The sequence below is a fragment of the Plecotus auritus genome (genome assembly GCF_963455305.1).
Source record: "Plecotus auritus genome assembly, chromosome: 5".
Lineage (NCBI taxonomy): Eukaryota > Metazoa > Chordata > Mammalia > Chiroptera > Vespertilionidae > Plecotus > Plecotus auritus.
Genome location: NC_137776.1, coordinates 150,882,596 through 151,004,491, shown reverse-complemented (window position 1 = coordinate 151,004,491; position 121,896 = coordinate 150,882,596). Strand labels below are relative to the sequence as shown.

Sequence of the window (121,896 nt, the reverse complement as noted above, 5' to 3'; positions counted from 1 at the left end):
TTATATTGCACTAATGGTGAAATTCATTTCATTGTATTAGCTGTCCACTTGTATAGAACTATATCCACTTAGCGATTAGATTGCTAACACCGGGGCTTCTCATAATGGACCAGTTAAATTTACAGATGGAGATTACCTGTGGTATTTACAACTTAACAGGTGCTTGAGAGTGTTGACTGTGTTTATTGTATTGTTCAAGAAGAAAAAGTTCCTCAGATGTTTAGCACTTAGCTCTATGTTTAGGAACACTAGTCTGAAGAAATGTGTCAGTGAAATCCTCTACTTTATTTTATTATATTTTTAAAAATCAAAGTAATGAGCAATAAAAAGAATCCAGAATGAGGTAAAATGAAAACACAGTCATAACTAAAAGAAATGATAATAAAGAAAGTCTAAAAAGTGGAGGGAACATATAATGTGAACAAAGTGAAAATAACCCAAATGCATTTTCTCAGGCTGTAGGAATCACGGAAAGGAACATATGCTACAGAAGTCGTATGACAGAGTGAAGGTCTCTTGTAAATGGAAAGACAAGATTTATTTTTATTTTTTTGTTAATCCTTACCCAAGCTATATTTTTCATTGATTTTTAGAGAAAGTGGAAGGGAGGGGGAGAGACAGAGAAATCTAGATACGAGAGAGACATCAATTGGTTGCCTCCTGCACAGGCCCCACTGGGAAGCCGGGCTCAAACCTGCAACTGAGGCACATGCCCTTGACCAGGCTCTAACCCACCGCCCTTCAGTCTGTGGGCCAGCAAAACTGGCTAGGGCAGTGGTTGGCAAACTCATTAGTCAACGGAGCCAAATATCAACAGTACAACGATTGAAATTTCTTTTGAGAGCCAAATTTTTTAAACTTAAACTATATAGGTAGGTACATTGTTATTAACTTAATTAGGGTACTCCTAAGCTGGCCTTTGCTAAAAACTCAAGGGGCCAAAGAGCCGCATGTGGCTCGCGAGCCGCAGTTTACCGACCACAGGGCTAGGGCAAGAAGAACAAGACTTTTAAAAAGAATCAAAATGAAGTAATTTTAAAGACCTTGTACCTATAAAACAGTCAGTATAAAGAAACAATAGCCTTGTTGAAATAAGTGTTTAAGATCAAAGGAGAACATACATTCAGATATTTCATTTCCATAGATTTTTTTATTTTTAAAGAAAAGCTACCCCAGTCTGGTAAACATTGCTGCCTACCAAGGATTTAGGTCATTAATAATTTTCACTCAGGTTAAGGAGACAAGGAGTGAGAAGAATTATTAGGATGTGGGAATCTGGAAGAGCTGTATGATTTCTATTGTGTAGTAACTAGTTGGACTTCAATGTTGGACAGACATGGGTTAAGGAGAGCCAGTAAAATCAGAGAATGGGGTCTTCTGGTCAATCTCACACCTTGGTTTGTAAGAAAACATGTATATACAGACGTTGACCAATTTTCCAGAATTAGAGGAGAATAAAATGCACATAACATTAATCATCTGGAACCCTAACCCTACCTTCCTTTTCCCTTTCTGTCCAGTTAGTTCGCTTCCCATGGTCATGCCAGCAACCTGTCTGTGGGGGAGCTAAGTTCTTGGTTTTACCCCAGCAAGAATTTACGTCGAAGGGCCTGGCAACGCTCCTGTCGCACCCCCAGTTCCAGCTGGGTCCCCAATTCCAAGAGCCCCAAATCGATGCTCTTGCCAGATCCCCACAAGGAAAGCACCGGCCAGGCTCCTGGAGGCGCGGGAACCAGAGCCGGGCGCTCCTCCTCTCTGGCTGGGCGGAGCCGGTCCCGCAAGGAAAGTGGCAGGTGCCTATGCGCCTGGACCTCAGTCTCTGGCGGACTCTCCCGCGGGGTGCGGGCAGCGAGGAGCGCACTCGCCCGGCTCCTGGGCCGGCGGGGGGCCAACGGGGATCCGTGCGCTGGACCTGAGACGGTGTGGGAGTGCGCCGCTCCTGACCCGCCTAGGAGCCTCGCGCCGCCCGGACATTCCGCAGGTGGCAGAACCAGCCGGGCGAGCCCAGCTCAGCACGACTCCCGCCGGCAGCGGCTGGCCCCGGACTTCCCGCTTTCCCTGCAATCAGGGCGCGCAGACGCCCGTGGCGTCCCGAAGCTCCCTAGGCCACCCCGTGGGGCGGGATGGAGGCAGAAGGGGACCCGGAGGAGCTGGCTCGGCTGCGCTCCGTCTTCGCCGCCTGCGACGCGAACCGCTCGGGGCGCCTGGAGCGCGAGGAGTTCAGTGCGCTGTGCGCGGAGCTGCGCGTGCGGCCGGCGGAAGCCGAGGCCGTGTTCCAGCGGCTGGACTCGGACCACGACGGCGCCATCACATTCCAGGAGTTCGCGCGCGGCTTCCGCGGGGCCCGCCGCGGGGGCCGGCGCCGGGGCTGTGAGCTGCGGGCGGGGCCCGCTCTGTCCGAGTCCCACGCTGGGTCCGACTCCGGCGACAGTGAGGAGGACGAGGACGACGAGGACAGGGCAGCGGAGGTGCTGGCGGCCCCACGGGCCTCGGCTGGCCCTGGCCCCGCCTGGCGGGACTTCCAGGCGCGACTCGGGGAGGAGGCCAAGTTCATCCCCAGGTGAGTGTCTGGATTGGAAGGCGGGAGGTACAAATGGTGCTTACTGTGCAGGCTCACTGAACCCTCTCTTCTTTGTGCGTTGCTTTTCTCCATTCACTAATTTTTCCAAGACCGCGATCCCCTCAGAGTTAAGAAAAGGGAATGCATTCAGAATAAGGCTGTGGAGGAGAAAGTTTCACATGCCCACTTCTGGGCCCTGCAAAAGGTGCTTTGTGAGTTACAGAGGCCATGGTGAACTCCTGTGCCCAGAGATTCTTCCAGGACATGGGCTAGGAGCGCAGGCTCCTCAGTGCCACCTGGTTATGTCACCTACTGGAGGACTTCCGGGAGCTGGAGCAGCGGGCCCTTGGCCAATTTGGTCTTCGCTGTAGCAGTTTTTGCATGTCTTGTTTTCCTACTACTAAATAGAAAAAGAGACCTAATCGGGCATTTATATTGCTGGACACATATAGGTATTTTATAGAGTTCATCTGTTTTAAGTTTCAGAATAACATTGGGGAGGGGGTAGACTTTCTTTTTTCCCACGGATGAAGAAACTTAGACCCATAAATGTATGCCTATAAAATGTCAAGGGACTTGCACAGTTAATAAAAGAGCAGGGATTTGATCCCAGATGTTGTGAATTGAAAAACTTTCTTTATATACAACAGAATAAAATGATAAGATTATACAATAAATTCTCTACTCCTATGAATGACTGACTCCAACAGAAATAACATAATATAAAGTTACTAACTTAATTCTTAGCAGGAAAGGGGATGCCTGCTGGTTCAGGGCAGGGAGGGAACGCTGCAAGTGCTTTTTGGTTTGGGATTCATTTGCTCTGTCTCTGCCTGGTGTCACCGTGTGTCTCTGGCAGCTGCTATCACTTCTTCCACAGGCACTACAAACATGTGAATGTTGTAACTTGGTTGTTTGCTTTCTGCTTAGATTTCAGTTGAAATTTTATGGAGCTGTGGCTGTCATTATTAAGAAGACCTGAAATACCTCATTTTGGTTGGCGGTTCACATATCTGAGACATAAGACTTAGAAAAGGGAAGTTCCCTGGGAGACAGGCAGCAGTGGCATGGCTCACCTAGTCACAGATTAGACTTGCGGGCCAAGGAGTCCTCACTTCCGCCTCCTCCCAAATTCTCTCTGCAGTTTGGAAAATATAGGGAACACTGGATGGAGAGTGACTCACTGCAGTATAAGAGGGATTGTGTGGAGAAAGAGGGTGTGATACTCATCTTTTCTAGTAATTACAAATGAATTAAAATGCAGTGTCTCCACCAGGGATATAGAAAATTTAGATATTGCTATAAACTCTACCCTTTGAATCATCTTTCATTTTGTCAGTTGGTTTGGGGCCAGAAAATTAAAATGGTAACAATTTTAGGAATAAGGAAGAGTGAGTTCACATCATATTATTTTTATGTATATATATACATGCACTTTTCACAGTTGTCAGGTCTCAGCAGCAGTTGTTTGACACTTAACCCTTAAGTAATTAAAACGAGCTTCCTAGGATCAGTGTACAAACCAGAGCTTATTATTATTGATGATACTATTATTATGATATGTTTCAAACTCTTCAAAGGTTATTAAATTTAATGGCCACCAGTGTCACCTGGTAGACTCGTGTGTCCTAAGCCCCACCCTCTTCTATGGGAGATAAACAAGTACAATATTTACCTTCCTGTACTTGTTTAAGTGGAAAAGAACTGAACAGAGCTGCTTCATCTGATTGTTACCATGGCAGCCATAACTGTTTTGGTAAATTGGATTACTTCTAGTCCACTTCCTCATACAGCTGTTCTCCTTCCCTTCCTCTCATCCAAATTTGATAAAAATCTTTTGTTACTGATAATGCCATTGCCATTATTTCAGCCAAATAAATTCTGCAAACATTACTGAGTGTCTGTTTTGGGATAGATACTATCTTAGATCCTGTCCTAGGTCCCTGCAGACAAAGAGAAGGACACGATGTAGTGCATACCCTCAAGAAGTTCATAGTGTCGGTGAAACATTTTTCAAAAAATTTCTCAAAGATCATTTAAAGGCAAGACAGTTATTTGCTGGAAACTTCATATATTGTAGACATAGCTTGTCAGACTTCTGCAAGCAGGAGCTTTCTTTGAAGTCTTGAGTTGTTCTCTTTTTAAAAAAAGTATGTATTTGGTCATTTTACTCCATAATGTAGTGGAGCTGCTTTTAATATAAAACATTATGTTTTCTTCCAAGGGCAAATTGTCTTTCTGGAAGGGCATGCTAGTTCATCTGGGGGCTTTGTTTCCCTTCTGGCACTCTCATCTTCCCCCCTGGTACGCTGTTCCATGCCTGTGGGGGTGGTAGAGGAGATATTCATATACAGTTTTAGGAGAACAAATACCAGATATAAGAATGGTTGGGTAGGCCAGTGTGATTCAGTGGTTGAGCATCAACCTATGAACCAGGAGGTCACGGTTCGATTCCTGGTCAGGGCACATGCCGGGGTTTTGTGTTTGATCCCCAGTGGGGGGTATGCAGGAGGCAGCCAATCAATGATTCTCTTTCATCTTTGATGTTTCTGTCTCTCCCTCTCTCTTCCAATCTGAAATCAATAAAAATATGTTAAAAATAAAAAGCATGTTTGGTTTTTGTAGAGGCAAAACATGGCAATGATTTCCATTTCAAAGTTTATTCAAGCTCTTAGATCAAAATATTAAGTAAATTTGGGTTAAACTCTCCAGTCATCAGTTACTGTGATATTAGAGAGAAAATAATACTGCATTGTGAAAGGATGAAAATGGTCTCTGGGATGTGTCAACACATTCTTAAGTTCTTTTCCTCTTAGAAAACTGAGGTCTCCTTCCCTTAAAGGGTCGGGGAGGGAGGTTTCCAAGCATTCACATGGCCTGGGCATGTATACATGGTGGACGGGGTCAGGACGGATCGTTACCACTTCATAGTAAGCTGGAACTAGGTCAGCCAGCAGATGAAACCAGAATGGGCAAGGTGATGTGGTTATATAAGAGAATTCTGGAAAGAAGATTGTTCCAGCTCAAGAGAAGCCCTCAAAATGGGCAGAGAACTTCTGGGGAGAGACAAAGAGCAGACTTGTACTAACAGCCTAGCTGATCTTTGGTGCCAGGGCCATTATCTTGGTGAAAGGGAGATTTGTACCTAGTAGGTACTCAATAAATGGACTCACTTAATATTTGCTGGATGAATTGAATAAGACTGTGTCTTCAGTTCCTTGGTTCATATACTGAGGAAGCAGTTAGTTCATTCTGGATGCCTTTTTTTTTTCAGTTCTTGATTTTTATCAAGTTCTCAGTGAGAGCTGGTTGTGGGGTTCAGAGATGGGCATGGAGAGAAGGAAGTTGTTTGTGTATGTGTGTGTTCATTGAGCATTTGACCTGGGGCAGAGGGATGGCAGAAGTCATCTCTCCTCTGATCAGAGCTGAAGCTTTCAGAGTTTTCTCATTTCCATTTGAAGCAATTTTGAGTGTTATTTGTGAATTGATTCAGTTTGATAACTTAGCTTAGAACCCCACATTCTCAGAGCAGAACCATGAGGGTCTAGCTGGCACCGGGACCACCATACTTTTATGAACGGGCACAGGTTCTGCCACAATAGCCAGATCAGGGATAGACCTGGGGCTAGTGCCTGGAATGTAACAGGAGGTAGTTATGATTGGTGACTTGCCAGACAGGGCTAGGGTGGGATTTGGTCAGGCACCAGAATTGGTTCTGTGTAGTCAGATGGTCCCTTCTGGTTCTGACATTTGAATTTCATCTCAAGCTAATACTTTCTTTTTGGCTTCCTAGCCCCAGATATGTATTCTGGCCTCCCCAATCTTAGAGAACTGGCCAGCTTTTCTCTCAGGTTTTGGTGAGAGTTTATTTATTCTGCCCTGATGGGTGGGCAAAAAGAAAATGGCTTAAAATGGGATGTCATTGGAAGACTACTCTCCAAGAACCTCAGACTCTTCTTTAGCTTGTCTTTTAACCTGCAGTGTTGATTTACTACTCATCCAAATCACTGTTCAAATTCAGGGTCCTACTGCTCCTGTCACTTTGAGTTTGTGACAATCTTGACCTCTTTCTTGATTTCTTTGTGGCTGCATTGTCTTGTTTCATTTGTGAAATGGAAGTAGCTACCACATGTTAATATGCCTTGAACGGAGGTGTGGAAGCTGACAGCTGAACCTTTAGATGATGGAAGAGGTCAGAATGATTCAAATGTCTGTTGTTTCTTTTCCTCCTAAGATGGTATATACAATATACATTCTTGCTTTATGTATATCTTGCTAGGGCTTAGGGAGCTCTTGACTGCGGTATGTAGTTGGAAGGAAGAAGTGGGAAATGATTATCGTGGGTATTCAGGCTGTTTCTGCCTGACATATTAGTTTTATGTCAGGTTGTAAAATGCAAAGTGAACACTAATTCTCAGAGAGAAGCTGTAATGGTGGAATGAATGTATGACACATATGGTTTCCTTGGAATTATTCCCTCCCCCACAAAAAAACACCACACAACCAATTTCATTGCTTCAATTTGTAAATATTTGGTGTCTTCCAAGTTATAATTATGAATTTTAATCCTTGAGGCCTTAGCCTATGCATCTTATAAAAACAAGATATACAGCCCAGAGTTGTGTGGTTCAGTAGGCTGATTGTAGTTCCATGCACCGAAAGGTCACCAGTTCGATTCCTGGTCAGGGCACATACCCAGGTTTTGGGTTTGATCCCTGGTCAGGATGTGTGTATGAGGCAACTGATCGATGTTCTCTCACATTCATGTTTCTCTCACTTTCTCTCTCCCTTCCTCTCTCTCTAAAATCAATTTAAAAAACATTAAAAAAACACACACCAAGATACACAGATGCAGTCACTCTAACTTGTTTAATTCTTTCTCTGGTTCACTCAGTATTGATGTGCCTGCCAGTGTTTTAGGAACTAGTGAGACTTTGTAGACCTGACCCTCACCTTCAAGGAGCTTATTGTCTCACCTTCTTAATTATCTAGAAGTTTTTGATACCTGAAGGACCTGGGATGCAGTATGGTAAATGGAAAAACACTTCCTGGCACATACCCCGGACTATGGACATTTCATGTCAAGGGTGTTTCTCAAATCAGGGCTATAAATAAACCCTATGGGGTCTTTACATGTATGCTTGGGAGTCTTAGAAGACTAAACATTTCAGTTTTCATTTAATGAAAGATAAAACAATTAATTTGAGCCCATTTGGAGTTGCCTGGGTGACTCATCCATTACAGATTTGGCTATACAAGTTCACAACCTGCCTTGTGATTAAGATTGTACAGCATCCCACAGCACTACAGTCATTGCTGTGGGTGGAAGAGGAAGGCAGAGCAGTGAGCTTACTGTATGAATGATGTGTTCATGTGAAAAGGAGTGATTGAGAACACAGCGTTGGGTCATCTGTAATCTCAATAGAAAGTGATGAGAGAATGGGTTTGTTCATGTAACTGTGCTCAAAAGAGCCACACACCAGCTCCTGGTACCATATGGACATTGGCTATGGTGATTTAGTTTCCGTTCAAGAGCCCTCCCGCCCCACCGCCCCGTCAGATTAGGTGAATGTTGCTGAGTCTGATTTCAATGATTTAGTAAATGTGTATTGGTCTTATAAATTTTTGGAGCTGTAAGTATAAGGAGCTTATATCTGGTTCATATTTGCTCATAGTTAGGTAATACAATAGAAACAATATTTATGTCAACTCTGGAATCCATAGGAAGTGTCTTCTTTACTAAGGTCTGCATATTTGTCAAGTGTGAGAAATACTCTTCTAAAAGGCCTTGAAATCCTCAAGAACAACATAGGATTGAGAATATCTGTTTCTCTATTTTTCATTGCAAATCTATATTGTCTTTCATTTAAATTGAGGACATAATGCTGTGGAGAAAAATTCATCTTAAATTGTTCTCAGTCTTATCATTTTTCCACAGAAGAAACTCTTTTCTTGCCTTTTTCCTCTATCCCTCCCTCGCTTACAATTTTTTTCTTTTTTTGTATCCACATGTGCCCAGGATTGCACTGGGCATTGGCTTTCAGATAGTATCCTGCCAAAAATCAAAGTTTCTTGGCCAGTTTCTCTCTATCCAGAGGTGATAGCATCAGTGAGGGTACAGAGTGGAAGAATCATGAGGGGGATGGTCTGGATTCAGCTCTCACCAGTGGTTGGAAATCAAGCAGACCAATTAAATTCAGGGAGTTTCCTCCTGTCTTCAGTAGAGAAGTTATCTCCAGTCATCTACTGTGGGGGTGTCACAGTACCAGCAAGAGAGACTCTAGGCCCCTGTCAGATGATCTCTGGGTTCCCTTCTCTTACCTGTGGGTGACTGATGTTATGGATGGGCTCACTCTCAGTGGCCTCAGGGGCCAGGTGGGTGACATTGATTCAGTAGACTGGAGTGGAGTCTGGACCAGGAGGAGGCTCTGCTTCTTCTGGACAGTTGCTGCCATGCTGGATGTAGGCCCCGTGTTGCCAGTGATGCCAACTTATAAAGATGGTGAAAAATGCAGATGTTAAGTGGAAATTTCCAATTTTGCATACTCTATGAAGGTCAAAACATGGAGATGAAAACAATACTGTGTCCAGTTTGCAGTCTCTGTTTCCTACCTGTGAATGGCAAATTCACGTGTCAGGTGTGATCTTGCTGTGAAGATCTCTGCTGATGCTAGGGTGTGGTTCCATGACGTTCTAATTCAGAGCTTTCACTGTGCTCCTTCTTCCCCTTTCAAGTCGGAGGAATAGTATTTTGACCCAAAGATAGTCTGTTTTTATTCTCTCTCTTGGACAAGAATAATTGGCTTTACTCAAACTCTACTGTGTTAAGCGTTAGTTATCTCGTATACAAGATGCCTTCACAGCAACCTCCAGACATTCATGACCAAATGTTTGAGTACTGTACCCTAGCCAAGTTGACAAGTAAAATTAACCATCCCAGTCACGAAGAACTTTTTCAGAGTCTCAGTTTTTGAGATTTCCTATGTTAGGGGAATCAGCTTTGAAAAGATCAGAGAGCATTTTTTAATGCCTTCAGCTTATAAAATATGTACCAGAAAACTTTCAAATATTTATTTGAATCTGGAAAAAAATCCCTGAACATATGTTATATTCCTCCTGCACCCCTTCCAAATGCCTCAACACTTCAAAACAACATACTAAATTTCTAGGGCAACTTGAGAGTTATTAACATTTTTCTATCTGCCAAGAAAAGCTTTGCCCTACATGTGTTTATGGCTCTGAGATGCTCCCTGGGAGAAGAGGGCTTATTATTCACACTTGTCTCTACCCTTCCATTCTCACCCTTCAGTCTCATTCTTCATCTAAATATCTGTAACTCCAAACTGAGCGTGTCTGATGAGACAGCTTGGATTTAAGCAGCCTTAGCCGTCTGGCAAGCCAACGCAACCTTTACATGGCTGCACTTTCCCAGGCACACTAAGTGCTTGCTTGCTCACTTCCCTTTTTTCCTTTCCTTCTTTCTCCCTTCTTCCCTCTCATACATATAAGAAGTAGGCACCAAGCCAACAGTGGCTATGGGTTTATGCTGAAATGAACCCTTGGGAGTCTGGCAAGATAAGGACTTACAGCTCCTTCTTAGGCTCCCAGTGGTCATTGAAGTTATTTTTTAATGTTCATTTTTTTTTTAGTTAGGGAAAAGCTACAAAAACTATACATGAAGGTAAACAGATACTACTGCTTTGTGTTCCTTTTCTTGTCCATTCATGTGAATTTTTGTAATAACTTCATTATAGCTTCTTCTTTAGTACTTGGATTTAAAGCGACTGATCAACATATATTTCCATTTTGTTTAGTAGCTTTCATGCCAGTTGTACTGCCCAGAGGGGATGTTATCATGCAGATGAGAGAGGAGGGCAGCTTCTACCACAGGGAGCCAGGGAAGAGTAAAGGTTTGGGGTGGAAACATAAACTGAGATAAATTTAAATACACAGGCCACTTATCTGATGAATGAGTGCTTTGAGATGATGACTCAATTGAGAGAAGACTGGGTTTTTCTTTTCTTGGGTCTCCTGCAGGGCTGGGGTCAGATTCCTTCAGGAGATGTGTTTGCAAATCTAAGGCTTATTTGCTCTTTTAGTGGGCTGGGGCTCTGGGAGCTCAAAGAGGGTTAGTTTTCAGGACAACTGATCCTTGTATAATGTGAAAAAGTCAGATTTTAATAGGATTTTTAGCTACTTTCTTTTTTTAATAACATTCCAGAAAATCACCTTTCAGTTCTTCAGAAAATCAAATGAAAAAATAATTAAATTCCTGCAGGTTGCGGGGAAAGCAATGAAGTGGACAGGTGATGAGCAGCGGAGTGTATCTGGGGAAGCGTCTGCCTTGTGGAAAATATGCCCTGGGCATGAGTCTCTCAAAGGGTCTTCACTGTTGAAATGTGGAATTTAAGATGTCAGGGACATTTTATTTTAAACAGGATATGTGTTCAAGAAATTTATAAGAAAATCTCTTAAACTAATTTTGCTTTAGTTTGATATTTTTGGCCCATCTTTTTGCACAAAAGAGAGATGCTGGAAAGCATTATTGATTTATCTTTATGTCTGATGGTTAGGTAGCAAGGTAGGTAGATAAAAATCAATGATTCTTAAAATTAAAAGTAGACTTTAAAAATTCTTTCTAGGACAGGTCTTTTGTTCAGTAACTAAACAAACACTAATATGTACCCAAACAGTTTTAATTTAAGATAGTTCAAAGATGTTGTCATTGAAAAGAAATTGTCATTTCATTGCACAATCTTTCAGAGCAACTCTAGTAACCTTTGAAAGAGGCTTTTAGGAAGGCCAGGGAAAGTTGTGTATAATCTCTAACAAAGATTCTTGCCAGTATCATCTGTACTCTGGCATAAGGTTGATATTTAACTGTTGAAAAAAATGAGACTATAGCTTCAGCACCAAACAGTTATCCTTCCATATTAACAATAATTTAGTTAAATAGTCATTCAATAATTAGTAGTGAGTGTTTAACATATATTAAATACGAATTTAAGAAATACACTTGCTGCTAAGCGAACAAGAACACACTTATATCCCTGATAAACTAACTTCAGCAGATCAAATGTGCTCTTTACTGGTAGTCATGATTCTATAGTATATTCAGAAAACATCCTCTGTACAAAGTGCTGAGGAGCACATTGAGAGCAAATTCTGAGATAAGCTTAGAGCAAGTTCGATTAATGGAGGATATTCTCAATTCCTTTTTTTTTTGTATTGACATGTGTAAATATTGACATACCTAAATGTGTCAGCTCATGATTGTCACAAATTCTCTGTTTTTGTCTCCCTTTAAAGTACTTTCTTTGAAGGTTTTTTAACTTTTATGATAAGACTTGGCAAATACATTGTCTTCATTTATGACTCTTTTAAATGTTCTCCTATATTTAGATGGTACAAATTATAGGCCTTTTCAATTTTATCCTATTCTGGTACAGAATATAAGTTTAATCAAGTAAAAATAGGAGGTCCATCAAAAGATTTTCCCCATAAAGTACGATGTTCCAAATCATAATTACAGAATTTTGGAGTAAATTTGTACAACATTTGAGCTCTCATCATTTAATCTGTTTAGTGTGCCTGCCTTCCTGGTATCAGGCTTAGTTTTAAATTGATTCCATACTGTTAACAGCTTCAAAGGCAGAAGGAAGGTAGTTTTTCTAGCTCCCATGGTGATTAATTTCATTAAAGTTTTCTAATAGATTTTAAACCAAATGTAATGAAAATATATAGGATTACTGTGCAAAAAGCGTAGAAGGATTAGCTAAGTAGTTCTTCAAATGTTCAAAATTTCAAAAACTGGAATGATGGTAGATTGTAAAGAGAGAAAATAACCACTATAAACACCAATAAAAATGTTTAGATACTGTAACTATGTGTATAAATATATTTGAAATTTTGAGAGTTACAGCTTCTATTTCAATTTATAGAATATTAGATCCTATTTGGATGCAATTTTATGCACTACCACCAATTTTAGGTGCATTTGTACTTGACAAATTTCTAAATTTAGTAAAAATTTTTATTCCAAAATGATTCACTGGTATTTTTGCTGAATTTACAATAGCATCTATAATAATAAAAGTGTAATATGCTAATAAGGTTGGATGTATTACCATCAACACAATGAACTTCCAAAGGCTTCATTTTGATTCCATGCAATGGATGGAGGGAAAAAATCAAACTTATTGGAATTAAATGCAACTGATATTTTATGGAAGCATCTGATCAGGCTGATAATAAAACTAGTCTCATTTACCTATGTGAGTTCTTTTTCTGATAATGGAGACAACATAAGAGCCATCACCTCACTATTTGCATTTGTATAAGAAAAATTGGAATAAAAATGCACAGTCAATTTAGAGAGACAGTCACTTGACCTAAGGGGAGAGTCATGCTTTGCAGGCCTTGTAAAAATGAAACTTCTGGAGCTGCATGAGTGAAACTGCAGGCTCTTAACATCGCTTTCTTTTATTTTTTAATTTCTTTATTGATTAAGGTATTACATATGTGTCCTTATCCCCCATTACCCCTTTTCATCCCCCCCAATCATACCCTCACCGGCCCTGTTGTCTGTGTCCATTGGTTAGGCTTATATGCATGCATACAAGTCCTTTGGTTGATCTCTCCCCCTTACCCTCACCCTCCCCTACCTTCTCTCTGAGGTTTGACGGTCACTGATGAACAAAAACAGATCCAGAGACAGAGAAACATCTATCAGACCGTCAAACCTCAATATCGCTTTCTTCTTCAGGAGATTTATGCCTTCTGGTTTTCACGGGGTTAGTGATATCACTCTAGTCCACTATGGTAAACGATAAATGTTGGCAAACATTTTTTTTTAATAAGCTTATTTTTTTTTAGAATGTTTTTAGAGTTACAGAAAAATTGTGAAGATAATGCAGATAGTGCCGTATAATTACGCACTCTCCCCCATTATTAACATCTTGCATTGGTGTAGTATGTTTGTTACAATTAATGAGCTGATACTGACACATTACCCTTAACTAAAGTCCATACTTTATTCAGATTTCCTCAGTTTTCCCCTTATGTCCTATTTTATTTTTAAATTTACATTTTATTTTTTATTGAATTTATTGGGGGTGACATTGGTTAATGAAATTATTTAGGTCTCAGATATTCTACAATACATCATCTGTATATTGCAGTGGTCAGCAAACTGCAGCTCGCGAGCTGCGGTTTGCTGCTCTCTTGACTAATGAGTTTGCCGACCACTGACCTAGACTCTCGATTCCAATAATTACAGGCTGTTGTTGTTCCTCGTGATTAAGTCCCTATATTGTATTGTGTGTTTACCACCCCAAGTCCAGCCTCCTTCCATCACCATTTATTCCCCTTTACCCTCTTCTACCCTCCTTTCCCTCTGGTAATCACCATACTTTGGTCTGTGTATATGAGCTTTTTGTGTTTTTGTTTCCTGCTTAATCCTTAATTTCTTTCCTTTTTTGTTTTTTGTTCTAGCATCCCATCCAGGACCCCACATTACATTTAGTTGTCATGTTTCCTTAGGTTCTCCTTGGCTGTGATAGTTAAACATTTCAAGCGTGTCACGCATTGATCACCATCCTTCTTGAGCAAAGGAAATTTGGTACCTAACATTTTATTAAGCATGCACCTTTGATTTTTGAGGTCTAAAAGGGTTTATTTTATTACAAAATGTAAAAGCACTACCATCCAATAAAATAACGAGTTATATACTTTATTTTTTTATGAGATATATACTTTAAACTGTACTAAAAATGGTTAAATCACAGTAGAAGAGCACTCCAGTTTCTCTCTGTTGCTCTGTGGCAGGATTGCACGTCTTTTTTCCGTACCTATTTCATGTACATTGTGCCTAGAATTTCCCAATTTCCCATTGATTGGGCCACGCAGCTGCCTAGCAGCATTGCAAATCTTGCAGGTAGCTGCACTGCTGGCTCTCCAGCCTCCGGTCTTTCTCCACCACTATCTGAGACCCAAAGGAGTTACCCATCTCCTGCTTCTCTCCTCCCAGCTTAACTTGTTTTATCAATGACTATTCTGTTTCCCGCTCCTGAAAGGCAAGGCTTAGTTACCTTGTGCCTGGAAAGGGTCAGGAAAGGGGAGATGGGTTTATCACTGATTGTCTTCCAATTCAGGTGCACATTAGTGAGAAGTCTTTTCACTGCACGTGTTTTACACCCTACCAGGTGAAAGCCGGCGATAAAAAGTGCAGACCCACCAGCTTGCCCTGGTTTATTTTAATGTGACTCTTAATACCTTTAAAGCAGCATTAGTACACAGTTGTAAGTTACTGTTAATGTCACTTTTTGATTAAAACAGAAAATTCTGGATGAACGTTAAAGCAGACAGGATACAGGACATTAAGCATAAGTTGTGATTGCTCCCAGCAAACCTGAGAAGGTGACATGACAGATATCTAAAAGGAAATTTTGCATAGAAACCGATACGGCACTCTAGATTTTCCTCCCCAAGCCTTATCTTTCTTGCCAAAATAGAAAGACATTTCAGTGAAAAAACAACTGTAATACACCTTCTCGCACTAACCTTACTAGATTATGCCTGCATTGAGCTTGACTCAAAGTAAGTTGATAGAAATGCTGGGGGAGTGAGTGTACATGATAAGGTAAGTACTTTTAAGTAGAGAGATGCATATTCTCACATGTACATGTACACATGTATAGCACTGATAATGTGATATCCATACATGAAAAACTTGATATGGACCTAGGGACAGGACATGAGTGAGGCCTGTTTCCAGGATATAGAATGGTTAGGTCTGCATTACCTCACCCCCATTCCTATGCTCAGGGTCTGTGTCAATAGTCAGGGATCACAGTAAGGCCCATTTGGCCCTCTGCCTGTTTGTATAAATATAGTCTTATTGATGCACAGCCAAGCTCATTCATTTATGTGTCATGGATGGCTGTTTTCATGCTGCAATGGCAAAGCTGAGTAGTTGCAACAGATAGTATTACTGTTTTCTATCTGGTGCTTTACAGAAGAGATTCACTGACCCTTAGACTTTAACCTTGCAGAATGACCTCAGGCACGAACCAGTTCTCATTTTTCAGGTTCCCCATGCACTGGCCCACATCACACATGAGACAACATGTCTGTCCATGGGCTTCCACACCACATCACACCACTGACTTCCTTCTAGATTTTTCCCAAGACACAGCACAGAACCTGACAGGAGAGAACCATCTGCTTTTCTCTAACACATTTGGGTAATAATGGGTGATGTTTATCGATTACCCTTACAGTTCCTTGTACGGTTGTATGTACTTCAACATTCAAAATCCTTACAACATTGTGTGGCAGATCCCATTACTACACTCACATGGTGACTGAGGAAACTGAAGCCCAGGAGGTTAAGGGTTTTCTCTGGGTCACAGAGCCAGGATGTGGTGGGGAAGCACTTGAACTTAGCCAAGCGGTTACACTTACCCTGTGTACTTGTCATTCATGACTTACGAAGCCCTCAGCTGTTTTGAGTGCACCTTCCCTCAACCCTCAGCACAATGCCCCTTGCTGTTTCTGTCTTCCCCCCCTCCACTGGCAAACTCCCAGAAAGTGCCTAAATGTCAGTGATCTTAAATAGAAAGCATTTTTCTATTTGAAATCCATCTAGGCTTTGAATAAATCTAGGTAACATATCTATGTTCCAGGGAGTTTTCATTGCAAAGCTCTTTGGGGAATATTCCTCAAGCAAGTACTTAGTAAAATATTTTTCAGGGTGATGTGGATCTGGAAGGAGTTTCACCTGCAGGAGATGTCTCTGGGCAGAGGGCTCTGGGTGAGGCGCTGATGCCTGAATACCTGGACTTGATCAGCCTTTGATGGAGCAGCAGCAAAACTAGATGGGAAAAGCCCGGGTCACTGGGCTGGCTTGTCTTTCCCAGTCTGCAGGATGGTGGGACCAAGTTCAAAAACCATTGTGTGTTTTCTGTAGAAGGGAGAGCCAATACCTATTCTGTAACTGAATTAAGAGCTGGACCTATTGTGAGAACACAAACTAGACTCGTTTCCAGTGATATGCAGCCGGCTCCAGGTGGTTAGTGGGTACAAGCCCATCCTGTCTGGAGCGAAGGACTTGAATTTCAGAAAGGGAACTGATGTCACCCTTGTCTAGCAGTACATATAGTTAGATTCAGCTGTTGTCTGTACTATCAGATTTTAATTGTCTGCAATTTTATACATCCTATATAATAAAACCCTAATATGCAAATTGTCCCCTCTACTGGGAGTTCGACTGGGAGTTCAACCGCTCGCTATGATGTGCGCTGACCATCAGGGGTGTGGCGCAGCGCTGGCAGCGGGTGGCAGTGAAGGCACTGCTGGCCCTGATGGGCCCTGATGAGAGTGGGACTGCAGCAGGATGGTGGAGCAGGTGAGTGAGCGGTGCCAGGCCAAGGCAAGTGCGAGCAGGGGCCTGATCGCCCCGCCAATCGCTCCGCAGATGGCAACCAGTGCTGAGGGGCCAGGCCCCAATCGATTGCACCATAAATGAGATGATGGAGCAGGTGAGGGGGCAACGCCAGGTCAAGGCAGGGGGCCAGGAGGGGCTGCGGAGCTGTGAGGCTGGGAGTGTGAGCTGGGTGGGGCCCGATCCCCACAGGCCACCCTGAGGGACCCCACCCGTGCAGGAATTCATGCACTGGGCCTCTAGTTCTGTAATAAAGGAAAGTAGAAGCTAGTGAAAACTCCTAAAGTCCCACATTTCTGGATTAAATGACAGTGAAGTTAGATTTACCTTTGTCTGAAATTTTTCCCCCAAAATCCTTTGCTTAAATCTTTGCTACAGCCAACATTTTGTGAAGATGGAAATAGTTATGATGCCCACTTGATCACGGCATCTTTCTTTAAACCTTCTGGTGGCTTTCTGCCCTCTCAAAATAAGCGCCCCTCCTGTGTCCCTACTGTGCAGTCCTCTGGCTCCTGCTGACTTCTCCTCCCATATCCACACCTGCTGCTTCTTCCCTATGCTGAGCGGTCCAGCCTCACCAGCTTCTTCCAGTTACAGGAATTGCTGGCTCCTTCCCTGCCCCCACACCCTTCAGCCTATGGTTATTGGTGCCTGTGACAGGCTGCTTCCTCTTCCCCCCTGCGTTCTGCCCAGCTGACATCTACTCATCCATGTTCACCTGCCCTATGCTGTCAGAGCATCTTGCACATCATCTTAGGAGGGAAGGAACTAAGCCAGTTTCTTAGCATTGAGTATCCAGGATCTAACATGGTGCCCTCGGATGGCATGGATGTTTAATTTCAATTTTCTTGTGGCAGCCTCTAGTGTAGATGATGCAGGCTTTGGCACGTAACACTGTTAGCTTTCATTCACAGAAAACTGTTTTGGGCTTTAGAGCTATATAACTTACAGTTTGAATAAATAACTAGCCCCCTATCTTAATGCTTAAAGCAGCAAGACTTTGCATCTAAGGGCAATTTTCCTAGCACCATTACTGGGTCGTTGTGCTCCTTAGCATGGAGTGCTGCTGTCTGCACTTGACTACTTCCCAGACATGTCCTGACATTCTAAGTACCAGCATCACTACAGGACGAATACATGAACATACACTTACACACACATGCATACATACACATATGTATGATTTTTCTAAGTAAAATGTTAATCTTATGTGTGACTTTTAAAATGTTTACACAGTGTAGTGTAAATGTACCTGTTTTTCTTATAAGTTCATGTGATATCCCTTTCAGCTTCAATAGTACTATTTGCAATTTAAAATGCTTATTTCCCAGGGATGATTTAAAAATTTTAAGTTGTGAATTTTTCATCAGTAATTAGCCTTTACTACAGTCTTTCTCACAAATCATATTGTAGTTTACCAAGAAAGAAGATGAATAGGCTCAGATTTTAAACATCTAAAATGGGTTGGTAATTCAGGGTGCATTTTCCTCTGAATGCCTTTCATTTGATCCCTTTTCATTAGACATAAACTAGATTATTTTTAGCGTTAGTGTCTCTCTCTGCACAGAAGTAGAGACTGCTTTTTTAGTCTTGGCTGACTAACACATATGACTTGAACCTTGATCTTGACCTGGTATTTGCCAAGTACACCTGTGAACAGGTCTACTTGGTATTTGTGAATCCAGTGCAATTGCTTTAGACGAGGCCCTGAAATGAAATTAAAAGTGCTTTGAGTCTTGTCACTGGTGGGCACCCTTCTCAGAACTCACGTGTGCCACGCGGTACAGGCCCTGCAGAAAGCAGGCTCTGTTTGCTGCATTGTACAGTCTCTGCTTGTTTAACCTGTGACGTCAGGAGCTGGACCCGGGGAGGCCTGGACTATACTCTCAGGAGTGGAACAAAAGATTGTCTTGGCACCAAGTAATGGCACCACGGCTGTTGAGCTGAAGAATCTGCAAGTGTTTAGTGGCTTGTACAGCATTTAAATCTTACATTGAGGGGCCAGGTATTATCTTTTGCTCTGAATAAGTATTTTTATTTGTTTTTGTTTTGTTTCCCGCCCCCCCCAATCAGGTGTGAAAATCACCAAGTGCCTTATGTTGCAATCTGTTGGCATAATCCAGATGGTTCTCTCCTTTCACAGATGCAGAAATGAAAGCACACAGGCAGATGAGGGGTGGGGGTTGTGCCTCATTGTTTGCAATAGTGCTTTTCCCAAATAGCTTTAGGTAAGACAAGTTTTGTAAGATTACCTCATTTTAATCTTAGTTGTGCCTTTATTTTTTCTAAAGGAGTCCATTTGCAATGTGGACAGAGTTTGTAGTAATTATACATATCCTCCTCCAAAATAATTAAAAAAGATCTTGGTACAACAAATTTTCTTAAATGGAGCCACTCACTTGGGACCCCTGAAACCAGTTCAGCCTGAAGAGCTAGTTCCTCCCTGGAGAGCCAGACTCTGGAGCCCATGGACTGAGTTGGAATTCCTGGCTCTGCTACTTAATGATACTTACCTCACTCTGCCTCAGTTTCCTCCATGGTAAATAGGAAACTAGTGACAATTTCTTCATAGGGTTGTCATGAGGATTAAGTAAATAGTACATGAAAAAGCTGAAATCACTGCCAGGAATGCATGTCAGGTGCTAAATGAATGTCTGAGTCAGTATATGAAAGCTTCAGAATGGTCTTTTGTTCCCTTGAAAGAGAGTGGGTGGTGGTAGGAAAGACTTACCCTGGTCAGAGGAATTTTATGACTTAGTTCATATGAAACTATCAAGGAAGTAACCTAATCTGGAAGAGCATGGTAAACACACACACACACACACACACACACACACACACACACACACACATTAGGAAACTGTAGTGCCAACTTTCTAAGTTCAAGGTGACCATAACAGAACTTTCAAGTCTTAGTGGCTTTATAAAGTACAGGCTTATGTTTTGCTTATGTGTCAGGCGGACTGGAGTGGTCAGGTAGTTCCCCTCAGTGTGGGGATTCAGGGATCCAAGCACATGCCATCCCTTGGCTTTGCTGTATTGGAATCCTTCACTTCAGCTGTGAGGATGATGGAGAGAGAAAGAGGGAGGCAGAGAAGGAGAGGGGAGAGAGGGAGAGAGAGAAGGAAAAGGGGGGGAGAGGGGGAGAGGGAGGGTGGGACAGAGGGGAGACAGTAGAGAGGGAGAGAGAGAGATAGAGGGAGAGAGAGAGAGAGAGAGAGAGAGAGAGAGAGAGAGAGAGAGAGGATGTGAATGAATGAATAAGATTGAATCTGAGCCAAGGATCTTACAAAGGATTGTAAGGGCCAAGCAAGGAAGTGGCAACACACCATTTCTCTTTCTTTTCCATTGGCCAGAACTAGTCACATGGCTCCAATTTACCTGGGGGGGGTTCTGGGAAGTCAATTCTCCCCATGTGCCCTGTAATAAGAAGCAGGAAAGAGGAGTATCCAGGTCATTTCTGGCACAGCTGTTAACCGTATGACACATTTTATACTAGTGGCAGGTATTTTCTATTATTAATCTATTTGTACACTTCACTGTAAACTATTTCTGAAATTCTGTATAATGCCAGGAGCCAGGTAGGACCCAAGGGCATTTGCAATCATTAAGTTTCTTTCTTATTTTAGAAATTTGCAGGAAGTCAGGAAATCTCCTGAGACATCTACTTCTGAACATTTTATTGCTGGGAAGTTGGCCAGTAAACAAGGACTTTCAGTGAAGTTCCTGACAGGCAGGTTTCTGGTAATGAGTAAGTTTTTGTGCTTTGTTTCCTGCTGGTGGTCAGTAAATGACAAAAAGTAAAGAAGTTAATGATCCTGTTGAGATTGAGATTACAAGGGACAATCTAAGAGTAGAAATTTTTAAGAAACTGCTCTTTAATAAATATGGCTCATTATTGCAACTAGTATTTGTACTCGGCTGTGCTGAAAGGGATGATGGCAGCTTTCTGTGTCTTATATCGTCAAATAAAGAGACTTGCTCCTGCAGGTTTATTAGTAATATTTCACTTAAGCAGTTATTTTGAATCATAACTGGCCTCTTCACAGATGGAACAGTTTATTTATGTGCAAACCTGGGAGAGTTGATAGCTATAGGGACACACATTGCGCCCCCATAGCATTAGAACAGACTGCCTTCAACATGCTTAACTAAGCTTCCGGGTAATATATACATCATGTTTTGTAATGTTTCATAGTTCTGTGAATTGATTTCCAATCCCATTTCTTCTACCAGGGTTCAGATGTTTAACACAATTGAGAAGCAAAATAATGTAAAGGTTGATAATGTGGTGTCTCCAGCATCAGACTGAGTTTAGATCCCAATTCTGTCACCCAGTCACTACGTGACCTTGGGCACTTTCATTGTCTGTTATGGTTGTCTAGGTGTTTCTGGTAACAAATAGCAGACTGGATGGCTTAAACCACAAGCATTCATTTTCTCACAATTGAAGTCTGAGATCAAGGTGTTGGGTGGGGTTGTTTCTTCTGAGGCCTCTCTCCTTGGCTTGTAGATAGCTGTCATCCTGTGTCTTCATGTGGTCTTTCCTCTGTGCTTGTCTGTGTCCAAATTACCACCTCTTATAGGACACTGGTCATATTGAATTAGGGACCTTCCTAATGACCTCTCCAAACACAGTCACATTCTGAAGCACTGGTGTTGGGACGTCAACATAGAAATCTGGGGAGATACATTTCAGCCCATAATAGGCACTTACTTAGTTCTGTCCAATCTGCAAAATGGGTTTATAAAAGTACTTTTTAGCACTGTTGTGAGTGTTCAACGATATGATACATGCCAATTGCTTAGAGTGATAGATGGCATATAGTGAGCACTCACTAAATAGAAGTATTTTTATTATAATCATAAATCTTATTATATGCACCTGTGTCATCTTTCCCAATTGGGAGATGGTTGTATGCCCAGCCTTTTAGTTATTGAGGCCTGGGATTAGTGTAGTCTTTCTTGTGCCCCCACAGCATTGGAACAAGCTGCCTTCAACAGAGCAACCAGGCAGAAGCCCAGATATTGTGATCAAGTGGACTGGTATGGATATTGTGCTAAGGGTTTCTGAGTGGTCTTCTTTGGTGTTAGGCACCAGAGATGGCTGTGAAGTGCTCTCAGATGCCCTAATTCCTGTAATGGCCAGACCTAGATAAGCTCCTGGGGAAGAATAATCTGTCTGTGTATGACAAGGGCAAGAGGCAGAGGACTTTTCACATTGTCAGGGGAGTAACTATAAAATTAGAGCGGTAGATTGCTGAATGAGAGAATTATCCAAGTACTGGAGATGATTTTTTTTTTAAAAAAATATATTTTATTGATTTTTTACAGAGAGGAAGGGAGAGGATAGAGAGTTGGAAACATCGATGAGAGAGAAACATCCATCAGCTGCCTCCTGCACACCCCCCAGTGGGAATGTGCCTGCAACCAAGGTACATGCCCTTGACCAGAATCGAACCTGGGATCCCCCAGTCCGAAGGCCGACGCTCTATCCACTGAGCCAAACCAGTCAGGGCTGGAGATGATTTTTAAAGAATGCAGTGTGTGAATGAGGTTAGCATGCCTGTGATTGTACCTGTCCCACACAGGTCTAGACTGATGAGAATAGTTAGAATTCTATAATGTTGATATTATGGTAAGTTATCATCTCGGGCCCAAATAAGTGCCTGCTATCTAAGTTCATGACTGTTTTTTTTTCAAATGACATAAATGTTCCTTCTTTTAAAAAAAGTGCTGCTACTATCTCAACATAGTCACAGCTCGTGTTACCCATTAGCAAGCATGGTTCTCCACCAGGGTCAGAGAAGGAAGGTCCCATGGGCTCTGATGGAGTCTGCTGTCCCAGAGGGACAACATGCCGTCAGTCCAGAGAACCTTTGGATATGCTGGGGAGTCTCAGCTGCAGTGATGGCAGTTCAGTGCTTCAGGCACTTCATGCATGGTCCAAACTGGATCCACTTAGCTCATCAGCTCCTAGACTTGACTCAAGGGCACGCTAGCCAGCTGCCCTGCCTTAACAATTTCTCTTTTGAAATGACTGAGAAATATTTGTCTTTTAATAAGTTATTAAGCAATGAGTAGGATGATTGTCACTTCTAAAACCATATATATATATATGTGTGTGTGTGTGTGTGAATTTATATGAAGTAATTTTTAACTGACCATACAATAATAGGTATATGTACTCTTATGATCATAAAAGCTGAAATACATCCTTACTAGGGACTGGTGGAACATGGAATTAAGTAATTGTTTTAGTGTTACCTAACTTTTTCTCTATAAACATATTTACCTTTCTATTAAAGAAAAACCAGCATTGACTGAAAAAAAATTCTTCCCTATCAATGCCTTTATATGCATTTCCACTACTCCACAGTTCTCCACCTTCTAATACTAAATCATCACATTGTACGTCTTAAAAATCACATTGTGCAACCTAACTGTATAATTTTTATGTGTTAGTCATACCTCAGAAAAGCTGGAAAAACTATAAGGTTGCTGTTCCATTGTAAAAAAAAACTGGGGAGAATAATTAACAATGTCTCTGACTATGCCCCTCCCTACGAGGTCATTCTGTTATCGCTGCCTTTTTCTTCCTTGCTTCTTTACTTATGTGTCTCTCTTGTAAAAATGTTCTGAAAATTTGCCTTTTTATTTTTCACCTGGTTTAATGTCACTCTTTTTTTGAAGGAAAGAGCAAGTTAGTACCTTGTATCAAAACATCAACCTTGTGGAGCCGAGACTGATTCAGCCGTATGAACACGTTATCAAGAACTTCATCCGTGAGATCAAACTTCAAAGCACAGAAATGGAAAGCCTGGCCATCGCGGTGAAGAGGTATTGAAGTCCTTCCTTCCTAAGTGGCACATGTGGTCCTGGAACTGGCTCCCTGACCCAGGGGCCACGTGGACTGAACTGCATTGTCACACTGGGGCAGGGGAGGACTTCCTGATCCTCAGGAATCTGGGGCCTTCTGAACTGAGCAGCTTGAGAGAAGCTGAGTCAAGCAGTACCGCCTAGAGTCAGCAATCCGTCAGCAGGTCACTGTGATCCTGTCATTTAAACTCTTCAGGGTCATGATTCCATACAGAACACTTCAGAGAGATGTGTTATCTTCCGTCCTGCCACTTGGAACGTAGGGGAAACTTTCATCTGGAGAGGCGAGCAGGGCTTTGTTTGAAGCCTGGCCCTGTCACTGGCTGGTGTGTGCCTGGACAGTTTCCTTACTCTTCCTGAATCTTAGCTTCTGCATTTGCAAAATGAGGCTGTAAATATTCCCCTCCTCAGGGGGTGGAGACTTAATGGATGCTATCATGGGGGATGCCCCTCGCACTGGGCCTGTGCAGGGTGGATGCTCAGCGATGCTGCTTTCCCCTGTCTGGCCTCCCTCACCCAGCCCCAACCAAAAGGCTGAGCGCAGCTAAGCCCTTAGTCCTGCAGCCGGTTTGTGGAAGGCATAGCTGCTTACACAGGATATCTTACTGCTTTTAGCAGCAGCCCAGTGCGAAGCAGCATTCTACGTGTTGCAATCCAAACATCGGCCTCTCTGCCTTCTGGAAGGGCCACACTGCTTTGGCAAATGTTGGGAAAGAGGGCATTTCGTTTGTCACTACTCCTTGTTCACCCCACAAAGGCTTCTCGCTGCAATGCGTTCCTCCAGCAGCTCTGAGCTGCCCACCTCCGTCTCTGCCCGGAACTTGGGATCAGCCCCTTGGATAGGATGCCCCACCTCCACGGGGCAGGCCAGGGCTGCTCCTCTGTCTCTGCTCTTCCCTTCAACATGATGATCGAACTATCCACTTGACCCTTTGAAGTAACCAGAGTGAATGAAAATGTAGAAGAGAACATGTTTTAGAATACAGATGTTAAGTAGGATTATTTTCAGAGTCATGCAGGAGTTGAACTGTTCTCAGGGGGTTGCTCATGAACACGATCACTTCCTGGCTCCGATCATCTCCCTCGGGTCTGCTGGGGCCTTGCAGTAGATGCTCTCAGAACTCTAGATTCTCTGGAGCATGTGGAGTGTTGGTCAGAGCCCCAGGTTGGCCTCCTTTGAGAGGTGACTAGCAGACACACATAGTGAGTTTTCAGAGCATCCAGTGAGTGCCTGTTAAAATAGACAGACTCTCATGTATACACACAGGTACACATATACAGACCCACAGAAAGATATGCGGGACACACACACACCACACCACACACACACACACACACACACACACACACACACGTGTGCGTGCGCTCAAGCACACATGGCCCCTAAGGCAGTACCAGGTAAACACATTAGGGAAAGAAGGAATGGCATTCTTCTATGTTCTCATTACCAGCGCTGCTCTCAGCCGTGGAGTATGTCACATTATGCTGCGCTGTGTTGTTGCTTCTTTCCTTCCCCATCCTGTGCTCTCTGGGTGAGATCCAAAGTCAGGCTCTGCCCTGAGCTCTGGGCCTCCTAAAGGCCCCTCTCTTAGCTGTTAAGACGCCTCACTGATGCATTTATATGACCACCATGGACATTTTCTTACAGTCCTCGCTAAGGTCCCTTCATCCTCACCTCTATTTTTTAATTGGGGCAGAGTCTTGGTCTGTATTTACACCTGAAGGATGGGTACCCAATATTCTGGTAGGGGCCCTGGACTGGGGTAAAGTAGACATTCCCAATACCCTAGACATTTCATTAGGAATTGCTGAGGCAAACACTGTCATTATAGCCTGAACAATCAAAAAACTGTAAAAGTTGCTCAGAAGTGAGAAAAGCAGCAGGAACACATTCAGAAGCAGCCCAGATACCCAGATGTTTGGGACGGGGTGTCTAGAAGGAATGGTTGGAAAAACCTGTCCTAACAAAGGGAGAAATGGATATGTGGCATTGCTCTTTACAGTTTCAGGGTTCATCGAAAAACAAGCAAACCCCAACACCCACATTGCTATGGAGAAATATAATTCCTAGGCTTCAAATAGCAGGTATTTATAAACAAACTAGAACTAACTGGCTTTCCGTACCAGGTTAACATAACCTTGGGCAAGCTGTAAGGTGAGGAGGGAGTAAACAGGAGCAGGGAGCAGTAGTAAATCATTCAGGATTTTACCTTGGGGTCCTCCCCCCACTCTTCAATGCTTGCTTGGAACTTTAGGTAGAAATTAAACTGATGCACCAACAAATTGCATCACAAGGAATTAAGAGCAGGTGAGATGGTGTAGCAGAAGCCAGCAAACTTGAGGATGGGAGATCTACTCAGGCCCTGTTCCCTACTGTTTATTAACTGCATGTCACTGGTCCAAGTGAACCAACTCTAAATCTCCTGGTGGCTGCTTTCATGTCACTTATAATCTAGTTCAGTAGGCGTATATATGAGTGTGAAATGTAGATACTTGGACATGTAGCTGAGAGAGAATAAAAAAATAATTGTGTTAGGGCTTACTTAGAAGCTTCAACCATTGTACAGTGGCAGATGTCTCCATACTGGGCAACTGCTATGTAAAACTTTCCTGAAAATCTTCTCAACAGACTTCTCCCATTTCTTACTTTTTTGGCAAATCAGTATGTTCTGCCTCCATAAAATATGATTAATTGATTACATTAATAAAAGAAATTTTTTAACGGGTAACTGTATCTACATTTATAACTTTAAGGAATTGATTAGTAACAAGTGCTGAGCTCCTTCCTTCTCCCCCCTTCCAACTAACATATAACAGTGTGTGTTTCATATAATGAAATTTCAAACCATCTCTTTGCCCTGGAGCGCTTTTTTTTTTTTTTTCGGTCTAGGGTTCTAGCTCATCAGGACAGCAAGAAGGATTTTCAGAATTTATTGACAGCTTCCCAGTTGTTTAGTATCTTTATCAGTTCTTTGCCACAATTTAGTTGAGTGCCATTTTATCTAACCTATTCCGTTTATTTAATATCTAGTTTTAATGTCCTCTTACATTCAAATGGTCACCTTGCTAACCTCATTTTATTATGTGGAAGGCACAGCAATTATTATTTTGAATGTTGTGTTTCTCCTCGTTTATAAAATAAAAGTCTTGGGATAGATTAGGGGAAGTTTCCCCTTACAAGTTTAAGAGGAGAATGAAAAGGTGTGCATCATCCCTTGACTTTCAGAGCCCAGGACAAGGCAGCCATGCAGCTGAGTGAGTTGGAGGAGGAAATGGATCAGAGGATTCAGGCTGCAGAACACAAGACTCGGAAAGACGTGAGTGTGTGGGGTTCATTCACTCAGTGAGTCCTTAGGGACAGGGCACCGGGCCACCTCTGGGTGTAGCATGTAGAGGAATCGAACTGCAACCTTTCAGTACATGGACTGATGCTCTAACCACTCAGGGACACCAGCCAGGGCTAGGCACATTTCTTTCAGTAGCTAGTGTTAGGTTTTATTTTTTTTGGAAAACATGTCATCTTTTTCCTATTCATTTGAGCTGTTAACTCTCAGAGGCAGCAAATAGAGTGAAAGGGTCCTGAGAGTTGGTGTTTATAGACCTTAGTATGCTTTCTGGCTCTGTCCTGTGTAGGCTATAGATGGTGCTGGGCAAATAGCCTGACCTGAGCCTTTGTTGTCCCAATTCTGGAAATGGCCATGTATCTACAGTCATGTGGTTACTTCCCCCCTCCCTGTGTAGGAGACTTAGGATCATTTTTAGTTTGACAAAAGATATTTATCGCCTGTGATTTTGAAGAGCCTATTTAAATCAACGTAACTTTTTTTTTTTTTTTCCTTTTAGGAAAAACGCAAAGCCGAGGAAGCCCTCAGTGACCTCAGGCGTCAGTATGAAACAGAAGTAGGGGATCTACAGGTGACAATAAAGAAACTGAAAAAGGTAGGTATGTGGAAGCAAGACTTTTAGGAATAGCTCCAAGATATCAGTGTGTCTGAGTTATAAGTGACTAAAAACATTTAGAATCACTTTGAAGCAGCAGGTGGAATCAGATCTCAGAATCAAATTGGACTCTGTGGCAAGACTCTTATGTTTCCAAAGGCATCCTTGTCTTGCATAGATCTATGTGTGAGCACATTAAAGGCTGTAAAGAACTGTAGAGAAGTTTACACAGTTGTTATAATCGCTGTTACCTATGCCATTGATGCTGAGAAACTCATTTTGCCAGCTCAGTTTTTCTTCTCTGAAGTTGGCGTGCATTTTAAAGTCAAGGGCTCATCTCACAGTCAGCTGTGTGCAGTCATGACATAGTCACACAGGGGTGGGCAAACTTTTTGATTCGAGGGCCACAATGGGTTCTTAAACTGGACCGGAGGGCCAGAACAAAAGCATGGATGGAGTGTTTGTGTGAACTAATATAAATTCAAAGTAAAGGAGCGGAGGGGAGAGCAAGAGAACCGGATAGAACAGCCGGATCCGGCCCGTGGGCCATAGTTTGACCAAGGCTGACATAGTGTGTGAAACCTTCAGCTGAAAGATGACAAAAGCCCAGTGTCAGAGTACTTAGACTTAACTTAATGGCATAAGGCATTCATTTTGATTAGTGCATAAATATTCAATTAATGGACACCCACAAATCCTCATGTTTCCCATGGGTGTAAGCTATTTGTAGGGAATCATTTTTGTTGCCCATGTTATAGATGCTCTTGAGCTACTTTAATCTGGAAACAACTAATGAATCAACCAGCAAGCAGAGCTCATGGACGTACTGATATCATTTTTAGTGTGAACATGTCTCTACTTTCACATCATAGTAAATTTTACTGATTTCAATCATTTGATAAGAATTTCCTGAAATCACTGTGAAGAAAACATAGTTGAAAACAACACTCACTTTGTTCTTAAAAATCTTAGACTCTAGCAGGACAGGTACAACACTTACAAATAATTATAATGCAGGATAGAAAGTGTTAAATGCAGATAAAGTTATAGGTGAATATAGAGGTCCAGACACATGCAATGTAACTGAAAAAGCAAGGATTGGGTTGTTTAAGAGTTGAATGGTTTCCAGGAAGGGTTTTCTAATTGTTTCAAATAAAATTCATTAAACAATAAAACTCTTTTCTCAAATGTTTAAATTATTTAAATTCTTATGGAAAATTGACTTCTAGAATTCCTATTTCTATATGCAGGAATATTCCCAAAGTTAACTGAATCAATTCAGAGTAAGTCTGTAAACGTACAACCTTTATTTGCTCTTTCAGCTAGAAGAACAATCAAAACATGTAAGTCAAAAAGAAGATGTGGCTGCATTAAAAAGACAAATTTATGATTTATCAATGGTAAGAATCACCTTTTCACTTACAGAAATACATTTCCTGTTAGACTACTGTTCCCTAAACATAATCATGCTAGTATTTCAGTGTTCCAGGAATAGAAGCTTAAAGAGAAAGTAATACCACAGTTAGAAAAAGTCTTTTGAATAACTTCAACCAAATATATTATTTATGCAGGCATTTCCTCAGTGATACCCCACCTGTTGTGAATATATATATATATATATATATATATATATATATATATATATATATTCCAAGCAATAATGGCATGCCTTAAACTTTCAATTGTAACACTGCATTCTTACAGCATCAACTCTGGTCTGTATCCAGGCTTCCTCTTTCTGTCCCTTTTCCATATTCTACTGACCATATCTTTTTTCGTTCTGTTGCCAATAGTGATAACATTTACATCTGTTTTTATTATCATTAATATGTTTTCTTTATTTCATTTTTAGGTTAACTCTAAAAGTTGAAAGCCAGTAATGATCATTTCTTTTATTCTCACTGCAGAGCCAAGAAATGCGATGGCATGAGCTGAAATTGCATTCCTTTCTCTCTAGCCATTAGCCCTGTGCCACTCAAAAGAGAAGGCTCCCAACCTCATGGTCAAATGAAGGTCCCTAATGTACGACCAGTTCCATGTTTTGCCACATCTTCATTGGCTTTGCATTTGGATCATGAATTTCTTAGAAAGTTGCTTGTTTTTCTTGGATATTCTGGTTGAGTTTTTGGTTTCTTTAATAACATCCTATTTCTTCTTCCCAATGCATAGAATTTGTTTTTGCTCCTTAAAAGTATTAATTTTGGAGTCCATGAAATTTCAGTTCTTATTGGACTGATTGTGTTTTAAACCTGCTACCCACATGTCATCTTGGAATTTCTGATCACTTTAGGGCATAGGATTTCTGTGCAGCTAGGTAATTAGGTCTGTTTACCTCAAGGCCTCTGCCCTGAAATGGGTCTTCCTAGGAGCTCTGTGTGGGAAGCTGGCTGTGAGACTGAGGGACCCTGATTACCAGAATAAGTGGGCATGGATATTCAGAGAGATGCTTTAGCTTTCCTTATAGAAGTTATACAGTTTTTTGTTTTGTTTTGTTTTATAAAAAGACAAGCCCTGTCTTGTTGCCTCTGGAATTAACTCTGGCTCTATTCTGTTCTTTCCTAAGGTAAGAGCAGGCCTGGGCTTGAGGGGCAGGGTGACTTAAGATAAACATTTAATCCCTGTTTTCATCTCCTCTCTCACTCCCTGGGCTTCTGCCTGGCCAATGGCCTCTTCTTTGTTCTATTGAAGAACCTTCCACACCTCCTTTCCCCCTACTTTCTCTCTTCCTTCCATTGCACATTTCTGTCCAGTTTCTATCTTTCAGAAATATTTAAGTCACGTGAGTGCAGATGGGCCTCTTTTCCACTCTTTTAACTTTTATTGGTTTATTTTCTTTGGTATTTCATGTCAATGAGTTCTCAAAAGGGAAGGAAGATAAATTCATATACTCAATTCACCATCTTGAGCTGGTTGCGTTCTCAAAAGGGAAGGAAGACAAATTCATATACTCAATTCACCATCTTGAGCTGGTAGCCTCCATTAAATTTTTTTTTAATTCTTAGATAAATTTTTAAAGTTTAAAAAATTATTTTTAAAAAACCTTAGGAAATTTTAATTCCTTTAGGATTTCCAAAAATTCCAAAAGAATATTTTAGAACTTTATAACCACATTCATTTATTTTTTAAGTGCAAAAGTTAAACATGTTAGGTGATAGGATTTATTGTAAAAAGAAGCCAGTCTACATGGTAATAGGTATATTAATTTCACAGGATTTTTATTAGTAGTTTCATAGCTGTTATTAGTAAGACAGATGTTTAAACGTTTGTTCTCAGTTAATTTGCCAATTGCTGGGGTGTTTCTCAGCATCCAGAAGGGTTCCACAATCTGTAGAAGGGCTGCAAGTAAATTAATAAAGAGACTAGACATGAAATATAAATTTGGAAGGCATTTTGGGGAGCCAGAGAAGACCTAGCTTCAGTAACCAAGTTCTTTGATCTCTGGACCCCTAGCTTTTTATTAACACAAGTTTCCCTAAAGCAAAGCAGATATATATATCAAAGGTAAGGTTTGGTATACAGTAGGCATTGTCAGGTTGGGGGAACTGCCTTCGGCTGTCCCAGTAGCAGGCAATAATATGTGCAGATTTTCAGGTTTGGGGAAATGCTTTTGGCTATTCCAGCAGCAGGTAATATGATTCATCCCTGCTGAATATAGAAGCCCATCAACCTTTTGAGGACTTCTTGCATTTATGACCTGCTGGAATTAGCTTCCAGCAGCTAATAACATGTCGAAGTACATAATGACAAACTCTTGAGTGTTGGAGTTTGGCACCAAATGTCATGTATTAAAAAACACATATACACAACTTTGAGTATTTAGATTTTTGACACTTTAATACTTTATCATAATTTCAAGTTTCATTGAATTGATAACAAGTTCTTTGACTACCAAGATTCGAAGACTTGTGGGTGGGTGAGAGTGGTGTGTGGGAAAGTTACACTACGCGTTATTTCATTTCTCCCAGGTGGAAGAAACTGAGTCTAATGATCTGCAATGTTCCTTTTCTCTAGGAAAATCAGAAAGTTAAGAAAGATCTGTTGGAAGCACAGACAAACATAGCCTTTCTTCAGAGTGAATTAGATGCTTTGAAAAGTGATTATGCTGATCAGAGTCTGAATTCTGAAAGGTATGAATCTTCACATTTGATTTTTTTTAGTTTGAGTGGAATGTTTATTTAGGTAACCATCCATGGGCATAAAGCTTAGTTATGTAATAATAAAGGCTTATTTATTAACCTTACTGATATATTCTTTGCTTTCTAAAGATTTTACTATCAGTATCAGCTTTTGTAGTGATTTTTAATTTTTTATACAAACAGATTAATTAGTATAAATGTTGACTGGGTAGGACAGTGCAGGCTTAATAAATGATTGAATTAACTGGGAGCAGAAGAATGTACCTAATGTGTCAAGAGTTAGTGTTAATAAGGGCTTTGAAAGTGGGAATATTGGCCCTTCAATATAAGAAAAGTAGACATATTAGACAAGTAATTTTATTTTGCTGTGCTTTAGTTTTGCAGTATGGTATATAGTAACACACACAGAGGCGTGTATTTATATGTGTGTGTATATATATATATATATATATATATATATAGAGAGAGAGAGAGAGAGAGAGAGAAATAAAGTTGCATATATGTACAAATATAAAGTACATATATATGCATACACACATTTGAATATAAATGCATCTATATACATATTTGCATATATGTACAAATATAAAGTACATATATATGCATACACACATTTGAATATAAATGCATCTATATACATATATGCATATGAAATGTAAAAGTTGTGGTCTCTGCTCTTTGAGACCTAGAAATTTAGTTGAGGGAGGTAAAAAACGAAGAGACATTTGAGGTGACCTTGGGAGGGGGAATAGATTTGTGTTGGTAAAGGGGAGCAGAGGCAACATCAGCAAGTAACCCAGGTGCCTAGTATTTTACTAGTACTATCTAGTACTTAGTACTAACACACTCAGTCCACATAATATCCCACGAGACAGGGACTTTCCTTATCCCCATTTCACAGATGGGAAGAGAAAGTTAAGAGATGTTCTAGGTGAGGCAGTACCCAACACAGGGTCAAGAATATAAGGTCAGATAAGCCTGGTTTGGGGAAAGTGGTTATACCACTGGGCAGGAAAAAGACATTTGAAATGAAAGGTAAAATTTTTAAAAAATTAAAATGTTTAAAACCTTGTTTAAAACTAAAATGTAAGGGCCCAGATTTCCTGGTGAACAAACTTAAATTTCTATAGACAATTAGAAAAATTTTAGTCTTATTAAGAGAGCGAATGGTCAGGTATTTGATACCTTGAGAGCTTTGGAAACTAGTGAGGGGGTTTGTCTGCTTAGAAATGGGGCTGAGATGGAATACGGGCTGGCTGTGAATGGCTGGTGTTCAGAGTGGACTTCTTGAGGATGAGGCTAGGGCTTCATAATAGAGCAACAGAGGAATCAGTGTGTGAGAGTTTGTAGTGAATGGAGGAAGCCTGGTCCTGTGGATTCCCTGTGATTCAGGAAGAGGAGAGGAGGGAGAGCAGGAGTAGGGTCAGGGAAGGGAGAGAAGCAATCACAAGAAAGAAGAAAATAGCTTCGGTTGGGATTGTATAAGGCTTGGAATGAGCAGAAAATGCTTAGAACTGACAATGAACTGAGGAAAGGGGACTTAGCAGAAGGTCAGTGGTTCATTCCCAGTGAGGACAGAGTCAGGTTAGTGGGGGTAGGGAGGAAGGGCTGGTGGGTGCAGAGTGCGCGATAAGGTGGAACAGCACCTTGCACAAGGAAGCTGAGGGTGTGGTGTGTGTGGAGTCCTAAGAGGAGAGGAGGCTACTAACAGCTCAGAGGAACCAAGTGGGAGCACAGATGAGATAGAAACCGTGGTCAAGGACACATGTCTTTGCAAAGGTGAGAAAGAGTTTGAAAGGGCAGGTTTGGGTAAGGCAGGACTGATCACCTAATTCTCATTCAAACATAAAATATAATTTTACAGGGATCTGGAAATAATCCGAGAGTACACAGAAGATCGAAACAGTCTTGAGAGGCAAATTGAAATACTCCAGTAAGTTCTCATATAAAATGCTCATTGAATTTACATTTTACTTATTTTTTGTTAATAGCACATGTGCCACATGTAACACAGGTGCTGTATTCTAAGGGCTGGGTTCTCATGCCCAGTCGTGCATCTTCTAGCTGTGCTGCATTTAGCACAACCTCTTAGCTGTCTGACGTTTCTAATCCTAAATAATCTAATAAAATCCAGGCACTAGAGTATAATTCTCTATGTCCTTGCAAGTCAGGTGGTGTGTCCGGCGTGTCTGTATTGCACCTCTGCAAGAATAATGGCCCAGACCTTAGCGGCTTTCTCTGCAGCTCACCTGAGAGGTGGTCAGCCATCTCATGGTAGTGCATGTCACAGCAGCAGGCATACACGATCCTTCTTTCACAATTTATAGTGCCTGTTTATAACGGGGTATATTTTTCCTAGGTTTAAAAAAACACTATTGGAAATACTATACCTGCTCTGTTAACTTCACAACTGAGTTGCAGTAATTCCAGCGTCTGAGGCCCTTCCCCACAAAACCTCCCCCTCTCACTCCCTGTCTCTGTTTTCTACCCATGCAGTCTTTTCTGTTGGGTTCACTTACCCCCAATGAAGTAAGATCAGCTTTGACAAATTCTTCTCACCATCTTTGAATGGTTTTCAAGTCTCACCTGTGGCAATTACAGAGTTGATATACTACCATAGTCCTATTCATTCATTCATTCATTCAGCATATTTTCACTCACCACCTTTTATGGGTCAGGTGCCAGGGACTGGGAATAGAGTGGCAAGTAGGAGGAAAAATGAATCTCTATCCTAATGGGGCTAGTCTAGGGAAGAAGACAGAAACTGATCAATAATAATAGAAATATGAAATGCTGAATGAGAGAGGCAGGACAAAGGAAAGGAATGTGTATACTGTAGAGGACTTTGGCCTAATCAGGAAGGCCCAGGAAGTGTTCCCAACAGAAGCATCCATTGAGCTGAGGTCTGAAGGATGAATAAGCCTTCAGTTGGGAAAGATTAGCCACTCTCCAAGACAGAGGTTCTGGATTATCCTCATTTCATAGAAGAGGTTGCTGAGGCTCCGGCAGGTTAAATAACTCCCGTCAGTCATGTGAAAAGGACCCACCTGAGTTGGGATTTGAAACCAGAGTCAATGTTGGAGCCTTTAACAGGTACACGGCAGTGCCCAGTGGTACAGCATCAGGCCAGGAGTGGGATGCATGAGTAACCAGGAAAAAGTGTATCATCACACACCACGTCCATAGCCGGGCTGTGCGCAGGGGGATGGAGGGTGGCTCCTGTTGTCAGCCGGGGCCAGGCATTTAGTGAGCAGAGACCTGCATGAAATCTGTTCAAACAGCAGAGCTCCCCGAGGGAAGAGCAGTTCCACAGAACAGTGAATACCTTCCTAACATCCCTTAAGATCTTTAAAGAGAGGTGATGCGTGCATTAAGTTGTACTGCTAGTAATGAATTGTGATCTCAGTTTGTGAGGTGTGAAAGGGAAGAGGTAGGAAGTTACAAGAGATGGTAATTCCACCTTCTGAACATCACAGCCTGGAAAATAAGTGGTGACATTTCCCCCTACTGATACTTTCCACGTTGATTTCTGTTTTATTTACTTACTCTGCAGAACAGCTAACCGGAAGCTGCACGACAGCAACGACAGCCTAAGGAGTGCCCTCGAAAACACTTACAGCAAGTTCAACAGGTCCTTGGTATGCAGCACAATTTTCTGACGCATAGTGCTCTGTCTCGTGGTAGACTATTTCGATGGAAATCTTGTATTTTATTCGGGGAGAACTTACAGTCATGAGAAACTATTCCATATAATAAAAGGGGGCATTTTCCCAAATTAAAAAATTGTGCTACTGCTCTGAGGAAACAAATGCATAGACATTAACCAACTCTCGTTAGGTAGCCTAGGAAACCAGAGAAAGATGTGCAGGTGTGACCTGGGCCCTGGTAGGTTCATCGTGTGGCAGGTAGTTAAGATGTGCACAGGTAGCAGTAGCATAAGAGATAGTGGGCAGCCCATGGAGGTACAAATGAAACTTTGCCCAGGTGAGGGGAGCGAGAGGGGGCTTCTGGCTGAGGAGTGTGTTTACACACACTGAGTATTCGTTACGGTAGTGAGGTCATCAGATGGAGGCCTTGGATTTTAAACCCTCCTGCAGAAATAAGCTTTAGGAATTTGGAATTTTGAGGACCTTCCCCAGACTCTGTGTGTGAGAAAGCCTCTTCTCCCTCTTTTGGGGGTCAGCTTCAAGTTTGGGGTCCTATGGGCGTAGCTTGGGGTATGGAAGGGTCACTCTCTAAACCAGATTATGGTTCGAGAAGAAACAAATCAAAAGAAGTTGGAATTGCACGGTTCTGGCATATTTAGGGCACTGTGAGCCCCTTTATGGCTTACGTGGTAGGGATTAGACCCAATGAGGACAAAATACCATATGCAGTTGTTGCATTCCGCCCCCATCCTCCCCCCCCACCCCACACACACACACTTGATTTCGGTGCTCACGTTTGCTCATGTAGGACACCAAACTTTTAATTGCATTGGAAGTTAACTAGTGTGCTACAGGTTAAAAACCATATATATAAATAAAATGCTTACACTGAGTAACGAAACAATAATTATGCATTTCAGCGCGTAAATAATACATCACCAGGAAATACAAGTTCTAGGAGCAGTCCGAAATTTAATGGTCATTCTCCTCAACCTCCGGGCTATGACAGGTATATTATTTTCATTTTGTTTGAATTCTGGATCAAAGTTGAAAGAGTAAATTTCCTTAGAGGTAAATTAAAATAATATAATATATTTTGGGCACTAATTTGTATTTCTACTCTTACTTTAAATTTTGGAACATGAAATATGGAAAGATTAAAATAAAAATGTTGAAGATAGGGCAAAGTGATTTCCTTAAGATGTCATGACTTGGTTTTATATAAGCTCACCTCGACCTCATTCCTAATTGTGTCTTGTTTCTTAGAAGTGGACTTGGTAAAGGGAGTTTCAGGGAAACCAGTTGAACTCTGGTATATGTTGTGGTATGTGATGTTGAGATTCTTGGTAAATGTTTAATAGCTCAGCATAATATTATGTAAGCTGTATTCAAGGAAAAGGACACTTTCAAAACAAAAGCAATATGGCTAGTAAGTGTTTACAAGCTGTGTATTAAAGGAGTCACAGAGGCTACCAGAAGTGAAAATTTAGCTCTATTTTTTAAAAATTTATCTTTATTTTTGAGAGTATTACAGATGTTCCCTCTTTCCCCTATTGATCCCTTCCAACCCGCCCCCGCCCCCCGGCCCGTGCTTTCACCACACTATTGTCTGTCCATGGATTATACATATATGCATTTAAGTTCTTTGGTTAATCTCTTTCTGCCCTCCCCATCTCCCACCTTCCCACTGAGATTTGTCAGTCTGTTCCATGCTTCCATGTCTCTGGATCTATTTTATATGTCAGTTTATTTAATTCACTAGATTCCATATATGGGTGAGATCATATGATACTTGTCTTGCTCTGACTGGCTTCTTTCACTTAGCATAGTACTCTCCAGGTACCTATATGCTCTCTCAAAAGGTAAGAGATCCTTCTTTCTTTATAGCTGCATAGTATTCCACTGTGTACATGTACCACATCCTTTTTATCTACTGATGGGCACTTGGGCTGTTTCCAGATCTTAGCTGTTATAAATAGTGCTGCTATGAACATAGGGGTGCATATATTCTTTCTGATTGTCGTTTCAGGATTCTTAGGATATATTCCTAGAAGTGGGATCACTGGGTCAGATGGCATAAACATATTTGCCAATGATGCATCTGATAAGGGGTTACTTTCCAAAATATATAAAGCTCATACAGCTTAACAAAAGGAAGGCAAAATCCAATTAAAAAATTGGCAAAGGACCTAAATAGATACTTCTCCGAAGAGGACATACAGATGGCCAAGAGGCATATGAAAAATGCTCAAAGTCTCTAATCATCAGAGAGATAAAATTAAAACAACAATGAGGTGTCACCTCAGGATGGCTACCATAAAAAAAAAAAAAAATCAACAAATGACAAGTGTTGGTGAGGATGTCGAGAAAAGGGAACCGAAGTATCCTGCTGGTGGGATTGCAGACTAGAGCAGCCGCTGTGGAAAACAACATGGAGTTTACTCAAAAAATTAAAAATGAAACTGGCATTAGCTCTGTTTTTAATTAAATAAAGTGAAATATTGGCCCTACTGTAACTTTAGATCTAGCACTAAAAACAGAAAGATAATATGTGTGTACGCACACATGAACACATACATCCATCCAGCATTGTTACTTAAGTGGTTACTTTTGGAGTATGTCAGGGTTTGAAAGTAGAAGTGAATGGGCAAACTACAGGTTTCCATCTCTCCATCTCTGATGCAGCTTTCTGATTCATGCTCATTCCCTTTTCACCTGGGGACCTTTAGTCTAAAGAATAATGTACTTAATATGCTGGTGATAGCAAAATGGGCCAGTCCCCTTTCAGGAAGGTCAGTGGTCACTTTTAAGAAAATTCTATCCATGTATCAGATGTTTTGTCCACTGATTTGTGAAATAAAAATTGTAATGGTTTGTTGATTTATAGGCAGCTGACTGCTCTGTTATTGGGAAATAGAGATTACTTTTAAGAATGTGTCGGTGTGATGCCATTTTTCTGGCCTGTTTTAAGCACATAGGGGAAAAGATACATAACTGAAAATTATTCCAGAAATTCCATCATAATTTATTTTTGAAGACAGTAAATACCATGAATAAAGCTCATAAATACTGGACTCAGAGCCCATGGACAATAGCTTCTGAGGGACAAGTCGTCACACCCCAGCGGCTCAGAGTGACAGGACCCTGTCACCTGTGTGTTCACCACCTTGAACTAGAGGGATGCCATTGTCCCACTGATGTTCCTTTTTGAGCAGTCACTAGTTTGATAGAAGAAGTTAGTATTTTCTTTCCTTTTTGATGCTAGTATAAAAAGTTAAAAGCATATTATAAATTTAATTTTATTACTTTTGTGGCCTTATTGAATTTTAACTTGTATATTTGTTTTAGCTTTGTGTTTTTCTAAGAATTCTAATGACAATATGACTTATTTTAGATTTTTACATATTTAATTGTAATGAAAATATTATGTGGGGGGGAGGTAAGAATAGTTTACTTTTAAAATAGTATGTATATAAGTTGAGTTTGAAAAAGTCTGATCTGTACCTATATTTTTAATTTAAAGTTTAGACATTCATGGAGATGATGTCTCAATTCAGGATTTTACTTCTCCTTTATTCCTTATCAAAGATACAAGTAGGTTAAAAAGATAAAGTTCTGACCAATAATGACATGGAGCTGAATTAGGTTGTGCTATATTATAATGAGAATGGTTTTCTTAAGTTCCTTACAGATTAACCTAAAATCAGTTTCAGAAGGAGAGTATCATAAATGATGAAATAGTAAAAGAATGTATACACACCTAGCTAGCTAGGTAGATTGAGATTTGGTATGAAATTCCTGTTCCAGGAAAAATACCTCATAAGTGAGCAACATATTCAGATAAAGCATATTGGTTAAATCATCATTTTAGTTCATGTTAAACATTTGCTAAAGGCACCAAAATATTTTGATTTCTCATATTTAAATAGCTTATACTTCTATTAAGACCACCCTGTCTTTTCTGAGCATATCTATCTCTTGTTATTTCTCATATCTGGAGACCCATGTACTCCGCCCATTCCCCCTTTCTGATGAAATCATGCGTGCCAAGTAGCTAGGATTGTGTCCGATGTGTAGCAGGGACTAAAGAAATTGTAGCCATTGTTTTTATTTTAATATAAAACTAGATTGTTAAGAAAATAAATAGAAAAGCAGATGTTTGAGTTTCATGAAAGCAAAGATCCACAGAAGTCAGAAGTTCTAGCCTTTCTGCATGAAACCTCTCCTGTAGGGTTTTTTCCAGACTGTGTGTTGACACTTCACAGCAGAAAACTCATCTCACCTGCCAAACTGTTCCAGGACTACATATTTCTAATTGTCATTTTTCACCATCTTAGAAATATGACTCCCAGTTGGCCCTTATTTTGTCTTGGGAAACCTGAGGGAATGTGTTCTTCATGTGTCAGCCCTTCGCTTATTTGAAGAGTGAAACCATTAAGATTGAAGCTGAGTGCACTGAACCATTTCTCATATTGGAGGGTTTTGAGTCTCACGTCATCACTGATGCCTCCCTGCCCCCCTCCCCAGGTTGTCAGCATCCCTTTTAAGTAGAGATGTTATTCAGAAATTGATGCATTGTTCAGAAAGTGGTCTGACCACACGAGAGGGAAAAGGTTCACGTGTTCTACATTTATTTTTCTTAATGCAACTTCAGATTGCATTTAGATTCTGGGAACCTTTTTTTATCAGGAAATACTAGTAAAGGTGATTAGAAAAATACTTTCATTATTAAATGCTTGAGTGTCTTTATTTTAATTGACTGTTGCATGGAATGAACCGATATGGTTTTGAACATTTTATTTCCCCTGATGCTTAATCAGGGAATACACTGTGATTCTTGGCAAACATGCGAGTGTCAGTCTTGAGTCCACTCTTGCCCTTGTGATCTCGAGCATTGAAGCCCTCAGGTGCCAGTCTTCTCCTCTACCCCAGGTGCTCCCGCTCTTCCTACGTGGATGAGGACTGTGACTCGCTGGCCCTCTGTGATCCTATGCAGAGGGTGAATTGTGAAGTTGACAGCCTGCCCGAGAGCTGCTTTGACAGTGGCCTGTCCACCCTGAGAGATTCCAATGAGTACGACTCGGAGGTGGAATACAAACACCAGAGAGCATTTCCGAGGTCGCATGGCATGCGGGAGAGCTCTGCGGGCGATGCTTCAGACACAGACGTAAGCCCCGGGAATCACTGCTCTCCTAGGCTCATCCTCCATAGAGATCTGGCACCCTGTTTGACTTTGATCTGTCATAGGAATCCATTTTAAAGGTTATAACTATGAAACATAGGTAGAATGGTTTTTTTTTCTCCAATAATTTAAGGAGAAATCCTCATCGATTGACTTGTGGGGCCACTCTATGCCATAGCAGCATGGACTATACATTCAGCTGTATCTTTTTCTTCTCTTGAGCCTATGATGTATATATGTAATGAGAGGCTTTAACAGCTAACTTTTTTAAAAACAGGTTCCTGATATAAGGGATGAAGAGACGTATGGTTCAGATGGTGTGGCTTCAGTATTAGACTGGAAGCCCCCTGTTAGTGAAGGCAGCGTTGCTAGTTATCCAAGAAAGCCCATCTTGGCACTTTCACCCCAGGTAGGTGGTTCCTGAACACAAATAATTTTCTGGGCCTTGTAACTTGTTAGGAAGGAACTGGCACTCCCTTTGTCACCCACTGTGTCTTTTCCCCCTAGACAGACATGGCGGATGATAACAGGTCTTCCAGCTCACAGAAGGCTTACAAGATTGTGCTCGCTGGGGATGCCGCAGTGGGGAAGTCTAGTTTCCTCATGAGACTTTGCAAGAATGAATTTCGAGGAAATACAAGTGCCACACTGGGTATGGTTCCTTTTTCAGATTTTAATGGGGAAATTACTTTTTTAGCTTGGTTTTAATTTCGTTAGGGGTTATATGCACAGATACATAGATACAGGTCAATCTCTCTCCTCATACATGTAGATAGACATGTGTGTGTCCTTGTCTATAGAATGGTCCTCTCCCAGGGGTGGGCAAACTTTTTGACTCGAGGGCCACAATGGGTTCTTAAACTGGACCAGAGGGCCGGAACAAAAGCATGGATGGAGTGTTTGTGTGAACTAATATAAATTCAAAGTAAAGGAGCAGAGGGGAGAGCAAGAGAACCGATAGAACAGCCGGATCTGGCCCGCGGGCCGTAGTTTGCCCAAGGCTGGTCCTCTCCTGTTTTGGTAAAGGCCGAACTTTAGGAAAGGGAGACTGACAAAGGACAGAGGTATCTACTTAGCCAGTTGATGACAGGTTAGAGCAGGGGTCCTCAAACTTTTTAAACAGGGGGCCAGTTCACTGTCCCTCAGACCGTTGGAGGGCCAGACTATAGTTTAAAAAAAAAACAAAACTATGAACAAATTCCTATGCGCACTGCGGGCCTGGGACTAGTCGGCTGCTAAGCAGGACAGGCAGCGGCACCTGGCGGTCCGGATAAATGTCCTCGGTGGGCCTCATGTGGCCCGCGGGCTGTAGTTTGAGGATGCCTGGGTTAGAGCTTAGAGCCTGAGAGGACAGGTTCATTTATTCAGCAAACATTTCCTGAGTCCTGCTGTGAGCCAATTGCTGTCACAAGTGCTAAGGAGTTGACTACATCCCAGCCTGGAAGGAGTTAACATCCCAACGGAGGGAAATGGATGAAAAACAAATAAAATAAAATAAAAAAGAGGTTTAGGGAGAGGTGCACTTTTATGCAGGGTGGCCAGGGAAAGCTTTTCTGATAAGATGTTGTTTGATATTGGTAAAGGGACATTATTGATGGCTAGTTTGTCACTATAGTCAAAATCATCGAAGTTTGCTACCTCCCTCCTTTATAATGGGATGTATTACCTCTCAGAACAAGGCAGAAATTATGTCCTAATTTCCCAAATTTGCATAATAATTAGTAGAAGAAGTTGAAGATACGCAAATTATCATTTATTTTTCTTGTTTATCTAAAATGTTCTTATTTTGATAACCAGAAATGTTAGAAAAGATTGGTTACTCTCTTCACAATGGGCATCTTTGTAAAACCACTCAAAATAACAAAGCCAAAAGTTCACTTCAATTTGATTCATAAAAAGACTCCAGTATGTGGTTCAGTTGCTATATATGTATATATGGCATATATACATAATCATATACACATATACACATACACATACACATACACATTTTTATGTACATGCGCACACAGATATAACAGTTCCCTAGTTACATGACAAATAGAACATAGATTTTTCCCTTTGTCCATAGACTAAATTCTTCCCCAAGTCAGTCAGCCTGCAGATGGTGCATCCCGTGCAGTTGTGGGGTCACATGCTGACTGATAATTAGCATGTGAAGTCACTTTCCATGAAGGCCATGCTCATTTCTCTCTATATTGCTGGGCTCTTTGCTTTATTGGCTCCTGTCTCATCTAAAGAGAACTTGAAAGTAAAAACCAGTGGAATGATTTACATCCTGTTCTCCATGTTCTCTTCTGTTCCTTTGCAGGAGTTGACTTTCAGATGAAGACCCTCATTGTGGATGGAGAGCGCACAGTTCTGCAGCTCTGGGACACAGCCGGTCAGGAGAGGCAAGTGTTTTCTGGAGAGCTTGGGCCCTGCTTAGGCTTACACAGACAAGTTTCGCAGCCCACTCGGTGTTTTCTATGCTTATCATTATCCTATCTAATAAAAGAGTGATATGCAAATTGACCATCACTCCAACACACAAGATGGCCACCCCCATGTGGTCAAAGATGGCTGCCCCCATGTGAACACAAGATGGCTGCCACAAGATGGCCTGCAGGAGAGGGCAGTTGTGGGCGATCAGGCCAGCAGGGGCGGACAGTTAGGGGTGACCGGGCTGGCAGAGGAGGGCAGTTGGGAGGGACCAGGCCTGCAAGGGAGGACAGTTGGGGGGGACAAGGTTGGCAGAGGAGGGCAGTTGGGGAAGACCAGGCTGGCAGGGGAGGGTACTTGGAGGGGACCAGGCCAGCAGAGTAGGGCAGTTGGGGGGGACCAGGCCTTCAGGGGAGGGCAGTTGTAGGCAATCAGGCCCACAGGGGAGGGCAGTTAGGGTGTAGGGGTGACTGGGTCAGCAGAGGAGGGCAGTTGGGGGAACCAGGCCTGCAGGGGAGGACAGTTGGGGAAGGACCCAGGCCTGCAGGGGAGGGCAGTTGGAGGCACCAAGCCTTCAGGGGAGGGCAGTTGTAGGGGACCAGGCTTCAGGGGAGGACAGTTGGGGGGGAACCAGGCCTGCAGGAGAGGGCAGTTGGGGGGAACCAGGCCTGCAGGGGAGGACAGTTGGGGAAGGACCCAGGCCTGCAGGGGAGGGCAGTTGGAGGCACCAAGCCTTCAGGGGAGGGCAGTTGTAGGGGACCAGGCTTCAGGGGAGGACAGTTGGGGGGGAACCAGGCCTGCAGGGGAGGGTAGTTGGGGGGACCAGGCCTGCAGGGGAGGGAGGGCAGTTGGGGGTGACCGGGCCTGCAGGGGAGGGCAGTTGGAGGCAACCAGGCTGGCAGAGGAGGGCAGTTAGGGGTGACCAGGCCGGAAGGGGAGGGCAGTTAGGGGCAATCTGGCCAGTAGGGGAGCAGATAGGCATTGATCAGGTTGGCAGGGGAGTGGTTAGGGGGTTATCAGGCTGGCAGGCAGAAGCAGTTAGGGGCAATCAGGCAGGCAGGCAGGCAAGCAGGTAGGTGAGTGGTTGGGAGCCAACAGCCCTGGATTGTGAGAGGGATGTCCGACAGGGTCCCAGATTGGAGAGGACGCAGGCTGGGCTGAGGGACACCCTCCCCCCCCACCCCCCAGTGCACAAATTTCATGCACCGAGCCTCTAGTGTAATTATAATATACCATATAGTTAGATGGTACATTAGAATTTCAAGAATACTCACTTTCTTACCTCTTTCACTCATCTATCAGCTATGTGAGAAAAAGGATCTTAAGCTTCCATGAAGTTTGTGTTCAGTTGGGAAAAGAGAGGGCCCTTTCCTAACAAGAGAATTTAGTGAGACGACACCTCTGAATGCCATGACAGTGTGAGGAGCTGCTCTGTGGGGCACAATAGAAGACAGCTTCCCTTGGTTTAAGGGCAGAGGCACAAACTAAATAGCAGACTCACACCTTTTGATGGTACCTTATCTTGCATTTATTGCCCTTGACCAGAAGGATTTCCTGTAGGTTTTAGTATTGTCTAACTCTTTGGGAGCAGAATCTATCCAGTTGTTCAACAAGTAAGAATGGGGTGCCTACCTACCTCTTCACCAGGCACCATTTAGGCTGCTAAGATTCATCAGTGAATCTTCGCAATAGGACACAAATACCTGCCCACATGGGTAGCTCCTGTTCTGCAGCAGACTGAGCATTCCAACATTTAAAAAATACTTGTGGCTGACATGGCCCTAACTAAGACAATCCTATCTAATAAAGAGGGAATATGCTAATTGACCATCACTCCGTCACAAAGATGGCTGCACCCACAGCTGAGGCCAAGTTCCCTTAAGGAGCCTTAAGGAGCAATCAGCAGGGACCTGAGGCTACGCCCTCCTCTGCCCCCGTGGGGCTTAACAGGGGACCTCAGGCCATGCCCCCTGCCCTGGCATCAGGCTGGGGGCCCTCAGGCCGCGCCTCCTGTCTTGGCACCAGGCCAGGGGAACTCAGGACTTGCCCCCTGCTCTGCCGCCACGCTGGGGGACCTCAGGCCTGGACCCCTGCCCAGTGCCAGGCCAGGAGACCTGAGGCCACTCCCCCCGCCCAGCAGGGCTTGACAGGGGACCTCAAGGTGCACCCCCAGTGCTGGGTTGGGGGAACTCAGGCCACGCCCCTGCCCAGCAGAGCTTGACGGGGGACCTGAGGCTGTACCCCTCTGCCAGTGGGGCTTCATGGGGGACCTAAGGCTGCACCCCCATCCCAGTGCCGGGCCAGGGGACCTGAGGCTGCACCCCCCCACCTGGCGGGGCTTGATGGGGGACCTCAGGCCATGGTCCCCACCCAGCGGGGGCTTGACAGGGGATCTCAGGCTGTGTCCCCCACCTGGCAGGGCTTGATGGGGAACCTCAAGGCACGCCCCCCGCCCCATCTGGGGGACTTCAGGCCATGCCCCCTGTCCTGGCGCCAGGTCTGGGGAACTGAGGCTACACCCCCTGCCCAGCAGGGCTTGACAAGGGTGGGACTGGCCGGGTCTGGATCTAGCCCAATTGGGGAGGGGGGCACCCAGTTTTGGGTCTCATGCAATTTTGAGGTGCATGTGGGTGGGCAGGGAATTGACTCTGGGTCCTGCTTTTAATGTGCACGAATTTTGTGTACCGGGCCACTAGTATAAAATAATGCACTTGGTTTAGAGAAAGATATGTAGGTTGCAGTATGCTCTTCCCCTAGTGAGTCCCTCACCTCCATTTATGTAATGTGCCTGGTGCATGGTGGCATCTACATTGTTCTTCCACTCTCCCCATGCCTGGAAGACCATTTTCTTTAATGTGCATCTCCTTCCACCCTTCTCTGTGTCCCACTCGTGGGTTTTGGTAGGTTTTAGCTGAGGCTGGAACTTTCAGAAATTACAGTGTCATCCTTGTCCTGGTTATGTTTTGGGGTTTGTAGACATTCTTGGGGTTGTTTGGTGGAGCAAATGATTGGCTTTTTAAAGTCAGTAGCCCAGATTCTCGTCCTGTTACCTGTCACTGGGTCAGTCTGGGCCTCGGAGATGACTTTCGCAGTGATATATTGCCCTCAAATTTTTTCACTTGGGACTTATTTGAGAAGATGAGAAAAAGGTGAGTGAGCACAGAAGCGACGAAGAATGGAGCAGCAGCAAACAGACTGATTAGATCTGTGCCATAAGTGCTTCTCTCTTATCCAGATTCAGAAGTATTGCCAAGTCCTACTTCAGAAGAGCAGATGGAGTCTTGCTGTTGTATGATGTCACGTGTGAGAAAAGCTTTCTTAACGTACGAGAATGGGTGGATATGATTGAGGTAAGAAATCAAAACAGAGAGACAGAAAATTGCATGGGGGAGCTATAGGCCATGCTGGAAAATGCTGGTTCTCTTCCTCGTTGAAGGGAATGTGACGAGAACCCATTGATCCAAGCTGTGACAGATAAGGGGATGTTGGAGGCAGAGTTCCCAGGGGCACTCGGCAGGATTCTCTCTCTCTCTCTCTCTCTCTCTCTCTCTCTCTCTCTCTCTCAGTCGCTGGGCAAGTTCCTGCAAGGCCAAGGGACACAATTAAAGGAGCTTCTGGGAATAAAACTTCTGGGTTTCCTTACAGATAAAATCAGAAGCAAATGGAAATGCAGGTCACCTGAGAAGCAGCAGCTCTTATAAACGAAGCTGCTGGGGCTGGGTGTGTAGCATGGTTGGATGTGTACAGAGCTGGGTGTGTAGCATGGTTGGGTGTGATCAGGGTCTGGGTGTGTAGCATGGTTGGATGAGTACAGGGGCTTCCATGTGCACTAGATACACAGGTGAGACAGCACCTGGTATGAGCAGGTGTGAGGCCCTCATTCTATCGCAACTGTGTTTTCTCCCTTACTCTGGTAGTGATTTGGGTCTTTACACATCCTAAGGTACCATTGAAAAACCAGTTGGTATTTTTAACATGTGTGGTACTATTTGTGCTTTCTTTTGAACTGAGAAGCTTTCATTTCCTTCGGTTTCATGGTAAATAATTTTTAGAAGTGGGAAATTATTTGACCATAGTTAAAGTGCTGACAACAGTTATTTATCAATGTAAAACAATAGTTTAATCTATGGTTCAGCATTCTTACTTGAGAAAAAATACCTGAAACTAATGGCTAATAAAATTTTTCAAGTAGGTCTATTATCTATAATTTTTAATAGGCATTAAGTGCAGGGGTAGCTAAACACAGAACTTATTCCTGTCTGATCTCCAGTTTGTTTCTGAATTCTTCATTTGGGCCTATTTCATACCCTGTACAAAAAAAAGTGATATGAGAAGTGATATTGTAATTGGCAGTAAAACTTAGTAATAAATAAATGTGCATATTGTCCTACTGAAATATCATGACTTAAAATTTTAAATACAGTGAAATGTGTAGGCATTTATATAACATTTTTATTTCATAAAAATTTTCTATGTTATATTCATCTCAGTAACATATCTGAGAAAGGAAGAAACATAGTATTATTTGAGGCATAGGAAGTATATGACACTGGCTGGTAGTTATATAGAGGGTAGGGTTGGAATGGGGGCTAGAATGGGACCTTCTGATTCAATATGGTTGCTCCCTTGATAAAGCATCAGAGTGAGAAGAAGCTTTTGAAGTCCAGAAAGGAATCTGAAGTGTAGTCAGCTCATGAAGGAGAGGCATCTACTCAAGTGGACCTCCCTGGGACAGAGCAGTGAGCCCAAAGAATAATGGAAAATCCCAACTAACTCATACACATGGCTAGTTAAAATTACAGCAAAACTTGTTGAAATTGTTGGAACTTGTTTTCATTTTAAATCTTTGGATTATGCTCAAGAAAAGGAAGTATAAAAGGCAGGGCCAGCCACGGCCCTGAAGGAGCCTTTAGTGACCAGCTGTAGTGTGTGCCAGGAGCCCTCTGCCCTATTTTGCTGAGCAACCCACACAGCGTAAGTGACCTTTTCAGCTGCTGGTAGCCCCTTTCACAGGGTCCAAAGAGTAAGAAAACTGTAACTGTAATAATTCAAGATGAATTATTGAATTTGTTATAGAGAAAAAATTGGAGTGCACTTGGCATTTAACTTTCATCTTAGAAAAATAATGGACGCGATGAACCTTAGCCATGGATCACCCTTTCCAATTTGAGGAAATTCTACAGGGACAATTTATATGGCCACTGTATAAATAACTAATTGTGTGATTGCCAGGATAGAGCAGAGGACTGAGAGGAAGTAGAATGTCAGTGGTGAGTAGACCCTCTGAATTAATAATTAATACACTTTAATTGAAAAGCACCAGGTTACAAACTATTATCATAAAATCATGGGTAATATAAAATTATGCCCATTTTACTTATCTGTCATGAATAATTTATTGATTGAATGTTTGGCGAAAAGTTGAATGGAGACATTTGAGACATGAGATTTCATCCTGACTTTCACACATTCAAAAATATTTTGGGGGTACCTCCTCTGTTGGGATATATCTGTTAATAAAGAACCCTATCCTTATGAAGCTTGTACTTCAGGAAGAGAGACATAACAAGAAACAAACATAAATGAATAAAATAAGAATGATGGAACGTGATAAATGTTATAATAAAAAAGATGACAGGCTGAAGGGCCTCCTGGTGAGGTAGCAGGATGTAGTTTTCATTAGTGTGGCCCTGGCCTCCCGAGAAGGTGTTATTTGAATCAAGACTTGAAGGAGATACAGTATTTACCTGTGTGATTTGGGAAAGTCATTTAGATGCTGGATTCTTAGCTTACTTAAGAGAATATTTGCTTAATAGCTTCCAAATGACATCCCTTAGATCCCTAGAAGAGTGTCAAATAACACAGTTAATTAACACACTAGTGGATGGGTGGGGTAGGTTTGGAGAGGGCCTTTGACTCCCTCCCTCCTCTGCCCTTACCACACCCAGGTGGTGCCTTCAGTTAGAGGCAAGGACTGTGAAGAGAAGGGAAGTCAAAGATATCTTCATTATGTTTAAGGCTTATTTCTTGATCCTGTGTCGGGTACCAAATGGAATGAGCATCTGAGTGTCCTTAGGCACTGCAAAGAGTAATGTCTTACTTAGCCAGGGCTGCCGCTTCTCCTGTTTAGGACCCAGAAACCCATTTTTTTTCTGTGTGACGCAGATTATATTCTCTTATTCTCATTATAGGCTAATGAGATGGGATGTGCCTTTAATTAACCTCTTCATTGTACACACAGGGATATTGAGGCAAAAACATGAAAAGACTGGCCTGATTTCACACAGCCAGTGAGGTGCCAGGAGGTGGGAGGCGTGGGGTCTCAAACTCAGCTCTGCCTCTCGCATCTTCCCTTTCATCCCAGCTCCATGAGAATGTGGGGCAGTGTGACAGTGGCATGGGCTGTTTTGGAAGCAGTATCCTGAGAAGCTGTTGCTTTGAATAGACTGACTCCTCATAGGAAAAATGTTGACTTCTAGGACCTTCTTACTTTGCTATTTTTGCAAACCAGATAGCAGCGAGTGCGGAACTTTCAAACTCCATTTTGGTCCCATAATAGCTGAGGGATTTACATATGTGTTTTGTATCTGGGATAATGAAGTGGACTTGTAATCACTGTTGTGCAGAGTGGAAGTTGTAGAAAATGATGAGGTCATGCTTCTTGAGTTTGTATTGGTTTGTGTAGCAGGAAGGGGGATACAGTCAATTTACTTAGACGCTGGCCCAGGCCCTTACAAGTTCCTATTTAAAACCTTTGAATGTCAGTGTCCTCACCTGGCAATGGGAAAGTGTTTAGCTCTTTTTAGAGATATGGGGGTTTAAAGATAATATCAATACATCATGTGGCACACAGGGGCTTTTGGACACGACCGCTGCTGTCGTCATTGTCCGCACTTGTCCAGTGTTTGACGTGTGCACATTTTTTTCCTTTTCTTTGTGGTAGGATGCAGCCGATGAGAGTATTCCTATCATGTTGGTGGGAAACAAGGCTGATCTTCGTGAGTCCGCTGCTGCAGAGGGAGAGAAGTGCGTACCAGCATACTTTGGAGAAAAGCTGGCCATGGTAAGAGTGAGAGCGGGTCCAGGTTGGGAAGGGTTTTTTGCTTTTGTCCACCTTTGCTTAAGAGGTTCTTTGATGAGCCTGCACCCTGTTTGATGGGGCTCCTGTCCTTATACAGGAAGAAATCTCAATGTCCCCCCGCATTATGAATTTACATAATTGCACCAAAGATTAAATCCCTCATAGATGTAAATTGATCATAGATGTAAATCGAAATGGGATTTCCTCCCATTGCCTATCATTGATAAAGCAGAGCCAGAATTACCACGTCTTCCTCCTCACTCTCACCCAGTTCTTGGAATCCTTCTGTAGTCCTTGTCTCCAGCTAAAGGAAAAAGAACGGGTGTCCTATTTTGAAAAGATGGGCTTGGTTCTAGAGGGTTACTATGCCAAGGGGAAGAAGATGTTGCAATGTGTCATCCATCTGGTGGGAAGAGAATAGGAAGACTTTTGTGTTGTGTGTGTTTTTTCCCCTGTAAGATTTGTGTTTAGTTGGAATAGTGTAGAATTATTTTTGGTTTTACATTTGTGTAGAGCAGTGGTCGGCAAACTGCGGCTCACGAGCCACATGTGGCTCACGAGCTGCGGTTTGCTGCTCTGTTGACTAATGAGTTTGCCGACCACTGGTGTAGAGGATGGAGCTTACTCCTGTCCAAATGACTATTGTGGGCAGTGTTTACCATCCTATTGTTATCACTGTGTCAGAATACCCCTTATGACCTGTCCTACCCTACAAGGAATCAGATGCTCCTTGATCAGATGTGAAGTTCACAACCATAGCAGTCTCATGTGACACTGCTGTCATCATTGTCTGTCATCAGCACCATGGAAGACTTCTTGGTAGCAAATCCATGTGCACTTTACAAAGAAGTTTGAATTTCACTATTCTGCATTGGGAGATCATGCTTGTTTTAAATTTTGGAACTGTGAACCAAATATGATAAACATCAAAACTAAGCAATGAATGCAGAAGAGATTCATTCAACACATTTAATTGTCTCCACCATGTGGCAAGCACTTTATTGTGTGCTGAGTAAAGAACAGAGAACAAAAAAGACGGTCCTTGTCCTCCTGTAGTTTATTGTCTGGAGGAGACAGATATTAGACACATATAATCCCATATCAGACTCTAGAGATCTCATATGCCACAGTAGAGACCACATCATTTCTGTGTTATTCCTGCCCCATGCTTTCTCAGTTTCCAAGGTTTGCTTACTCATGATCTCGTCTCGTATAACCTCCTGTTTCCTCAAAGGCATTCTCTACCTCACCCCATAGCATCATGACTATAGAACCCAGCAGCAGCACTACCCATTTCTACTAGGAATCCATTCATTTTGTGATTTAAAAAAAAATTTAAATTTTTTCTTTTTTCTTTATTGATTAAGGTATTACATATGTGTCCTTATCCCCCCCTCCCCCCCCCCCACAACCCCACCACTCCTGCCCTCACCCCCCTGGTGTCTGTGTCTATTGGTTAGGCTTATATGCATGCATACAAGTCCTTTGGTTGATCTCGTCCCCTTAACCCCCACCCTCCCCTGCCTTCCCTCTGAGGTTTGATGGTCTGATCAATGATTCTCTGTCTCTGTTTTTGTTCATCAGTTTATGTTGTTCATTATATTCCACAAATGAGTGAGATCATGTGATATTTATCTTTCTCTGACTGGCTTATTTCACTTAACATAATGCTCTCCAGTTCCATCCATGCTGTTGCAAATGGTAAGAATTCCTTCTTTTTTACCACAGCATAATATTCCATTGTATAGATGTACCACAATTTTCTAATCCACTCATCTACTGATGGGCACTTAGGCTGTTTCCAAATCTTAGCTATGGTGAATTGTGCTGCTATGAACATAGGGGTGCATATATCCTTTCTGATTGGTGTCTCTAGCTTCTTGGGATATATTCCTAGAAGTGGGATCACTGGGTCAAATGGGAGTTCCATTTTTAGTTTTTTGAGGAAACTCCATACTGTTCTCCACAGTGGCTGCACCAGTCTGCATTCCCACCAGCAGTGCAAAAGGATTCCTTTTTCTCCGCATCCTCACCAACACGTGTCGTTTGTTGATTTGTTGATGATAGCCATTCTGACACGTGTGAGATGATACTGCATTGTTGTTTTGATTTGCATCTCTCAGATAATTAGTGACTTTGAGCATGTTTTCATATGTCTCTTGGCCTTCCTTCTGTCTTCTTTCGAAAAGTATCTATTTAGGTCCATTGCCCATTTTTTGATTGGATTGTTTATCTTCCTTTTGTTAAGTTGTATGAGTTTCCTGTAAATGTTGGAGATTAAACCCTTATCGGTGATAACATTGGCAAATATGTTCTCCCATGCAGTGGGCTTTCTTGTTGTTTTGTTGATGGTTTCTTTTGCTGTGCAGAGTTTTTTATTTTGATGTAGTCCCATTTGTTTATTTTCTCTTTAGTTTTCATTCACCTAGGAGCCGTATCGGTGAAGATAATGCTTCGGCATATGTCTGAGATTTTGCTGCCTGTGGATGCCTCTAATATTTTTATGGTTTACCGTCTTATGTTTAAGTCCTTTATCCATTTTGAGTTTACTTTTGTGTATCATGTAAGTTGGTGGTCTAATTTCATTTTTTTACATGTATCTGTCCAATTTTCCCAACACCATTTATTGAAGAGACTGTCTTGACTCCATTGTATGTTCTTGGCTCCTTTGTCAAATATTAATTGAGCATAGTGGTTTGGGTCTATTTCTGGGTTCTCTTTTCTATTCCATTGGTCTATATGTCTGTTCTTGTGCCAGTACCAGGCTGTTTTGAGAACAGTGGCTTTGTAATACAGCTTGAAATCTGGTATTGAGATCCCTCCTACTTTGTTCTTCTTTCTCAGAATTGCTGCAGCTATTCGGGTTCTTTTTTTATTCCAGATGAATTTTTGGAGAGTTCTTTCTAGGTCTGTGAAATATGCCGTTGGTATTTTAATGGGGAGTGCATTGAATCTATAGATTGCTTTGGGTAGTATGGACATTTTAATGATGTTGATTCTACCAATCCATGAACACGGTATGTTCTTCCACCTGTTTATTTCTTCCTCTATCTCTTTTTTAGTGTTCTGTAGTTTTCCGCGTACAGGTCTTTTACCTCCTTAGTTAAGTTTTTTCCTAGGTATCTTAATTTTTTTGGTGCAATGGTAAATGGGATTGTTTTTTTAAATCTCTTTCTGTAAGTTCACTATTGGTGTATAAAAATGCCATAGATTTCTTGGCGTTAATTTTGTATCCTGCTATATTGCCGAATTCATTTATTAAGTCTAATAATTTTTTGATGGAGTCTTTAGGGTTTTCTATGTACAGTATCATGTCATCTGTGAATAATGACAGTTTTACGTCTTCTTTTCCAATTTTGATGCCTTTTATTTCTTCTTCTTGTCTAATTGCTACGGCTAGCACTTACAGTACTATGTCAAACAGGAGTGGTGAAAGTGGGCATCCTGACTCGTTCCTGTTCTTAGGTGAAATGGTTTTAGTTTTTGCCCATTGAGTATGATGTTGGCTCTAGGTTTGTCATATAATGCTTTTATTATGTTGAGGTATGATCCCTCTAATCCAGGGGTGGGCAAACTTTTTGACTCGAGGGCCACAATGGGTTCTTAAACTGGACCGGAGGGCCGGAACAAAGGCATAGATGGAGTGTTTGTGTGAACTAATATAAATTCAAAGTAAAGGAGCGGAGGGGAGAGCAAGAGAACCCTCCGCTCTTTCGGCTCCGCGGGCCAGATAGAACAGCTGAATGGGCCGGATCCAGCCGGCGGGCCGTTGTTTGCCCACGGCTGCCCATTTTGCTGAGGGTTTTTATCAAGAAAGGGTGTTGCATTTTGTCAAATGCTTTTTCTGCATCAATTGATATGACTATGTGATTTTTATCTCTCAATTTGTTTATGTGATGTATCACGTTTATTGATTTGCAGATATTGTCCCATCCTTGCATCCCCGGGATAAATCCTCGTTGGTCATGGTGTATGATCTTTCTGATGTACTGCTGGATCCTATTTGCTAGAATTTTGTTGAGGATTTTGGCATCTATGTTCATGAGGGATATTGGCCTGTAATTCTCTTTCATAGTGTTGTCTTTATCTGGTTTTGGTATTAGGGTGATGCTGGCTTCATAGAAGGAGCTTGGAAGTGTTCCTTCCTCTTGAATTTTTTGGAATAGTCTGAGGATAGGTTTTAGTTCTTTTAATGTTTGATAAAACTCTCCTGTGAAGCTGTCTGGCCCTGGGCTTTTGTTTGCTGGAAGCTTTTTGATGACTGCTTCAATTCCCTCCATAGTTATGGGCCTATTGAGATTTTTAGAATCTTCCTGATTGAGTTTTGGAAGGTTGTATTTTTCTAGGAATATGTCCATTTTCTCTACGTTGTCCAGTTTGCTCGAATAGAGTTGTTCACAGTATTTTTTAACAATCCTTTGTATTTCTGTGGGATCTGTTGTTATTTTGCCTCTTTCGTTTCTGATGTTGTTTATTTGAATCCTTTCTCTTTGCTACTTGGTGAGCCTGGCTAGAGGTTCATCAATCTTATTTATCCTTTCAAAGAACCAGCTCTTGGTTTCACTGATCTTTTGTATTGTTTGTTTGTGTGTGTGTGCGTGTGCGTGCGTGTGTGCGTGTGTGTGTGTGTGTGTGTGTGTGTGTGTGTGTTGGTCTCCATGTCATTTACTTCTGCCCTGATCTTTATTATCTCCTTCCTTCTGCTCACTCTGGGCTTTTTTGTTGCTCTCTTTCTAATTCTTTAAGTTGTAGAGTTAGATGATTTATTACCATTTTTCTTGTTTTTTGAGGTAGGCCTGTAGAGCTATAAACTTACCTCTCAAGACTGCTTTCACTGTGTCCCATAGATTTTTGGGTTGTTGTGTTTTCATTGTCATTTGTTTCCAGGATGTTTTTAATTTCTTCTTTGATCTCTTTGGTAACCAAATCATTGTTTAATAGAATTCTCTTCAGCTTCCAAGTGTTTGAATTTTTTTATTGTTTTTATTGTAGTTTATTTCTAATATTATGTCATTGTAGTCTGAGAAGATGCTTGATATGATTTCAATCTTCTTGAATTTGGAGAGACTTTGTCTGTGACCCAATATGTGGTCTATTTTTGAAAATGTCCCCTGTGCGCTTGAGAAGAATTTATATTCCGTGGCTTTGGTGTAAAATGTTCTGAAGATGTCAATTAAGTCCATCTGATCTAGTGAGTTATTTAGAATTGCTGTTTCTTTGCTGATTTTTTGTCTAGAGCAGTGGTTGGCAAACTCATTAGTCAACAAAGCCAAATATCAACAGTACAATGATTGAAATTTCTTTTGAGAGCCAAATGTTTTAAACTTAAACTTCTTCTAATGCCACTTCTTCAAAATAGACTTTCCCAGGTCATGGTATTTTGTGGAAGAGCCACACTCAAGGGGCCAAAGAGCTGCATGTAGCTCGCGAGCCGCAGTTTGCTGACCACAGGTCTAGAGGATTTATCCAGTGATGTCAGTGGTGTATTAAAGTCCCCTACTATGATTGTATTGTTGTCGATCTCTCCCTTGATATCTCCCAGGGGTTTTTTTTATGTATTTGGGTGCTCCTGCATTGGGTGCATATTTGTTTACCAGGGTTATATCCTCTTGTTGTATGGATCCCTTTAGTATTATGGAGTGGCCTTTCTTATGTCTTGTTATGGCCTTCACTTTGAGGTCTATTTTGTCACATATAAGTATTGCTACCCCAGTTTTTTTTTCATTTCCATTTGCCTGAAAGATATTTTTTCATCTCTTCACTTTCAGTCTATGTGAATCCCTTGTTCTGAGATGGGTCTCTTGTAGACAACATAGATATGGGTCCAGTTTTTTTATCCATTCAGCCACTCGATGTCTTTTGATTGGAGCATTTAGTACATTTATGTTTAAAGTTATTAATGATAGGTACTTGTTTGTAGCCATTTTTATTTTTTTGTGCCTGTGTTCCTTCTTCCCTTTTTATTTCTTCTTTTTACACCAGTCCCTTTATCATTTCTTGCATTGCTGGCTTGGTAGTGATAAACTCCCTTAGCCTTTTTTTTTTTGTCTGTGAAGCTCCTTATTTCCCCTTCAATTTTGAATGATAGCCTTGCTGGATAGAGTATTCTTGGATTCAGCCCCTTGCTTTGCATCACTTTGTAAATTTCCTTCCATTCCTTTCTGGCCTGATGCATTTCTGTTGAGAAATCATTTGATAATCTAATGGGAGATCCCTTGTACATAACTTTCTGTCTCTCTCTTGCAGCCTTTAAGATTCTCTCTTTGTCCTGAATATTTGCCATCATAATTACGACGTGTCTTGATGTGGGTCTTTTTGGGTTCATCTTGTTTGGGACTCTGTGCTTGTGTGGAGATGGGAGTGAATTTGGAGCATTGGGGGGAAACTGTCTCCAGCTTGTTAGATAAAGACACACAAAAGTAACTTTATCAGTACAATTGTGATAAGTCCTATGCAGGATGAATACAGATGGTGCTGAGGTTTTATAACAGGAAGACCTAATAGGGCCTTTTGAGGGTTAGGAAACAATCTTAATTTCAAGAGAAGGTTACCTAAGATCTAACAGTAAGTAAGAGTGAGTCTGGAGAAGAGGGTTGATGGATGTAGGGGATAACCTAGGTAATGGGAACAATAGGTGCTAAGGCCCTGAGATGGGAGGGAATTTGGAGCAATGGGGAAATGAGGGAAGGCCAGGGTAACTGGAGCATCATGAGTGAGAGAGAATGGTAGCAGGTAAGGCTGGGGAGGCTGGCTGGGGCCACATATAAGCTAGGTCTTGTCGGCCACTGTAAAGCATTTGAACATGACTTGACTGGAAGGGAAGCATTGAGGGGTTGGAAGCAGGAGTGTGATAGGATCAGTGATCACACACATACCCTCTGGAAGGTTGAATAATAGAGGACTAGAAAATGTCCATTGGTTTTAGCCACATGCAGGCTGCTGAATCTTGATAGGAAAGGATAGTGTGAAAGGGGACGTGTGTTAGCTGCTGGCCAAAATCAGACATACTTTTGATGGACTTTCCATTCCTGAGTGTACGTTATCATTTTTTATCTCTCTCAAATGATTTGATAGCGAACATTGGGTAGCATGTGTGCAACTATTGGAAATAAGTATCTTAAAACATGAAATTTTGTATTGTTTTTTTTTTAAATATATTTTATTGATTTTTTACAGAGAGGAAGAGAGAGGGATAGAGAGTTAGAAACATCGATGAGAGAGAAACATCGATCAGCTGCCTCCTGCACACCTCCCACTGGGGATGTGCCCGCAACCAAGGTACATGCCCTTGACCGGAATCGAACCTGGGACCTTTCAGTCCGCAGGCCGACGCTCTATCCACTGAGCCAAACCAGTCAGGGCTATTGTGTTTTTTTTTTTTAAATGCAAACTAAAAACTACCGTGTTTAGGAACTATTTCTAGAATAATGAGGTTCAAACTAGTCATTTCTTTTTAATTATTGAAACTCTGAATCAAACTTCTTAGCTACTACTCCCTCTTAGTGTACTCAATGGGAAAATATTTTTATCTTATGTATTGATTTATAAGCTAAAATTTCAGGAAACCTAAACAAAGGCTTTGTTTAATAGTGTCTGTTTCTTTTCCACAGACCTATGGGGCATTATTCTGTGAAACAAGTGCCAAAGATGGTTCGAATATAGTGGAAGCTGTTCTCCATCTTGCCCGGTAAAGTTTTGTCTCTTATTTGGAAAACTGGATAGAGACTTGAGTTTTCATTTAGTTGGTGCTCATGTCAAACCTCTTGACCACGACATGACTCTACATTGGAAAACACTGTCTTCTCTTTCAGTAGTGGTTAGAGAAACAATTAGACGTAGATGTTATAAAAACTGGTAATGCTGCATATTCACTGTGAACATTGACAAGCATACCTTTACTGCCAAACAAAGCAGGTGCACCTGAGGTTTCATTGATGTTTTTGCATAATGTCACCACAAAGCTAATAGTTGACTTGCACGAATCATTTACAGGAACCAGATTTTAAACACAAGAGATTATTATGAATATAAGTATTATGACATTTTCCAGGGTAAAGAAAAGAAAACCTCAATAAAACAAATTGTGTATATGCCAGTTGGAAGCACTTGGTTAAATTTATTACACAGGTAATTATTTAGCTAAGGCAATGGTGTTAATAACATTTTGGAATGTAGATTGGAATATTGCATTATTGAGCAACTTGGATATAATAGTGTTTTAATTCTTAGAGTATTCTTACGAAATAACAACATGGTGTGTTATGTTTATCTCTTCTGCCTAGTTTTCTGCCACAAATGAAATGATGATTCTTTACTGGCCTAAAGGGATTAAATATTAAAAAGAAGAACAAAGAAAGAAAAAAATCGAAGTGTGTGTTAACAAAATCCAGGCCGATGACAAAGCAAAAATGTAATTGTAGGTACATTGAGTGGCCAGATTATTATGATCTTTGAACTCATAATAATCTGACCACTCAGTGTGTGTGTGTGAGTGTGTGTGTATACACACACACACACACACACACACACACATATATATATATATTAGAGGCCTGGTGCATGAATTCGTGCATGGATGGGGTCCGGCCAGCCTGGCCAGGGGGAGGGGACATGGGTGGTTGGCCGGCCTGCCTGCTGGTCGAACTCCTGGTTGAGGGGACAATTTGCATATTAGCCTTTTATTATATAGGATATACACTGAGTGTCCAGATTATTATGCGTTCAGAGATCATAGTAATCTGCCCACTCAGAGTATATAGTGCTTTTACTGATCACTTGTGAGGTTTTACAAGAATCTTGACTTTAGTATGATAATTGGCCTCTTCTGCTAGTATACACTGACAGTTAAAATACCTTGCAGTGTTTTAAATTCTGCTTTTGTATTAGTGACTTGATGTGTATAGTGCTTCTTAGAATAGAATTCTATTAATAGAAGGTTTGGTCTGGAGCCCTGGAGAGACTGGCTTGGGAAAATCAGGAAAGGGCCCCCAGGACCTTAAATGGCCTGCTTAGAATTGGTTTGTGGCAGGGCCTGAAAGATGCCTCTGAGCTTGAACTCAGAGTCTTTGAACATTATCTCCTTTGACATCAATCCAAGAGAGAGAGCCACCTGCCCCCACCACACTGGAAATCTGAAAATCATTTTTATTTAAAGCAAAAACAGTGCTAACTTTGAATATGACCTAGAACCAGTAGAAAAAAAGGCAAACAAATATTTAACATATAAAGTCAAGTGAATTACATTTTTGTTTTTTTGCTTTTGCTTAGTTGGAGAATCATGGGCTAATATCACTTTTGTCGAGAGCCAGAATGAAACCTTCAGAAATTAGGTGAAATAATGGATTCCGTGCATTTCGGGTGCACAGCTATTTTGGTCAAACAGGATATATTCAGTAAATGGGGAAGGGGGAAGAATGAATGAAATGAACTAAAGATGGAATACTTGTTGAGTTGGTAGGTGTCCCCCCCCTTTCCTTTTTTTTTGTTTCAGATGGTTGTATTGGTGTTTCATTAAAATGTACATGAGAATTCCTGGGTGGAGTTGATGGTGTGTGCCCAGGGAGGCAGATGGGTGTAGGAAGGGCCTGCAGGTCATTAGAGCAGAGGTTGCCAACCGGTGGTCTGTGAGGTCCGAAAGGTTGGTGACCGCTGCTTTAGAGCACGATTGGGCCCGAAGCTAGGCAGGGGCTCAGTGCTATCTTAGCCTTAGGCCCATGGTCGGCAAACTGTGGCTCTCGAGCCATATGTGGCTCTTTGGCCCCTTGAGTGTGGCTCTTCCACAAAATACCACGGCCTGGGCGAGTCTATTTTGAAAAAGTGGTGTTAGAAGAAGTTTAAGTTTAAAAAATTTGGCTCTCAAAAGAAATTTCAATCGTTGTACTGTTGATATTTGGCTCTGTTGACTAATGAGTTTGCCGACCACTGCCTTAGGCAATGTGGTGCTTAATTGCTACTCTGTCTTAGCAGGAAAGGGGGCTGCTGAGCAGGTCCTGTGCATGGCTGTGGGCTGCTGCCCAGCATTTTGGAGGAATGTGGTGTCAGGAGGCTCAAAGTCCAGCCTTATATATACCCCTGAATAGCTGTGAAGTCTTGAACGGGTCCCTATCGTCCTGTAGGCTTCTCTAATCTGTAAAATGAGGGTGGGGCTGAAGGAAATGATCTCCCAGGCCCCATATAGATCCAACATTCTGATTGTATATACAACCGTCTACTCTCCTGAATAGTATAGTCGCTATTTAACGCTGAATTGTCTCATAGGGTCATATTAAAGTTAAATTGCTTCAAATTGCCGTGGTCACACCCAGAGTGCTGGATCGATTTTCTTTATTATATCATAAAGATGGGAGAGGCTGTAACCGGCCAGCCCCATTTGCTTCTGCAGCTGTTTATGGTGTGTAGCTTCCACACAGGCTTGGGTTTATGTAAAACACCTGTGCGCACAGCATTTCAATAACGAGGGCACTTGTGAATCCCTTATCATTGAGTTTCTTATTGTTTGTATTGCATATGGCCTGGTTTAAGGTCTCTAATTTAGTTATTAGCAGTGTGTTTTAACTATGAACATTATAAAGAAAGAAAATGTGTAAAGACTATAATTTGCTTTATACTCCATCTTCAAAGTTTCTTGTCAAAGTGCCTAAGTCTTAAATGGACATGGTATATTCTCCCCAGGTTAAATGGATATTTACAAAGTTTTACAGCCTTTAGAATGTTGGGTAAAATGCAAAACATGTACGTTCTCCATTTACATCTCATAAGATAACTCCCAGCATGAGATTTACATCTCATAAGATAACTCCCAAAAGGTGCCTTCCACACCACATCATGTCATGAAATTGAACGAGATGGGTTTCTGGATGTGCACTGTCTGAAGGATTCCTTTAGGAAGGGAGGCCAGAAATGTGGCACACTGAGCTACTTTGCTTGTTCCTAGAAAAACTCTCAATCCCAGGAAAAGTTTCTCTTAGAAATGCAATTTTGCAATTTTCCTATTGAGCTGCTAGGACGCCTACACACCATTGTCCATTGGTAAGTAAATTTATCAATAATGGAATGCAGGTGCTTCATATGTTCTTCAATGTATTCAAATACTGCAGACATTTAACTGATCAATGGCCTGAAATTTCAGGAAAACACAGCAAACTCAGGCAGTTATATCATTTCAGCACAAATGCCAAGCCTGACTGGGAAGAGAGGAATTGTTCGGGGACATTCTGGGGACTAGCTGTCACATTCATCCTACCCAAGTCATTTGGCTTATCTGAAGTGGGACTTTAGGATCTGCATATGTCACCACCATGCTCTGTGGCTACACTTGGAAGAACACTTCCCTAGGGAGCTTTGATAAGATCACGGAGACCTATGGTCAGCGTTGCATCTGTTAATTCTAAAAGAAATTTAGGAAGTTATAAAAAGAAAATTTTTTTTCTGGATTTTAACCATCCATTGTTACTTCCATGATCATGTATAATTAAGTCAGCATTGCTTCTTGTTAATGTCGGCCAGTATCAGCCAGAGATGGGAGCCAGGGCTAGGGTAGTGAGGAGTAGGCTGTGCGTGTGGCAGACTAAAGCATGTGAAACCACAGAAGAGAGCGAGAGGAGTCTGTGTGTACACACATATGTATGCACCTGGTAATGTGGGTCTGCGCATGCATGTGTGACCGTGCATGTATGTGTACACATATGTATGCACCTATGAATGTGCATGTGTGGTCTGTGCATGCATGTGTGAGTGTGCCTGTGTGATCTGTGTATTCATGTGTGAGTGTGCATGTGCATGTACACGTGTGTATGCACCTGTGTATCCATGAGTGTGTGCATGTGTGAGTCCGCAGCTTGGTGCTCAGAATGCTGGAGTTGGAGCCAGCCTGCATGCTGTGAATCCCAGCTGAACGACCTCTCCTCTTATGTGACCTAAGGGAGCTCCTCATATACCCAATGTAAAATGGGGCACAACAAATCCATATGGTTCTTGTGATGATTAAATAAGTCAACACCTAGAAAGCATTTAGACCAGTGTCTGGATGGCAATGCTCAGCAGTGCTGCTTTTATTTCCACAGAGCCATCTGTGGTTGAGGTTTGTGTCTCAGTAACCCCCCCTCTACCTCCTCTACTTTTACCTCTGCCTCTACCTCTCTTTCTCTCTCTTTCTCTTTCTCTCCAGGGAAGTAAAAAAAAGAACTGACGAGGATGACAGCAAGTCCATTACCAACCTGAGTGGGAGCAGTTCCAAACAGTCAACCCACATGAAGAACTGTTGCAAGGGTTAAACCTCGAACACCTTGACCTGCGAAATCTTCATTTCCGGAATACAGAATGTGTGCGACTTACTTGCTTCTCACATGGTGTGGTGCAGCCTACAGACACTGTCATATGGAGAGTTACATGTGGGAGATCTGGACCATGCTGTGGGTCCCTCCAGGACCTCAGCTCTTCTTCGCTATGTTCCCATGAACAATTTAGACTCCCTGGTTAAATATACTTGTCTTGTCCTTACAGGGTCTTAAACGATAACGTGTAAATGTTTTTCAAGTGATAAAAAAAAATCACATGCTCAGATCAAAGCTGTAGAAGAAACTCATGGACATAATTAGATTCATGCGGGAGCTGGCAAAACCTATGACAACATTTCCTTCAGATATTTAATACTAGAATACTGATAAAAGGGGGTATGGCCCGGCTTTGCTGTTAACTAGGCTTGTGGTTGTGGACATGTCACCAGCCCATGTTAGTTCTGTGTCCTCATCTGTAGAACAAGACAACGTGGCCTAAGCCCTCTCACATTCTGTAGCACTTTTTTTTTTTTTTTTTTAGAAGTGAGAAGGAGAGTGTGATAGCCCATGGTTAATAAAGACTAGTTGTTTGTACTTTTAAAATATTGGAGTATTGATTTTTCTCACTTCTGAAACAAGAACAGAATTTAATTGAGGGGGAAAAGGCAATTTTCAGTCTTTGGTGGAGACCGAAAAATCTATTTTTCTATGTGTAAAACAAAACATTTTTGTGACAAAAATAGTTCTATATAAAAGAGAGTATTTTATAATCTCAGAATACTTACAAAGTCCTTGGTTTAAGTTTGATGTTAAAAATTCCAACACACACATAGAAAGCCACATACTGCTGAGAGTACAATGCCCATGAAGGTTGTCGCTCTTCCCTTAAACAGCTCACCAGCCAGTGGCTGCCAGGGCTGGGGACAGCAAGGAATCAAGAATGAGCAACTGCTAATGGGTGTGTGACATCTTTCTGGGATGATGAGAATGTTCTGGAATTGTATGTGGTATTAATGGTTGCATAACTTTTGGAATATACTAAAAGCCACTGAACTGTATACTTCCAAAGGGTGAATGTAATGGTACGTGAATTATATCTCATTAAAAAATACATTAGTTCTTAGAACCATTTAACATTTTGCCAAGGGAAAATATGCATGCTTATTTCAACTCTTCCCATGATTTAAAAGCATGATCTCCAATACAATGCAAATCCCTCCACTCCCTCCCTGCCAGGATCCACTTCCTTAAATAATGGACAAGGAAAGAAGTGCTGTGCAAGGTTCTTGGAAAAACATCTCTTTAAGAGAGGAGGTGTGGTAAGGAAAGGAGTGGGAATCCTTTGTTCAATGTGACTGGTGACTTCCTCACCAAAGAGCTGGTTGGTCTTGCTCTCCTAGAACTTGAAGTACCTCCCACACTTTCCCATTGACAGGTCTCTAAGAGCCAAAGGGGTCAACACCTGACCCTGGGGTGGGTCAGCGAAGCCTGGCGTTTGGTTTTTGGTTTTCAGCGGCCTGAACCAATTAAGTTACTCCCAACTGGAGATCTGAGCTTACCTTGGTTCATGTAGGTCCAGGCCCCAAGTAGTTTGCTGAAAAACTTAAATAGTAGCTGTTACATGTAAGCTGAAATATTCCTTTTTGTTGAATTAAAATAATTCATTGTAGCTATTTTTCTCCTGTTTATGATTTTTATGATCAAACCTTAAATTCCTCAACCTTCGTATTTATTTTAATGAAATTGACCTGGTACGTAGCACACACAGATTATAAGTGGCTACAGCATCGTTTAAGCTTTTGAAAGCATGCTTCCTCTCTGTTGATGACCTCTAGTCTTTTCTCCTGGAAAGTTGGTCTATTTTTAGCAACTCCACCATGGATTCCTGTTTCCTCTTTCATGTTTTTGTTGGTTCCCCCTCCCAAAAAAGTTTATGTTTCTGACCAAAAAGAATGCCTTGCTTGTGGGGAGCTGTAAAACTGCACATGGAAGGAGTGGTGCTTATCTTGGGGACACAGTGAGATGAAGGTTATGCATTGCCTGTCTGGGTGCCATCTGTGGAGACAGTTTAGCATGGACCTGACATATATATCAATCATGTGGAACTCATGTTTTGATGTTTGGTACAGCTGCACTAAACGGTTAGATCACATTATTGTGTTGCCGTTATTTTCCACCAAAGTGTCTTTTTCTGTTTGTCTTACAATCTGTATATGAGAATACCCCTTTGATACAGAAGTATTACCTGGGTCTTTATTCTGAATTGTATGGCCAGTGCACCCAAATTGCTTAGATTGCACAGGCACCTTTGATAGACAAAGCAGTCATATTTAATTGTTCCAACACAGATAAATATTTTGATAAGTGTGTGTATCTAAACACATCTAAAGAGAAAAGGTACAGTAAAAATATGTTACAAAAGATAAAGTGTGTGTGCCCATGTGCACGAGTGGAGCACCAGGTGGGGGAGGGCTGTGGAGGGAGAATGGACATCAGGAGGAAGGAAGGTTAGGAAGGCAGAGAGGGAAAGAAAGAAGGGGCAAGAAAGGGAGAGTAGAGGGTTGAAAGAGACCCTGAGAGATAAAGCTTGAGAGGAAAAATAACAAAAAGGAGAGGAGAGGAGAGGAGAGGAGAGGAGAGGAGAGGAGAGGAGAGGAGAGGAGAGGAGAGGAGAGGAGAGGAGAGGAGAGGAGGAGAGGGAGAGAGAGGCAATGGGGGCTGGGGGAGGGGGGATGTGCAACTGTACTGTTAGACTGGGAGGGAAGAAAAAGAAATGGGAGGGGAGTTTGTGCACAGGTGTGTGTGTGTGTGTGTGTGTGTGTGTGTGTGTGTGTGTATGGACAAATGGACAGCATGCTGAGCTTCCCCATCTATTTAAACCACCCAAAGCTAGAAGTAAAATCAACATCCAAGTGGGTCCAGCCTTTTCTTTTAACATTGCAAACAAACTTTTTTTGCTTATAATCCCTTATGATCTTATGGGACTACAGTTGTATTTTTGGTCTGTTCTTGCGTGTGGCACAAGACTGTATTTCATGTTTTTAACTTAGACTTAATTAGATACATTTGCATAGTTCTATGCAAGTAACTCATCTTGTGTGAATTTTGCCTTTGAGAGTTTTTTAAATCGCTATTATACTATGTTTCTTTTTTATGTATTCTGACTCATGGGCTAATATTTTAATTTCATTATAGAAAAGAATGTTTGATAAGGAGACAATTTTTACTGTTAACTTTTAGCCTCATGCATTTTCATAATTTATTTTTTCCACTTGCTGCTTTGTATGACATCTGTGACACTTGATTATTTAATACAAAATGATGTGATTTGCATAAACTCCAGTCGCACAGCCCTCTCGCTGAAGATAAAATTGAGGTTAAAGATAAGGACTTATTTTCATATTTGTACAGTGATCAGTTTCCAAGTGATCTTTTTTTGTGGGCTTTTATTATATGTGTGTGAAAGAAATTTCATTAAGTAGGCCTCTGAGTATTGAATAATTGTTTTATGATTTTGTTTTATATGGTTTACATTTTCATGGTATCTGCCATACTTGGTTTATACTGTTTTATTTTTCTTCAAACCATTAATAATTATACCATAAAGTGTAATTTTTACAGCCATGCAAATGTCTAAGGAACTACAAATACTTTCTGCATTGTAAACTGAATAAAGCAGGCTTCCTTTAGTCTTTGGGTGTTTCCTTTAACTATGCTGCAGGCATCCCTGAAGTAATTTTAATTCTAGCTGGTGCCTACATGAAACGGTGCCTCTGACACACTGGTCTTGTTGGCGTGGGCAGCTGGCTTGTGGGAGAAAAGAATGAACACTTAGTGGTTGGTGATGTGGCACAGCCAGGTCATCCTGGCCAGTAGGGCAGCAGGTCACCCAGCCTGGGGGGTGGTGGCCAGGAACAGCGAGGCTTTTGTAGGTAAATTTTAGGCCCTCCACATGACCTCAGGGTTTTGTCTCTTCTCTGACACCCATTTTCTTTCTCTACACTCCCATACTGCCTAGCTAACTCCTGCTCATTTAGCTTAAACATCTCTTCCTTCAGGAAGTTTTGCCCACTCTCAGATGAGGCTGCCTGCTCTCACTTGTGTAGCAGCCTTTTTAACTGATCAGCATCAAGATTATTGCTCTTACACTTGTTTAACTGGACATAGTGCACTGTCTGTGAGGACTAAATGAATTAATGTACATAAAGGGTTTGGGATAATACTTGGCACTTTGATCACCCTCAATTAAAAAAAAAATTGTGCGCCAGGCCGGTATTGCTCAGTGGTTGAGTATCTACCCATGCACCAAGAAATTCCTGGTTTGATTCCTGGTCAGGGCACATGCCCAGGTTGCAGGCTTGATCCCAGCAGGGGGTACTCATGAGGTAGCTGATTTATGTTGATGTTTCTCTCTCAGCGATATTTCTATCTCCCTTTCACTCTCTAATATCAGTAAAAACATATGAGCCTGGCTGTTTTTGCTCAGTGGTTAAAGTATCGGCCCATGGACTGTGCTCTTAACTGGAAATCGAACCAGGTTCCATTTCCAGTTAAGAGCACATACCTCAGTTGCAGGTTCGATCCCTGCCCTGGTCTGGAGCATATGGGAGGCAACCCATCAATATCTTGATATTTTGACAGACACAAAATACTTGATCTGTATTAGTTTCCTGTTGCTGAGCTAACAAATTACAATGACCTTTATGACTTCAAAACAACACAAGCATTTATATCTTACAGTTCTGGAGGTTTACAAAACCAAAAATAAATCTGGTCTAAAATTAAGGTGTCGGCAAGATGGTGTTTCTTGTAGGGGCTCCAGGGGAGGATCCATCCCCTGTGTTTTCCAGCCCTGGAGTTGGCCTGCATTCCTTGGCTCATTGGCCCCCTGTGGGCAATGACATCACTCTAGCTTCCTTTTCTGCCCTCACATCTCCTTCTCTGGCTGGGACTCTCCTCTCACTCTCTCCCTTATAAGGAGCCTTTTGACTACACTGAGATGACCTAAGTAATCCAGGATATCCTCTACATCCCAAGATCAGTATTCACATCTGCAAGCCCCCCTTTGCCAATAAGGTGACATTCATAGATTCTGTGGATTGGTACTTTGGCGGGCCATTTTTCTGTGTACTCCAACATCCACAATAATTGTATGCCATTACCATTTTCTTTTCTCAATTTTCAAGTTATTAGATGATAGAAATTTAAAGAAGGAACAATGCTTTACTCTTTACTGGTTTGCTTTTTAATCTTTTAATTTTGAAAACCTAAGTAATGACACTACCAAAATGTTGACACTTTTTTTCTATAGGGAGTGTGCTTATGATTTTTAAATTTCCTAAGTGCTCTTTGTGAACAGGAAATAAGCATTTACCATTTCAAACATTAAGTTGAACTAAACAGCCACAACTTGACATAGAGTTGACCAACTCAACATTTTCATAGCACTGGTTATGGGGAGTGCTCTCTGAAAGGCTGGGCAGAAAGAAAAAGAGGATGCTCCCTATTTCTGAGGAATGTATCATTGAGTTGACAAGATCACAAAAGAGGTCATCTCAGCAACTGGAGAAAGTAGAACCACAAATAAATTCCAGCTGTGGTAACTGGAAGAATGGGCTTGCTCACAGGTTTCTCCACCAGCCACTGGGTTAATGTGTGCTCTGTGCCTCTTATCTCGTAGAGGCTGTTCAGATAGTCATAAACTGATATGGTCCTTGGAGGAGTTTATAACTCCTGAGATTATAGACTCCATGGGATTTCAGTGGGAGCACTGAGCAAGTACATAGATTGGCTCCTTGTACAGTTAACCCTTGAACAACACAAGCTTGACTGCATGAGTCCACTTACATGCAGATTTTTTTTTCAGTAAATACTTGTACTGCTTTTGGTCTGTTGGTGGGAGTCCTCAGATCTTCAACAAGCCCTCAGATGCAGAGAGAAGACTGTATGCATTGATCTATGCCACTTTATATAGGAGACCTGAGCATCCATGGAGCTTGGTATCCGCAGGGGTCCTACAACTAATCCCCTGGGGATCCTGAGGGACAACTTAAGTTTTGGAGGAGTATAAAGTTATATGCAAATTTTTGTACTGTGCAGAGGATCAGCGACCCTAGGCCCCAGGTTGTTTAAGGGTGAACTGTATTACCTATTTTGAAAAATAAAAACAAAGAAAAAAGAAATCCCAGCCAAGCCAAATGGCCCTCACACACATCTACTCTTCTCTGCTTGGCTTATCTTCTCTGGCTCACTCACCTCTTGGACCCTCAACTTGGCATTCTGTTGACTCCTGATACCCAACCTCCTCTGGCTTCCATCACTGGCACTCTGTCTTGGGCATGATGCCATGAACACTCCCTGGCTCTATGGAGCTCAGTTTGCTGGAGCCCCCAACTCCTGGGCAGACCATCCAGGTCACAAGGCAGCATGCACCTCCTAGCTGCACACTCTGACTAAATACAAGGAGAGAATATCCACATGGTTTCTTCATTGTGTAGATGTAATAGTGGAACTGCCTCTGGTGACCTTTTACCTTTGATTGACCCCAGGATGTCTTTGTTTCTTTGTGAACTTGTTTCTTCATTGGTTGATTTGTTAGTTCTTTTGTTCGTTCATTCATTCATTCATTCAATACCTCTGAACCAGAGGAACAGAAGCTATGGTACAATGTGATTAATATTAGGTGTGTGCCCAGGGATTTCGTATCTCTATTCTCCTTTTCCCCAACCCCATTGATAATCTAAACTTTATTATATCCTGATAGCATAAGAGTTAATATTTAACCCAACTGAACATGTTGAATGAACAGTGGAAGCTTCTGGGAGTTACCTTTAAATGACCTCCCTTTCACCCTAACCGGAAAAGATCTACAAAGTACAACAAAGAGATATTTAGTTTAATGACATTTGCAGATGAGCCTTTTTTCCCTTGGCTGATTGTTTTGGTTTTTTTTGAACCAGTAAAATCATTATTGAGGCTTTTCAGTGTTGCAGTTCTCCCAGAAGGCAAGTGGGGAAAACAAGGAATGCCTGTAGGCGATCGACCACTTTGTATCTTTAGCCACCGGGGATCTTGGGTGAGGTTAGAAGTGCTGCTAGGAACCCCATCAATATTGAAAATGCCTCTGGCTTGATTAAGCTTTGGGAATACCTCCATTGATCCTATTCAAATATTTATTGAACACCTGCCTCAGACATGCTATACTAATTAACCTCAGAAAGTCACCTTCACCCGAGGCCTGGGAGGGAAAGCTTAGTGGGAAAAGGAAATTCCTCATGGGTGACTGAAGAATGGGCTGGCTCAGCTCCAGGGAGAAGGATCCAGGGGGAAAAGCCATCAGGTCCCAGTACACTGGCAGGATTTATGGCTTCTATCCATGTTCGGGAGGTGATCTGACCTGAATGGGCATCCCAACAGAAAAGGGAGCACACAGAGAGGCAGCAGGAGTGGTGGTCAGGAAGGTGGTGACTTTCCTTAAGTTGAGGAGCATCTTCAGCAACCCCTAAGGAAAAAGCAGTATGGTTTCTTGAATTGTCCTACAGAAATTGTTCTTTATTGTGGTAATTTAATGGCATAATATAGGCATACTGTGGAGAAATCTAGGGTTCGGTTCCAGGCCACAGCAATAAAGCCAGTCATAATCTTTTGGCAGGTGGAGGGTCTTGCCTTCCATTTGTAAAAAACAAAACAAACAAACAAAAAACACACACACCACATCTGTGAACAGCAAAGAAGCAAAATGCAATAGCATGAGGTTTGCCTGTATTTAGAAGTTCAGGCTCTGAGCACAGACTGAGTTTGGGTATAGGCTCTACCTCTAAGTTGGCTTACCCTTTCTGGACCTCACTCTGCACATCTGTAAAATGGGGAGTTGATAGTACCCACTACTCAGAGTTGTTGGAGGACTAAAGGAATAAAACACTAAGATAGCACCAGCAGCACTGTAAGTAGCACTAAAAATGTAAATAGTTATTTTAACTGTGCTGTTTTGTCCTTCTGAAAGTGACCATGTCTTCCAATGAGTGGACTTGTTAATCTGTCTGCTTTTCAATTTATAGGTAAAAAGATATTTGTGCTGCCAATACATTTTTTTCCCGTTTTGTGGCTTTGCTCTGTTGTCCTTTGCACATAATTTTTTGATCCCAGAGAAATGATGCAAAGGAAGGTAGCCACATGGTCTGCTGTACCCGGGGTGTGTTCCTAATGTGTGTATGCTCCTTAAATTCAAAGATGAGCCCACTGTTATTGGCTTAAAATGTCATAAAGAGGTTGCAGCTGAAACCCCCATAGGTATTGAATGATTTGCCACAGATTTTTGTCCATCTCTTATCGCAAATATCATTAACACTAATTCCTTATCTTTTCAAAAGCCTGCCAAAATGATCTTTTCCCTGAACTTGTGTGCTTATGGCACCAATCATTTGAAAAATGACATCCTCATGAAACCCAAGTTCTTCATGTTTAGAGTAGTTTGCATTTGTGTAAAAGTTGATATTGCCTGAGGAACAGTTAAAGACCTTGTCAACAATAGACATTTGCCCTCAAAATGGTGAAAATTAGGAATATGCGTGTCAAATTGTCATTTGCAGAATTTAAGTACACAACAAGTTGTCATCAGCCGTGTTCTTTACTTCCTGGCTTCTGAGTTGAATCTGAATAACTTGAATACATTTCAATTTTGCAATTTGATTTAGTTCCGATCATTTGGGCCTATTCAGATGTTTGTAACAATCCATGGCCAAATGATTTTCTCTCAGTTCAGCTCAAGCTGCAAATCATATCTAACTGTTGTCATGAAAAGAACTGTGCAAAGGGAAACATTTCCTGAGCGGAACTATTCCTTAAAGGACCTCCTTCCTTAGGGCCAAGAATAATTTTTCACTGAACACACCCATGGTCATGCTTTTTTTCATAATATATTTTGATAAAGTGAAACTGAGGGAGTCATTTCCATTTTTTTTTAACCCAGTCTGTTGCAGTGGGGGAAAATGTCTTTTTTTCTTTCTTTTTAAAAATTAATTATTTAATTATATTGTTGAGAGTATTACAGATGTCCACCATTTCTCCCCCTTTGCCCTTCTCCACCCAATTGGACAGATACATGCAAAACAATGAAACTAGACCACCCACTTACACCATACACAAGAATAAACTCAAAATGGATAAAAACTTAAATGTAAGAAAGGTCTCCTTAGAACTCCACACAACCATGCTCTCTAAACAGCAGAGCGTCAGTTCTTCAGCAGTGCCTCTAGGTGGCAATGCAGCCCAAGACAACGTTCTCTGTCCTCTGCTTCCTCCCCTCCCCCTCAGTCTGGGTTGGAGCACAGGTTGGATTGGCATGCAGGGAAAATAATCATTAAAAATAAATGCAATCAAAAGAAGTAGGTTATTATAGTGGCCCATTGGAACTGCTGTAGTTAGAAGTCTGTCAGCCTCCCATTAGAAATGTTGTCTGGGAGGAGTGTGCCACTGGACTGTGACACTCTTTAGGTCTCAACCTCCAAGCCTATTTCTACCTAAGAAGTTGGATTGTAGATGGTCAAGGGGCTTTGAACTAGCATGCAAAGACACACAGATGGATTTGTTTTGCTTAAGGCAATTCATAACTGTTTTTGTAACACGGAAAAGCACAATGACCCAATGGCATATTTTGGTTTCATTGGCCACATGAGAGTGCATATCCTTAGTAAGATTTCAATATTAAATTCTGAAAAATACTGTTGTGTGAGCAGGAAAAATATGATTAGAAAGTTCTGCACAGTAAAACATTTGGATAGGATTAGCAACAACCTCCACCACCCACTTTCGCTGAGGCCAATTCCTTCTGATGCCAGGGTTTCCTCCACTATAAAATGAGAAGTCACTCTCCATGACTATTATTATCCCATGTGAATTAGGTGTTCTGGGTTATGCTGTGGTAATATGCAACCCCAAATCTGAGTCATTTATCACCAGAATGTATTTCTCACTCATGTAGCATGTCTCAGGTGCAGGGGAGTCTGCTCTGTGCCGTGCCAGAAGTTTGGCATCTTGTTAACTGCACCACCTAGAACACGTTTTCTTGGGCCCCTTCTACACCTTGTTCTGGAATCAACACACATCAGTTCTGCCCAGTTCATTGACTACAATTGACTTACTGGAAGATACTGTGTGAACATCACAGTAGCCATCACAGCCCCTTTAGCTCTGTATTTTATGATTCTATGATTCTGTTGGGGGTGCTATCTTGCTTATATTTTAATGCTTTCAACTGTCAATACCACAATACCTAACTTAAATTCAATACTTGGACGAACTTCCAGGCTCCCATGGAAGTGCAGGCTGTGTAATTTTTATTTTTGAGGAGACTTGTCTTCCTTTTCTAGACAAAATTTATCGCTTCTTCCCTGTGCTTTGGTGGCACTTTTTTTTTCATGTAGATGGGTTTGCATTAGTCACAGCCAAATTTGTTGCTACTCTATCTCCTCCTGCTGATGGCAGGTACTCATATTTATCCATCTTTGTATTGTTAAAGCCTGAAAAGATGTGGATGAAAAAAATGAATGGATGGAAAAAGTTATTCTATGAAAAATCAGGATAAAATAATACTTTGAGATCTATGTGCTCAAATACTAATAAAAATTTAAGCCAATGTAACATAAATAGATGCCTTGTCTCTTTCATTTTTATTTATTTTTTTATTTTGTTAATCCTCATCCGAGGATATTTTTCTATTGATTTTTAGGGAGAGTGAAAGAGAGAGGGAAAGACAGAGAGAAACATTGATGTGAGAGAGAAACATCGATTGGTTTCCTCCTGCATGTGCCCTGACCAGGGCCCAGCCAGGGAGGAGCCTGCAACCAAGGTACGTGCGTATCCTTAGAGTGAGAGTGAGTATCCTTAGTAAGATTTCAAACCTGGGACCCTTTGGTCCACAGTCCGACACTCTATCCCCTGAGCCAAACTGGCTAGGGCATTGTCTCTTTTATTTAAAAATATATTTTTATTGATTTCAGAGAGGTAGGGAGAGGGAGAGAGAGAGAGAAACATTAATAATGAGAGAGAATTATTGGTGGGCTGCCTCCTGCCTGTACCTACTGGTGATCAAGCCTGAAACCTGGGCATGTTCCCTGACCTGGAATTGAACTGTGATCTCTTGGTTCATAGATTCACACTCAACCACTGAGCTACACTGGCCCACTGATGTCTTATCTCTTTCAATTCCTAGATTAATTTTGTAAGGTAGGTAGAGGAGGAAACAACATTTTACAGCAGTCAAGGAACTTTCACAAATTTATGAGGTAGAAAAAGCTAGAGCTGAGATTTGAATCCAGACCTCTCTGATTATAGAGTTGCACTTCTGACCCATCCTATCTAATAAAAGAATAATATGCAAATTAACCATCACTCCGCTACACCCACAAGCCACGCCCACAAGCCAATCAGGAGCGAGTATGCAAATTAACCCCAACCAAGATGGCTGCAGCCACGGAGAAAGCAGGAGGGAGGCTAGGGTTGTCCCCCGGCGATGGAAGAAGCCAAGCTTTCCACACACCCTGGCCAGCCCAGGCCTCCGCTTAAGGCTACAAAGTTTCAATTATAGAAGATAAATAAATCCCAACAGAAATGGCTGCCGCCACAGAGCAAGCAGAAGGCTTGGCTCCACTCCAGGCTACAAAGTTTCAATTATAGAAGATAAATAAATCCCAGATACCAGGGCCTCCGCTTGAGTCACCGGGGGGCGTGGCCAGCCTGCAAACCACCACAGGCCCCTCGCCCAGGCCGCCCCACACCCCAAGGGAACCTCCACCCTGATCTGGGACACCCTTCAGGGCAAACCAGCTGGCCCCCATCCATGCACCAGGCCTTTATCCTATCTAATAAAAGAGAAATATGAAGATTGACCATCACTCCCACACACAAGATGGCTGCCCCCATGTGGTCAAAGATCCTGCCCCTATGTGGACACAAGATGGCCGCCACAAGATGGCCAGCAGGGGAGGGCAGTTGGGAGGGACCAGGCCTGCAAGGGAGGGCAGTTGGGGGTGATCAAGCCTGCAGGGGAGGGCAGTTAGGGGTGACCAGGCCAGCAGAGGAGGGAAGTTGGGGGCAAACAGGCTGGCAGGGGAGCAGTTAGACATCAATCAGGCTGTCAGGGTAGTGATTAGGGGGTGACCAGGCTGGCAGGCAAAAGTGGTTAGGGGCAATCAGGAAGGCAGGCAGGCGAGCAATTGGGAGCCAGCAGTCCTGGATTGTGAGAGGGATGTCTGACTGCCCGTTTAGGCCCGATCCTACTGTGGGATCGGGCCTAAACGGGCAGTTGGACATCCCTTGAGGGGTCCCAGATAGGAGAGGGTGCAGGCTGAGCTGAGGGACACCCTCCCACCCCCCGTGCACGAATTTCGTGCACCGGGCCTCTAGTTATACTATAGTGACATATCTGATTTGCACATTTTTATAAAAACATAATTATGATTAACTGGCACATTTACCCTGCAAAGGAGTACCAACATGGGAAAAAGCCTCCCATGCATGACAAGAGACCTGGATTCTATTTCCTGTTCCAGGTCTACTGATTGGTTGTATGACTTTGGGCAAAGCTCTTCATTTGCTTCATCCCAGGTTTCATATCTGTAAACTGAGAGTTAAGTTTGGATCATTAATTTCCAACTTTACATACTGGAGATCTTGTTAAAATGCAGATTCTGATTCAATGGGCCCAGGCAGCCTGAGATTCTGCAATTCTCCTAAGTTTCCTGGTGAAACAGTTTGCTGGTCCATGAAGCACATTTGGAATAGCCAAGAACTAAATGATGGCTTCACACTATCAGATTTTGTGAGTTGTTACAAACCCTTGATTGAACTACTTCTTAACTTATATAACTGGCACAAAAAATGAAGCAATTTACTTAGTTATTTTAATGTACAGGCACTTACTCATTCACACAACATTCATTCTCTCTTCTTCCAGCCCCAAATCTAGAATTTCCCTGGAGAGTCTCTCCAGTCTGCAATCTCTATGCTTCAGGTGAATTTGGGAGGCATCCATGCTTAAACATTTTTTGGCCACAACAGTTGGTTCAGGGAATGTCTTGAGAAAGATTGAAAGTCAGTGAAATATAATCAAATATAATCAGAAACAGGGGCAGAGACATCTTTCAGCTAAACTTGAACTTGAAGGACTAGAGCTGCCAAAGCCATCTTACCACCTCAAGCATAGTAAAGACCCACCTAGAGAAAACATCTCTAAGATATGAAGGGAGAGAAGCCATGTCCTGGGGAAGTCTTTTGAGATTTACTTGTAAAAGTAACTGAACAGGTTCACCCATACATGGTTATATACATTTATTAGTGTGTGTGTGTGCGCACGCACTATGACACATGTGAGCCATGTGTGATCAGCCAATTAAAGGATTATCAACTCTGCATGTCCAATCCCTTCTCAGATAAGGGCCCTGGGCTCTGGGATCTGGACTCAGCATGAGAGAATGGCCATGATTGAGGGATTTATTCATAAGAATTCAAGACCAAAGCCACTACTAAAAGCCAAGCAGAAAAAACAACAGACATCGTGATGAAGCAGAGAGGTCGGAAATGGGAGGGAAACCACAGGACCACATTAGAGATTAAGGCCACAGCCCAAGGGATAAGTATGGAGCTGGCAGAGAGGCCCAGAGCTGCTGGCATCTGGCTGTGGTCTCTTGCACAGGGAAACTCTGGCCTCTGCAGTGGGTGTATCAAGCCAAGGAGGACACAGAAGGAGGTTGTGTTGCTCTCTCAGCCCTTAATAAGGCAAATGTCAACAGTGCTGGGGATCAGCAAAATCAGGTTCTTGCCTCTTAGACGAAGGATTTCAACACTAGAGACGGAGAATTGCAGCAAGCAACAAAGTTTTGTTTAAAAGTGAGAGTACACATGAGGGACACTCAGAGGGGCAGCTCAAGCAGGGTTTGCCTGAATGGGTAGCTCCTAGCTGTTTGTCCTGTTTTTGCTCCTCCCATGTTCTGCCTTAATCCTTTTGTACTATTTGTCCTTTAGCTGGTGGGCTTCCTAGAAGTTTGTTTGCCTGCATAGCTGGTGGGCTTCCTAGAATTCTGTTTGCCTGCTTAACTGGTGGGCTTTTAAGATTTGTCCTTTTGGTGCTGTGAGTCACTTTAACTGTATTACTTTTTCCCTGTTCTTTTTTTTTCTAATTGTGATGATTGTTTTTAACTCTGTTTTATTCAAGCATGCTCCATACGTCCTGTCCCTGTCCTGATCATAACTATCTAACTACCTACTCCAACAGCAAAGACACAAATACAGACTGAAATTTGTTTTGGTTAGGAAACTGCTGCTTGCGATGCTTCTGCTCCCCGCCCCCTCTCTGATTATTTATTTTCTGACAGAAGCAGTGATCTCAAATAGTCTCTTGAGACTGGGCAGCGATTATGGATGTCACAGATGCACTCCTCATAGGCTGGGCGATTTCACTTTGACCGGAGGCAAAAGCTACTTAAATTTTATTAGGGAAGCAGGCCAAACGCCCTATTAGACCTTTGGGTGATTAAAAGAAAATCATCTTACAAAATGTTTCCTTATATATGTCTGTCCACTGACCATGGCTTTCTGATGAATTTACAATAGCTGATAATATAACAGGAACAATTTGTCAGAATATGATTCAACATACTCAGTCTTATGGAATATCATGAGATCTGTATTTTTCCTGTTTATGAACAATCCCCATCCCCCATCCCCCAAACATGGATGCTGCAGCATATTCTGCAATCCATGTTCCCGTGATTGCCTTTGCCTTGCTTCAGCAACTCCGGAGCATTTATCCATGTAACAGCATGGGCTTCCGCTCCACTGCTCATATAGCCCTCACGCCTCAATGAATTTGCTTGATGGGATGAAGACAAAATGCTGCTTAGTATATTTTATGTATCTCAATGAATATTTATAGCAAACAAAGGAAGCAGACATTTTAAAAAAGATATAATAGTTTTGAGGCAAATGGCTAATTAAGTTTTTATAATACATAATAACTGCAATCCTATATAACCCTCATTTGCCTTACGGGGTGATGTGCTGGGCCATATTTGACTAAATGGTGGAGACAGATATGTTGGTATATTAATAAACCAAAATATATCCTAAAATATGATTGCAAGCTCCCATCTTGGGTTAATTATCCTGGAGTAGTCATTTATATGTACCATGATATTGTGTGAATAAGGATATTCTGAACAAAATTTTTGATCGAGAAAAATTAGAGGAAAAATTATCAAAAGGATGTCCATATTATGATATAGACATGTGAAGGAATCTAATACGGTTGCTGAGAAAGAATGAGATAGATTTATGCTTGCTGACCAGGAAGAATTTCTAAAAATGATGATAATTTTGTAAAATGTATATATATTGTGTAAACATGGTTTTATTAAAATATTAATAATAAAAATAACACATATTTGTGTTTTCATAAAACTGTAGAGGAAAATACCAAATTGTTTTCACAAGGGTAAGATAATGGATTACTATCTCTTTCTTAATTACATTTCCATATGATTTTATTTGGAATTTATAATAAGAAAAACAAAGTAAATGTTTTTTCTTGAAAAGGGTCCCGGTTTAGTGAATCTATATAATAAAAGCCTAAATGACCATTACGGGGGGATGAACAGCAGAACGGCCAGACCGGTTGCTATGATGTTCACTGACCACCAGGGGGCAGACGCTCAATGCAGGAGCTGCCCCCTCGTGGTCAGTGCGCTCCCACAGTGGGAGTACCGCTCAGCCAGAAACCGGGCTCATGGCTGGCGAGTGCAGCAGCAGTGGCAGGAGCCTCTCCCACCTCCGCAGCAGAGCTAAGGAGCAGCGAGCCAAGTGGTAAGGGGCAGCGAGCAGGTAAGCAGTAAGGAGTAAGGGGTCCCGGACTTCGAGAGAGCATAGGCTGGGCTGAGGGAACCACCCCCCCTTTGATAAATTTCATGCACCGGGCCTCTAGTAATAATAATTCTGGCCTCCCATTGGAAATCTGGCCACCAAAGAGAGAGCTGTACAGTAAAATGAAGTAATATCTATGGAGGAAAGGAATAGATCCCTCACAATGACATCAATTCTTGAACTTTATCAGGCAGGGAACTTCCCAACAGGAAATCCAAGGCATGGTTTTTGAAGATGGAAAGAGGAAATATTGGCGGGTTAGGGGTGTGTTTCCTGAGCTCAGGCAGCGGGTACATGATGAGATGGCCATGCAGTGAGGTCTTCGGACTCCTCAGAAACCCCACCCAATGCTTTCTCTATCTATGAGAATCTCCTTCTCAGTTTAAGGGTTAATAATACCCAAGTTTTGAAATGTGTCAGCCATTGCATTTGAAAGCTAAGTAATACTTTAGCTCATTAACTTAAGAATCCTGAAACACCTGTGTCTTCAATAACTTATATTTTATTACTGTGCTCTATGATTCTGGATTCTGGTTTTGAATGTGGAAAATGAATTATTCATGACTCTTCCTTGAAGCAGTGAGCCCTTATTACACTACCTTCATTTTCCAGATGAAGGAATGTGGCACCAAGAGGGTAAGTGATGTGCCCTTGGTCACACGCTGGGGTCAGTGGCAAAGTTGTTAACAGTCAAGCTTGGATGGGAGGGTTTTATCTCAGATTCCCTCCATTCTTCTGTTTTAAAAACGAGTTCTGAAAATCCAGGACACTTATCATGGACTTACAGATTTCTGGTATTTGGGAATTTCAAGGATTAATTTTTTTTTTGTAGTAGAAAGAAAAAGAGAGACACAAAATTATGAAGTTAGAAAAATAAGACTGTAACAGGGTTATTAATCAGATAATTAACCCGTCACCATTGAGCCTAGATTTGTTTGCACATCGTGAAGAATATAGTACTTACAAAATGCCCGTGTATAAACCCTGTTTCTATTCTATGAGAAAGATACAGAAATATTTTTGTATGCTTTTCTTTTTATTAAAAATGTGCATAGTGCCCATGGAAAGGTTTTAGATTTGTCTATTTCAGACTCATGTGATACAGCAATGAATTTATCTTTATTGTACCATTCTGTGCATAAGACTGTTTCAATTATGTTTTTTGAAATCTAAATTAAACCCTCTATTAATTTGATGGGAAAGAGTCAGATAAGGTGAAACACATTACCCAGACTCCTGAGACACTCACATCTCGCTGAACCTATTGGGACTCTCAATTCATCAAGTGCACTTGTGAGAATCCACAAGCAGGGTGTGTTTTTCCACTTTAGGTCTTTGGGGGTCTTTGTTTATACCTGTGAGTAATTTTAGTCATATAGTTCCTTATGACACACACACTCATACTTAAAATTATTCTTTGTTGGTGGAATGAACTAAAACTCCCACCCCCGTTACAAGAGCAGAGACCTGCTGATCAGAGAGAAGGAGTGAACTTTGTACCATTCAGCACCTTACTTGTCTCCAGGAGTTAATACAAGTTTCTGCCAAGTAAAAACTGACCCAGGAAAAGGAAGTGCATTTCAGGATAATATGGCCGAGGTAGGGTTGGAGTTGGCTCTATAAGAGCAGTCATGTGAGCTGTTTCCTAGATTGGGTATAGGTTGAGTGACTGGTCTTCAGATACACTAGGCCAGGTGACCTATAATGGAGACCAGATGTGTTTGCCTTTGGGTTCCTCACCTCCACCCAGTAATGCTGTGAGAGGGAGGTGAGAAGAGTTAATGCCACCCTCCCCCTAAGGGGATCTCCACTCTTTCTTCCAGACAGTCTGCAGGAGCCTTCACTGGTACCAGCTGAAGCCAAAGGCAGTCACATATAGAACACATGGAATGGGCTGGTCTGTACATCTGTCACTCTGAGGTGGTTGGCAAGATGAGGGTTAGTTTGGTGTGTCTTGAGGGAGGGTTGGTGACCACCATGAGGAAAGCTGAAAGAGGACACTGTAGGAGAAGCTGGGAAAGAATTTGAGGAGAAAGAGGAAGTGAGACATAAGGAAACACATTCAGGGAGTGTGGGTGGGGAAAGGTCAGGATGTTCCCTCCAAAACCTTTGTTGGTGCCTTTTGTCAGGGCTGTAATCCAGGAGGGTTCTAGGCAGAGAGACTAGCATGAACAGAAAGTGAATGGTTAAGGTATGACAATGACTTGTTGTGACTAGAAAGATGGTGGGCAGTGTGGACTAATGACGCTAGAATGGTAAATTGAGTCAGATTGCAAAACGTGTTTGATTTCTGTTCCTGAAGAATCACTTGTAATGAAATTTCAGCTAGATTCCTTTAGAGTGACTCATTTGACTTTTGGCCACATTACCTAGCACATTATTTATAAAAATATATGATCCAATAAATCCAAGTGGAGAACTGGACACTTTATGGTAAGCACCACTTGGCTAGAATAATATTGCTTGCATAACATTGTTTATAAATGATTTTGTGCTAGTTACCTACACTCATTGGAGAGAGGTAGTTAGGGGTTATCTATTTCACAGGTGATATAATGGAGACTCAGAGGGACTCGGGTATATCCAAAGCTGTAGGAACAATTAATGGAAAAGCTAGGACAGGAACCAGGATTCCTCAGCCCAAGGCTGATTTCCTTTTCCATTGGACTATGTTGTCTAATATTACTTTAGCCAGAATCCTGTCTATGGAAAATATTCTCCCCTTCCCTACACCTTTCACAAACATGAAAAGAAAATATAGGTCAGTTGAGTGACAGGGTCATCTGGTATAATGAAAAAAGACCGGATAATTTCCTTCTTCCCATCCTTCTCAGTAGGATGTATTCCCTCTCTCTCCTTTTAATTCACTTTTCTCCCTGTTCCCCAGGCCCATTGGTGAACTCTTTTCATTTTATAGAGCAGTCCTGAGCCCAACTAAATAGTGTATCTTGTAAAAGGTCTAGATTCTATTTATTTTATCCTTGAGAGAAGAAATAATCACAGAAAACAAGGATGTTTCTTTTATTTAGACCATAGTTTGTCACATCTAGCCCCAGAAGAACTAGCTGAAAATATTTATTACTAGAGGCCTGGTGCATGAAATTTGTACACTCCAGGTTGGGGTCCCTCAGCCTGGCCTGCACCCTCTTGTAGTCTGGGAGCCCTCAGGGGATGTCCAACTGATGGCTTGGGCCCACTCCCTGGAGAGAGGGCCTAAGCCATCAGTAGGACATCCTTCATGCTGCCGCGGAGGCAGGAGAGGCTCCTGCCACCACCACTGAGCTCGCCGGCCATGAACGTGGCTTCTGGCTGAGCAATGCTCCCCCTGTGCGAGCGCACTGACCACCAGGGGGCAACTTCTGCATTGAGTGTCTGCCCTCTGGTGGTCAGTGTGCATCATAACAACCGATTGTTCCGCCGTTCGGTCAATTTGCATATTAGCCTTTTATTATAGAGGATAGCTTGTTGGGCCCATTAAAAAAATTAGGCATCGTTTTGAAACATCATTGAATTTGATCTTTTCTTGGTGGAGAGTTGTCCTTAATTTATGCAATTGGTGGGACTAGCAATCAAGTGTTTCATGTTTGAGTCTGCACTCTTCAGAGTAAACACTTTGGGGGTGTCACAACAGTATAGAATTTAGAAATATGTAATGGCGGAGATGATTTGCTCTTCTATTATTTTCTCATTATTTTAAAAAGGGAAGATTGCAGTGCAGTCTATTTCATTGTGTTTTGACGGTAACCTTCCTTATACAACACATCCGTTTTGGATGATACAAATTCCCTTCCCCCCATAATACATAAACCTTTCAAGCTCAAAGATTCTAGCAGATGACTGACAAAGCTTTAACTTCACTCAACGTGATGCTATAATTAAGGGAATGTGGACTTTGGAGGTAATCATTAGTTCTTCCGTATGAGCATCTAGCCTGGGATTTTGCCGCCTACTATGTTTCCTTCCTAATGACAATGTTGGGAGGCTTCCGTGTAATTGAAACTACCCCCTTTGAAGAATTGATGTGTTAAGTGATCATGTAATCTTACAATGAGCGAGTAATGGAGAGATTAAGAGACTTTATATACTGGCACAAAGTGGAAATAAATAGACAATCATATGGTAAATTTCAGTACCACTTTACAAGTCTGAGCTGTAGAATTAAAATAGTTACTAGTAGATGTTGCCCGCTGCTGCATAAATTTAGAAAGATGCTTCTAAATCAATTCCAAACATACTTCATGGATTCAACCACTCAAGGTGAAGGACTGTATGTATATATATATGTCTTATGTAAGACTGAAAGTGAGGAGAGAATTACTCAGCTATTTCTGCAGAGGTGTTACATTTAGAGCCCCCAAACTTGCTCACAGGTTTATGGGTCTGGTGCACTTGAACTGGGTGAGGCTGGGCCCTGCATTCTAGGCTCTAGTTGGGTTTTGACTGCTTTTGGACCCGCAGCTATCCAGAGCCTGCTCTTCATAGGGCAAATGACAGGAATTCAAGAGAGTCAATGGAAACAATGATGCCACTGGAGTTTTCAGTCATGAACTCTCACACTGTCTCTTACACACACTATTCATTAGCAAGTTGCAAAGCCAAGCTCAACACAACCGCAGCAGGACAGGGATTCCAAGTCACATGTCAAAAGCCATGGATACATAGAATTATATATAATAATTATAAATAGTGATTAAAGCTACAGCAAAGCCAATAATCTCTATTCCTATAAACTCCCAGGTGATTCTTCCTCCTCCCTGAAAAGTATTAGACATACTTTATTTTTGTAGTTGCCTAGACACAGATTCTCAAATTATCAACTAAGTCAGGCTGTCAATACTGAGTTTCCTTCAAATGAAGATCACAAAAGGTGCTGGAAGAAGAGTATTTGCTCTCTGGAGGGTCTTGTTCGTTTCTTAGGGATTTGTTTATGGATACACATACTTAGGGCAGATGTTTAGATTTTGTCTCCTTTAGTCACTAAATACCTTTCAGAAAATATGTTGTAGAAGAGTCTGTATCATCATGACGTCCTCTCTGTCTTGGGAGGAGAGAGAGCTGCCACCTTCTCCACCCTGTATCCTCCACTCCCTTCCCACTCCTGGATGTCTGGCCAGTCAGCATGTGGGAAGGAAGGCTACACCTGGTTAGCCCAGGTTATGTTTGATCTGCTCTCACTTTAATTTTGTTTAGGTATTGAGTTCTGTTCAGTTCTCTAGGAAAGAATTTAAGTATGGGATGCATTTAATATCAAATTCAAGTAGGAGAATGTACAGTACTTTTGTCTGAAGGAGCACTTAGAAGCTCACATCCTTAAGTCAATTTTTCTATATATTCTAAAGGAAATAAAAATAAATAAATAAAATATCCAGGTCATTTTGCCCTTCCTGCAAGTGGTGAGCCTTATTGTGCTCCTTGTTCCATAATATTCCATCCATTTTATTTTCACATTGTCTGAAGATGAGTGTTTTTATGGGGCAGGCTACTTGTAATAGGAACTTTCCATTAAACCTTGAGAACAAGCCAGTGAGTCTATATGAGTTATTCCAGTGCTCGCTCTCAAAATTTAAGCTCTTAGAAGAGACTTTTAATTCACTTTATGCATATCAAGCCTCAAATCCTAATATATAAAGAGCCAGGGTCCATCACGACCTAAACGTCCGGATAGATGACCGAACACCAGGCTAGGGTCCCGGCTGGTGCGGCAGAAGCCAGTCCTGGGCTCTGGTGGCCTGTAGCGTGGTGGCAGGAGGGAGCTGTGGGAACGGAGCCATGCTGCCATCAGACTGGCCTCTGGGTCCCTCCCCACGCACCCCCCCCCCCCCAGGCTCCAGGGATCCAGAGCCATGCTGTGATGGGACTGGACCCTACCCGAGGGTCCCAGATTGTGAGAGCATGCAGGCTGGGCTGAGACACCTCCCTCCCACCCCCCAGTGCATGAATTTTTGTGCACCGGCCCTCTACTTACATATAAGCATTTAAAATACCTGGGTGCAGTGATGAAGAAATGGAGGCAAGAATGTTCACTTCCTCAATTCAGCCCTCATGCTAGGTTTGTGTCCTAAGTAAAGAGAGAGCATCTCTGCATTTCTTCATGGAACATGGTCCAAGGAAGAATAAAGAGCACACATGGCTATCCTTCCATCTTCAGGGTATGGACCCTCTTCCAGGTTTCCTGGAGGACCAAGAATGAGAGAAAGCAGCTCTCTTCAGAGGGCACACGGCAGTGTCAGTGTTGGAGAGCCATCCTCAGACACCTTAGCTAACACCTGACATGCCAGAGGCTGCCAAAGTGGAAGAACAAATGGAACATGTTTTGGAACACATGGAAGACATCTCTGAGGATGCCCAGAAAGTACTCGTGTATGTGGGGAGACGAAAGCGCTGCTCTAAAACAGCACATTTTTGCTTCCTAACATTTTTAGAACTTTTTGTTATGTTCACAAATAGGTGAAACCCAAGGCAATTCAGGCACTCAAATTGACAGATGCATTTGGCCAGTAGATACATTAAATACCAACTGTTGAGTTGCTTGGCCTCATCCAAATAGTTCTCTGTTGAGCGTATGGTCATAGGAAGGTCAATGGTCCCAAGAAAGCAATTCCCTGCCATCCTTCTCTGTCTTACCACCCTGGTGGTTCTCTGTTCTTTTAAGTGCCCAGTTCTCTACCATCCCGTGCTCCTGCTCTCCTTACCAGCACAGATGTTTTTGGAGATGATGTGTCTTGTTCCCGCCTCATTCTTTGGCATTTCTCGAAAACACCTGCTATCAGACCTCAGAAATATATATTTTTGCGTCTGGTCAGGGCTGAGCATTTGGTGAGGGTAATTTCTATTTTTAGTATGCAATGTTCTGGACCCAATACTTTGAGTGTGATGGTCCAAGGCATTGCCTTAGATTTCAGGCCAGCTTCCTGATTCAGAAGCCTTAAGTCAGCCACAATCCTTTAAAAAGCCCTATAAGAACATACCAGGTACACTTCTAAATTAGAAATGTTCTAACTTTTTTTGGAATGAGGTACGTCTGAGTATTTTTACTCCATAGACATTATGGATGCCATATTTCAAGTGCATGTCAATTATTGACTCATACTTCTGCAATAAAAATTTAGTAACTTCTTGCTCACAAATTAGATGGATTTTTAAATACTCTTCAAATCATGCAAAAAGGATGAGCTTGCTGCCTACAGATTTTTAGAGAAAGTCATAGGAAATGAACTTTTTAAGTAGCATCAATGCTAAAAGAATTACCTTGGAATCATAAAACATTTTCAAGGTTTTTAGAAGTGCTCCTTGACACAAGGGCGCCTCAGTGATTGAGATTTGAACTCCTGTGATCGGCTTAATACTGAGAAGGTTATTCTAAGGGCTTTATGCTCTCAAACATGAGCAGCATTTCATCCTCTAGAATTCAACAGAACTTCTGAAATGACAAGGATCTGCCTGCTGTTCCCAAGCTCGGTGAAGGGTAGCCTGGTCCAGCAGGTCAGAGGATCTTACCCTTGGACATGGCCCACTGTGAATGCGAACTGCTAAGTTTTTACAGCCAGAGCATTTGACATGGCCTTTCAGTTCCTAATTAGTGGATGCTTTCTCTACCACTGACTACCTGGGACTGACATGAAGGAGAATTTGCCTCGTTTTCAGGGGCTGCCTGGGAGAGCCATTATCAATCACAGTGTGTTAGAAATGAAAGATTGAAGAAAAGATGATTAAAACCCCAGCAGCTGCCTTCACAAATGAACTTCGGGAGAAAAAGCAGTTTAGTTAAATGTGGCAAGTCTTCATATTGGAGCTTGATGAAATTAAAGGCAATGCCAAGTAATATAAACCATTGTTGAATCTTTCTTTTATTAAAACTGGGCTAAAACAAAGAGTAGGAATTTGTCAGGTGCAGTAATTACTTTGGTACTTTACTGATGAAAGCTCTCTGGGGCAAAGCCCTTCACTCATCTATTTCCTCCTAATTTTACCTTTAGCTATTAGAGAAGAATAAATAGGAGCTGAGCTGAGCAGAGGGAAACCTCACACCCTACCTATTTATGGATTAAATATTTCTAAGGGTAACAAGAAGGGTGTTTTTCTCATTCTTTCTGTTGCCCTGCATTCTGAATTATTACTTTGAGAAATGTTCTGGATTACTTAGTCAAATACGTCCTTAAGAGAGCATAGAAGTATACATGTTGGTGACCATAGAAACAAGAAAAAAATTTAAAAAAATCTGATGAGACAACATTTGTTGCATGTGAAAATACTATAACCCAGGAATTGCAGCTGGGACAGGAGACAAGGGGCTGGGGCGGTGGGGGTGAGGGGGCGGGATACTGGGGGCATTGGTTGTGGGATAAAAGAAACTGGGAAGGAAGAAAGGACAAGTGTGCCAGGTCCTTGCTACTTATAGTGTGGTCTTTGAAGCAGCTCAGCTTGTTAGAGATGCAAAATCTCAGACCTTACCCCAGATACCTAGCTGGGATTTGCATTTTAATGAGATCAGCAGGTGATTCATGTGAACAGAGTTTAAGAGCCTCTGGTCTAGAGACAGCCCTTGAACTGGGTGCTGCCAAAGCCCCCAGAGTATATAAAACCCAGAGGATATTCACAGGTTCATCAAAGGCATTTGTACAGGGCCTGCCAGTTGAAGGAATTACACATTCAGTGCTGGTAAAAATTGAAATAAATAGCGGGAGCAATGGAAATTCACGTGGAATTTTTATAGTGTAGGCAATGAAGCTCTGTCCTTTAGTGACTGAAATTTGTGTAATAGTAGAAAGAAGTTAAAACTCTTGTAATAGATTTACTGATTATGAAAAAAGGCACTGAGTGGTCCAAACAAGGGTGGTGGGGATGAGTATCAGATGTGGTGCTAATGGAAGCAGAAGGAACACATCAGCTCTAGGCAGGGGGACAGCAGTGTGGCCCAGCATAAGGATCTGCTTCTAATCACTTTTTGCTACGAGCTTTATCAAAAGCTATTAGTGAGGTAGAGTTAACAATGGACCCAGACCACGGTTATCCATGCTAATTCTTTGTCCCCTTCTATTACCACGTGTACTTAAATGAACTCTTTCACTCTACCTACTTGGTTCATAAATGGGTTTTGCTTCTTCACCAGCATGGGCTCATTTACCAGCTCCACTTTCATAGGCTGTGTGACTTTGACAATCTTAGCCTCACTTGCCTCAGTTTCTTCAGCTGCAAAATGGGGATAACAGTACTGCTCATCTCGTAGGTTCATTGGAGAATTAAACAAATTGGTACATGTTATTGGCTTAAAATAGTGTATGACACATAGTTAAAGTTTAATAATTATTACTTATGATTATTATGTATAAAGTCCTGGAATAAAAGTATCCATTTACGGAGAAGTAGCTGACCCACGAGGATTTAACCAGCAGTGGCAGTCACTCTGCTAGTACCCAAAGAGGAGAGATCACCTAGTCAGACCTATTATTTTTAGGTGCTCCCTACCTTCAATATGAAAATTAGACAGGATTTTAAGTAGTCACAAATGAACTTAAATGCATTTGTATATAGCCAAGAAATAAACTTTTTGGAAATAGAAAATCCATTACTTATCTTTGCTTCCAGAAATCTTATCCATATTCTTGGATCCTGTTTATCCTCACTCACTTTGAAGACCAGTAGTTCTTGAATAAATAGTGATAGTAAAAGTAGTGTGGCTGAATTTCATTCTTTCAAAGTTGATTTAGAAATTAAAACTAATTTGCAGCTATATTACACATCTTGTTCCAAATGACAGGAATACTAGAATACTAAGACATGTTAAAATTGTAAAATACTTAGGATCAGCTGGAACTCATTAAGAATAAGAGTGTTTGTTCTTAAAAACAGCTTTAATGAAAAAGTGTTTTTCCCCCAACTACTTTGCAGTAGTTTTTCATGTGCATTTTGAAGATTCTTCTCCTCCTCCCCCTCCTATCTCTCCCCTTTTCTTCCTTCTTCTCCCCTTCCTCTTCCTGTTTCTTCTCCTTTCTTGAAGGCCATTTCTGCAAGGAATTGTCATGAAAAACACAATTTGTCATAGATGATGGAGGTAATATCCAAAAGCAATGCATTTGAACAGCTCTCCTTGAAAGGCATAACAAATGTGTAAAATAAACAAATTTGACCCACATTATAGACTGAATATCTGAAAACATTGTTTCTTGTTGCAATTTTGCTCTGACATGGTTATCATTTCCCTTTTCTAGGCTTCCGTGTCTTATCTGTGAAATCTGGACTAAAATGTAAAATCATATATTCAACCAAACTTATAATTCTAGGCCCCTGTGATTAGGGCCCTGCACAAAAGAATTATGAAAAGCATTTCTAACCAAACTGCACCTGGTTTAGAAGAGTTAGGGTCAGGGACCGCCCTGGGAGAAGGGCAAGGCTTTCCCTGAATATGGTATTTTCCTTGGATAAATGTAATTTCTGAGGATAATTTTTTCCTGATTTTTCTTTTGTCAGGGGCCTTTTTTTGTAAAATAGATTTTTATTTTTAAAAGTTGTTTTTTTGTTTTTTTTTTTTTTGTTTTTTTTTTTTGCATTTGCTTTCTCTGTATCATTGAAGATATTGTTGACAATCTACACAAAATTAGGAGAAAGAGATCTTAGGGATGCTAATGCATTATATTCCTAGTCACTTGGCCCACGTGGCCCAGGTTTGGCAAGAAGGACATGGCAAAGTTGCAGGGAGGTCCTGAGCCAGCAGGAATTACTGCAATTGAATTCCCCGGCAGCGCCTTGTTGCCTTCCAGTCCAGGCACACTTCTTCGCCTTGTTTCTATTTTCTTTCTGACTTCCATAAATAATCTGCAAAGTGGACAATCGGCAGCCAGGAAATCAATTGGTCTTTATATCTTCCTTAATTTCTCATTGTCAAACACTCAAAAGGGGATAAACTAACTCTGCTACTTGTTACATTTAAAAAATAATTTTTTTTATTGATTTCAGAGAGGAAGGGAGAGGGAGAGATAGAAACATCAATGATGAGAGAGAATCATTGATGGGCTGCCTCCTGCAAGCCCCCTGCTGTGATCGAGCCTGCAAACCGGGCATGTGCCCTGGGAATCAAACCGTGACCTCCTGGTTCATAGGTCAGCACTCGACCACTGAGCCATGCCAGCCCAGCTGACCACTACTTTTTTAATTGCATTTTAGTGCTGTGTTACAAAAAACAAACTCTGGGCATTATAACTAAATAGAAAGTGGAGATGATAAAATGCAAACTAAAAGCATAAAGTACATGAACATTCCTAAGGCTTCAAAACATGTAAACAGGGAGCATAGCAGACACATATTAGATGCTTAAGAAATATTTAATGTATGAATGGAATTTTCCAAAACATTCTTGTTTATATCTCTACCTAGTAGAAGCATAAGAGATAGCCCATTTGGCTTATACTTGCCAATACCCATACAATTCTTTTCCATTTAAATTCAAAGCAATATATTTTTACTGTATACCTATGAGAATAACTAAAATAAAAAATACCCCAAATACCAAATGCTGGTGGGAATGTAGAGCAATAGGAACTCTTCCTTCATTGTTGGTGGAAACTCAAAATTGTGCAACAACTTTGGAAAACAGTTTGGCAGTTTCATATAATGTTAAATATATATTTATAATAAAATGCAGCAAGCACACTCCTAGGTATCTGAGAAATAGAAATTTGTGTTCATACAATAACCCGTACACAAAGTTTATAGTAGCTCTATTCTTAGTCACTACAAACTAAAAGAAACAATCTAAATGTGCTTCAATGGGCAAATGAGTTAGCAAACTGCTACATCCACATGATGGAATACTACTTAGTAATATAAAGGAACAGATTATTGATGTATACAACTACTTAGATAAATCTCAAAGGCATTATGCTGAGTGAAAGAAGTCAAGCTCAAAAGGCTACTGCATGACATTCTCAAAAAGTCAAAACTGTTGTGATGGAGAGTAGGTCAGTGGTTGCCAAGGGTTTGGGGTGGGGAGAGTGTGTAATTATAAAGTGAGAGCAAGGGAGAGGTTTGGGGGCATAATAGAACTGTTCTGTATCCTATTGTGCTAGTGGTTACTTGGATCCATACATGTGTTATAATTCATAAAACTGTACATTAAAAGGCCAATTTTATGGTATAATTTTAAAAACAAATTTTACATACAAAAGCAATACATTCTCATTAAAGATTATTATGAATAGGGAACCTCAAAGTGAAATGGAAGTCCTCATCCCTCACCTCCCTACCTCCCATCTTTCCGAGCTCTCTATCCTGCTCAGTTGCTCCTTAGGACACTGGCTCAGGAGACACTTGGCCTCCATTTATGTCCCAGCCCCGTGGTCAGCAAACTGCAGCTCGCGAGCCACATGCGGCTCTTTGGCCCCTTGAATGTGGCTCTTCCACAAAATACCATGGCCTGGGCGAGTCTATTTTGAGGAAATGGTGTTAGAAGAAGTTTAAATTTTAAAAATTTGGCTCTCAAAAGAAATTTCAATCATTGTACTTTTGATATTTGGCTCTGTTGACTAATGAGTTTGCCGACCACTGTCCCAGCCCCTCCTCTTACTCATTGTAGCTCTGTGACCTTGGGCAATTATTAACCTCTCTGTGCCACAGTTTTTAATATAAAATGGTGCTTGTAGCAGTTTTATAGGCTTTTACATAACAACCACTATGTAAGTGTTTTCCATTTTTATTATACAGACAACTTACATCCACATATAAAATATACTTATATTATTTACATAGTTTTGATGTTTATTTGTTCTTTTGTTCATTTTATAGTACATTAGTAACATCTTTCCATGTCACTATGTAAAGATCTTCCCTGCTTCTATGAATTCTAAAGGCTGTAAAATAATGGTCAATCAAATATATGAATTACTAGAGGCCCATTGCACGAGGATTCATGCAATAGGCCTTCCTTCATCAGGCTGCCAGCACCGGTTTTCCTCCAGCACCCAGGACCCAGGCCTTAGCTCTGGCCGCCACCTTCCGCCTTCGCTCTGCTGGAGTCTTCACAGGCTTCGCTGACTCCAGCCGAAGTCTGCAGGCTTTTCTCTGGCTGGAGTCTTCGCTTCGCTCTAGCCGGAGTGCCACTCCTGTAGCTCCCTCCACCCCCGCCCCCCCCCCACCCCGTCCTCCTCCTCATAGCAGGTGTCCAACCCCGCCCAGCTGGAGCGGCTGGGAGTGGAGCCGTTGCCATCTTTGTCCTGCTAATTTGCATATTCCCTCCTGATTGGCTGGTGGGCATTGCGGAGGTATGGTCAATTTACATATTTCTCTTTTATTAGTGGAGATAATATCTATATATATAAAAGCCTAAGTGACCAGCTGACCGGCCAGTAGCTATGACACATACTGACCACCAGGGGGCAGATGCTCAACGCAGGAGCTGCCAAATGACAGCAACTTTGCAGCGTGCCCTCTCACACTCCAGGACCCCTTGGGGGATGTTGGACTGTGGTTTTGGCCCAACCCCCCCAGGCGAGGCCGAGGGACCCCACCAGTGCACAAATCCATGCACTGGGCCTCTAGTATATATTACATATGTGCCCAGTGCATGTATATATATTATATTCTATACATTTAATCTTGAAATTAAAAATTATATATTATTTAAACAATATATAATATATACTGTATTTAATAAAGTATTATTGATGAACCCCTTTAAACTTAAACTGTGTTTGTTTTTGAAAAATTTTCTCTACCAATTCAATTTCAATATACTTGCAATCTTCCAAGATTTGTTCATACCTTATAGTTCAATGCTGGTGCCTTCTTTCCCCTTGTTATCCTCATCTTCCTTTTTCTTTTCTTTTCTTTTTTAATAGGATATATGGTGTTTTATTTATTTTTTTCAATCACAGTTGACACTCAATCCTATTTCATATTAGTTTCAGGTGTACAGCCTGTGGGTAGACAGTTTTCTTCTCCAACTGCCCCTTTCTGCCTCAGTTCTTTCCCTAACTCATAGGAGGGGGTGAAGAAAGGATCCAAGGAGGAAGCAAGGGATGTGGTTCAGGAAGGTAGACTGAGGCCACATCCCTTTCACTGCCTTCAAAAGCCCATAGTATGCGAGGAAAAGATTTTTAAAAGGAGAAAAGATGGGAGGGGGTTGAGGGCTGGGTGGAAAAGGTGACGGGATTAAGAAGTACCAGTGGACAACTATGAAATAGCCAGGAAGTGGTGGGGAAGAAAGAAATTTGAGTGTGAATTCTGCTCAGCCATCAGTCAGTTGGGTGAAGTTGAGAATTCACTTTATATTCTCCGGTTTTCAACTTCTTCTGCTATAAATTGATGTGGTTAGACTAGATGAACTAAAAGTCTATATTACCTCCATTCACGGTCCAGGAAAGTGGGGCTCAAATAAATGGAATGATTTGCCAGCGGTCATCCAGGAAGTAAGCTTATCTTCAGATTTCAAATCTCAGCTCCACCAAGACCTGAACCACACCTCCTCAGGAGGCCAGAGTGAGGGCGACACACCCTCACTGCGCATAATCCCATAGCAAGTACATATGTGGACATGTTCACGCGCGCCCCCACATAGGAGGTTGTCCTAAGGTCTTCCTGCGCCAGACACCCCTGCACCCCCGCCAACAGAGCTGTGCTCTAGGGCATTACCTGCTCCGGTCTTGCCCAGGGCTGGGTGGGGGCGCAGCTCGGGTTTGGCGCAGCCCCGAATAGCAGCCCTGTACAGATGGTGGTGCGGCTGGTTGCACAGTGGTCGGGCCTCCCAGCGCCGGAGAGCACGGCTGTGCTCGTTCCGAAGTCGCTCCGACAACATTCCTCTCCTGGCAGCCGTGTACTCTCTCCTCCAGTCTTGTGCGAGCAAATAGCTTTGCAACAGTTTCCCCCAGCTAGGATACAGGCATCAGGCCTCTGCAGAGGCATACGTGTCACTTAGTTACTAGTATATCTTTCCACGGACCCTCTCCAGACTTTATTCCCTCCGTTCTGTCCATGGATTTCCCTTTGGGTTGTAGGAATACAGTTATTCTTTTTAGTCAATATTAGGATGAAAAAAACAAACCCTAAACCCAAGACCCCAACTTCTATAAACACATAAACAAATATGCAAACAGAAAATCAAATCAACAGATACATGCATCTACAAACCTGCTAAAGTGCTTCTTTAGAATGAGCCTATTAGCTTCTAATTAGGACACAGTTTGCTTGTTTTGTACATGGTTTACGAACCAAGTGTTACTTGGTCAGGTGTATGATTGTGTGACCACTATGCTGTACACCTGAAGCTAATACAAAATACTATTGAAGGTAAACTATAATTTTGAAATATTAAAAAAAAAGAATCAAGTGTTTATCTATTACTTCATAACTTTAACTTCGTTTGGATACAAGCTTCTGGAATTTTTATTTGTGGCTTCATTCTTTCTGGCCCAGTTTTTCCTGCACTACCTGGTTTTGTTTATTTCCCAAGTCTTGGCCAACCTCTCTTACTCCTGAGCAGTCGTTCTCAACTCTGGGTGCACATCAGAATCACTTGGGGATTTAATTCATCTTTGTTGGATCCCAGGTCTGCATACATTTAAAAGTACCTCAAATGACTAGTAGGTAAAAGGGAAGAAGAAACGGAAGCATTTGTAGAGGGCATTACCTGCTCCCGTCTTTCCTTTCTCTAGTTAACCTAGTCTTTTCCTCTTTCAGGGATTCCGGGGTAGGAAAACAGGAGGTTCCAAGTGGGTGGTTGTGGCTTTTGCGTCTTTGATCTTGCGTTGTATTTCTCACTCTGTCTGGGGGCATGGTGGCCCATTCTATGGACTTATACAGTAGGCACTGTTAGGGGGTCACAGAATAAACACAAGGTTAGCAAGATTTTTTGCTTGCTCTTTAAGTTCCTCTAAATCACTCTTTTACTCATAGTTTAGAAAACAGCAGATGAGTTATGTAACATTTCTAGATTCTTCAATAAAACTAGAAGGGAGGGGAAAGGGAGCTCTAAGTTGCAGAAACTTGCATAGAAAGTTTGTCTCAGCCATATATTTCAGAATATATGGTATCATTACTTAGATGTTTGTGAGTTGGGTTCTTTTAAAAATATTTAGGGACATTCTGGCTGTAACGACACAAGGCATTTTGCACAGGTTTTATGTTTAAACTCATGGGGGGGGGCGGTCATAAAACCTGTCTCCCATGTCCACCTTCTGTTGGATATTGAGAAAACTCCTTTATCTTTGCCTAAGCACCTGTGTTGAATTTGGTAGCTGTGGTGTTTGGACTGATTTAGTAGTAATTAATCTCCAGGCTAATTATGAGCCCTGTTGTCATTTTGCTAGATGTAATTAAATTGCATAGCTGGAGAAAGTTTGGAAACTACTGTTTCCAAGAAAACTCTTCCCTGTAACTTGGCAAGGAGCTCAAGAGTGACAACATAATCAGCCAATTAAATAGAAGCTGGAAGCCTGATGTCCTTCAGGATGAGTTTATAGGAAGAAGACAAATGTATGTTCACAAGAGGTACCTGCTGTTTTACTGCTGCCTTTTTGGAAAGAGCTTGGAGTGTTCTAGAGGTTTTCTCTCATTAATTCTTTTGATAGCTTTATTAAACAGGAAGCGGGACAAACATGTTAGTCCCTTTCAAACCAATGAGATAATTAACATCAATGAAGGTCAAGTGTCCTGTCAATGGGCATAGTAACCATGGGTCAGAAGTGACTTTAATAATGTGTTTCCTTACAAAGTAGGATGCTTACCTACATAGATTCATATAGCAACCTCCCAAACCATAAGACATTTATATTAGCATGAATATATAAATATGTCCTTTGGGGAATAAAATTTCAAAGTCTTTTGAGGCCAGAGTTCTGTTTCCTTTTTTAGTTTAAGGTAAGAAGATACAGACCATATGCCAACTGTAAGCTACCAGGGGCCGGGGTGGGTTGCTGAATTACACTGGCCTTGGCCTTGTTTGGCAAAAGGCACTTGGAAGAGATGAGTAAGAAGGTACAGCTGGACCATGTGTCCATAAAAACGAGCTTTGATGATCTCTTTGGCAAATAAACAATAGGCTTCCAATGCCTGATATAAGTAGAAGGACATTAGATTTTGTCATTTTAAATAGGTTTTAAAAATTTACTTTACTAGCATTCTTTTTTTTTAAGAAATATGTTTTCATTGATTTTTTAGAGAGAGAGGAAGGGAGAGGGATAGAGAGATAGAATCATCGATGAGAGAGAAGCATCAATAGGCTGCCTCCTGCATGCCCCTTACTGGGGATCGAGCCCACAACCTGGGCATGTGCCTTGACCAAGAATCAAACCTGTGACCTTGGCTCATGGGTCAACACTCAACCATTGAGCCACTGCGTCTGGGTACTAGCACTCTTAGACTGACTCTGCTCTGAGTGTGCAGAGAGTACCTGGTCAAGGAGAAAGCATTTAAAGCACAGGATAGCTACTGCAGTTGCAGTGTTTCTGAGAGTGTATGTGGGTGTGCACATGTGCCCTCTGATCATACTCCTGAAATCAGGATGATTCAGATGGCACTTTGAGCCATATCTGTAGGCTTTTTAAATTGTTGGGTATTTTTCATAGTTTCACTATGGTGAAGGCTTTCCATTAAAACTAGTAGAAAAAAATTCTCTTTGAAAATAAACTTTTTCAAACTGTGCACCGTATAATATATATTGTTAAACAAATAGTGATAGGGGTGATATATGGGAAGAGCCAAAATTATGAAATAGAACTTAAATGACTAAAGTTCAGGACGCAGGAGCCTCTAGCCATTGTTTCCTACTTCTGTTAAGAGGTCTATCTCCTTGATTTTGCCTCAACAGTAATTCCATTTTGCAGAAAGTGGGTCAGATAAGAAAACAAATGTGTTTTGCCATTAAGTTACAAATGTGTGTACCATGACTTGCAAAAATGAAAAAATAATGAAAACCGTACCCAGCCTCTGTCTGAGGCTCCTAATTAGTTTTAGTTCCTAATCACGTGACTACCCAAGCTTTGGATGTGATGAACATACGAGTTAGTGCCTATAACATCCACAGATTATGACTAGACCCTCGGAGTGTTTATCCTCTCCCTGGTACACCAAGGAACCAACAGCCGTACTGTCTCTGTTCCCTCTTTGCCATGGACAAAGCTGTACAAGGAGAAAGCTCCAGGCTTTGCATATTGACTTGGGCTTTGGAAAAGAAAGCAGACTCTCAAGGAAAAAACCTGAATCCATACTTTCTGAATGACTGACACACAGCAATCTGGGTGACTCTCAAAAGCCTTACGTTAAGAAAAAGAAACCAAACTCAAAATGTTACACACACTTTGATTACATTTCCATGACTTTCTGAACAAAGTAAAACTAAGAGGACAGAAAACTTTTTAGTAGTTGCCAGGGGCTCAAGGTTGGCTCCCGAGGATCGGGGAAAAATGTTCAGGATGATGGAACCATTCTCTCTCTTTATTATGGTGGTGGTTGCATCACTATTTCCATTTGTCAAAAACCTAGAAAGGGTGACTTTTACTGGCTGTAAACTATACCTTAATAAACCTGACTGAGAAACAAATGTGTTCTTCACGTTCCATAAGGAGAATAGCAAATAACATGTGAAATAATAGTCAAACCAAAAGGAAAGGCCACAAATACCTGTACATTATTTCGTGAGGGAGGAGAAAGTCAGCCTGAACTTTTGAATTGATTTACATTGATAGACAGCCTCTTAATCTGTATGTCTGGAGGGGAAATGTCAAGTGTATGTATACAAACTGTTTCCATTCAATCTTCTGTTTTAGCCCCTGACTAGATTCATTTCAGTCCCATCTCTCCTCACTGTGGGAAAATGTCTAGGTTCTGGCAATATTATCATTACAAAGAGTGGTTTCTCTGGGTTGCTATCACATACAGTAAATGGCTGTTAATGATTTTTTCCATACAAAACACCATCTTCTTTGCTTTTGGTACAATTAGGGAATTCCTAAATGTGGAAATGACAGAGGAATTAGGAATGTATAAACTTCGTGATCCAAGAGCTGTGATCCAAGAGTGGATTTTAATATTTCTATTTCACTTTACTTATTTTACTTCTCTTGTGTTATGGCAATTGCAGGTAACCATGTTCACCTTCTGCTACCTATGAGGCCATTTTCCTATCACAGAAGGAAGACCTTACCTAAGCAAGCCCTGAGGATTGTTTACTGATTACAGGCTCAGTTAATTCTTCTCAGGCAGTACACACAGTCAAGATCAGCGCCTTTTTTGTTGATTTATTTCCAAGAGGACTTGCAGGTCCTGCCCACCTCTGTGGCTTCCTTTCACAATTTATCTTGGCTTTGTTGCCCTTCACACATCTTATTTCTCATCATCTCACTTATCCTAGGCTTCCTAATCAAGACATCAATTAACAAATATTTGCTGGGTACTTTTCGTGGTGGGCAGGTGTTGTTTTGTTTGTCTGGGAAACACTTCTCTTTCCTCTGGTAACTAGACTTTGGTTTTCCTCTGGGGAATCTTCCCTCTCCAGTTCTTCTGTCAGATGTTGGGATCCACAATGTGCTCCAGTGGTGGGCACACGACTAAGACTGGCCAATCAGTGTATTCTTTTCCTCTGCCTCCAGTGACTTGTATGGGGAAGGACACAACCTAAAATAGCTCATTAGGAATAAATTCCATGGCTTTTTGCTGAAATTGTGGGGAAGAGAAGTTCTCTTCCTGCCACAGCTAATAACCAGGTGCAATACTTCTGGATCTATCTTTAATCCCACTATAAAAAGTTCTTTGAAGAATGAGGCCAATATAAAGAAAACCAGAGCCAAGGAATACAGAGAGAAATTCTTATTTCCTCTCTAGAAAGACTGATCCAGCTGTGATTAAAATTGATATGAAGCTATACTGGACTTTAGAACATACAAGCCACAATTTTTAAATGTAATATTTTTTTTCACCAAAAAAAGATTACTGATTAAAACACACACATGTGCAATGATTCTGGGAAATATAAATTTCTGGCTTTCAAAGGTTTACAATAAATAAGAAAGTATAAATTATGATCATATCAAGTTAGCGTTACTCTTCAACACATGTTATTTTTCTTGATTCTTGAAATTACTACTTGATGTCAGGAATATTTGCATATATTCCTTTCTTCTGCGATAAATTGCAGAGAAGAGAAACCAATCTTCTATTCATCTCTTTATCCTTAATATCTAGCACAGTGCTTTGCACATGGAAAATGTTCAGTATGTTTTTATTACATTTACCTGAAATGACAACTAATGCTACTCAGGGATTTATGGTAAATAGTAAATGAGTGATTTAGATCATGACATCCTATTGCTTTAGGTTAAATGGCATTTTTGTGTGTGTGTATGTCCTCTGGGCCAGATCTTTATTTAAATTGCTACCATTTGATGATTTGTGTTTTGTTTTGTTCTATCGAGCAAAGACATTGCTCAATACTAGACAGAAATAGTTTTGTGGAGATAGAAGAAAGGGAATTGGGAGATGAAGGCTCCAGGGGTTTGTGTTCTTACAAGGGATATGCTTCATTATCAAAGGCATGTTAAATTAGCTTGTTCACTTACCAAATTACATAGGTAAAACATAAAATTCTAAGCTTAATGAGAAAAATAAAATGAAGAAAAACTCACTCCCAAGAATTAAAAATATGTGCAATAACAATCATATCTGGATTGTAATCATTATCTTGGACCTTCTGCAGCTCAAATTACTCTTAACTACTTTTATATAGTTGCATTAGAACCCAATGTTCTGACAAGTTCTGATTCATATTTTATTCTCAAAGCTGTGTGAATCTTTGTTCTTCCTGGAACAGAGTGAGTGTCCTTCCTGTCTGATATTTCTCTGGCTTCAAAAGTAAAAGCACTCAAAGCTACTTTGTCTAAGGTATACAACTAGTTATCCACACTCAATATTTCTTTTCTTTTAAATTTTAATCAATACAGGCATGAATGGTTTTTTGTTATACGAGTATGTATTTAAGGACAAAAAAAACAATGTTTTTATTGCAATAGCTAAGACTCAGAGAAGGAACTGAAAATAGATGGGTGATATTCAAAACTTGTATCCTTTTCATCTTGGGTATTGTCATTCTATGGGGTATGAAATAATGATGTAATAATTCCTTTCTATGCTTTCATTAGATAAATAACATCATGTTTTTCATATAAGAGTAGCTGCTGGAATCTGATAGACCCAAGTTTGAATCCTGGTATCACCATTTGCTAGAGCTCTTAACTGTAGAGAAGTCACATGTTTTTTAGCCTGTTTTCTCCTGTATTCCTCCTGGGGTTCTATGAGGACTAAATAGTCAAATATATATGAAGTCAAAGCACAATGGTAGTTACAAGTTAGCTGGAGTGGTTATCCTATGACTAGTCCCTGTATCCTCCCTAGGAAACATTATATAAAGGCAATTTCATTTTTCCCAGGGTTGATTGGGCCATGTGGCTGGCTGGGCCCATTCTTTCTTCACATTGTACATGTGACCCTCCAAGGATACACACATGGTTGAATGGGATATCTTTCCAAGATGGAGAAAAATTGTCCTTCTCTTTGGGGTATACTTTTGGAAACATGAGAATAAAACATACTAGAAAAGAACCAGCCCCAAATGCTGTCAAATTGTGAGAATAAGGCTGATGTTGATTTTTATGTAGCTTAATCTTTTTGTTAAAGGAATTAAATTCTAACAAAACCAGCTTTGATAAAAGAAATTGACCCAATTTCTTACAAGAAATAATGATGTTACTGAGAATTGAATAGTTTGTTGCTAGAATAATAAAGATCACAACAGGAAGAATTTTGCTCTCCTGTTTTCTATTGAATCCCAGCTCCTAAAGTTGTGCTTGAAATATCGGGTTTCATAAACAATTATTGAATGAATGTATGAATGAGTGAATACTCCTAAAATAAAATTTTGTGGAGTTGGGCTGAATTTTAGGCATGATAAATGTGGCCATATAAAATAAGCTAGATAGAAGCAACATGGTTAATTCAAGAAACAGAAGTTCCTCTTCTCTGAAAATCTCTGAAAATAAGCTCAGCTCTCATTTCTCCAAGATTATGTTGGTGTAACTTGTATGTTTGTTTTTTTGTTAATCCTCACCCAAGGATATTTTTTCCATTGATTTTTTAGAGAGAGTGGAAGGGAGGGAGAAAAAGAAGGAACAGGGAGAGAGAGAGAGAGAGAGAGAGAGAGAGAGAGAGAGAGAGAGAGAGAGAGAGAGACATTGATGTAAGAGAGATACATATGTTGGTTGCCTCCTGCATGACCAGGGGTTAGAGATTGAACCTGCATCCCAGGTACATGCCCTTGACCTGGAATCAAACCCTTGACCCTTCAGTGTGCTGGGTGATGCTCTAACCAGTAAGCAACACCAGCCAGGGTATGTTGGTATAACTTTTGAAGAGAAGAGGACAGGCCAGATATATTCTGAGGCTGGACGATTCTAGAACTCTCATGGAAAGCTCTTTATCTGCGTGTGAGAGCTTTCCTCCTCTTGGAACTTGCAAGCTTTTCCAGGCAACACAAATATTTATCCACAGGTTAACCCTCAATAATTCCTTAAGACAGATATTCCTGTCACAGATCCATTTTGCTTCTTACACTATTTTGTTGTAAGCCACCTGTTACTCGTGAGTACATGTGCTAATGACCTCAGTGACCTTCCTTTCATAGAAAACGGGAAACAGTTCCTCATTAGTGTCTGGGCCATAAGTTAATAGCTGAATGACAGTTGCTTTTGTCTTCAGACAAAGGAGAGGAGTTTTGGTCAAGGTTTCACAGATAACACTGATTTTTGTGTGTCCCAGCCCATCTCAGCCCAGGATATCATACTATATTATGTTTCTATTTTCTTGTCTCTAATAATGTAGTAGATCAAAGTACTGTTTTCCTTTGTTTGAATAATGCTCTATTCGTTCAAGCTCCTACTATAAAACAAGAATATTTATTATTAAAAGATTTCCTGGAAACTTGAGGTAAAAAACAGTTCTTGTTTTATAATCAGGTTGAAATTATTTTGAGAAAAATCTTTCTTATTACCATGCTGAGGTACTGACAATATTTTAGGACAGGTAACTAATTTAATAATTAAGTGACTATATTTCTGCTGCCAAAACATCTGAGAATGGACAGTTTTGATGCTAAATGGTCTAATGTATATAAAGCCAAAGAACAATTTTTCTTGTTCTGCTACTTAATTGATTGAAACGATACCAAAAATAAAGCACAGCCTAGAAACCCCCATTGTAGCTATAACACCTCTCAGGAAAGCACAATCAGAAGAGAAGTTCGAACCAATAAAACCCACATATCAGGAAGAGACCCATTACAGATTTAAAGATCCTATATCATCAAAAATACTTTATGATGATCTTGATGAAACCAAGGACCCAGCTCACTAAACCTGATTTAATTATATGCATATGTAAATAAAAGACAGTGTGTTGGGTGAAAGTCAGATGACTAAAATAGCAAAAGACTCCAATACTCTTTAGTTTGATTTGAAGGTATAATTTATGAAGTTGCTTTAAGGTCATATGTAATACAAATGACAATATTTCTAGAAATATATTTGTTCTCTATAGGATTCATGAGTAATAATGCCTGGAGCCCTCCAACAAAGGTAGTTGCATGAATTAATGGAGCACATCTGGGACCCAATAAAAATGTTGGCTGAATGCTTCCTCGGCAGGGGGTGATACTGAGAACTGGATAGCTATAAGCAATTGGTGCTGTTTAAACAGAACATCTTCCTTACTCTTTTGCACTCACTTCTCAGCTAGGTCAGCTGTGTACCTTTGAGAGAGAAACAAGAAGGCTTCTAGGGGCAAGTTTAATACAGAGTCAATTTTCAAGTAACTTATTTCTTTTTCGGATGAACTGACATTGCATATGAATACTCAGGCTTACTTGCAAGCCCTTAATAATGAAGTCTCGATATTTAATGCCAATATCTCAGCTTTATATTGCACACTTCCTGTAAAATCAAAGTACAATATTTAATTCTCAATTTCTATGCGGATATATATTTTGTGTTGGGAACAGTGGGAAGAAATGGAATGGATTAACCAGGTCTTATAGGAAGAGTTCACTTCTCTTTTGGCTTGAAATAGATTATTATACTGTTTTCTATGTGGACATAATAAAATAAAAACTCTAGGTTCCTAGGAACCTTTATGTTCCATTTGTCAATCAGAAATAGAAAATATCTGGAAGGTCTTCAAGTAATTGACAATGTGCCCAGAGGAAAAGACAATGTGGAGTGAGATAACTGAGCTGGGTAGACTGTCACTTGCTCTTTAGAATTGGCATGAAAGTCACTCCATTCATAGTCCTGAAATAGATGGAGAACCAAATTCAAGGTCAAAATATTTTAAATTCATCCCTATCACTTTCTAGGCATTTTGTTCAGGGCAAGTTACTTAACTGCTGTGAGCACCACTTTTTCCATCTACATAATTGGAAAAAGACAAACTCTTCTTCGTGTCTCACCATCGCTTTCTGAGACTCCATTGAAATCACGTGGGGAGCGTGTTGCTGGTCGTGGAGAACTACGTCTCTGTGAAGTGTGGATGTTATTATCCTCTCTAATGGAAAGCTCCCTGAGGGTTTATACCTTCCAGAAACCGCCTCCAGCTGCCTACTTTATTTCTGGAACACTCCTCCTTTGGCTCTTCCTTCTTTTTGTTTAATTACATACAGGAGGAAGCCTCCATTAGGAATTAATGAGCTTTAGTACCTTCATTTACCATCTGCTTCCCCTCCCCCTTTTAACAACTGAAGGTGTTTCTCAGTCTCAAGACCTTATGTTGGCTGTAGCCAGGCAGATGGGAGTGATTCAGATGAGAAAGATTCTTTTTTTTCTATGGTACCAAGGTCACTTTTGGATTTGGTATAGCTTTTGGAAGCCAGATGGTGACTAGAAGGTGAGAAGACCCTCTTTTTAGAGCCCTGCTATAGAACACATTGGCCCATAGCATGAATTCATTTGAGCATGCATTTATTCATTCAATAACATTTATTGTGGCTCTGTTATGTGGCAGGTAGGTACTGTGCTGGGTGGTGGGTATACAAAGTTGAATAAAACAGACTCTTTTCCTTGAATTGCTCACATCCTAGTGGAGGATATAAAAACATGTACTCAGGTAATTATAGTGCAATGTTTGATATGTGTAATAGCGCTGTAGCACCAAGTCGAGTTTAGGATGTGGAGAAGGTTAGAAGAACTGTTATTCTCAAAATTTGGGCTTTTCAGAGAAAGGACTGTCCTCTCAATTCCAGCCACATCTATTAGCAAGGGGAACTGGGTTGTGGACCAGTATGTATCTAGTTGATACCCTGAATTCCACATCTCTCATACACTTTATGCTTATATATGCTATGTCCAGCTTGGGATTCACCTAAGACAGTGGTTGGCGGTTTGCCGATCTGTTGACTAATGAGTTTGCTGACTACTGACCTAGCACATAACTGTAGCATCAAAAGTATTTGTACATGTATAGAGAGTTAATAATCTCCTATCTCTATTTATAATAACGAATGATGTGCCTATTTTTTTTTTATAAAGAGAATGGTAATTAGGGGCCTAATAGAAAATAGATGGCACACAAAACTATTAGAAATGGGTGAGTACAATTCCACCCAAGGATTGTGCAGCAACCTGGGGGTAGTAGCAGCTCAGTGGATACAGCCTCTATATCCAAAGGGGAAAAGGACAGCATTCAGTTTTGAGAACCCAGCGGAAGAAGGGCCTGGAGAATTGGCCTCCTTGAGAGGTACAGTGACCTTCAGTGGAAGGTCATAGCCCACTCTAAGGCAGGGAGAGAACCAGACAACAAGCCCCTTGACCTCACTTTCCTCCTCCCTCCCTCAGATCTCTCTGGGGCTCTCCATGTCTAGACCCATTCAGATGCCACAGGAGTCAGGATCCTGTAAACCTCACCCTTGAAAGTCCTTGAGAAGGGTGAAGAGTGGACCTGGAGGAGTAAATAGAAGGTAGTCATATATAAAAGTTACATATGTATATATACATAAAACTTTTATGCACATATTTTTATACTGCCTAAATATATATATGCATATATATATATATATATGTGTGTGTGTGTGTGTGTGTGTATTATATATATGCAAATATATGTGTTTGTTTTCTGAAAATAATAGCACATGAATTTTGTATAACTTTTACTTTCTTACTTGAGATGCTTGGAGAGACAGTTGAGCCAAACACTGTTTTTCTTTCCTTTCCTTTTTTTTTTTTTAACTTTCTTTATTATGGAGAATTTCAAACATACCAAAGTGGAGAGAATAGTATAACAAACCCCGAGATACTGACTATCCTGCTCCAACACTTCATGACGAGTCTTGTTTCATTCATAGTCCCCATCCAATCTCCACAATCCTATGATTTTGAAATACATTCCAAACACCATATCATCCCGTGTTTGGCTTTTGTTAGGCTAAAGCCATGTTAAAAGTGTTCTCAATCACAAATTAAGTATAAATGTTGAAGAGTTGAATCATAAGCAAGAATGGATGTTTTTTATTTTTTATTTTTTTTAAATATATTTTATTGATTTTTTACAGAGAGGAAGGGAGAGGGATAGAGAGTTAGAAACATCGATGAGAGAGAGAAACATCGATCAGCTGCCTCTTGCACACCCCTACTGGGGATGTGCCCGCAACCAAGGTACATGCCCTTGACCGGAATCGAACCTGGGACCCTTGAGTCCGCAGGCCAACGCTCTATCCACTGAGCCAAACCGGTTTTGGCAAGAATGGATGTTTTTTAAAAAGGTCAGTCAGTCCCACTTAACAGTACATTTTTTTAAACGATAAAAGAATGATTGCAAAATATAATGACTCGTGACTTTTATGACTGTTTACTATGGTTTAATAATACTGACTTGTACCTTTATTTACCTCACTCTTTTGCTTTTCTTTGCAGTTAAGTAAAATAAAACGAAGGAAAGTTTCATTTGGGAATTTAGTTATACCCACCCCCATATTGGGAACCTATTGTGGGGTACCATGAACTGCACAGAACATACTTTCCCTCTGATTTGTAATGTCATATCTTCCATATATCAGATTTTAATACATGGATGAGACTATATCTCTTTTTATCTTTTGGTTTGTTATTTTTTTAAATCACAGTCTTAGTATCTGTTTATAATAATTCTTCATTTCTGGTGTTAGGAGTCTTCAAAAGTTTCCTGGCCCTTCTTGGCCTGCTCTTCTGTATAAATAGCTTCAGCTTGTCAAACTCCTTTGCGGGGAGGGAATCCTGTTGGCATATGGCAGTTAATTTTTAAAGTGATCTGAACTACAACACACATTTTTTGAGAACTGTGAAAGTTTTATGGGGCTTCTGAACTGAAGAATACCTGAGCCTGGAGCTGAAGACAAACAGGAATGAAATAAGATTTCCTCATTATTTGTGCATGTGTTTTAGCAGCCTGTAGAAATCTTGATTGAAAGAAAACCAATAGCTTTGTAATATTTGTGTCAAACATAGAACTCATGTGATTAATGTAGTTTCCCACTCACTTTAAGACCTTTCATTGTCATGTAAGCAGTCTCAGTGACAAAGTAGGCAAAGTTGAGAAGAAATGATTGACAGAAAATCTCAACGAGTTGTCTCAAAAATGTGCACCATAGACCCAAGGGACAATGCAGTGAGGAACATTTTAATTGGCTGGTGATTTAAACATATTAATGACGAGGGCCACAAATGCAATAGAACTAAATCATTAGCAATTTTAAAATGGAGGATCTGAATGCCTAAGGATTGTATTAGTTACCTATTGCTGCATAATACATTATGACGATGGCTTAAAACAACCCAGGTTTTATTTCGCAGGTTGCATGCGTCAGGAGTCCAGGCAATGTCTTCTGCTTAAGGTCTCAGCAGGCTCCCATAAGTGTGTTGGCTGGACCACATTTTCATCTGGGTGACAAACTGGAGAGGAATCCAAATCCATGCTTATTCAGGTTGTAGCCAGAGTTTATTTCCTGGTTGCTCTGTGACTGAGGGCCCCAGCTTTTTGCTGGCTGGCAGTTGGAGGGTGCGCCGGACCCTAGAGGCCACCTGCATGCAGTTCTTGCCATGTAGGCTTCCTCAGCATGGGGATGGAGGGGCATGTCTCTCACAGGCAGGCAAAGTCCCTTTGCAGTCAGCAGCCCAGGAAAGAGGTAAGCCTTGACTTTTGTTCCTCTGCCAGGAGTTTTTGATTAGATGCTTAATTGCAATTGGAAGCTTATGTCTACTCTAGGGCACTGGTCGGCAAACTCAATATTCAACAGAGCCAAATATCAACAGTACAACGATTGAAATTTCTTTTGAGAGCCAAATTTTAAAAAAATATATATTTTATTGATTTTTTACAGAGAGGAAGGGAGAGGGATAGAGAGTTAGAAACATCGATGAGAGAGAACCATCGATCAGCTGCCTCCTGCACACCCCCTACTGGGGATGTGCCCGCAACCAAGGTACATGCCCTTGACTGGAATCGAACCTGGGACCCTCGAGTCCGCAGGCTGACGCTCTATCCACTGAGCCAAACCAGTTAGGGCGAGAGCCAAATTTTTTAAATTTAAACTTCTTCTAACGCCACTTCTTCAAAATAGACTCACCCAGGCCGTGGTATTTTGTGGAAGAGCCACACTCAAGGGGCCAAAGAGCCGCATGTGGCTCGTGAGCGGCAGTTTGCAGACCACTGCCCCAGGGTATGTGCTTAGTGACCTGAGACATTCAGAGAAGGCCTTTAGTACTTGCTCTTTAGCCTGCTCTCCAGGATGAGAATAAAAGAAGTTGTGGGCACGTTGTTGGCACAGATGCTGGGCAAACAATCGTCTTTCTGGCCTTGCGACAGTCCCCCTCCCAGTACAGGTGATTCTGTGTGTGGCCTTTGTGTTGTGGGTCTCCCTTCACCTTTCTGGCCCCAGCTTGTGGAAAAACTTCTGGCACAGCAGGGATGAGTGCCTGAGGCAGGAGAAAAAGCCATTAGCATTTCCTAACAGCTACCCACACACAAAAGCTTCCCCCTGCCTGGGATGGAGTACCTTTGACCATTCATTGCTCCTCTACTGCAAAGCCGCTGCGCACCTTACAATTTGTGCTTAATTATACAGGAAAAGAGAAATCTGTTTCTCCGGGAGAGCCTCTGAGAACCTGTTGGGGAAAGCTTTCAATTTTAATTACAGAAGAAATACTGGCTGAGGTGATGTTGAAAGGGAATTACCTTTCCTTTTCTTCTGATTTTGCAAAGCAGCTGGCCAAATAGAACACCGCGGCTGTGTTTAGGCAACCCGTGCAGGGTGGCGGAGGGGCCGGGCTGGCGTTCATTTTGCAAATCAGCTGGAAAGATTTCTTTGGGGCTTAAGGAAGTTAATTTAAACATTGCCTGTGTACAGAAACTTTAATCCCTCTTAATATGTCAGCTGTACCATCAGAAAAGCAGATCTGTGCTGGTGGAGTCCAGGAGAAAACCAATACGGTCTTCATTATTCAAACCATCAGCCCATAGACAAAGGGGAGAAACAAGGAACAAATCATCCCAGATCTTTCCCATTTCTTCTTGACAGGGGTTGTTTCCATGCCAGCGCCGCTCCCCCACCGCTCCCCCACCCTGCCCGCAGCAGCCATAGCCTCCCTTTACCCTTTATGGTAATTGAAGCTGGGCCCCCAAAGCCCTCTGAGGCTTGTATCTTCCTCTCACGTGAGTGACGCTTCAGTGATAAAGTTGAACTTAAAGTCACTGAGGCTGAACTGAGGGTTCATTTGATAGCTAGTGGTTTTCAGCAGCTCCGCGGGGCTTTGGGCGCAGCGTGAGGTAGATTGTTAATGTCCTGTGAGGGGAAACAATAACACATTTCATTAATGCGTCCATGCGTGAAGCATCCATTAGTGCACTGGAGGTATTAATGACGTTATGCTTCAAACTGACATGCGGGGCATGACAGGCATGGCAAGGTCGGATGGGAACAGATGACACGATGAACAAATATTTGAATGGCTTCATTTGCCTTTGGGTCAAATGGTGGGTGCAAGGAAGGGAGCGGGAGGGGCTGGAAGGGAATCTTTTGGTTTTAACGTAGACCAGTGGCAGCCAAATCAAGGAAAAGAAAACACACGCGCATGTGTGCACATGTGTTCCCTTCTTCCCAAAGAAAATCGGAGTCTGACGGTAGTTAAAGCATGAAAACAGATTTGACTCAGGAACGACTGCAGTCGGGGAAAGGAGACCTCAGTTGAAAGCTGGGCTCTGTTCCAAGAATGGCGTGGACAAGTGGGGATTTATTGCTGAGGAGCTGGGTGGGGGGCTGTGGTTGGAAAATTACTGAGAGAAAACATCAGGACTAAGGGGGCATTGTGACTAAATGGACTTGGCAGGGTTCTTGCTGAAGGCAGGCCAGGGGGATCAGACACCAAGGGTGGGGGCTGAGGAATTTGATCAGACACTGGGGGTCATCAGATATGCAAGCTGGGGGTTCCTTCTAAACCAACTTGCCAGGATTCTTGCTAAAATTGGATGATGCAGGCCTGACAAAGAGGGACACGGAAAGCTGAGGCCTACAGGGCTAAGAGGAGTCTGACTAGAGTCAAGAAGAGTCTCTGTCACACACACACACACACACACACACCACACACAGAGCCAGGAGCCAGGATGGTGGGAGGCACACCCGGAGACTAGCTGAAAGCTACAGGTCAAGTGGGAAATGGCCAGGCCGACCCTTGGATGCCAGGAGACTTTCCTTAAACAAAAGCTTTCTGCAAAGAATCCCATCATCAGGCCAGAATGGAGAAATAGTAGTGCATCCTCTGCCCAGCCTGACAATGACTGATGGACGAAGGATTTGGAAACACAAGTGTTGGCCACTAGCACTGTTGGATTCTTCATCTAGGCTCTGATGGCACCAGGCAGTCACTGAACGGTACCGGGAGAAAGACATGGAGAATCAGACTTGATGCTGACCTAGTAGCAGGGAGTTGGTTGAGTATTTTGCAAATATGCAGAATGTGACAAGTGTTAGAACAGGGGTCAGTGCAAAATGCTTTTGGAAACAGACCAAATGTGACTACTATTTATATATATATAAAAGGCTAATATGCAAAGTGTCCCTGTGGGAGTTCAACCAGGAGACCAGGAGTTCTATTGCTCACTATGATGTGTGCTGACCACCAGGGTGTGGCATGGAACAAAGGGAGGCCCCGGCCAGCAGCCAGAAGGCCCTAATCGGCCCTGATCGCTGGCCAGGCCTAGGGACCCTACCCATGCATGAATTTCGTGCACCAGGCCTCTAGTTTACAATAACATACATCTGAGCTTGCCATGGAGAGTCCCAGTTTATCCTTGTTTATCCAGTGCAATTACTGGGATTTTAAAAAATATCATTCTGGTCAAATGAATGTATGGTGTTAGAAGTCAGGATAGTGTTGGGTGGGGGCACGTGGAGGGAGTTCTGGGGTTATGTCCTGTTTCTTTATCTGGGTGCTGGTTCCAACAGGAATAGTGATGTATACATATGATTTGTGCCCTTCTCCATATGTTATGTACTAGTATGCTTCAATCAAAAGATTTTTTTTTCTTGTTTATCTTCCATTTGGGAAACACCTTAATACACTGCCTATCACTTCCTCAACGTCTACTATCTTCACCAAAATAAGGTCTTTAGCTAGAAGGAGGACTGTATAGGCATCTTAGTTCATACTCCTTTAGGTTGGTTTAGCTGACAAAATAGAACTGGGTACTCCTTCCTCAAAGTCTCAAAGATGGAAAAGGCTGCCAAAGGAACCACGTGAGAAGGAAAGGAAGAGCAGAGAAGATCCTCATCATGGCCACTCAGACTCGGGACTGGGCTTTGACTGCAAAGGTCTGAGACTCTGGCAAGAAACCTCTATCATTGCCATCTCAGTCCCAGAGATGCTAACATTTGATTTAAAAAAAATTCATGGCAATGTAACTCACTGAATTTCTTCTCTAAGCTGAATTGAGCAGCTACTATCTGGGTTTGCTTTGATAATGAGACATAGAAAAGGATTTGATTTTCTCCCTGGATTGTAGCAGTTGAATGTTTATGTGGATTCTGAGCTGGGAGGGTTTGATGGCTGCAGATCAGGCAGAGATGTCAGCAATACACGTCTCAGGGTGACAAGTGTCATTCAGCATGAAAGGTCTCAGCGTTTGGCAGCTTCTCTGAGGAGGGTGCCCTTATTTGAATTCCAATGGTCTTTCCCAGCCAGATAAGACAATTTCCGTAAGTCTGTTCTAGAACAGATTGAGGGCTGACCTGCAGCTAAATTAGCAAGACAGCAGGCTCCACATGCTGGGAGAATCAAATGCCAATATGGGAAATCTTGAATGGCAACTCCCATGGAAGAAGTTATTGCAGGAGTGGGACCTCACGTCTTGCACGTATATTTTATTTTTGAAAGGTAGAATTTGAATGGAACTGGAAGGAATTAAAATTTTAGCAGCAAGATAGAGCTCTCCAAGTATTTATCTAGTCTGTTAATTTGACACGGGTCCCCAGATTAGATAGAAACACCTATGAAGCTTCAAGACATTTTTTTCTCCCCAATTAGAAGTTGAATATGACAAATCTTCCCTGATGGCATTTTAATATTGCTATTTATTCATTGCAGCCAATGGCCCTAGTTAATGTTAGAAAAGATGGGGTTATAATGAAACAGAGTAGCAAGAATGAGCCAGAGATGCTGTGAATGGAAAAATTGTATGCCAAACTTTTTTGGAACCAGGACTACCTAGAAGATGACCCTGTCCACACCATTCCCCTTCTCTCACTCCACTGATTCTTGGACTTCAGTTTAGCTTCCCCTACAAATGCTTGGAAACCCAGCCAAAATGCTGTCTCTTCCAAGAGTCTGCCTGGACCCTCCCGGTGGAGGTTGGGTGGACCTCTGATATATTCCTTATGAACCCTGGCTTCCCTCTCACAGAGCCATCCACTAGAATATGGGTCCCATTGGACACCCATGGCAGAACTTGACATGGGTGTTTAATAAATGGGTGCCAAAAGGCAATACAAGAAAAGAAATATGTGGCATAGAAGCACATTTCCTTTAATAAGAAAATTGTCACAGTCTGAAATGTTTCTGAAATAAGATATTTGGTTATCTTGTTACACGTCTCAGGTAACAAACTCATTGTTCAAGTCCTAGTTAAGTATGTGCGGATACTGTCTATACTCTTAGTTTGAACCATATGGAATTACTGGAAATTGACTCTCTTTGGCCTAGAAAAATGGCAGTTTCACGTGGTTCAACCTATTATTTTACTCTCTGCCATAACAGATATAATTCTAATTGGAAAAAATGTGCTTTATTTTGTACAGATTTTAGTAAGTTTTGCCAATAGGTACAAGCATCCAGAACCTTTCTTTTTAAGGCAAGCTTAGAAGGTGTTGAGCTTTTGCCACCTCTAATTGATGCTATGTGACTGTCTGACATTGACAGCAATAACTGATGCTGGCTGGTGTTGGGGCAGGAGAGGTGCATGACATCGAGGAGGGAAGCCTGCATCCCGCTGTCCCCGTGCCTGCGTCACTCACAATGCTGTGACCTTTCTTCCTGGGAGACGACTCCTGGCAGATGGCAGTGAGCTAAAGGGCAGGGTTGGCATTAATTAAGTCCAAAAAATTGGGTCTGAATAATTTGAAAAGAGATCGTTATATTGTTCCTTTTGGAGGTAAATGAGATTTCTCTTGGCACAGAAGATTTTTGTCCTTGCAGACTTTCTGTCATCCCATAGTTTATACACAGCAAATTTTCACATGTTAGAGAAAAACTTCCTGTTTTGGAGGCAAAAAAAGATTAATGTACCCTTACAAGAGGGGTGAAGAGCAAGTACAAGGACCTTATATAATGCAGAGAGGGTCCGAGGAGCCGGGAGAGGTGAGCTCAGGAGCTCGCCTATACCCTGCTTTTGGAGTACAGCAATCTGACCTTGCTATCAGTAGTGTGTGAAATGATGTTCTCTAAATGAGCTGGCACCAGAGCAGAATGGTAGGGAAGGTGTTCCCACAGCTACACTTTCCACTGTAAGGAAAGCGAAGACAGGACACAGGAGAGCCGTGTCCTCTCCTAGTCAGACATCACTAATCAATGGCAGCAATCCTTCCTGCAGAGCTTGAGTACAGGCAAGACCTCAGAGGCCTTCCCAACACAGGGCTGGGAAAGCCTCTATGAGGAAATCCATTCACCATTCCTGCCAACATCACCAACTGAAAAAAATGTGTGGCAAACTGACAAGTTGGCTGGTTCAATTTTGCTGAATAGCTTCTCAATAAAAATCTTATTCAAATGACTTTCCCATAGCTATTCTCCTTATTAATGGTCTCCTCCCAAGTCTACAACATGGAGATCCTCTGTTCTTTAGTATTGGCAATTTAAAAAATATCTCTATTGTTGAAAGCATTACATTGTCCTTTCCCCCCCCCTATTCACCCCTTCGAGCTCACCCTGTCCCCCACCCCAGGCCTTCACAACCCTATAGTCTGTGTCCATAGGTTATGCATATATGCATACAAGTTCTTTGGTTGATCTCTTCCTATACATGGCAATTTATTTTTAGATGCTTTTTATGAAAACTTAAACATTTGAGAAAGAAAAATATTGAAAGAACTCCCTTTAGTTTTTCTTCAAAAGATATTTATAAAACTTTTATCTTCAGTGTTTCAAGGACCAGATATATTTCTTAAGAGCCACTTATTTTTTTTTGTTTGAGTTCTAAATACTTGGAAATATAATGAATTCTATTCAAACTTTCTTGTCTGCTTCCTTAAAAGAAAAAGGGATGTTGCCTTGATAAATTTTTAAGACTTGGCTATTGAGACTGAACATTCAAAACACACATTTTTTTTCTGAATTTATATTTGTAATTTCTCTGTGCGCTTCTTTTTTTCTGCCCATAATAGGTCTATGCTGGACTAAAATTTGATATTTCCTTCTCATTTAATAGTTAAATTCTTTTCTTCCAACCACCAGTATTTGGAAATCAACACTTATTACTAATTATGGGTCCCCCTGTTGCTTTTATGAAGCCAACAGAACATTAAATACTATAAAATAGATTCATACTATCATGAAACATTTCCTCTTTTCTTCTTCAGTCTATCATGCAGTTGGCCTCAAATGAATCCATTGTAAACAGCCAAACCACCTACAACCTATTACTTGGTAATGCTTTGAACGCAGGCAGCCAGAACGATACTTCAACTGTACCCAGAATAGAGAAGTGGCTGGCTATTTGGCCAGTCTTTGTTGGCTAAAGCCAAGCTATTTTTATGTTCTATTTACTCACGATCCAGAAACTCCAGACATGTTGGCACAGGCAGAGTTGACCAGGTAAAAAAAAGTACTGCTGTCTCTTCCCCCCAAAGCGTTCTTTTAGAACTAAGCACATGGCATCATTTTCCTTATTCTGTTCGGTGGAAACTGACATCTCTTAGACCACACCGTCTATAAAAGGTGTCACAGGGCTTTGTGATTTTTGTAGCCTCTGAATGTCTGGCTCCAATGTCAGCCTATGTCTGTTCAAGCACGCTTTGCAGCAGTTGAGGCAAACACTGGCCTCCCCTAGGGGCTCTGGGTCTTACTTAGGCTCTCTGCAAGCACTTCTCTGGAGCCACAAGCACATGCTCATGATTTCAGGTGTGATTCTTTCACAGCAACTGTTTGTCTAAGAAAGGTCATATAATCTAATGCTTCTGTTTGGCCTGCCAGAGTTTTCATGTACCATACTCGTATGCTTTAATGCTGAGGCAACTTGTAACAATGGGAAGACCAGATACAAAAATGTAAGTGCAAGGAACTTATATACTGTTTCCCAGCTCACATGCCTCCAGGGGCTTCATTTACTGAGATGATGTTTCCAAGTCCTGCTTGAGGATGGATCCGTGATGGTCTAAGGCAGCACTGCCCAATCCTATATAATAAAGATGTAATATGCAAATGGTCGTTACACCATGAAGTATAAGGACCGGCCAAGTAAGGACTGAATTATGGATCAGCAGGAGGGTGGGGCAGCGAGCTACAGTGCGTGGTGGAGAGAGCTACAGGAGGGGGCAGGGCAGCAAGCTACGAGGAGGGGAGGGGAGCAGAGGGAGCTACATGAGGGTGGGGCAGCAGGCAGAGAGCTACTGGAGGGTGGCAGTGAGCTACTGGCAAGCTACTGGCGTAGGGATTCATGCGCAGGGCTACTAGTAGTAATATAATGTGAGCCATATATGTAATTTAAAAATTTCTATCAGCCATGTTAAAAAAGTAATGAAATTATTTTAGTAATATATTTGATTTAACTCAATATATCCAACATCAAGATAACATGTAATCAATATAAAAGAATCAACATGTAGTCTATAAAACTTATTAATGAGCCTGCTTCCTTCTGGGTTGTATTTGATGTTGATGGATGTGCTTGTCCTGAGTGGAGGCCATGCATGGTTTTCTTGGGGTGGCATTCAGCTTCATTCTGATCCCCTATAGCATTGGGAGTCCTTTCAGAGGGACAGCTGTGTGTAGCTTCTGCCTGGGCCTTTGATGACTTTTTTTGGATAAGCCTTCTCTTTCCCAAAAGCCCAGTCCCTGCCCAGATCTTGATGCCCCTTGACAAGGAGCCATGGGAATTGCAGGGGCGGGGGTCTTTTGCAGACTCCAAGGGCCACGGAGAACTGTATGTGGTGTCATTGCCCTACTTTCTTCCCTGGAAGGTTGTACCTTGGACCCTTCAAGTCTTAGTATATTGTCTACTCCAATAGGCACCTCCTCCTTCAGAAATCTCTCCACCCAACTCGGTACCACTTTCTGTGTCCAACTGTGCCCAGAGCTTCAGAGGGCACATGTCAAATGCTTCCACAAATCTTCACTAGCATCAGATGGGCTGCAGGCTGGCTGCTGCACCTCAGCAGGGAAGAAGGATTCTTACCTCTTCCGTAAATCCTACAGCCCTTAAAATCTCTCCTTTGGAGATCATTTGACTAGAACATCTTAAAAAGGATGCTTTGCAAAAAGTGATGTGTGGTTTCTTCAGGTCTCTGGTAGGTTTCTTATCACAGAACTCTGAAAAGGTAAGGCTAGGAGAAGTTTTAGGTGGCGTTTTAAAGTAGAAACTCCAAAGAAATGCTTGGGAAGAGTAGCTCAAAAACTGCCCAGCCCATCTTGGCAGCCTCTTGGAGAGAAGTGAGCTGTTTCGCTGGGTTCCTTAATTGCAGTTCTACTTCATTATGGATATTAATGATCCAGCATTTCTAACTGTTAGGAGATGAACTGAGCCGGAATTATGGTCCATAAGCATGATCCATTTTTTAAATAGATTCAAATGATAATTAGGATATGCATGCACTTTGGGGTCTGAGATGCATGGTGAGCCTTTCAGCTTTACTGAATTAGCTTATTTTAGCAGAAATTAAAACTGGAGTTTGCCAGGCAGCATATCTCAATCTTCCAGGCTGTCATTGCCACCCCAGTCGCACTAGGTGTCACTGTGAGAACTTTTACTGAATAAAATAAGGTATAGAAAAGCAAAAGAGAAGAAAGGTGAGACTATTGAATCTGCGGACACTGTTCTATATTCAGCATTCCTTTCCCATTTATTTCATTTTAGTATCAGCTGTTTTTAAGATTATAAAACATAGGCATATACTCATTATTGGATGACTGAGTTGTCCAACTATGCCTTTTGGGATTATCATTCTTTCAGGGTATCCACAAGGAGCCCTATTGGCACATGTGTTCAGGAATCTAATAGAAAGACACATGAGATTTTTTTTTTTTTAAATTAAGCCTTGAATGTGTTGTTCTTAGTCTTATATTATTTTCACAAATTTTCATCTTAAGGGCATTTCTCCTTTTTAGAGGAAAGAAAGGGAGTTATCCTACTAGATATGAATGACACAACGTGTAAAAATATTTTGTTTTAAAATTCCAAAAATGATTAACACATTTGAAAATATTTTATTTCATTTCATTTGCAAATGTTCTTTCCCTCCAACCCATGCAAACAAAGTTGAAACTTTTATGGTCTCTGTAGCTGTGGTCTGATATTTATACCACACAATGTCATCTCCTAGCTCAGTGCCTGAGCTTAACCAGCAGAGATATTTTTTAAAATATATATATATTTTTATTGATTTCAGAGAGGAAGGGAGAGAGAGAGAGAGAAACATCAATGAGAGAGAATCATTGATTGGCTGCCTCCTGCACACCCCTACCCCCACACTGGGGCTGGAGCCTGCAACCCAGTCATATGCCCTTGACCAGAATTGAACCCTTCAGTCCACAGGCTGATGGCTCTATCCAATGAGCCAAACCAGCTAGGGCAACCAGCAGAGATCTTTAGTCTAGGCAGTAATCTACCATTGAAAGATGTGCTTGGGCCAGTGGAAAGATTAGCACTGCACTTGCTTTGTATAAAGGCCAGGAAAATTCAGACATGGTGATGCTGAAAAGGAAACACAGACAGACTCCCTGAACACACCATCAATCATTGCTATCCCTTAAGACTATGATTTTTCTTTTGCTCTAAAGCCTGGAATCTTTTATTCTGTGTTAAGTAAGTCGGTAGCATCTTCCCTTAAAAAATATATGGCTCATAACCAATTAAAGCCTGGAGAGACTCCTGTGGCATTCTGTAATGCCTGATAAATATTTCATAATAATAGCTGCATGCAGGCTATATAGCATGTGTCATAGATAACCTTTATTTCCAGGCAAATAGTGGAAATACACCTCAGCTTTTTGACACATATGGCTTGCACAGTCTTCATTTCTATAAATATGGTGACACCTGGAAATCTGCAACCATTTTTTGAGTCAAATGATGTCCTTTAGAGTTAAAGACAGTACACATGTGCTGCAACCTATTGAGTTAGAAGATAGGTATCAGAAACACAAATCAAGCTTTAATTGAGTGGATACTCTTAGTTTCTTTTATAATAAACCTATTATTAGAGTTAATTCTTAGCTAGCATTACCTACATACTGTTTTATGCACTTTCTATATGTTGACCCACTAATGCTCCCAGGAGACCATTGAAGTAGGAAATATTATTGTCCCCATTTTGCAATGGTGGCACAGAGAGGCTGGGTTACTTTTCTAAGGTCATTCTGCTGGTAGGTGGGAGAAGGAGAGAGATAGAAACATCAATGATGAGAGAGAATCATAGATTGGATGCCTCCTGCATGCCCCCTACTGGGGATCGAGCCCACAACCTGGGCAAGTGCCCTGACCTGGAATAGAACTGTGACTTCCTGGTTCATAGGTCGATGCTCAACCACTGAACCATGCAGGCTGGGGTGAAAAACCCTTTAGAGTCTCATTCTTCTATTGGCCCAAGTCAGGTAGCTTGGGGTGAGGAAGGACCTGTGTCTGATTTCTTTCCCATGTTATCCTTTCCTTAGAATTACTCTGGGGCAGAGATAAGGGGGTCGTTCTTTGTCACCTTTAATACTTTGGTGATAACTGATAGAAGCTACCTTCAAAGACATGAAATATTTTGTACTCATTCCAGTGGTATCTGTGTAGGCTAAAAAATGGCTCCCCCAAAGATAGCCATGCCCTAGTTCTTGGGTCCTATGACTATTTCCTTATATGACGAAAGAAAGAAACACACAGGGTCTTTGCAGATGTGATTAAGTTAAGGATCTTGATTATCCAGGTGGGCCCTAAATGCAACCACATGTGCCCATATAAGAGAGAGGCCAAGCGTGATTTGACCAAACCCACTCACACACAGAAGAGAGGAAGAGGCGATGTGACCACAGAGGCAGAGACTGGAGTGATGCAGCCTGGCCATGGAAATGCTGACAGTGCCCAGAAGCTGTGAGAGACAAGGAATAAATTCTCCTCTAAAACCATGATATCAGCCCAGTGAAATGACTTTGGATTCTGGCCTCCAGAACAGTAGCAAAAAAAAGGAATGTTGTTTTAAGCCACCAAGTTTGTGAGAATTTGCTATAGCAGCCATAAGAGACTAACCCAGTGTCCCAGTTGGGAAGGGTTACATGACATACAAAGAAAAGGCTCTTTTTTATGCCCCCCCCAGCCCAGCGCCACCTTTGTTTTTGGATGGGTAACAATAACATCCTTCACAAAGACACTTTCAGCTGCTCCAGCCCTCCTGTCTTCTTGACAGTTTGGAAGGAATTAAAGCACTTTGCTTTTCCCACAGTGACTAATGGGGCTTGCTGTGCTATTAGAGTGGTGTTTTACCATACTTTTTTGGGTAAATTGTGGAACTCATTATTGTAATACTTGAACAAATTTAAACACCCAACTCACACTCCTCTTTTATTCCTTTCTCCCTGTGATACTGCATAATAAAGCCAAATCAATTTCATGAAGTGTGTAATGCCTACTTAATTCTGTCTCTGTTTTCTAAATCAAGCACTTCTCTTTCCTTTCTGACTACAACCTGTCATGTAACACATACAGTAATTCCCATTTGTCCACATTTAGTTACCTGGAGTTAATATAAATACAGCTTAAGTCCAGTAACATTGTCAAGACACTTAGTGTCTGCCTCCTTAGTGATTTTATTCTAACAAGGAAACAAGGATATACAGTGTGGTTATAGAGATATATGCGCACGCGTACACACACACAGACACACACACACACACACACACACACACACACACACACACACACTACCAAAAAGTAAAAGACACAGACAATAAATAATATTCAATTCTTTTTCTTAGGCTGCCAATAAGTGGCAAACTCATTGTCTTCCCACAGATGATTTGAATTGAACTGGTTTAAAAGGCTTAAGTTACTGTTTAAAGAGATTGGTATCTCTTACTTCCTTTTTTAAAAAAATATATTTTTATTGATTTCGGAGTGGAAAGAAGAGGGAGAGAGAGAGAAAGATCAATGATGAGAGAGAATCATTGATCAGCTGTCTCCTGCATGCCTCCCACTGGGGATTAAGCCCACAATCTGGGCATGTGCCCTGACTGGGAATTGAACTGTAACCTCCTGGTTCATAGGTTGATGCTCAACCACCGAGCCACACTGACCGGGCTCTCTTACTTTCTTTGTGTCTCTTGTAAATAGTAATACAATACACTACTATATTATAGTATATGCAGCATAGTAGAATACTTCATCTGTAGTATTTTCTTTACGCCATATGAAACTTAAAGGAGAAAAATAAATGACTGAAAATAAAAGAGAACAATATTTAGTTGGTTCATACTAAATTCATGCAGATGAAATTAACTATTTCTTAGAGATTAACAGTCCCATTTTAAAAACAATTTTTAAATTAAGTTTATTGGGGTGACATTGGTTAATAAGATTATGTAGATTTCAAGCGTACATTCTATGATACATGAATGTATGTTACATTGTGTGCCCAATACCCATAGTCATAATTTAAAAACAATTTAACCAATGACCTTAACTTCATCAACTTGAGATAGCTTTGAGGTTCTTTTGTCTGATCCTTTCTTTTCTGATGCTATTTTCTGATAAACCTGGCCTGACCAAACTGGACTGATGTCATGACCGTATTTTCTGCAACCCTGTCTTTAAAAGCTTACCCATTTGATGCGAATGGTTGAGAAGGCTGGAATTAGGCGTTGGGAAGCAGCTGACTGACTGAGTATTCATGCGTTCATCCCTGCACCCTTTTGCACGGACTCATCACCATTCAGGAGGCATAATTTATGTCTCCATCAAGAAAGCAATTGCTAGGACAAATTGTCCCAAAATGTGGGGACAGGAGGAGAAAAATCTAAAATGACAGTCTGTCTCAGAATTCATATGCTTAAATCTCCAAGGCTCCATCCTTTTCTGATTATCTTTGTACCCCCAACGTACTCACCAAGTAAAAATGGTCTTTAAGCTTTCTCAGTCTGATTCGGGTAGCTGTTTCTCTTTTTGAATCTCTTAATGTGGTTTCTACAGATCTGCCTCACAAAATTTAATTTTGACTTTTCTTCCTCTCGAGTACCATTCTGAGTGGAACTGTGTGGTGTATTTTCTACTGTGATTGGGCTCAAGTAGACTTCAAGTCACTCTTTGATTATGATTTCAGGCTATCAAACCAGAAATGCTTCCTGGCTTGGTTCACCCTTTCTGTATAAATTATAGGACTAACAATGAATAGAGAAGTAAGGATGTTGGTGCCCACTCTTCTTATGGTATATTGAAGGTAAAACTAGCAGACCCAAGTAGGCAACTGCTAATTATAAGGTGTTATAAATTAAAGAATGGCCCTTCCGTGAAGAAATATATTACCAGAAGGCCTAATCCAGCATGTTTTCACTCAGTGTAAAATATAGAATTACTATGTGTTTGCATGGACTACCTTACATGGGAAAGGCCACCAGGCCCTCACATTTGTGTGGCCTAGAACAAGAAGATCCTTATCTTCTCACTCTTGAGTTCCTCACAAACCTTGAGGGGCTTTGAATGCACGTTGATGGGCACCCCAGACTGCAACTGTCAAGCACCCTTTCATTCCTCCACCCTGAACAGCTGCTCTTGGCCACCCCTCAGGTAGACCAGTGAATCATTACAAGTATAGATACAAGAAAAGGCTCTCACAAACTTCACAGACAATGGAGGGTCTTATTGGCATGAAGTTCTAGGCTCCCAGGTATGCACAGCCTGGTCTAGAAGGAGAAAGAAGGCACAGGCTCCAGGTGGGCTGTCCTTTTGCACCTATGGCCCATTTTCCTGGCAGGAATGATACATTTGGAAGGGTGGCAGATCAGGCGCCTCTAACTCTCCCAGGCCCCCAAGTTGCCTGGTGGCAGTCCTGGAAAATTAATTATTTTTCTGGAGTAAGTTAGAGATGTATTTCTTTCATAATTCCTAACTCCATCTACTAGTATATCCACTTTCCTTCTTTCTTCTTTCTTTTTCCTTGTCACTATCCTTCAATGCCCTTTCTTCCTCTTCATTCCATGAATATTTAACAGTATCTTATTCTAGAATCCTGCAGTTTGGATGAATCCAGATGGTATTGCTTGAACTTTTTCTCTCAAACGTTTACTCTGGAATTTGAGTATTCAGTCAGCAGCCCAGGTGAACCATAGAACAGAAGGAAGTCAGCTGCTATAGTTTGGAGACATTTTTCCAATATGGCCCACAAGACATTCTTTTAGGTCTTTAGTTTCCAAGTTGGATGAACTCAGACTCTCCCATCTGCCATGTTGCCTTTTGTTATTAATAAACTTCCTTTTCATTGGCTCAGTCTCTAATGGCACAGAGTCTGCTGGACAACGTGCACACAACGGGCCTCTGCATTTTTAGGGGACAGAAAATTTAAAATGTGTGGTTGTAGAAATGCAGTCTTTTACTGTATCAAGATTATAAAAGGGATAAAGAGGAGGCAAAATTTCTGTATCACAAATAAAAGTTTTATTTTCTAAATACTCTCATTACAGAATTAAATCACAAGGTGG

The 121,896-nt window shown here is 41.5% G+C and overlaps 1 protein-coding gene across 1 annotated transcript; it reads left to right on the top strand.

Annotated features, from left to right (window-relative positions):
• Nucleotides 1-1,814: 1,814 nt before the first annotated feature.
• On the top strand, nucleotides 1,815-63,162 carry RASEF (RAS and EF-hand domain containing). The gene is made up of 17 exons (XM_080669086.1): nucleotides 1,815-2,560; nucleotides 23,697-23,843; nucleotides 27,109-27,199; nucleotides 27,726-27,821; nucleotides 29,144-29,221; nucleotides 31,833-31,948; nucleotides 33,822-33,890; nucleotides 35,511-35,595; nucleotides 36,525-36,613; nucleotides 40,537-40,771; nucleotides 41,064-41,195; nucleotides 41,294-41,438; nucleotides 43,098-43,179; nucleotides 46,443-46,557; nucleotides 50,151-50,270; nucleotides 57,899-57,975; nucleotides 62,455-63,162. The coding sequence occupies exons 1-17, from the start codon at nucleotides 2,124-2,126 to the stop codon at nucleotides 62,558-62,560; spliced, it is 2,220 nt and encodes a 739-aa protein (XP_080525212.1). The 5' UTR covers nucleotides 1,815-2,123; the 3' UTR covers nucleotides 62,561-63,162.
• The last annotated feature ends 58,734 nt before the right edge of the window (nucleotides 63,163-121,896 follow it).

Excerpts from the sequence above, each read along its gene's own strand:
- RASEF (XM_080669086.1), top strand. The coding sequence starts at position 2,124 with ATGGAGGCAGAAGGGGACCCGGAGGAGCTGGCTCGGCTGCGCTCCGTC. Across the intron at positions 46,558-50,150 it reads AATGGGTGGATATGATTGAG|GATGCAGCCGATGAGAGTAT; the intron begins GTAAGAAATCAA and ends TCTTTGTGGTAG. Across the intron at positions 57,976-62,454 it reads GCTGTTCTCCATCTTGCCCG|GGAAGTAAAAAAAAGAACTG; the intron begins GTAAAGTTTTGT and ends CTTTCTCTCCAG.